Source organism: Engystomops pustulosus, chromosome 6, assembly GCF_040894005.1.
Source record: "Engystomops pustulosus chromosome 6, aEngPut4.maternal, whole genome shotgun sequence".
NCBI lineage: Eukaryota > Metazoa > Chordata > Amphibia > Anura > Leptodactylidae > Engystomops > Engystomops pustulosus.
In genome coordinates this window covers 87,094,779-87,238,957 of record NC_092416.1, presented here as the reverse complement: position 1 = coordinate 87,238,957, position 144,179 = coordinate 87,094,779, and the positions used below count along the sequence as shown (strand labels likewise).

The 144,179-nt window shown below is 42.5% G+C and overlaps 1 protein-coding gene across 3 annotated transcripts; it reads left to right on the top strand.

The window, feature by feature from the left end:
* The first annotated feature begins 38,598 nt into the window (after nt 1-38,598).
* On the top strand, nt 38,599-104,345 carry TRPM4 (transient receptor potential cation channel subfamily M member 4). 3 transcript variants are annotated; one of them, XM_072110245.1, is made up of 25 exons: nt 38,599-38,750; nt 65,495-65,562; nt 68,465-68,642; nt 72,342-72,522; nt 73,354-73,520; nt 73,658-73,835; nt 74,413-74,477; nt 77,466-77,648; nt 78,470-78,569; nt 78,657-78,775; nt 82,227-82,601; nt 83,424-83,552; nt 84,760-84,889; nt 88,013-88,158; nt 89,920-90,032; nt 90,106-90,204; nt 90,284-90,715; nt 91,278-91,410; nt 91,533-91,707; nt 94,480-94,648; nt 96,020-96,201; nt 97,708-97,840; nt 99,148-99,220; nt 100,041-100,137; nt 101,319-104,345. In XM_072110245.1, the coding sequence occupies exons 1-24, from the start codon at nt 38,697-38,699 to the stop codon at nt 100,134-100,136; spliced, it is 3,678 nt and encodes a 1,225-aa protein (XP_071966346.1). In that variant the 5' UTR covers nt 38,599-38,696; the 3' UTR covers nt 100,137; nt 101,319-104,345. The 3 variants fall into 3 exon arrangements, with proteins under 3 accessions (XP_071966346.1, XP_071966348.1, XP_071966347.1); XM_072110247.1 differs by lacking the exon at nt 38,599-38,750 and adding an exon at nt 49,296-49,451 and having other exon boundaries at nt 101,319-104,344; XM_072110246.1 differs by lacking the exon at nt 38,599-38,750 and adding an exon at nt 52,664-52,743.
* Nucleotides 104,346-144,179: the final 39,834 nt, after the last annotated feature.

The window sequence follows — 144,179 nt, the reverse complement described above, 5'->3', positions numbered from 1 at the left end:
TGCATCGCCGTCTTCCAAGTGGTATAGCATTTTTACTTCCTTTGCTACAGAGCTTGTTCATGGCTTGTTTTTTGCAGCATCACTCTGGAGTAGATATGTTTTTTGATCACTTTTTATTACATTTTTTGTGGGCTGAAAAAGGGAAAAATAATAATTGAGTTTTTAACGTTTTTTCTACGGTGTTCATCAAGCAGGTTCAATAATGATCTTTTCTAAATCTACGGGTCGTTACAGACGTGGTGATACTGTATATGTAGGGTTTGTGTTATGATTTTGACTTTTTTTGTGTTATATGTCTCTTTATGAGGCTTATGAGTATTTTTTCATACATTTATTTTTATTTAAGAATATATTTTTTTACACTTTATTACTAGTTCCACCATGGGACATCAACAAGCAATTATCTCATGTATTGTAGGGTATTAGCTGTGTCTGCCTATGCACATGAATAGGCACATGAATAGGCTGACACTGTGCCTTTAATACGCCATCTTACAGGCACTGCCTGCAGACAGCCCTGGGGTTCTGATCAGACCTCAGGGCTGCCATAGGAACAATCATAAGCAGCTCCTAGTGCCAAATTTATGGGTGCTCTTTAAGGCACTTTATTGTCATATTTCTATATACTCTTTATAATACATTATGAATTTATGATAGTATTTTTCACTTTGTTTACCTTCTATATCCACATAAGAATATGTGGACATGCAATCTTTATTAGCGTGCAGCCGCATATATAAAACACAGAAAATCATCTGCATAGAAGCGTGAAAAGGTGATAGAATACTGAAATGCTATGGGCCAGCAGAATATACCAGAACATCCCTTTAACCCGTTCACGACCCGTGACGTAATAGCACGTCACGGGTCGCCCGCGGGTGCATGGAGAGGGCTCTCCATAGCCGGTAAGTCTTTGCTGCATATTGCAGCAAAGGCTTACCGGTAACACCCGCGATCGGTGCCAGCAAAGCTGCCGGCGGCTTCAAAAGGATTGCGCCGCCATCTTTTTGAGGATCGCCGCTCCCCGTGACGTCATCGGGGAACGGCGATCCGTCGCCATGGTAGCCTCGGGTCTCACGAAGACCCCAGGCTACTTCGAGTTAACCCATGCATTACAATGTGCTATCAGCACATTGTAATGTATGAGTAGTAAAATACACATATACTGCCATACTGTAGTATGGCAGTATATGATAGGATTGTGCAGACACCCTAGGGTTAAAGTACCCTAGGGAGTCTGAAAAATACTAAAAATAAAAATAAAAAAAAGTTTAAAAAAAAATTATAATAAAAAACCCTAAAAACTCAAATCACCCCCCTTTCCCTAGAACTGATATAAATAAACAGTAAAAATCATAAACACATTAGGTATCGCCGCGTCCGAAAATGCCCAATCTATCAAAAATATGATAACGGTTTTTCACTGCGTTTAATCCCGTAATGGAAAATGGCACCCAAAGTCGAAAATGGCAAACAGTCCTTGAATTGATAACATTGTAAACGTCATCAAAATCCGCAAAAAACGACACCACCCACAGCTCTGTACACCAAAGTATAAAAAAGTTATTAGCGCCAGAAGATGGCAAAATCCCCCCAAAAATTTTTGTACAGGAGGTTTTAATTTTTTTAAATGTATGAAAACATTATAAAACCTATATAAATTTGGTATCCCCGTAATCGCACCAACACAAAGAATAAAGTAGACATGTCATTTGGGGCGCACAGTGAAATCCGTAAGATCCAAGCCCACAAGAAGACGGCACAAATGCGGTTTTTTACCAATTTCACTGCATTTGGAATTTTTTTCCCGCTTCCGAGTACACGGCGTGGAATATTCAATACCATCTCTATGAATTGCAATTTGTTACGCAGAAAATAAGCCGTCACACAGCTCTGTACATGGAAAAATAAAAAAGTTATGGATTTTTGATCATGGGGAGTGAAAAATGAAAATGAAAAAACAAAAAAGGGCCAGGTCCTGAAAGGGACCTTGTTCTCATCTAAACAGAACATTTATACTAATTGCCCTTGTGTTAGCTTTGTATAAGTCACAATATGACCTTCAAACAGAGAAGCTGCAGAGAGGAATGAGTACACAGTCATTTCTAAACAGTTCACACAAAATGAAGTTTGAATCACGAAATGGCTGGACAGTGGTCAGCAAGACCCCCAGCTAAATTAAGATGGCGTTCCGTTTAGACCAAAATGGCGTCTGTAGAGAAAGATATCTCTCACAGAAGTTTATCTTGCCAAATGAACTTTATAATCTTGGCTTTAAATGTGAGAATGTGCTTGCTTGGGATTCAGGTCAAATATTTTTGAATCAATCTGTTTGATTTGAGTCCCTTTATGTACACTTATGACTGGGAAAACCTGATGATTTTTTAGGTCGTGTTTTATAATGAAATTAGTAAAAAATTCTGAAGGGCTCACAAAATTTCAGGCACCAAATATAAGTAGAAAATAAACATATAAAGCAGTGGAAAAGTTACAGGTCCACACGAGAAGTAGTCACTGCTAAAGATTTGTCATGGGATAATCCCTTCAATGTAGAGTACCAGCACTGTGTATGTACAAGATAAACATCAGTGGAGACATACTGTGTAAACCTGGCTTCAAAATAAGACATGTTTTTCAAGATGAGGTACTAATAGGCAGCAAGTAATACTATCATTAACACAAGTACAAGTACTTAAGTACCTTCAGTTATGACAGTGACATCTCTTTACAGGCTATGTTGGTTAGTGGCCAAGATCAACCAGATATTCAGGTCTGTCTGATGATGTCTGTATTATCAGCTGTATAAGACATTATACCAACCTTTTTACACTGAACTATAATACCTAAGGCTGGGTTTATGTAAATTGTATCCAGTCAGTAATTATATGCTGGAAGCAGACCACAATTGTACACTTTGTTTACTTTGTACTAAGCTAAAACTAGAAAGACTTAGTTTGGTAAATAAGAAATAGCTGAAATGCCATATTTTCTTCTACCATAAAAATCTAGCATGGATAAACCAGGGACACTCATAGATCCACACACTGTGACTGCGGCAACACCCACCAGAGCACCTCAATCTCATTAGCATAAATGTATACGTTTATTTAAAAAGAAAGGAGGCCATGGATAACATCAATAAGTAAGTGTCCCTGGTTTATAACAATGTATATTATAATTATAAAATAGTAGATTTTCTTTAAAGGACACCTGTCATCAGGTCTGTGTCACTTGTCCTGTCACCTCTACCTGTTGGAGCATCTCACAAGGATCCCATCCCAGCCTTTATCTAGTTGTTTCATACATTATTCATTATAAAATCATCTATTTTTTATCATATAAATGAGGCAGGTCACATGGTCAGAGGCAGTGATGTCACCCATGTTACCCCTCCCCTGTCCTCCCCCTGCTCATGTCTGTGTGTAATGTATAGTAAGTATTGCTGGTATCTGTGCTGCATCTGCTGACATGCTGCATCCTCCTAATATACAGGTGAGAGACACAGACATCAGCTGCACATGAATCTGACATGTTCTGCTGTAACATGGCTGCCTGGAGCTGCTGTATCTCTCCTATACACACACACATGCACACACAGGCTGCAGGGGGCGTGGCCACCAGCACCAGGAAGCACATCATTATACAGCCTCACATCATTATACAGGCTGTCAGTCAAGCACTGGGGGTGTGGCTGTGCCTCCCACTCATGAATAGAGTGGACAGCTTGAATATGCTAATGCTTCATTGGACATTTCACAGGTCATTTGCATACAGCTTTAGGACCTCATTGCTTAGGTTTACAGGCATGTAGAGGGACAAGGAAGGGATAGAGGCAATGCTCTCTAATGGCATTTTATGAAAATATATTTAGTTTAGGGGGGTTATTTTGCATGACGGGTTCTCTTTAAAGGGATTTACCACGAACAAAGTGCTGTCTCAGTGATGAGACCCCTACAGATTACGAAAACAAGGGGTCTAATGGGGTCCCACTTTAGTTTGAAGGGATGGTTATGCTTTCTGCCTTCTGTCGTTTGGGCGGAATGTCGTCCTGGGACTAGTTCTGTGTTAGCTATTAATTGTGTTGTTGGGTACCTTTAGACACTTTTAGATTGTTAGGTACTTTTTTTAGACATGTAATCTCTCCATGGGGCCCACACGATGATGAACTGCTCCATCTTACCTAAGTCACAACGGACCAGCTCTTCCATGGGGTATAGATCCTCCACTTTTTGTGTCCACATTGTTTTGTGGGAGGGCTGGGTGACAACCAAAGCTGACGGATTAATTAGTTTAGCTGCCATTACTAAGAACGTCGGGAGGTTGTCCTTTTGAGGTTAGAGTATGGTATTTGGAGCCCATAGTAATATCAATTTCGGGTCCAGCTAGTTCTTTATCTGTGGGCAGGTCCACCAAGAATGGTAAATGTACCCTTCTGACCCATGACATCCCCAACATACCAACATAGAGTCATCAATCTTATGTAACACATGTAGGGTTTTGTACCACATAGTCAGGAGTTCAAATGAATTCTCTTGTTTACATATGCATTTGGAGGAACTGTATGCCCCCTTCAATATGTCTTTTATTTCTCTTTCTGTGAACTGTGTCTCTAGGTCTCATTCCCATTTTTCTTTATAAGATGGGGAGCCCACTGTCTAGAGGGAGAGTAGGTGTTCATATAACTGTTTCGTATTTCTTTTCAAGGGCGGGTCCCTATTCATTTAGTTTTGTATAGTCTCTAGGCACCTTGAATTTGGTGGCGGATAGGGCATGTTTCTGATAAAAGTTGAAGATACGACCTTTGTCTATTAACCAGTCTACTTTTCTTTGAAAATGGTCCGCTGATTCTAACCACTGCCCTACTGTAATATCTGAGTAATCGTCCCAAAAGGAGGGCTCATTCTGTTTGAATGGATTGTCTATGTACGGGGCAATGTCCATAGGCATTAATTTTATGTATTCCCCTAGTAAGCTCCATTTCTTATTTAATGATTGGTGAGTGGACAGCATGCCCTTCATCAATCAACTCTGTTGTGTAGTGCTCTTGTCTTTACATTGGATGTCCCATATCTAGAGTCTTTCCTCCCTAGTCAGAAGGTGCTTAACTTTTGTTTGTGGGAAAACCCCTTTAAATATGCAAACCTCACCAAAAATTCAAGAAATTACAGATGGAACATAAAAACACCTAACCACACAGTCAAGAACAGATGAACACTCATTCAGGAACAAATTTATGCTTTATAGCACTATATCCCAACTGCTAGCAAAATGAAAGAGGGACAAAAGTTGTGACACGTAGAGACTGTCTAAAAATTTGCATAAATTGATCAATGCCTATTACCCCATTCCAGGTCAGAGGTGATCACAAGCAGAATACTTTAAGAGGAGCTATACATGTGGCTTTATCAGTTATGGGGTCCAGTAAATCAGATGTTCTGTGCCTTCAGGCAACTGAGATGGTAATCTAGACCTGAATGCATACATCTATTAAGGTCTTTGAAACCATCCCAGTATTTTTCTAGTATTACTGGAAAATTGTATTTTCACTTATTGTTTAACCAGTAAAGCAGGCTACCCATACTTACTGAAAAATATCTCAACTCAAATGGCATTCCTCAGTAGCCTTGTTGCAAAACCGTTTTTATACAATCTTTACAACTATACCAAAAATGAGTTGCAAATAATCAAATATCTAACAGCAGCCTTTGATAAACCAGCCTGCTAAACCAAGTGCCTTCACAATCCATGCATCAGCGGTGACAAGATGAAGGCTGGCATAGCTATTCAAGTGAACCATTTAGCCAAACGCCATAACATGAGATTGTCAACTCCTCCATTTATGAAACCATAATAGAAGAACATCAGCCTTTAGAACAGAAGCTTTTAAGGCCAGAGTAGGCAAGAAAAGAATACAATATGAACTAAAAAGCAAAATCAATGAATGGAAGAAAGAATATGTTAAAAAGCTGGAGGATAAACTGGGGACAAATGACACAAAGGAAGTATGGGTGGGTGCGAGAAAAAGTGCCAGCATGGGCAAAAAGTTGAGGCAGTGTGAGGATTTGGAACTAAGGATGGATAATCTAAACCAATTTTTTAATCGCTTTTCAGAGGAGCATAGTAGCAATTCTGCAGCCGCAGAAGCCTCAAACTCTGACTCCCCAGCCACCACAATCACTGTTAACCAAGCGGGTGAAGGTGTGAGGGTATCAACTTATGACGTTTGCAATATCTTGTTGGCCCTGAAACTAAGCATGCCTCGTGGGCCAAATGAAATCTGTCCTCGACTCCTGAGAACCTTTTCAAACGAGCTATTCAACTATACCCTCATGTGGGTTAAAGTCAGCGATTTCTGGAAACTATAGTGTGTACGCCCATTACAGAAAACAAAGAAACAAAAAAAACCCAGTGACTTAAGACCTATTACCCTTACCTCCCACATAATGAAGACTTTAGGAAAAAAGCCATTTTGTCTTATCTGAAGGGGGATGTAAAATGTAGCCTAGACCCATTACAATTTGCATACAACGAGAATGAAAGAGCCATGCAAAGGCTTGTAACCCGTCACCCATATGCTTACTTGTATGAAAAATATTTGAAGAATTTAAGAATAAAGCTTGCAAACTGTTATCACAGTGCTGGATGACCCCGATTTATTTTTTGGATTATCATCGGATACTCTAGAGTCCAGCCAGCAATCATCCGTGCATAGTGATGACGTTCATTTCCCACGTGGGCATGGCGGCAAGACTTGGAGGAAGGGTTAAGCTGTAATGGTGTTTCATATTTTGCTGGATAATCATTCCATTGCCCTTACCTCCCACATAATGAAGACTTTCGAAAAAGTTATTTTGTTTTATCTGCAGGGGCTTTAAAATGTAGCCTAGACAATTGCAGAAGAGAAAGGCATCACTGTATCACCTACTTTGATTTTTTTAGCACTTTTAACACCATTGACCTGGTGCTTATGGGGATAAAATGACAAAATCAAACATTGACCCCTGTATTGATAAACTGGACCCTTGAGAAATGGGCCACAATGGGGCAGATTTACTTACCTGGTCCTGTCGCGATCCCGCACCGTGTTGTCCGACGAGGATTCGGGTCAGGTGCAATTCATGAAGATCATGCGTCCGAGTTCCTGCATCCGTTGCTTCCACCGGAGTTCACCTGCTTCTTCCGGGTGCATGTGAGTGCTTGATCTTGCGACAAAATCACGTTTTTAAATTCCGCGGTTTGTCCGAATCCGGCGAGTTGTCCGACGGCCCCCATGATTTCTGTTGCGTGCAAGCCGGCGCCGATGCACCAAAATCCGATTGCGTGCGCCTAAATCCGGGTGCAATTAGGGGCAAAACGCCGGGAAACCCGACAAAAGTGTGTCCAATGGACCCTTATTAAATGAGCCCCAATATGTCTAAATGAGGAATGTTTGTTTGGACAAAGTAGTTAGCAATCGGGGAGTACACCGGGGCACAGTACTCTATCCTCAAACCAGGGAATCAATAAAATTGTATTGCATCGTATTTGTGTCTAACTTGCATTTAGTTCCAAACTTGCATCCTCCTTCATTAAAGGAAAAATAGTGTCCTTTTTGAATTCCTGCTAAGCCTTTTAAACCTTCAGAAATTCTAGCGGCAGCAAGAATTGTCGCACTACCTCTCCCAGCCTGCTCTACCCCAGTCACTTATAACCACAACTTTATATCTTTATGATCCCACCTGACGTTTGGCCTATGTGTCGAAATTGCTCATCATACCTCAGCCAGCCTTGACACCAATTGCTTTACCAATTGCAGCAATATAGCAAAAGAGCGCAGAGCAATTCTCTGGTGCCCTCTCCCCATTGACACTTGCAAGTATGGCAAAAGCTTGCTACAAGTTGGAAAACATTCTAGGTATCAAGCCTAGCATTTTTTCCCTGTTTTTGCAACTCTTGCTTTAAATCTAAATTTCATTTTTCAAAGGAGAGGAAAGAAATTTTTCCACAAACTTTCCTTTTCTTGAAAACTTCTTGTTAAATGAGCCACCTCAAAAAAGGCACCTCAAAACACAAACAGACCTCATTCCTATCAGAATCATAGACCCCATTGGTATTTTCATATCCCTGATTGTCACGGGTGCACCGACGACCCATGTCCCAGGTCGCAGGCACACCCGTGCCCTTCATCACTCCTTACCCTCATCACTCTCTGTCTCACCTTGCCACGTTCCAGTGATGGCTCCGTCCTGTATGTCACCGCCTCCTAGGGTGCACGCATGCCGGCTTCCGTCAATTTAAAGGGCCAGTGTGCTAATATTTGGCGCTAGCCATTCTGTTAAATGTCCGGGACCTTCCTGTGTCCCCTGCTGGATCTTTGTGCTTCTATGACTCAGAGAAAGCTGTGTTCCATGCCCTGTGCGCTAGTCTCGATTTCCTGTTCCTGACCTTCCTTCTCCACTACATGCCCTGATGTTCTGCTTTGCCTTTGACGTTGATGCTGTGGTGCCTGTCTCGTCCTCCTGCCTGTCCCCAACCATGGTTCTGCCTGATGACTCTGTACCTCAGCTTGGCCGACCACCGTGGACAAAGTCGTGCTTGTGGATCGACCTGGTGGTACCACTGGGCTCTGGTGAAAAACTGGTGAGACTTAGACTGCACTCCCAATTATCAGAAAACGTCCATGTCTGTGGTGGTACAACCGGTCCACTTCCCCTGAACCCTGACAGTAACACCGGGCCATGAATCCCAACAAGGTTCCACTACCTGATCTTACCACCATCCCGGCTTAACAATCTCAGCAGATTGTTGTTCAAGGTCAGCAACTTGGACAAGTCACCGCCATGTTGCAGTTGTACCAGCGTCCAGTACCTGCGGTACCTTCTGTTACTACAGATACATTGTCTACTGCTAAAACCAGGCTCCGTCTTTCCATGCCCACCAAGTATGATGGAGAGGCCAAGTTATGCAGCTCCTTGCATAACCAATGTCTTCACAGTTCGCCACAGAATGGGCTAAAGTGGTTTTCATGATCAGCCTTCTTTCTGTGAAAGCCCTGGCGAGGCCTACCATCCTCTGGGACAAAAATTATCCGGTCACAGCTATTCTCATTCCTTGCCTAATTTCTGGTCTGTATTTTAGGAACCAGCCGGGCCTCATCTGTTGAAACTACCCTGCTATACATGCATCAAGGGGACTTATTAGTTGGTGACTATACAGTCCAGTTCCTTCGAATGAAGCGGCCTTGATCGCTGCCTTTAAAAAAAAGGAATTTCTGGACAGATTAAAGACGTGCTGTCTGCATGTGACCTGCTGTCTACGCTGAGTGGTCTCATCTCTCTGGCCACTCAGATTGACATGCAGGTGGATAGTTCTCGTCTGACTACTCAAAAGCGTTCCTCTACCTCCATTGTTCCAGCCCGTAGCACTTTCTTGAGACTTGTCCTGTCCGTCCACAGCATCCTGGAAACGCATGCACCTAGGGTTCTTAGTAATGAGAGGGATGAGAGCAAAGCTTCTCTACGTTTTAATATTTCCGTTCTGCTCAGCTCTGGGACAGGTAGCCAGTTCCAGACTTCTGCCTTATTGAATTCCGGCTCTGCAGGAAACTTCGTAGATGCTTCCCTGGTCACCCAGCATCATCTCCCTGTGGTCCGCCTCGAGAAGCCGCTGGTCACCTCCTCCGTCAGTGGCCAAATTTTCTCCTGTCCAGTACCGCACCGAGCCTTGGTCTCTGCAAGTCGGGTCATTGCACAAGGAGAGTCTTTTTATGTGCTACCATGGTCCACGTTGTCCTGTTGGGTCTTCCATGGTTGCTGCACCACACATCCGTGCTCAACTGGCAGATGGGGGAAGTTCTTTGCTGGGGATCAGAGTGCCAGTCTTGCTGTTTGGTGGTTCCTCCTGTGTCCTTTTCCAGCTCCTTTTCAGTCGCAGAGAGGAACTACTCTATTGTTGATCGGGAGCTTTTGGCTATTAAGCTTGCTTTGGAAGAATAGTGTTATCTTCTGGAGGGAGCTTGTCATCCAGACAGTATGTATACTAATCACATAAACCTGTACCTCCAAACTGCCCAGCATCTTAATCCAAGACAGGCTCATTGCTCTCTCTTCTTCTCCCGCTTCAACTTCTTGATAAATTTCCGTCATACAGAGAAGTATGTTAAGGTCGATGCTCTCTCTTGTGCCTCGGATGTCATTGAGGAAGATCCTGGTCCCCGACATATTATTCCACCTGAATACCTGGTACTCGCTGCTCCCGTGGATCTGCGGCAGCTTGATCCTGGTAAGACCTACGTCTGACCTGCTCTTTGGAAGATCATACTGTCTTGGGGAAATTGATCTTGTGTGGCTGGGCACCCTGGAGTGCAATGCTCTGCCACTCTCATTTTCTGTTTCCACTGGTGGTCAGGTCTGATCCAGGACATTCGGGATTTTGTAGGCTCCTGCGCCTGAAGCGAGCCTTTTCGACTCAAACCAGCTGGTCATCTTCTGCCATTACCGATACCCAGCTGCAGTGGATTCACATGGCTTTGGACTTTATCACGGATCTTCCACCTTCCTCTGGTAATACTGTCATCTGGGTGGTAACTGACCGGTTTTCCAAGATGTCCCACTTCCTCTGTTCCTCTGCCAGGTCTTCCGTCAGCTCCACGCCTTACCAGCCTGTTCTTCCAGCACTTCTTCCAGCTTCATTGACTTCTGCTGCACATCGTCTCATACTGTGGGTTCCAATTAGTTTGCAAGTTTTGGTGGTCGTTGTGTAGTCAACTACAAGTTAAGCTGGAATTTTCTTCCGCATATCATCCTAAGTCTAATGGAAAAGTTGAGAAAATCAATCAGACTCTGGGCTGTAATCTTCGACACTTTGTCTCCGCTCGACAGAACGACTGTTCCTCTCTGCTGCCATGGGCAGAGTTTTCCTTCGACTCGGAATCTGCCGTCTCTCCTCCTTTCTTTATCATCTATGGATCTCTTGCAGCCCCTTCTGATGTTCCTGCCGTAGAAGAGTTGGTCCAAGATCTCAAGTCTATCTGGGAGCAGACTCGACTCTCCTTGCTACAGGCTTCAGCTCGAACCAGGACTCAGGCCGAAAAGAAATGCCGGCCTCGCTCCATCTTCTCTCCAGGTGACAAAGTGTGGCTGTCCTTCAAGTATGTCCGTCTGAAGATTCCCAGCTACAAACTTGGTCCATGTTTCCTGGGTCCATTCGAGGTACTGCAACGCATTAACCCTGTGGAGTATAAACCCCGCCTTCCTCCCACTATACGCATCCCGAACTCCTGCCATGTATCATAGTATATAAGGCCAAAAAAGATGCAAGTCCATCAAGTCCTACCTTTAAGAATTAAATAAATGTTTTATCCGTGATATTTTTTCTCCCCAGAAAGTCATCCAGGCCCCTCTTGAACATGTACATAGAGTCCGCCATAACAACCTCCTGCGGCAGCGAGTTCCAGAGTCTCACTGCTCTTACAGTAAAGAACCTTTGTCTATGTTGATGGTAGAACCGCCTCTCCTCTAGGCGTAGAGGATTCCCCCTTGTCCTGGTCACAGGCCTAGGTATAAAAAGATCTTTGGAGAGATCCTTGTACTTCCCATTCAGGTATTTGTACATTGTAATGAGGTCTCCCCTCAGTCATCTTTTTTTCTAAACTGAATTGTTACAGGGGACATTATTCATAACTGGACCCTCTGCTCTATTATTATATATATAACATATAATATGTAAGTATGGATACAGTATATACTGACCACAGTCACTGATATTCTGTGGTGAGATGTCAGTGTGTACTGAAGCCATTGGGTCATTAACATATCAAAAGGCTTTGAACAGTAAGAAGCCACCATGAACCAGGTGTGAGATTCCCTGCACACTACTGGGGTCTATCCTGAGAGGGTCTTAGGGTGGAGTTATAAGGGGGTGGGCAGGGACTACACAAAGGGATATTTAAGGTGGAAGAAGCAGAAATCAAGCTCTCTTGCTTCCTGGCCCCCCACCCGTATGAACAGCACTTACCTAAGGAACCAGGTCATATATTGTGTGTGCTTTCTGTGTATTTATATAACTTTATAAGAGTAATTATAACATAGTACTTATTATAATATAGTAGACTTTATACGTGTACCTATAGATATTCCAGGTGTTATGTGTTTTACCATATATATACATAGCTAAGTGTTTACAGTGAGTGTGTATATATTAGTGTAACTACATGTACATCCTGTATCCCATTCACACGTGGATCTGTGCCCTGCATGTGTATTGGAGGAGTAGATATATAGATGCTATTGTGCATGAGTCTCTATATGTACATGTATATGGTCAGGTATTGGATGTGACTCCTGCTTCAGGGTATATCCAGGAGAAGCTGTAGTGTTAGATTATATTGTATATACATACACATTACTGGGTCCAGAAGGGGTCAGGAAAAGAGGTTTGTGTGTAGTTGTGTTCTCTATGTATTTCGTATTGTATTTTATGTAGTTACTTTGTCACATGTATGTTGTTAGTAAAGTCTTTTTGTATATAAGTATCTGCGAGGGTTGTATGTTATTCCTGTGATATATGAAGGACTGGAGTAGGTGCTTATGGTAAATAGCACAGACTAAGGGGCTGGACAGAACCACTGAAGCCTAGAGGAACTGCAAGAAACCCAATTCCCTAACCCCCCCTTTATCATGAATAATCCCAAATGTTGTAATATGTCATTGTATTCTAGTCTCCCCAGTCCCCCAGTTTTACCAAGTAATTGACTGTTTAGAACATAATTATCATTTTTGTTTCCATGGCCCAAGTGCATAACTTTACATTTATCTACATTAAACCTCATCAACCATTTCTCTGCCCACTCCTCAAGCTTCCACAAATCCCTTTGTAATGCTAAAATATCGACCTCAGTACTGATTACTTTACACAACTTAGTATCATCTGCAAATATTGAAACTTGATTATGTAAACCCATTACAAGGTCATTAATAAAAATATTAAAAAGAAGTGGCCCCAATATTGACCTCTGTGGTACTCCACTGGTAATGTCAACCCAATCGGAGAATGTGCCATTAATGACAACCCTCTGTTTTCTATCACTAAGCCGATTACTTACCCAAATACACAGATTTTTAAAGTTGTCCACACAACTTCCGGATATGGCACAACCCTAAATCAAATCCCTGAATGGCTATAAGATCCCTCTCACTAGCCGCAGTGAGACAGAATATTATCAGCCTTATGCTGCCACCAGTTCTCCTTTAATATAAGCCCGGGCCGTAACGGGATTATATAGGGTAAGGAACCAACCCGGTAGCATGTATACAAGCGAGAAACCCGGACGTAAGATTCGTGATCGAGATAAAAGAGCAACATAGATTAGATTTTATATTTAATTGCCTTAAGGGCACACTACACAATACAGTACACACAATAGATATATACAGTAAATAGAGTACAAATTACATGGGTAGCACTACAAGTCTAAGCAGTTTGGTTAGTTAGTTAGTTACCTTTGTGTGTGGCCTACTGGGGATGGATAGTCCACACTTTTAGATCCTCCCTGCGCTTGGTTGATGTTAGTTCCCCCAGGACAAAGACCAAGGCCCCTTCAGTGGTGCCTGACTATATCAGGTGTGGACACACCTCTGTCCACCCTAAGGAGGGGTCAATGGTCCCTCCTACCTGATATTACATCCAGAGCCCTGGAGAAGCCACAGCTACCCCATGGGAAGGTCCTGGGGTCATGGTTCTAGTATCGTTGGATCCAGGTGAATCACAGGATCGCACTGATACCAAACCTGACCCATTTGCTATGGTCCTATCCAGAGATATTGATATCTCTGGTTCTGAGTATCCTAGAGCCATGAACAATGGGTTGTTATGATTTACTGAGAACAATATTCCAAAAATGTATTTGGTGTTCTGGTGAGATGGACCATAACTTCATAACTGTCTCTATTCAACCTGGTGATTTGAGAGTTTTAATGGCTCTTTGTTTGAGACTGGGGAGGCGAGGGGGGGTGATGCCTGGAGTCGGTTTGTCTGTATAGGTCTTTGAAGCCCGGCCACATGCTGGTTTTGTCAACAAACTGGCTCAATTAGGTTAATTTATGGTGGTGAATTACCAGCAGGCCTCCCCTCCCCCTGGTCACCCTGGTCACATCATCACACCTGCCCTGAATGGAGAGAACTAAGCCTGTGAGCTCTCTCCATACAGGGTAAATAACCATGCTCTGTACAGATATGGTGCACATCATTAAAAGGTTGAGAAGGAAGTCCAATATGGTCAGTTTGTCAGGATGAGATATATCACTACTAAGGAGACTTTCAAACAGCTGTCTCTGGATCTGGCTGCATCAGCCTTATGTTTGATGTCTTACATGAAAATGTCTTACATTTCTCCTTATTGCACGGACCCTCTCTTACAGGGCATGATTATTCTTCCTATTCTACATCTCCTCCCCAGAACACTCTGAATTAGGAATATTCTCCTTATTGCTCTAATACAACAATTGATCCACCCTTAACAAAAAGGAACATACCGTACATAATGTAAACCCAACCACCTCACCTTGTGTGTGTTCATTCACTATTTCAGTGCATCTCCAATATAGCATTGTACTAAAGTACCTTAAAGTAGGATATGTTTTATAACAAGGGGTGTGCACTGATGTTTTACACTGTGACTGTGTTAATCGTCTTGTATTAGTTATCCATGGCCTCCTTCAATGAGTCTGAAGAGCTCTGGGGGTATTAGCGGGGCCTTTCCTTATTGTAGCTACCTGAACATTGTACCTGCATGTAAAGCCAGAGCATGGAGGGGCTCTGGTAACACCCCCAGAGTAATTTGGATAATATGGGAAACAAATAAAAGAAGCTTACCAGAGTCACTGTGCCTGGACCTATAAGTGGCCTGGATCTGTGCCTGAATCTATAAGTGTCCCTGGTTTATTATGCTTCACGGTAGATTTCCTTTAAAAGACATTTGACATAAATTTAAGCCAAACAGAGGATCAACACAGAGTTGTAAAAACAAAGCTGATGAGTTGTAACATTGTGGGGAATGCAATTCTTTACTAAAACATACATTACAGGAATGTGGAAGAGTTTCGTTTACATAGGATACCATTATAAATTATTTTAGACTCTCCTGGTTCCTGTATCTTCCAGTAAGGATAGTTTACACCTCGTATTTGTGCATACGTTGTAAGGACATGTCAGGAGGATTCCGACGTGTCCTCACAATGTATGGCACAGACATATCCCACTGTATGCCTATACAGTGGTATAGGTTACCTGGGACCCCCCTTCCTGAAAGTGGGGGGAGGAGTGTACAAGATGAATGGGGCATTCCCCCATTAATGTAACTGTCCTAATGTTGACAGTGACCGGGTTCTCCCGAGCGATGTATGCGCTATGGGGTGGGGCTATGGGGAGAGATGCAATACACTTAGGCATCCATCGCCTCTGCTAAGCGCATATGTTGCTCAGGCGGAGGCTGCAGGATGAAAAGACGTAGCTTCCTATGTCTTTCGATCCTGCATTTTTTATGTACAGGATGTATAGTGGCCACAACTAGGCCTCCGTCTGCCACTATTTGTCAATGAATACACTAAGCATATACGTCTGGTGCTTCCCCAGACATATACACTTAGCTTATACAAATAACATGATGTGAACCCAGTCTAATCAGTTTTACAGCCACTGATTTAATAAAAACTATGGATAACAAATAGAGAATTGACCTAGGATTCAGTAAAAGTTCCTGGACAGCTTAAATGAGCAGCAAAACCAGTTGTTCAAAGAATGACATTTAGTTTACAATCATTACAAGACAAGTAAAAGAAGTATCTGCAAGGGAAGACAAAACATTAGCTATCTTCTTCTTACTGCATTATGGACCCATCGGTTGAGTTGGGTGGTGGGTGTTTGCTGTACTGTAATGGAACCAAGTTTGATAGTTAACCATTTAACTGCCACTGGTGCATGCGAAATGCCACCCTGGATGGGATCAACACTTCCCATGACTTTATAAGACTGCAGGACCCATCATTTGTGAGGAGCTATAACAGTGTGTCAGAGGCATCCCTTTAGGATGCAGCCAGTTTGTACGTTAATGTTAATGTTAATGTTGATGTGTTTCATACGTATTTATTAACTATCTAACATTATCCATATGTCTGCTTTATGTTTTCATAATTTTTAAGATATATTTTATGACAACATCAGACAAATTGAATCGCTTTCCCTTATTTTCAAGGAGATTTCAGAATTTACTTTTTTGGGGATTAATTTTGTTTTAAATGAGCTTTAAAATATAAAATATTAGAAACACCCTAGATATCACTCCTTTTTTAAATCTGCACCCCTCCAACAATTAATATAGCTTTAACAAAGCTTGTTAACCCTTTCAGCGCTTCATAGCAACTATAACAAAAAGGGGGTGAAATTTAGAATGGTCTAATTTTGTCAGTAATACATTCATTTATGGAGATACCCCACATGTGGACATTATTTGTTGTATGGTTGCACAGCAGGATGCAGATGGGAAGGAGGGCCATGCAGTAGCCACTTTTGCTCTTTAGGATGTAATTTTAGTAATCTATATTCAATGAGATGCTATAAGATCTTTTTACACAAATATGGGCATGTGAGGGCTTATATTTTGTGGGATGGGGTGTATTTTGTAGTGATACTATTTTGGGGTAGCTATTCCCTAATGATAAAAATGTATTAACTTTTTGTGGGAGGCAGTAGGAAAACCATAAATCTGTAACTGATTTTTGACTTTCTTTTTGGTATTCATCATATATCCTAAGTAGCATGGTATCTTTATTCTTTGGGTCAGCACGATTATGGTGATATTTCATTCCTACATTGTTTCTTCCGTTTTACAAATTTTGCAGAATAAAACATACTGGCCCACATTTATTAACAGTAGTGCAAACTACACTATGTGCAGTTTTCCTCACTTACATACAGGGTGCGCCATATTATTGAATACTGGTGCATGGTCTTCATTAATCTGGTGCCCCCTGCACTGCTCAGGAAGTGTGCACCAACTTTTTTATGGTGCACCTTTTACATAGAACGTGCAAAACAATTCTGTGGAATCCCTATTATAAATGTGGTGCACCGTCCAAATCAGCACTGGAACGCCTCTTTGGGTGCAGAATTTGATGATGCTGTGGACACAGTGCTGCTGCGACACAAAACTGGCGCAAACACTTCATATATACATGTGCAAGTGCTTTTCAGTGCAAAGTCAGACAAAATCTTGGCCAATTTTCTTAAAAATCAATAGTTTTTTGCGTCATTGTCTTCCAAGGGGTATAACAGTTTTTTTTTTTATCTGTGAGACTGGTTCAAGGCCTTTTTTGCAGGACATGCTGTACTTTACATCAGTATCATTCTGGAGTAGATTTTTTAATAGCTTTTTATTGTATCTTTAGTGGCAAGGTAAAAATCATACATTTTTGTCTTCCTTTCTTACAGTGTTCATTAAGTTGTTATGGATGCAGCAATACCATATGTGTACTGTAGGGTTGGTGTGGTGATTTTTACTTTTTTTCACATTATGGCCCACATTAATCAAAACTAGTGCAGTTTGTACTGCACTCCGTGGCACTGTCCCAGCCCCCGTTCCAAACTCACCTCTCCACACTCCTGCTCTTGTCTGACCTGGCCCGCTCTCGCGTCCCCATTCCCTATCGCGCACGCCCAGCGGCACTTGAGGATTTAAATGGTCAGCGCACCGTTGATTGGCGCTGGCACTATGTGCATTTTGCCTGTGGAGGGTACAGGTTCACCAGATTCATCAAAACTGGCACACGGTCTTCATTAATCTGGTGCACCTTGCACTACTTAGGAAGAGTGCACCATTTTTCTTTTGTTCATGCTGCACATTTGTGATGCACATCAGTAATAAATGTGACACAAACTCTGCACAATATCTCTGTCTTGTTGGACACAGTGCAGCCGTAACACAAAACTGGTGCACGCACGCAGTTTGCATGTTCTTTTCAGCATAAAGTCAGACAGAAAACTGGTGCAAACACTTTAAAAATTGTGGGCCAATATGTGACTTTTATATGTAATGGAGGTTTGGGGGCTTTTTTATACATTTATTGATTTAATTTTATGTAAAAACTGTTTTTTTCCCTTTTTGTTTCATTTTACCACTATGCTTGGGACATGAACAAGCAATCATTCGATTGCTTGTTCATTAAAATACCCTACAATACTGATGTATTACAAGGTATTATCACTGTCACAGTGTCTTACTGTGAACAGACCTGGGGACCCAAGAAATCGGCACAGGGAGGGCAGGTTCGATCATGGAAGGAAAAATCCCCCAGGAGGCATGAGCACAATCCGACCTTGGGTATAGCACTGAGGTGTCAGCTGTCACTTAAGCTGACAACCAGTGTTTCATGATGGCGGCTCATGAGGAGCTGAACCGACATCAGCTCAGTGACGGATATATCCGTCACTGAGCGTTAAGTAATGAAGCTCAATGACGGATATATCCGCTGCTTAGCATCAAGAGGTTAAACACAGGTTAATCTATATATATTCATCTAAAACATGCCTTATAGACAATTGTTGGGTGACAATGCAAAAAAGAAAACAAGAGAAATCATTAAATATGGAAATGCCTGAGTTTCCTTTCTTATTTTTGAAATGCCACACCATTTTATTTACATTTCTATAAATTACTGCAGCATGAAATTGGTATTTTCAGCTGAATTAACTTTGATGTAAATACAGTATTGTGTTCTGAAGCAAAAAACAAGAACATGTCCCATCATTTGTATTATGCGATGAGAGTATGATACTATAAAACAAATCCAAGGACTGTCATAGCAGTTTATTGTCTTGACCCTTGTTTATATATCAAACACACCCAACAACTTAGATGGTGCTATGTTGTAATAAAAAAAAATGAAAAATAGAATGTAATATATAATCTTCTAGAGGCAGACTGGGAACTTAAAGTGTCCCTGGAAAAAAATCTAAAAGTATCCCTGTCACATGGGCGAAGTCAACATAAGTAAGATGGGGCAGATAACGTAGATGGAGATAGCAAACTCCACAAGGCCACATTGTTGACAGATTCTTTTAATGGAAAACAGGAACAACGATTTACTAGTAAACAGGGATAATATGCTAAGAATGGCAATGGGAGAGAAGCAAAAGAATAGTACATGAAGCAAACACACAAGGCGGAAAGCTTTCAATATTTTTGCCAGACATGTACAACACAGAGGAAGTAGAGACAGACAATTTTAACACAACACAACCTTAAACTACCTTCTATAAGAATGACTATAACTACTAAAATACTTCTCATATGTAAAAGAATATAACTAATCACAAAAATACAAAAAAGAAAAAATATCTGCACACCCATGGACTGCATCCTCTAAATAAGTATGGCTGTGCATACAAGGAAGGGAAGACTTGGCCCAGTCCCAAGGGTAGAAATGTTCAGAAAAAAGAGTATTCCATAGGCACCAGCTTAAATGTAGTAAAAGTATTCAATCCATTTATTAGTAATCCATAGTTAAAATGCAAAAAAATGCGCATTAAAAAGTATACACTGGACAAAAAAGGTGACAGATATCAGAGCCGCTATACGTATTCAGATAAGTAGCAAGAGAACAAAGTGTGGAAAAAGGGGGGTGAAGGAAATGTGTCATGTGACCATGTGAAATGCGTCCAAACGCGTGAGTAAGCATGAGATTTAAGAAAGTAAGCTCAAAAAAATAAAGTATTTCAATAAATATATATTATATCATTCCTAGAGTTGAGGCCAAGGGGATATTGTGTTTCATGTGCTAAAGGGGTTTGCCCATCAAAGAAAATTCTCAAATTTCAATCCCATAGTGATGTTACTACAATAAAGATCATGTTTAACCCTTTAATTTCTATTTGACTGTTTTGCTCCTATCCAGAGTGTGGGTATCAGGGTTCAGGGTCAGTGGACCCTCTGGACCACCGCGGGAGATGGTACTAGACGACACCTGGGACCGGAATCTAAGTGGCACCTTTTTCTGCAAAGTGGGATGGACTTGCAGGGTGCCACCAGGTCATTCCACAGGTGCGACTAGCCCGCGATGGCAGCCAAGGTCGAGGTACAAATACAGCGGGCAGTCTCGCAGTAGGATACAGACACATAGTCATGGCAGGCGGGAGAGATGCAACGTCAAAGTTTAAATCCGAGGACAGCAACAGGAGATCAGCAGAAACAGGAACAAGGAACAGGATAGGAACAAACGCAGGGCAAAGGAAGATTTCTCTTCTTACCATAGTTCAAAGATCCGGCAGGGAATCCTGGGAACAGCTGGCCTCAAAGTAAACCCAGAAGTACCAGCGCCCTTTAAATCTTTGAGAGCTGGTGAGTGTGCGCCCTAAGGAGCGGGGACGCGGGCACGGGCCAGGCCAAACGGGAGCAGGAATGTGGAGAGGTGAGTTTGGAGCGGGGGCCCGGTAAGCGCCACGGAGAGGGGCACGGGTGTGCCTACGATCCGTGACATGGATCGCAGGGGCACCTGTGACAGTGGGCAGGGACTCTCTTAACAAACACATTATGATATCTCTAATTCTGTGAGCTGAAAAGGTGGTTAGATTATCAGGGTACAGGATTTATATACACTTTACCTTCTGAACATTGTAATAGTATCTGACACATAGAAAGAGAGATGAGACAGATCAGAGATGAGAGATGATGAGATCCAGTAGATGCATATTACACACAATGACACTCTTTATATTTACAAAATATAAACACAAAGTGTGTAGTTACAAAATGGACATGGGCAGCTGTCTGGTTGGACCTCGGACCCCCTGTTTTTATGATCTGTGGGGTCTCACTGATCAGCAAGTTAGACCATATCCTGTGCAAAGTGCCTAACTTGTTTCATGGGAAAACCCCTTTAATAACCAAGAAACAGTGTCACGAAGGTTGCCGCTACATCAAAGGTAAAAAAGAGTAAAATAAGTATGTAAAATTAAAAATATATAAATAATACGGGCCACAATCCACTGTCACTTGTCAGCTGGTAGGCAGGGACAATGGTTGCAGGCTAGTCAGGGATCACTTTTTCACTCTTGTCATATAATATTTTAGCTGAAACATCATATCACTGTTTACGAAGATGTATCAATTTGGTACAAGAAGTTCCTGGACCCACAGAAGACAAATTTTTCTTAAAGAGAAACATGATTGGACCAAATTATTTATTCCCACTTAAAAAAAACAAACAGAACCAATGCCATATTTAGTTCCTCTTTTTTTTTATTTCCACAGTTATGCCATTTTCTGTTCTGCAGCTACTTGTCAAAAATCCTTTTTACCAGCAGGGAAATGGGCAGAAACTAAATTCTCCCTGTATCTGCCCTAAGGCCGAGTCAAATTTAGCCTGCCCTCACTTCTGATGATACCTTTTGTTCTCTCATTTAGTAATTTCTACAGGCAAATCCGCTGAACACTGCATAATGTACATACAGGATGTATATAGTGACTCGCCTGGACATGGAGGAACATGCAGTATTTAATAAATAGTAGAAACTAGCAACAGCTACATGAAGTGTATGGTCTGTATGGGTCTGCTCTTTATTATGCAGAAAATGTCAAGAGAACGAAAGGTGGGGAAAGGCTACAGAGGAGTCTATAACACGGCATGAACTGCAAAGGGAGGCAGAGCAAGTTCTGCAGAATCACAGACTAGGATGGAGGTACTGATAGGGGTGATCTTTTACCTCTTTATTCTGTGTAGAAAATTTTTACATCCACAGCAATGAACACACTCAATTTTACTACTCCTCTCAGTTACACACAGAAAGAACTGTCACATGACCGCCCCCAGTGGCATAATCAGAGTCCTTTTGGCCCCTGCACAAAACTCTTAATGTCCCTCAGCTTGCCCAGAACTGTTACCAGTCTGGTGTAGAATTGTGCTATAGGAACTGTCTCAGGGTATAGATAATGTGTCAGCAAGGGGTATATCTGCCCAATTGACATGGAGGTGGCGCAAGGGGGCCAAAGTTGCAATTTTTGGCTGCCCCTTAAGGGCCGTGCTTACTTTTGGGTTGTGCCCCCTTTTCTCCCCTTACTAGTAAGCGCTCTCTTCTTAATGAGTGTCCCCTCTTAGCCCCATGATTCTTAAGTGTCCCTTTTTTAGTAAGTGCCCATTTATTCTCACCAGTGCACCCTTTTTCATTATTTATAAGTGGCAAAGATTTTTGTGCTTCCTTATTTGCCAGTTTTCCCTTTTTGCCCCTGTTCTATACACCTCCCGACCCTCGTTTTCTCTATTGTTTATGCAATGCAGGTTACATTAAAAAAAATTGAATTACCTTACCCCTGATCCTCCCTGGCACGCAGTGGGCTGTCCATCTCTGTTTGGAGCTAAACAGAGATGGACCTCCTGGTGCAGCAGACGGGCCAAGAGTACACTATTCCTGTCCTGCACCAGCCCATGCGCTGCACCAGGGGATTATTGTTAAAACTGCATTTCTTCCTTCATATAGGCGTGGTAGCTCATATTCAGTGCAAGAGACAGATACTGTGACAGCTGTGGGCCCTCTCCCTGTGGTTCAGTTCGTGAAGGTATTGATTTGTGAAAAAAAAAGAGTTGTACTGTACCTTTACAAATACTACAAAATCCAAAATGCTAATCTGTAACAAGGCCCCTACACCATAAACCATTTATAATACTAATGTCTTGTTATGTGGCAGCCCCCCTGGGCTATACTGGTATAAAAGGTTGGCAATGCCGCCATATTGCATGGTTTCAGACACTTGTTGTTGCAGGGCAACTTATACTTTTATATAGCACCATTTAATATGGTGTGAAATGTATTAGGAAGCTTGAAAAAAACTCAGAATGGGGTGAAATTGGAAATGTATATAGTTACTCTTTGCCACCTAATTGTCATGGTTGGAACTATGGGGTTTACACAGGGCCAGGAGGAGGTTTAGGCAGAGGTTGGTGATCGCCTTGTGCGGGGCACAAGTTGAATCTGCTATGAGCAGACTTCATGGACTGAATCTTTTCCCTTAGTTTATGCTGCCTGACCATACCCTCTCGTCCTGTGGCTTAATCGTTGTAGTTGTATAGTTGTACATATAGTTGTAGTCATATAGTTGCAGAGCTAAATCTCCGGCTACATGTAACCTACCCACCAAGCTTGGGCTGCTTATAGGACAAACAGCATGAAGGATAAGAGGCAGAAATGAGGTATGTGACTGCATGAAGTAAGGAGTGTGTTACCAATGGATGAGGGGGAGAGTGTTCGTGTTGTAACTACCGGAGGGGCAAATGTGTGTGTGTAGCCATTGGTGATGGTGTAGTGCGTGTTGTCAGTGGGGGAGGGTGCAGTGTGTGTGCTTTCAGTGGGGTAGAGAGTAATGTGTGTTGTCAGTAGAAGAGGGTGTTGTGCCATTTTCAAAATACGAAATCATCGCGTTTTCAGGCAGATAGTTTTACCATCTAAATGGTAAAAAAAAAAGTTTCCCATTTGTCTACTTTACATTTTCATAATTTTTAAAATGTCTGGATAATTTATTTTGATGTCATGCAGCTTTCAAATTGAATATCGCTTTTCTGGATTTTCAGAATTGACTATATTGGGGATAAATACAGTTTTGAATGAAATTTTAAATATTTAGCATTAAAACCACCCTACATAATCAATCCATTTTCAAATCTGCACCCCTCAATTTTCAGAAACAGCTTTTAGGAAGATTGAGATCTTCGTAGTCATTGGTAAAAATTGACTTACCCGGTCCTGTCGCGATCCAGCAGCGCGTTCTCCGTCGAGGATTCAGGTCTTCCAGCGATTCACTAAGGTAGTGCGCCTGATGTCCACCAGGTGTCGCTGCTGCGCTGAAGTCCGTCTGAGTTTGCCGGAGTTCACTATCCTATTCCTGATGCAGGAAAGTGCAATTTTTCAAATTCCGTGGTTTTTCCGAATCCGTCGGGTTTTCCGACGGCCACGCCCCCGATATCCGTTGCATGAAAGCCGGCGCCTATGCGTCACAATTCGATCGCGTGCACCAAAATCCCAGGGCAATTCAGGGAAAAACGGCGCAAATTGGAAAAATATGGGAAATCTGACAAAAATGCGCGAATCGGACCCTTAGTAAATGACCCCCAATGAATCAAAATGGAGGTGACATTTAGAATGGTCAAATTTTGTCGGTTATACATTAATTTAGCCCTAAAACTTACACATTTCCAAAATATAAAATGAGAAAACCCATTTTAAAATTTGTTATGCAATTTCTCCTGAGTACAGAGACCCCCCACATGTGGCCGTTACTTGTTTTATGGGGGCACAGCGAGGTGCAGAAGGGAAGGAGGGCGCTGCAGCTGCCAGGATTTTAGTTTCCTCATTGGCCCCTTTTGCACGCTATAAAATTTTAGCTTTTTTGTTATTGGGGCCATGTGATGGCATTTTCTTTGCAGGATGAGATGCTTTTTCCAGTGTTATAATTTTGGGGTTGTGAGTAGAATAGCATCAATTCTGTACTGGATTTTTTACTCTTTTTTTTTGGTGTTCACTGTATAGTTTAATAATTATGTTATTTTAATTATATGGGTCGATACGATTACGGGGATACAACACTTGAATATTTTTTCTTATGTTTTACTAAATTTACCAAATAAAACCCTACTGTGGGGAAAAAGCTATCATTTTTTCATCGCCGTCTTCCAAGTGGCATAACATTTTTACTTTTTTGGCTACAGAGCTGGTTGATGGCTTGTTTTTGTGGGACATGTTTTACTTTGCAACAGTATCGTTGTGGAATACATATGTTTTTTTGATCACTCTTTATTGCATTTTTGTGGGATTAAATAGGTAAAAATCCCGCACAGTACTAGCACAGCGCTGAGTGCTAATAGCGGGAGCCCACACAGTACTAGCATGGAGCTGAGCGCTAAGGGGTTAAAGAGGTATTCCCACTTGTTTGTGTGATGTAAAATAATACAATTTTCCAATAAACTTTTTGTATCAATTCCTCATGGTTTTCTCGATCTCAGCTTGCTGACAATTTTTTGGGAAGCTTCATTGGTCACACAGGTGCACCACTCATTAGTAATCAGAGCTGTGTGCTATAACGAGCTGTGCACCTGTGTGCCCATGTCAAAGTTCTGACCACTGGAAGTAAACAATGACACTTTCTATAGCAGGACATCAAGCAGAGATCTAGAAAATTATGAGGAATCAATACAGAAAGTGTATTAGAAATGTGTATAACTTTTCATTATTCAAACAATATCCATTACTTGCTGAAATGGAAATACCCCTTTAACCTCTTAACGCTCAGCGTCCCATATATCGGACGCTGAGCTCAGTGACTTAGCGCTCAGCGTCCGATATATCGGACGCTGAGCCGATGCCGGTTCAGCTCAAGATTTGAGCCGAACCAGCATCAGGAAAGACGGGGTGCCGGCTGTGACTGATAGCCGGCACCCCAGTGTAACACCCGCGATCGGAGTTGACTCCGATCGCGGGTGATTAACCCGTTTAATGCCGCGTGCATCTAACATGCAATTGGGGTGTCTTTCCCCCACGATCGCCCCCCCCCCGAATCATTTTCGGGGGGCACCGATCATTGCTACGGTATCACTGGGGTCCGATCTGGACCCCAGTGTTACCTGCAGGAACTGCCGGTAAGATGGCGTCTGTGACGTCATCTTACTGGCAGAGTGCCACCCTATGCAAGTGCATAGGCTGACACTGATAATACTCTGCAATACATGAGTATTGCAGGGTATTATTATGAACAAGCAATCAGATGATTGCTTGTTCATTTCCCATGGTGGAAAAAGTGAAAAAGAAAAAAAAAAATTATTCAATAAAAAAATAAAGTAATAAATCACCAAAAATGCCCAAAAGCCCCAAAACATATAAAGAGACATATAACTAAAAAAAAGGCTAAATCATAACACAAACCCCACATATATAGTATCACCGCGTCCGTAACAACCCGTAGAATAAAAATAAATAATTATTGAACCCGCACGATGAACGCCGTAAAAGAAAACTGTTATAAACCCTCCAAAAATTATGATTTTTACCTATACAATCCCACAAAAAATGCTATAAAAAGTGATCAAAAAAACATATGTACTCTAGAATGATACTGTTGCAAAGTACAACGTGTCCCGCAAAAAACAAGCCATCAACCAGCTCCGTAGCCAAAAACGTAACAAAGTTATGCCACTTGGAAGATGGCAATACAAAAATGATAGATTTTTCCCCACAATAGGGTTTTATTTTACAAATTTAGTAAAACGCAAGAAAATATATTCGTGTCTGGTATCCCCGTTATCGTATCGACCCATAGAATGAAGATAATATGATTATTAGTCTATACGGTGAACACCACAAAAAAAAAGTAAAAAAACCAGTAGAGAATTGATGCTCTTCTACTCCTGCTCTCAAAAAGAAGTTCCTAAATTTTCAACAATAGGTGATACCAACCCCAAAATGGTAACACTGGAAAAAGCATCTCATCCCGCAAAAAAAATGCCGTCACATGGCCCTAATAGCGCAAAAGCGAAAATTTTACAGCCTTCAAAAGAGGCCAATGAGGAAAGTAAAATCCTGGCAGCTGCAGGGCGCTCCTTCCCTTCTGCGCCTCACTGTGTGCCCATAAAACAAGTAACAGCCACATGTGGGGGGTCTCTGCACTCGGGAGAAATTGTAGAACAAATTGTATGGTGGGTTTTGTATTTTTATCTTTTGGAAATGTGTACATTTTAGGGCTAAATGAACGTATAACCGGCACAATTTGACTATTCTAAATTTCGCCTCCATTTTGATGTAATTACTATGAAGATCTCAAGGGGTTAACAATCTTCGTAAAATCTGTTTCTGATAGCTTGAGGGGTGCAGATTTGAAATTGGGTTGGTTATATGGGGGGTTTTGATGCTAAATATGTAAATTTTCATTCAAAACTGTATTTATCCCCAAAATAGTCAATTCTGAAAATCCGGAAAAGCGCTATTCGATTTGTAAGCCGCGTGACATCAAAATAAATTATCCAGACATTTCAAAAATGGTGAAAATGTAAAGTAGACAAATGGGAAATGTTATTCGGCAAGTTATTTAGGTGGTACATCTATCTGCCTGAAAACGCAAGGATTTCAAATTTCAAAAATGGCAAATTTTTCAGAAAATTCATCATATTTTCTTTTTTTTTTTGTAAATAAACGCAAAACTTATCAGCCAAAATTTACCACTAAAATGAAGTACAACATGTGGGGAAAAAACATTCTCAGAATCGTTTTGATAAGTAACAGTGTTCAAAAGTTATAACCATATAAAACGACACATGTCAGAATCCAAAAAATGGGACTGAGCCTTAAGCTGTAAAATGGCTGCGTCCTTAAGGGGTTAATTTATGTTGTGTAAATAATTTATGTTGTGTGCTTTATAACGCTGACGGCAAGATCCTGTAGGGGACACATATTATTAGTCCTCTACAATAGTGCTGTTCCCTGAATGTCACAAGGATTCCCAGAGCAGAGTGGATGAGAGCCATGCAGGAAAGATGTGATGTGCATTTCCCCAGTGTGTCAGTTTATACAGATCACTAACAACAGCGATCCTATGGGCTATTTCCATTAGATCACTGTTATGTGATCTTTATAAAAGAACAGCAGAAAGAACAGGTATTCCCTAAAATTAGAAGTAAATTTAAGAGGTGCTACCTAAAATTAGAGGTAACTGAAACCCAATAAAGTAAATAAAAATATAACAAAACTATTAAAAATTCTAAAGTGAAAAAAAATTCCCCCTATTATCTGGTCTTGGGTCTTCAGTGTTAGCCCCTGTCTAGCCTGAGGTATACAGTAGTATGCAGCAATGATTGTATTGCATAAATAGCATGCAATTAATACAAATTCTAACTTTTTCTCACTTTTCTAGTCTATGCCCAAAGCTTTGTTTGTCTTATCTATACAAAATTATGTTATTAAACAAATATTTATGGGGGGATGTCATTATCTTGTCCGCCTAGTACACTAAAATGCTTTGTCCAAGCCCTGGTTTTACAAGATAAGAGTTGTTAGCATAAAGCACACCGCAGGCTTGGTGAAGTGCAGGCATGGCAGTCAGGGTTGGGAAGGGTTAAGAAAAATGGGTGGTTATTTTCCATGGGTGGATTACTAGTGGAAGGTGATAAGGGGATTTGAATTGGGGGGAGGAGTTTTATAGGGGTTAATATTGGCACGGAGGAGGTAGTGCCATAGTAATTTTCCCGCCCACCATTCATAATGTAGTTGATTTATGTTTTAGTTTTCACACATGTGAATGTTAGGGAGTAGGGATACAAGTAGTTTTAAGCTCCGTTTCATAGGTTGTGTTTAGCGCTGGCGTTGGTAAGATGCATATTTTGTGATGGAGGTGGCTTCTTTGCAAAAAGAAATTTGTATCTGATGGAAAAATACATGGTGAAACACATTCAAATAAAATATTGGCTTCTTTAAAGGATGGATCCTGGGAAGCAAGGTTTGCGGCTGTCACGGGGGCCCGCACGACCCACTTTCCGGGTTACTGGCACACCCATGCCTCTCACTGTTCGGGTGCCCCCGTGACCCACGTCCCGGGTCATGGGCACACAACCGTGCCTCTCCGCAGCCCCAGGCTGAGTTTGCCTTACGATTTTGTACTTAGCCTTGGCTGCCACCACGGACAATGTGTACCAAGCCGCAACAAGTCCAACCTGCTTTGCGGTGAGAAAGCGCCACAGTGCGTGAAACTGCCCCGTTGCCGGAACCTGTCTGTTTACCCCCCTGCATGCTTCCCCACCAATAAAGGACGCTTTTCATGCTTTTGGAACCGGTGAGTGCCGTCATCTCTTTCTATGTTTATGTATGGATATCTTCTTATATACATTGATTGAGCACCACTGGAAAGTCCTGCCGTGATCACCCCTGCCCCTGGAGAGTCGGGCCACGCGTTGGGCTGTCGGCGGTATCGTTGGGGCTGTGCCCGCCAGAGACTTTTCTCCATTTAATACTATTTGTAGGTTCAGTATATAATTTTCAAGCCTCAAATCGATATTTTCACATTGGCGAATCATGATTATATAATGATAACAGAAGTCTAAAGGTTGCTTTAAAATGTTAATTTATTTTAATAAATTAATGCATCACGTCTTTTAGTCTTCCATTCTTTGTTCTGGTCTGTCTAAATTTTTATGAAATATTAAACATGAAAAATGATCATGAGAGAAAACCTTTTTATTAAAAAAACATGTTTTAGAGGACTAGAGGGGAGTTTGTACTAATCTCCAGGACAAATAAAGCAATATTGGTTTGGACCAAATGGATTATGACTCGAATAAAATCTTTTGAAAAATTCTGCAAAGTTTCAGCCAAGCAATTCTTGAATGATAGACATTACATTCAATCTAAAAGACAACTACTGAAAAAAATTTTAGTGTACGTGACCTAAACCAGGGACGCATCTGCCATGAGGCGAGATGAAAATCTCGCTTCAGGCGGCAGAATGCGGGTCCCTGTAAAGGGCGGCGAAATTTGCCGCTCTAAAGTGGGCGATTCGGGCATCCATTAACGCCCGATTCGCCCACCAGCTAAATAAATCGCGCCTGTCTCTTTAAGAAACAGGCGCGATTTATATGCGGAGCGACACAGCGCCTTTCTGGCAGCTGCGTCGCTCCGTTCTAAGCAGTGACACAGGCGTCATGACGCCACGGCGCCTGTGTCACTGTGCAGAGCCGCGGCTCACAGGAGAGCCGAGTGAATACGGGACCCGCGCCGAGGGAGCAGCTGCCTGCAGGTGAGTATATATTTTATTATTTTTCATGTACTTTAATTAAATGTGGGGAGGTTTCATGTTATACTGGGAGGGGGGGGCTACTGTAAGTATTATATGGGGCTAGAAAACGTTTAATACTGGGGGGGGGCGCTATATATATCATATGGGGTCATAATTATTTTATACTAGGGGGGGGGGTGCTATATATATTATTTGGGGCCATAATTATTTTATACTGGGGGGATGATAGAATGTTATGTATTTTATTTGGGGCTATAATTATTTTATACTGGGGGGATGCTATATATATATATTATTTGGGGCTATACCGTAATTATTTTATACTGGGGGGAATGCTATATATATATATATTATATGGGGCTATGATTGTTTTAATACTGGGGGGATGCTATAGATATTATTTGGGGCTATAATTATTTTATACAAGGGGGGTGCTGTATATATTATATGGGGCCATAATTATTTTATACTAGGGGGGTTCTGTATATTTTATTTGGGGATTTGGGGCTATAATTATTTTATACTGGGGGGATGCTATAGATATTATTTGGGGCAATAATTACTTTATACTAGGGGGGTTCTGTATATATTATTTGGGGCTATAATTACTTTATACTAGGGGGGGTGCTGTATATATTATATGGGGCCATCATTTTTATATACTGGGGAAGAATTCAGTATATATTATATGGGGCCATAATTATTTTATACTGGGGGGGGGGGGATGCTATATATTTTATATCACTATATCACTAAGCTGGGGGGATGTACAGTATATGGGATACAGTATATTACTAAGCTGGGGGGATGTATATGGGATACAGTATATTACTAAGCTGGGAGGCTGTATATGGGATACAGTATATTACCAAGCCGGGGGGGCTGTATATGGGATACAGTATATTACTAAGCTGGGAGGCTGTATATGGGATACAGTATATTACTAAGCTGGGGGATGTATATTGGATACAATATATTACTAAGATGGGAGGCTGTATATGGGATACAGTATATTACTAAGCTGGGGAGCTGTATATGGGATACAGTATATTACTAAGCTGGGGGGATGTATATGGGATACAGTATATTACTAAGCTGGGGGGATGTATATGGGATACAGTATATTACTAAGCTGGGGGGCTGTATATGGGGTACAGTATATTACTAAGCTGGGGGGCTGTATATGGGGTACAGTATATTACTAAGCTGGGAGGGCTGTATATGGGATACAGTATATTACTAAGCTGGGAGGCTGTATATGGGATACAGTATATTACTAAGCTGGGGGATGTATATTGGATACAATATATTACTAAGATGGGAGGCTGTATATGGGATACAGTATATTACTAAGCTGGGGAGCTGTATATGGGATACAGTATATTACTAAGCTGGGGGGATGTATATGGGATACAGTATATTACTAAGCTGGGGGGATGTATATGGGATACAGTATATTACTAAGCTGGGGGGCTGTATATGGGGTACAGTATATTACTAAGCTGGGGGGCTGTATATGGGGTACAGTATATTACTAAGCTGGGAGGGCTGTATATGGGATACAGTATATTACTAAGCTGGGAGGCTGTATATGGGATACAGTATATTACTAAGCTGGGGGATGTATATTGGATACAATATATTACTAAGATGGGAGGCTGTATATGGGATACAGTATATTACTAAGCTGGGGAGCTGTATATGGGATAAAGTATATTACTAAGCTGGGGGGATGTATATGGGATACAGTATATTACTAAGCTGGGGGGATGTATATGGGATACAGTATATTACTAAGCTAGGAGGCTGTATATGGGATACAGTATATTACTAAGCTGGGGGGGATGTATATGGGATACAGTATATTACTAAGCCATGGGGGCTGTATATGGGATACAGTATATTACTAAGCTGGGAGGCTGTATATGGGGTACAGTATATTACTAAGCTGGGGGGATGTATATGGGATACAGAATATTACTAAGCTGGGGGGGATGTATATGGGATACAGTATATTACTAAGCTGGGGGGATGTATATGGGATACAGTATATTACTAAGCTGGGGGATTGTATATGGGATACAGTATATTACTAAGCTGGGAGGCTGTATATGGGATACAGTATATTACTAAGCTGGGGGGATGTATATGGGATACAGTATATTACTAAGCCGTGGGGGCTGTATATGGGATACAGTATATTACTAAGCTGGGGGGGCTGTATATGGGATACAGTATATTACTAAGCTGGGGGGCTGTATATGGGATACAGTATATTACTAAGCTGGGAGGCTGTATATGGGATACAGTATATTACTAAGCTGGGGGGATGTATATGGGATACAGTATATTACTAAGCTGGGGGGATGTATATGGGATACAGTATATTACTAAGCTGGGAGGCTGTATATGGGATACAGTATATTACTAAGCTGAGGGGGCTGTATATGGGATACAGTATATTACTAAGCTGGGGGGCTGTATATGGGATACAGTATATTACTAAGCTGGGGGGCTGTATATGGGATACAGAATATTACTGAGCTGGGAGGCTGTATATGGGATACAGTATATTACTAAGCTGGGAGGGGGATGTATATGGGGTACAGTATATTACTAAGCTGGGGGGCTGTATATGGGATACAGTATATTACTAAGCTGGGGGGCTGTATATGGGATACAGTATATAACTAAGCTGGGAGGGCTGTATATGTGGTACAGTATATTGCTAAGCTGGGGGGATGTATATGGGATACAGTATATTACTAAGCTGGGGGGATGTATATGGGATACAGTATATTACTAAGCTGGAGGCTGTATATGGGATACAGTATGTTACTAAGCTGGGGGGCTGTCTATGGGATACAGTATATTACTAAGCTGGGGGGATTTATATGGGATACAGTATATTACTAAGCTGGGGGGATGTATATGGGATACAGTATATTACTAAGCCGGGGGGGGGGGCTGTATATGGGATACAGTATATTACTAAGCTGGGGGGGGATGTATATGGGATACAGTATATTACTAAGCTGCGGGGCTATATATGGGATACAGTATATTACTAAGCCGGGGGGATGTATATGGGATACAGTATATTACTAAGCTGGGGGGGCTGTATATGGGATACAGTATATTACTAAGCTGGGGGGCTGTATATGGGATACAGTATATTACTAAGCTGGGGGGCTGTATATGGGATACTGTATATTACTAAGCTGGGGGGCTGTATATGGGATACAGTATATTACTAAGCTGGGGGGATGTATATGGGATACAGTATATTACTAAGCTGGGGGGATGTATATGGGATACAGTATATTACTAAGCTGGGAGGCTGTATATGGGATACAGTATATTACTAAGCTGGGGGGGCTGTATATGGGATACAGTATATTACTAAGCTGGGGGGCTGTATATGGGATACAGTATATTACTAAGCTGGGGGGCTGTATATGGGATACAGAATATTACTGAGCTGGGAGGCTGTATATGGGATACAGTATATTACTAAGCTGGGAGGGGGATGTATATGGGGTACAGTATATTACTAAGCTGGGGGGCTGTATATGGGATACAGTATATTACTAAGCTGGGGGGCTGTATATGGGATACAGTATATAACTAAGCTGGGAGGGCTGTATATGTGGTACAGTATATTGCTAAGCTGGGGGGATGTATATGGGATACAGTATATTACTAAGCTGGGGGGATGTATATGGGATACAGTATATTACTAAGCTGGAGGCTGTATATGGGATACAGTATGTTACTAAGCTGGGGGGCTGTCTATGGGATACAGTATATTTCTAAGCTGGGGGGATTTATATGGGATACAGTATATTACTAAGCTGGGGGGATGTATATGGGATACAGTATATTACTAAGCCGGGGGGGGGGGGCTGTATATGGGATACAGTATATTACTAAGCTGGGGGGGGATGTATATGGGATACAGTATATTACTAAGCTGCGGGGCTATATATGGGATACAGTATATTACTAAGCCGGGGGGATGTATATGGGATACAGTATATTACTAAGCTGGGGGGGCTGTATATGGGATACAGTATATTACTAAGCTGGGGGGCTGTATATGGGATACAGTATATTACTAAGCTGGGGGGCTGTATATGGGATACTGTATATTACTAAGCTGGGGGGCTGTATATGGGATACAGTATATTACTAAGCTGGGGGGATGTATATGGGATACAGTATATTACTAAGCTGGGGGGCTGTATATCGGGTACAGTATATTACTAAGTTGAGGGGGCTGTATATGGGATACAGTATATTACTAAGCTGGGGGGCTGTATATAGGATACAGTATATTACTAAGCTGGGGGGCTGTATATCGGGTACAGCATATTACTAAGCTGGGAGGGGACTGTATATGGGATACAGTTTATTACTAAGCTGGGGAGCTGTATATGGGATACAGTATATTACTAAGCTGGGGGGCTGTATATCGGGTACAGCATATTACTAAGCTGGGAGGGGACTGTATATGGGATACAGTTTATTACTAAGCTGGAAGGGCACTGTATATGTGGGGTAAGATTTTATTTAAGCTGTAGGGGATCTGTATATGGGAGCTGTATATAAATTAATTGGGGGGTGAATAACGAGGCCTTTAAATATATGAGAGCAGGGATATATAAAAATAAATTTATTCTATACATATATATATATATATGTATATATATATATATATATATATATATATATATATTTATATATATTCATTAGGGGATGCTATATATTTAGTAGTTATAGGATACAGATTACTTTGCATCATGTAAACCAAATGTTGGGGGGGGGGGGGTCTGTATTAATAAATTGGGGGTGTTGTATATTGATTGGTGCTTAGCATGCTATAATTCCAGTAGAGTATATATATATAATGAAGGGATGTGTTATATGTGGGGTAGCATACGGTCAGTTGTGTTGTGAGGGGTATATATTATTTAGGAGCACAGTGTTGTTATCCAGGAGGCTTCATACTGTACGTGACTGTGGTATTTTTAGGGACATCGGGTGGAGATGCTGCACGGAGCTGAAGATATCCGGCCGTGAACTCAGCAGTGATACGTCATGGATTGGAGAACCCGGAATAAAGTTCTACTGATGGAAGAGATTGTCATCTATAAGGTACTAGATGCCACTAATGCCTCTCAGATCCTGTAGTCAGTCACACAGTGTCAGGAAGCTGTCTATAGGGTTGTTAATTGTTAGTAAAGTTTAAGGATTTACTTAACCCCTTCCCGACATTTGACGTACTATTACTGCATGGCGGGAGGTGCGTTCCCGCAATATGCAGTAATAGTACGTCAAACTTCTGGCCCCAGCTCCTGAATGGAGCCGGAGCCAGAAGCTGCGGGTGTCGGCTATATATTATAGCCGACACCCTCCTCTAACCGCGGCGTGCTAGGGGCATTTAACTGGATTCGGACCCCCCCGCGGCGCTTACCGGGGGGGTCCCGCTGCTCTGATCGCAGCCCCGGGACTGCCGCTGCCCGAGGCTGCACGATCTTCTTCCGGGTGCCGGGTCCGTGCCTTCTGGCAGGACCCGGCTGTGACACACTGAGCATGCGCAGCATGCTCAGTGTGTCACATAATACAGTGTAATACATCTGTATTACACTGTATTAGGTGAAGAATAGCTTGAACAAGTGATCAGTGGATCACTTGTTCAAGCTAACCTGTAAAAGTAAAGAAAAAAAGTTAAAAACACTGAATAAACACAATTTTTAATAAAAATAATTAATTAAATAGAGTTAAAGTCCCCTAAACACAAACATTCCCTATACACATCTAATAAAGTAAAAATACCTGAAAATCACCAAAATCCCCCACATATTTGGTATCGCCGCGTCCGTAACAATCTGTACAATAAGTCAGAAACATTATTGGACCCGTACGGTGAACGCCGTAAAAACAAAACCCGAAAAACTCGCCAAAAATATAAATTTTCATAAAATCCCCTCACAAAAATGTTCTAAAAAGTGATCAAAAAAAGTTTTGTGCCCCAAAATGGTACCACATGAAAGAACAACTCAACACGTAAAAAATAAGCCCTAAACTAGCTCTGTCAACCAAAAAATATTAAGGTTAAGTTCCCGAAAAAATGGCGATGCAGAAACAAATGAGATTTCCTCTATATTAGTTTTTCTCCAGTAAAATTGTAAAAATAAATGAAAAACTATATAAATGAGGTATCACCGTAATCGTAGTGATCTATAGAATGAAAATATTATAGTATTTTTAGTGTATGGTGTACGACCCCCAAAATATACAAAAAAAAGAAACCCCAAATTGACAATTTTCTTTTCCTCCATACATTAAAGAGTTAATAAAATCTCATCGAAAAGCTACAGACCCACTTAAATGAAGTATTTGTAAAGTGCATCTCATGTCGCAAAAAATAAGCCCTTATATGTCCAAATTGCCAAAAAAATAAAGATTGTATAGCCAATAAAATGTGACAATGCATAATCTGCTCTGAATGGCGCAGCTTCCCTTCGATGCCCTGGCTTGTGCCCATACAGCAGGTTACCACCAAATATGGAGGGTTGTTATACGCGGGAGGGATTGGGTGTCAAATTTTGTGGAGCGTTTTGGTATTTTATCCACTGAGAATTTGTACATTTTATGAAAAACACATTCATTTAGCCCAAAAAATGTAATTTCGAAATTGCATCCGATTTTGTTTTAACCCCTGTAAACCAATTAAAGGGTTAACAAACTTAATAAAAGTTGTTTTACGTACGTTGAGGGGTGTAGTTTCTATAATGGAGTAATTTATGGGGTTTTACTTTATTTAGGCCTCTCAAAGTGACTTGAAACCTGAGCAGGTACCTCAATAGCAGGATTTAGCTTTTTTTTATGAAAATGTGAAAAATTGCACGTGACGTTCAAAGCCCCATAACAGCTTACAAAAACGAGAGTATGCATAAAAAACCACGGAGGTATAAAGTAGATATTCGGTGAATGTTAGTTATTATGTTTTTTGGTGTTATGACTCATGTGTGGAAAAAGTAGAAAATTTTGAATTTCGAAAATTGCAAATTTTTCCACATTTTCACCAAATATCTGATTTTCTCATAAATAAATGCAAAACATACCACCAAAATTTTTTAACTAACATGAAGTACAATGTGTCACGAGAAAACAATTTCAAAATCACTTGGATATGTTAAAGCGTTCCAAAGTTTTAACCATTTATAGTGTCAGAGGGCAGATTTGAAAAAATGGGCCGTGTCAGGAAGGTGAAAAGTGGCTTCGGCGTTAAGGGGTTAACAGGGAGCGGGGGCAGCATTTTAATATTCGCCTCAGGCAGCAAATATGCTAGAATCGGCCCTGGCTACAACAATAGCAAATGAATAATGCACCCTGGGTCATCACACATTCCAGCACTGGCTTCTATCCTCCCCAAGGACAAATAGGTCCTTTGATGATTGTAGTTAAATAATATGTATCTGTGTGTAAAGAAAGTAATAATCACATGGCATCCTTATTAGGCAGAAAGCAATAAAAGAGTGAAGCACCTATAGCCTTGAGTCATAAGAGACAACATAATCAATATACAAATAGATTATTAGAGGGACAGTACAACTTCTACTCAAAGTGTCCTGAACATCTTTTGGGCTTTACATTTGGTTTTAGACAGTATATAGACACTTCACTGCGCAATGTCTTGCAGAACCTAGAAACAGTACTATTACCATAATTCTTGGGTAGTGATGAGTGGATCTGATGGCGTTTGGGTCCATCCGAGTTTGACAGAAACCAAACTTGAACATTCTGTTTAAGCCTGGATTTGGGACCCCCCTCCCATGGGTAACTGTCACCTACAAAGCCACGAGTGGCATTTAAACCACAGTGGTTCATGGGTGCCGCCATTTTGGGGGAGATTGTTGCTGCCGATGTTATTATTGCAGAGCAGGGGATTGAGCCAGACCCGGACCCAAACTTCTGACTTCTCAATACAACTCTTAAGCTGTGTTCATTCGATGCTCTCTACTGTCTATTGCCTGATGTGTTTGTAATGCAATTCCAAAGCGCAGCCTAATGGGTATGGTAATGTTTATGCCCAGGGTTTACAAGAGATTCCGTAGTGAAGATATTGGGGCACATTTACTAAGGGTCTGCGGAACGAATTTTTATGTTTTGTGCTGCATTTAAATGGGGTTTTTGGCACACGCGATCAGTTTTTTGCGCCACAACTGGGGGGGGGGGGCCCATCGGACGATCCGACGGATTCGGACAACACGCAGGATTTATCATCTCACATTGTGTGGCAAGACATGCACTCACATACACCAGTAAGAAGAAGGTGAACTCCGGCGGACCTCTGCGGGGAAGCGACACATGCAGGTTATCGAGCGCACAATCTTGGCGAATCTTGGCACTTCATCTTTGTCGGACCATCCAGATCGTGGTTCGTGACAGGACCGGATAAGTAAATTTGCCCCATCGTGTTGGTGCCCATTAAATGGTCAGTCTGGGCACAGTGCTCAGCCTGTTCATATTTATGCTGCAACTTATATTCACAGGATTGGGAAACACAATCCATCACCTCATTGATGTAAGCTAGTAAAATTTGGTAATGTCCTTAATTAGTGGATATAACCTGTACTTTCCTATTACATACGTTGCCTCAAGTAAACAATGTGATTTACAGCTGGCATGATCTTGCATGCAGGGACATAAGGAGGTGCTTTACATTGACTAAGATAGGTGGATGCCTGTCATAATTGTTCAGCATTATTCCTCCCTAATTCATACAGGAAGATTCGGGACAAACAGATACCACAGCCGAGTATTGGAGGACTGCACCACTGCATCCTAGTTATACATTTACCTCATTATCATCCACCTGTAGCACATATAACTAATAATGCACAAAGTCTTCATTGATCACCAATTATTTTGGAGACAAGTGTTTGTCCAGGTAAGAGAACTTATAATAAGTTTTAAAGTCTCTTTTTATACATTTTGTACAGACATACATATAGATCAAATGTCAGAACTAGAATCAGACTTGGAATTAGTCATAATGTATGCCATAAATATAAAAAGGGAAACAATAAAAATATCATCAGGCAATGTTATTTTATTCAGTTGTTTGTGTATTAAAAACCTGTAACATCCAATAAACATGTATAAAGACCGCATATAAAAAGTAACATCCAATATACATGTACTGTTTGTTGTAACTTCATTAGAAAAAAAATCAATTAAAAACAAGATACATAAAAGTTTAGAGGTCATAGAAGAACTTGATAAAGATGTAGCAGAATTGAGTTTTCTGTATGGCACAAGGTTTATTTTGTCAGATACAATAAGTAGTGCTTAGTTTCTTAGGTTTAGCAACAATTACGGGGAGGCATCTTCTGCTAGTCTTTTAGAGTGTCTTAGGAGCTCTTCTGTACATCAGATATATAATTGCGGCTTAGATAGTTTGATATATTTGGCTCTATGCTAATGTCTGCACTGGAGTTTCAACTTAGGTTAGGTTTTCTGGTTATTTTGTAGTCTAATTGCTGCTTACTGCATTATACTATTATGGCTCCAGGCTCCATTAACAGCTATGTAGCCGAAGCCTTTCAAACTTATTTGCATAATTGTAAAGACATTTTTGTAGAAAATAGCGCAGAAGAAGCTAAAAGAAGAGCAGATTCTACTTGGTTTGTAATCCTTGATTCTGGGGGTAGTTTCCCTTTACCGTTAATTTTAGTAGGTAGGAGGTCATGGATAGCAAATATAAGAAGATTACCACAGTCACGGGCTGTATCTATAAGTAAGAACCCCTGGTTTATCATGCTTGATTTTGATGGTAGATTTCCTTAAAGGGAACCTACCACCACGAATCTACCTATAAAGGTAGATCGGGTGGTAGGTGGATCAATAGGACGTGAGGGCTAATCCTCACGTCCCCGCAATGCTTTGAAAAGTTTTATTGCCCCAATATTCAAATTTCCTTATGCGGCTACTGGGGCGTGGAGTAGCCACATCTGAGGTTACATGGGCTACTCCACGCCCCGGTAGCCTCTTTTCTCCTACTACCGAAAATCTTCCTCGTAGCTGCGCGCCCTCGTCCGACGAATCTGCTGTCTGCGCATGCGTGCCTGTGCAGCTCCGGCTTCAGAGCAGTGACCGCGCAAACAGCAGATTCGTCGGACGTGGGCACGCAGCTCCTTGTAGCTGCGCGCTGAAGATTTTCGGTAGGAGGAGAAAAGAGGCTACCGGGCCGTGGAGTAGCCGCCCCATGTAACCTCAGATGCGGATACTCCACACCCCAGTAGCCGCATAAGGAAATTTGAATATTGGGGCAATAAAACGTTTCAAAACATTGCGGGGACGTGAGGATTAGCCCTTAAAAGGGCTATCCTTACGTCCTATTGATCCACCTACCACCCGATCTACCTTTATAGGTAGTTTCGTGGTGGTAGGTTCCCTTTAAAGCGGTTTAAGTCTGGAAGGTTAACTTTGAATTAATGCTTTTTTACTTTTTAGAATTGACTTATTATAGGTTTATTGGGATTCAATGGGGGGTAGGATTTATCATTGGGGGTTTTGTCTATGTTTGGCGTTGTTTTGGCACAGTTATGGTACAAATGCTGTTTTGCACCTTTCTATTATGCCAAATGAACATAGGACAGTGCAAAGTCACTTTGACATAGGCCCTGCTTGTACCAAATTCATTATTTGAATAGACTAGTTTTCACAATACAACCGAATGATTTGCAATTTGGTGCAAATTTCAGTTTAGGTGCAAGTTTTGCCACAAATTTACACCAGTCCCCACCCTGGTCTATGTTGCAACTTTTATTTGTTGTTTGCGACTTTTCATGCGACTGTCGCAAACAACCGACAGAGCCAAAAAAACACTGCCAGCAGATTTATCATGGGCCAAAGCCACTTTAATGAATCTGATTACAGCAGAATAGAGATGAGCGAGCACTAAAATGCTCGGGTGCTCGTTATTCGAGACAAACTTTTCCCGATGCTCGAGTGCTCGTCTCGAATAACTAACCCCATTGAAGTCAATGGGAGACTCGAGCATTTTTCAAGGGGACCAAGGGTCTGCACAGGGAAGCTTGGCCAAACACCTTGAAATCTCAGAAAATGATGGAAACACCACGGAAATGGACAGAAAACAGCAGGGGCAGCATGCATGGATGCCTCTGAGGCTGCTTAATCGCACCATTATGCCAAAATTATGGGCAACAGCATGGCGATGATAGAGTGACCGAATGAGGCTAGATAGCATCTAAAACTTCCAATAATTGACCCTGACACTATAGAAGACACTATAGAAGAGGCAGCGGCAGCAGCGGCAGGCTAGAGAGTGGCATGGCGACATACCCCAAATGGACTCAGGCTTCAAACCAATGGCTGGCAGAGAGGAACCAAAGGAGGTGAGCAAGAAGCGCTGAAATGTTTTCCTATGTGAACAAAAGGTTGACGGTATATTTAGTCGATAACACAGCATGGTGGCAACATAGTGACCACGTTCCATAACGTATCTGGTGAAACACCCGAAAAATGAGCCTGACACAGCTCGTTTGATAAGGGGACGACATGTGGAGGCAGCCATGGAGACGACTTCCATGATTAAGAGTGACTGTATGGGGCATCCATATTGCGCTGCTATGATTGAAACTTCAAGTCTCCAACATGGCGGCGACAGATGCGCCGAGTTCCATTATGTATCTAGTGAAACACCTGAAAATTCTGCCTGACACAGCTCGTTTGATAAGGGGATGATGTGCTCTATATCCTCTCGCGCTCCAGCGTCTGGGGTATAGAGAGTTGAAAGTTGCGCATGGAGACATTGGTGGACGCTGTGGAGGATCGTGGAGGCGAAATGGACAGGAAACAGCAGGGGCAGTATGCATGGATGCCTCTAAGGCTGCCTAATCTTGGGATGGAGATGGCGGTCCGCTGCCAGGCGAGCTTTCGCCTGTCCAAGCCCCTGTCTCTCGGCTCCTCCCCACCCAAAATGGGCCTGGGGGCCAGAAGCGTTTACTTTGAAAAATTATAATTTTCAAAGCAGGCGGGGTCGATTGAATATTTCATCTAGGAATAATGGAATAGCATAGCGGTTCTATTTTTAATTGTTTTTCCGGAAATGGTTCCATGATTAAGAGCGACAGTATGGGGCATCCATATTGCGCTGGTATGATTGCAACTTCACGCAAGAAGCGCTGAAATAATATCGGTAAATGATAAAAGTTTGCCAGTATATTTTGTGGATAACACAGCAGGGTGGCGACTAAGTTAACAAGTTTGATGTGGAAGCCATGAAAACAACCTAAAATTCTGCCTGACACAGCTCGTTTGCTAAGGTGACGATGTATGGAGGCAGTAAGGTAGTAGTAGATTAAAGGTGCTGCAGTTAAAACTATGTTAGTTGGATCTTGGGAAGGAGCTGGCGGTCCACTGTGAGGCGAGCTTTTGCCTGTCCAAGCCCCTATCTCTCGGGTCCTCCCCACCCAAAATGGGCCTGGGGGCCAGAAGCGTTTACTTTGAAAAAATTATAATTTTCAAAGCAGGCGGGGGCTACAAGCAGCACTTCTAAGAACCTTTTGTATAAGATCAAGTGTAGTACTGTTCTTATAAGTAATTGGCTTGGTTATGGCGGGTGAGGAGAATGTAAACAGATGCGCAAGAAGCGCTGAAATAATATCGATAAATAATAAAAGTTTGCCAGTATATTTTGTAGATAACACAGCAGGGTGGCGACAAAGTTAACAAGTTTGATGTGAAAGTCATGAAAAAAAACCCAAATTCTGCCTGACACAGCTCGTTTGCTAAGGGGACGATGTATGGAGGCAGCTATATGGATGACTTTGGGAGGCAGCTATGGAGATGATGTTTGGAGGTAGCAATGGAGACAACGTGTGGAGGCAGCTATAAAGACGACGTGTGGAGGCTGCTATGGAGACAATTAAATTTGGATAGTGCCTGTATGTGGCAGTCCAAAAAAATTTTCAAACCAGAGGAGCAGGTAGGTGGTCCTCCAGAAAAATTAAATAGATTGAGTGCCTGTATGTGGCACTCCCAAAAATTGTTTAAAACAGAGGACCGGGTAGGTGGCCCTACAGAAAAATTAAATACAAAGAGTACTATAGCTAGAGCCACTTGGCCCTGGCAAAAAATAGCCAGTTTCCTCTGCTGTAGTGTACAAAGAGGTGGAGAAGGAGGAAAATGAGGAGGAGGAGTGCATACATTATTCAGGTTGAGCTTCTTTCACCTGGTGGAGAATGGAAATCCTGAGAAATCCAGGCTTTATTCTTCTTGATAAGCATCAGCCTGTCAGCGCTGTCAGTCGACAGGCGTGTACGCTTATCGGTGATGATGCCACCAGCTGCACTGAAAACCCGCTCAGACAACACGCTAGCAGCAGGGCAGGCAAGAACCTCTAAGGCGTACAGGCCAGTTCGTTCCACATGTCCAGCTTTGAAACCCAGTAGTTGTAGGGAGCTGTGTGATCATTTAGGACGATGGCATGGTCAGCTACGTACTCCCTCACCATCTTTCTGTTCTTCTGCTGAGACTGGGGACAGGTGACAGTGTCTTGCTGGGGTGACATAAAACTGGCAAAGGCCTTGTAAAGCGTACCCCTGCCAGTGCTGGACAAGCTGCCTGCTCGCCTACTCTCCCTCGCTACTTGTCCCGCAGAAGTATGTCCTCTGCCACTAGCGCTGTCAGAAGGGAAATACTGTTTCAGCTTGTGCACCAGGGCCTGCTGGTATTCATGCATTCTCACACTCCTTTCCTCTCCAGGAATGAGAGTGGAAAGATTTTGTACCGTGGGTCCAGGAGAGTGAATACCCAGTAATCGGTGCTGGAATAAATTCTTTGAACGTGAGGGTCACGGGATAGGCAGCCTAGCATGAAATCTGCCATCTCCCAACTCGCAAGAATTCACTACCCTCACTGGCCTGACTGTCCATTTCCTCCTCCTCCAACTCCTCTTCTTCTGCCCATACAAGCTGAACAGTGAAGGACTGAGCAATGCTCCCCTCTTCTGTCTCGCCAACATTCTCCTCCTCTTCCTCCTCATCCTCCTCCACCTCCTCCGATATGCGCTGAGAAACAGACCTGAGGGTGCTTTGGCTATCAACAAGGGAATCTTCTTCCCCCCGTCTCTTGTGACGAGCGCAAAGCTTCTGATTTCATGCTGACCAGAGAGTTTTTCAACAGGCCAAGCAGCGGGATGGTGAGGCTGATGATGACGGCATCGCCAATGACCATCTGTGTTGACTCCTCAAAGTTACTCAGCACCTGACAGATATCAGACATCCACGTCCACTCCTCATTGTAGACTTGAGGAAGCTGACTGAACTGGCTACCAGTTCTGGTGGAAGTTGACATCTGGCAGTCTACAATCGCTCTGCGCTGCTGGTAAACTCTGGGTAACATGGTTAATGTTGAATTCCACCCTGTGGGCACGTCGCACAACAGTCGGTGAGCGGGCAGTTGGAGGCGGCGCTACGCTGCCCTGATAGTGGCAGCATCTGTGCTGGACTTCCTGAAATGCGCACAGATGCGGCGCACCTTCGTGAGCAAATCAGAAAGTTTGGGGTATGTCTTGAGGAACCGCTGAACTATGAGATTTAACACATGGGCCAGGCATGGCACATGTGTCAGTCTGTCGAGTTGCAGAGCCGCCACCAGGTTATGGCTGTTGTCACACACAACCATGCCTGGCTTCAGGTTCAACGGTGCCAGCCACAGATCAGTCTGCGCCGTGATGCCCTGTAACAGCTCTTGGGTGGTGTGCCGTTTATCGCCTAGAGCTACCAACTGATGGCACCATGCCCATGGATGGTAATTCGGAGGAGGAGGTGGAGGAGGAGGCATAGTAGGCCTGAGAGACCTGGACCGAGGTAGGCCCCGCAATCCTCGGCGTCGGCAGTATATGAGCAGCCCCAGGGTCAGACTCGGTCCCAGCCTCCACCAAGTTAACCCAATGTGCTGTCAGCAACATATAGTGGCCCTGCCCGGCAGCACTCGTCCACCTGTCCTTGGTCAGGTGGACCTTGTCAGAAACGGCATTGGTCAGGGCACGGATGATGTTGTCTGACACGTGCTGGTGCAAGGCTGGGACGGCACATCGGGAAAAGTAGTGGCAGCTGGGGACCAAATACCGAGGGACGGCCGCCACCATGAGGTTGCGAAAGGCCTCAGTCTCTACCAGCCTATAGGGCAGCATCTCCAGGCTAAGTAATTTGGAGATCTGGACGTTGAGGGCTTGGGCGTGTGGGTGGGTTGCACTGTACTTCTTCTTGTGCTCCAGCGTCTGGGGTATGGAGAGCTGAACGCTGCGCATGGAGACATTGGTGGATGCTGTGGAGGATCCTGGAGGCGAAGGTGTGGTTTACGCACGGGAGGTGTTTGGGCCGGGGTCCTGGGCAGGGGGCTGACTAGCAGAGGCAGCAGATGACACAGGGGAAAGAGCAGTGGTGTGCCCGGCCGGAGATGAACGGCCTTGGTTCCATTGAGTGGGGTGTTTAGCATTCATATGCCTGTGCATACAGGTGGTGGTTAAGCTGGTAGTGGTGGAACCCCTGCTGATCCTGGTGTGGCACAGGTTGCACACCAAAGTCCGTCGGTCAACTGGTGTTTCTTTAAAGAACCTCCAGACTTCCGAAAATCTAGCCCTCGCCACGGGAGCTTCACTACGTGAAACATTTGGCGCTGATGCACCAGCTCTGGCCCTGCCTCTCCATCTGGCCCCACCTCTGCCTCTTCCAACCTGTTCTCGTTGAGGACTCGCCTCCGTCTCAGAAGCACTGTGTTCACCCGGCCTATCAACCCAGCTTGGGTCTGTCACCTCATCATCCTCCGATCCCTCAGTCTGCTCCCCCCTCGGACTTCCTGCCCTGACAACAACTTCACCACTGTCTGACAACCGTGTCTCCTCATCGTTCGACACCTCATTACACACTTCTTCCACTACGTCAACAATGTCATCATCACCCACAGACTGCGACCGGTGGAAATCCTGGGCATCGGAAAAGAGCACAGCAGCAACCGGACAAGTGGTTTGTGACTCTGGGAAAGGTCCAGAAAACAGTTCCTCAGAGTATGCCGGTTCCAATGCCAATTTTCTAACCTACACTGACAGCACACAACAGGATTTTGTGCTGTGTCTGATGACTTTTAGTTTTAAAAAAAAAAAAAAGAAAAGAAAAAGCTGACTGTGCCCAATTCAATCAAACCCAATTACCCAGCAAGTATGGGTCGGGGGTAAGGTAAAACATCCAAAGGATAATACAATCAATATTGAAGAAAAAACGAATGTCCATGAGTAGGTACATATAACAATTTTTATTAGTTTCACAGATACAAAAATAAGATTAAAAACAGTTAAAAAAGCACCCTAGGTGCTCTACAGATACCCTTGTCCCCAGTGCACAATAATAGGCGGTTAAGTACATGTACACAGGCTACAATATTCGTCAATAAGGCACCATCAATACAATGTATTACATGAATATGGTAAGGTAGATATATGATATAGAAGGTGCTAGGGTAGCCACCGTTTACCTGGATGTAAGACGTTAGTGTTTGGCACTGGGGGAAAATATATAACACTATTCTAGCCCTAAGAAAGCTGGTTGGGTTCTCGTATGGCTAGTTTCTAGCCTACACTGACAGCACACAACTGGATTTTGTGCTGTGCCTGATGACTTTGAGTTATAAAAAAAAAAGAAAAGTAAAAAAAAAAAAAAAAGCAGACTGTGCCTAATTCAATCAAACCCCTAATAAATTGTCCCACTTAGGTGTTTGAGATGGATATGTGTGTCACTAAGAGCTAAATAGAACATTCGCAAGTCTCCCTGCAAATTTGTCACAATATGGTACTAGCTGCACTACTAGTGCCAGCAAGCCCAGCCACAAGCAAATAAAAAAAATATTTATATATACCGTATAAGACGACTGGGCGTATAAGACGACCCCCAACTTCTGCCCTAAAAATATAGAATTTGGTATATACTCACTGTATAAGACTACCCCTCTCCCAAATGAAAAAAAGTCTGCTTAAAACTTTGCAAAACAAACAAGAGAGCAAGTGCCTGGTGATCATAACTGTAAGCTGCGATATTAATGAAGATCCGACATGCTTCTGTAAGTGCCGCCTGTGACCCCCAGCTCTGTGACGCCGACCGCTGTGACAGGGCGGCTGCATTAGCATACAGCGCACCGCCCCGTCAGCGCGTACTAAGCCTCTTCTAATGACTGTGAGAGGCGGACTGCCGCGCATGCATGGCGGTCCCAGGAAGCAGCTCTCTGCGCGCTGACGGGGAAAAAAAACACCTCACACAGTGCGGCCCCCGTATATCCGGCGTATAAGACGACCCCCCACTGTAGCCATTATTTTAAGGGGTTAAAAAGTAGTCTTATACGCCAGTATATACAGTATATATATATAACGCTATTGTAGTCCTAAGAAAGCCGGTTGGGTTCTCGTATGGCTAGTTTTTAGCCTACACTGACAGCACACAACTGGATTTTGTGCTGTGCCTGATGACTTTGAGTTATAAAAAAAAAGAAAAGTAAAAAAAAAAAGAAAAAGCAGACTGTGCCTAATTCAATCAAACTCTTAATAAATTGTCCCACTCAGATTGAGATGTATATGTGTGTCACTAAGAGCTAAATAGAACGTTCGCAAGTCTCCCTGCAAATTTGTCACAATATGGTACTAGCTGCACTACTAGTGCCAGCAAGCCCAGCCACAAGCAAAGAAAAAAAATATATATTCTAGTCCTAACAAGGGCTGTTGGACATAAGGACATCAAATACAACATAGGAGGTATTCCGAGCTGAAGTGAGCTTTTTTTCATGTAAAACTCTCTACATCTTTGTTTGTATCCAGCTAATTTACATACAACTTCAAAGTTGGTCTTCTGGATGATGCCAGATTCGGACTGTCTAGGGGCCTGAAAGCTTTTAAAACATTGCAGCAGAGTCTGCTTGTCAATCTCTGCTTGATAGATGTTACTTACTGTACAGATTTAAAGTAAATTGCACACTGAGCTTTCCTGGTGGAATGCCTCTCCTGCCTCCTGGGTACATCATTCTATGCCGCTTCTCACTGTAGTAAGGCTTGAAGTATAACCGTCAGGGCCGGCTCCAGGTTTTAGTGGGCCCCTGGGCAACAGAGCCCTAGTGGGCCCCTTTATGGGCCGCCCTCCAGTAGTCACACTGCCCCCCCTCCCCCGCGTGGACACACTGCCCCCCCATCCCCGTGTACACATTCCTCCCCCCTCCTGTTTACACTCTGCCTCCCCACCCCCTGTATGCACACTGCCCCCCTTCTCCTGTATACACACTGCCACCCCCTCCCCCTGTATACTCACTGCCACCCCTCCCATGTATACACACTGCCCCCCCTCCTCCTGTATACACACTGCCCCCCTGCCCCCTGTATGCACACTGCCCCCCCAGTAAGTAAGGTGCCCACACAGCCCCCCAGTAAGTAATGTGCCCACACAGCCCCCCAGTAATTAATGAGCCCACATAGCCCTCCAGTAAGTAATGGGAGTTAGTGTGTCCGCAGGGGGAGGGGGGTCAGTGTGTCCACAAGGGGAGGGGGGTCAGTGTGTCTGCAGGGGGACGGGGGGTCAGTGTGTCCTAAGGGGGAGGGGGGTCAGTGTGTCCACAGGGGGGGCAGTGTATCCGCCGGGGGAGGCGCGGGGGCAGTGTGTCCGCCGGGGGAGGGGGGCGGTGTGTTCGCAGGGGGAGGGGGGGTCAGTGTGTCCGCAGGCGGAGGAGGGGGGGGTCAGTGTGTCTGCAGGGGATGGGGGGTCAGTGTGTCTGCAGGGGGAGGGGGGTCAATGTGTCTGCGGGGGGGGCAATCTGGCCACTGGAGGGCGGCCCACGAAGGGGCCCACTAAGGCTCTTCGCCCAGGGGCCCACTAAAACCTGGAGCCGGCCCTGGTTGGTAGTTAACCACCATGTCACACAGCCTATGCTAGGCCACAACTATCTCCTGTGAATCGCTGCTTTGCCATCACCATGTAGTGTGTTGCGGCCCCGTCATTTTATTGGTACTGCGTGGATGGCTAATACTAGGATTTTGATATGATTCTAATAGTCGTAGACATACCATGTTATCTAAGCACCTAGAAGCAAAGGCCTCTACTACTTAACAATGGTCAACTGCTATACAACATCAGTTTCTGGAAATTTGTGAATGAGGTGGTCTACAGTTAACACCCCCCCTCCTCCCCCACACCCCCCCCCCCCCCCGATTTAAAATAGAAGTAGGAAAACAAAGAGTTGTACATCAGGGCCAATATCAAAGTTATATGATGGGTATGAAGAAAGCCCAGTACTGTGGTGGGTCTGGGTGTCGTCACAGATCAGCCGGACAATCCTGACATACAGGTTCTCCGCAGGTGTGCATACTACAGCAGGAGAATAGGGTGGAGAAAGAGCATTGTGTCTGTAGGTGTGGCGTACAGTGTAAGCCAACACCATCCTCACACAGTTTAGAAGTTAAACTTCCTTTAGCTCCCAGCACCCGCAGCAGCAAGGAAACTGCACTGAAAAGTCCTGCTCTGATAGCAGGATCCTCGCCGGCTGTGCCAGCCACATTGGCATCTGGAAAATGGCTAACATTGCTAAAGATCAGGTAGGTGCAGAGAAGGACTTTTCTTCCTAGCCGCTGTGTGACTTGAGATGATGTTATGCTGGTCAGGTCAGGTGTGAACTTGCTGATGCTGAGCTGTGCGTGCTTGCTGTTTCATCTACTACTGTGTGGTGGCAGTCGAAATTGCTGTTTCAGGCATTTCATAGTTAATAACAGCCTTAGGCAACTTGTTATATTTGTTTTTACTGAGCTTTAATGTTTAGTGTACCGTGCCAAAAAATGCATACTTCCAGATTTAGATCATCAAGTGATAATGTACCAACAGTTTTAACCTCCTCTTAAAGGGGTCCTAATTTAAGATGGGTCAGTTAGTGTAGTCTTTTTTGAGATTGTCGCTGAGGGTCACCAAATAAAACATTTTTCATATTAGACAAGTATATACAGGTACAGATGCCACAAACATAGCCCATACCTCTACAGTAGGTACTCTGTGGAAGGTTTTATGATGCCTCTGAAGGTTTTGTATCCTCCCCTAATACAGAATGGGATGGAGAAGGGCATAACATCTCAGTGGAACATGGCAAAATATGAGTATGGTAACATATTGCTAATATGGCTGTAATATCTGATGTAGCAATATTGGAGTTGGGTATGTATTATGAAACAACTTGTTATAAGCATTAAATTGTGAGATTTAATGGTGAAAGTAAATGTTACCACCCAATTTTACTAGAGTCTTTATAAAAGTAAAACTACCATCAAAATCAAGCATGATAAACCACTTACTCATAGATCCAGGAACCGTGACTGTGGTAATCTGCTTATATTCCTATATCCATGGCCTCCTTCCTTCTAAAAATCACCTGTTAAAATTATGCTAATGAGCCACTCTGTAGAAGAGCCGCTCCATGCTGTAGCTTTTCAATCTCTTACTCTGTGCAAGAACACATCTCACACTCCCCCTTCCTCCCTCAGCACTTTCCCTCTCTGCCTGCTGTCCTCTCACACAGTGAGAGGGGAGAAGTGCTCCTGCACAGTGTAACAGTCTGTGAAGCTACAGAGCCATTTTGTCTCATTAGCATCATTTAAAAGTTTATTTTAGAAGGCAGGAGTAGATGGATAACAAATGCCTGGATCTATGAGAAAGTAACCCTGGTTTATTATGCTTGTTTGTATTTTGTTTGTAGGTTTCCTTTAAGGCAAAAAAATAATTTGATCCATTATTTGAATACACATGTATCTTTCAGTCTTTACATGTGGTCAGCAATATTTTCCTTTTATCTGAATGATTCATTTTATAAATCTTAATGAGCAAGCTTAGCTAAAACAGAAAATGACTTGAAAGTAAAGGCAAATTATATTTTTATGTCATGCAAGCAGAAATCATTTTTCAGAGCTGGAAACATGTAATCACCCTTTCTGAGACATTGGTCAGACATGAGCATGCTGTTACTAAGCTCCACCTAGGGTGAATGTATTTTATATAGTTCATATTTATACGATAGGTATATCTCTTTTTATCTAGCTGTTGCATTGAGTTACAGTGTTGAACCTAGGTTACTATTTCCAAATGCTAGAGATAGTAAGCAGTTATGAACAAAAGTATGTTTGGAATTTAACTATTTGGTTTATATGTGAAAAGGAGTGGGGTGCATGGCAAACTGTCATTTTCTACCAATTAAAGCAAAAAATGTTGCAGTCACAGATGCACATTCACATAAGCTAACCACATCTGAACAGTATGTGCAGATATCTGGGAAGGACCTAAAGTATGGTCGCCTCACCCAAAATACCTTACAAATGCCACTGGAGAAATTATTCTACATTGTATAAAGTGCAGTCAGTATTCAGGTATTTGATGACCTACACATTAATCGTACATCCAGTGTTATCTGTTCTTGCAATGTTATCTATTTTCTTGGAGTCTGATGATATTATGTCTACAACAGAGGATGTAATTAGACTAAATATCGTCTAGCTTTTTACAGTAGTTTTTGTTTCTTTTTTTCATCATTTATATCCATTCCTTTGTACGAGGTGACCACCAACAGCTGTGTTATTCTTGACATCTTATATATCAAACTTAGTTACTTTGTGCAATTGTTTCCTTTTGAATGGGATTTATTTTATATGCTTTCTTCATCCTGACAGCTGATATGAACCATGGTACCAAATGCTTCTGGGTCTGTTCATCAATACAAGGAGAAAGGGGGTTGCAGTAGGTACAACATGGCCAAACACAGGTACAGCTAACATAGAACTTTTTACTACTCAAGAGGAATTGATGGCCCTGAAGATCCAGACACTGAAAGTTTACTTAATGAGAAAACCCATAATTGAATTTAGCTACGTCTACTTGTTTTTTTAGAGGAACCACAATTTATGTAACTATTTTGCAGTGATTTCTGGGCACCTAACAGCAGTTTTAGGCAATATGAAGATTATTTAATATACTTATATATATATTTAAACTTATATAAATTTTGAGTACCCAAAAACATGGGGTAAGGGTAACATATTGCCCACGGCCTGCCTGTTGCAGAATTTCACTATAACCTATAGAAGGAACTGGCTCTGTGGCCATAAAGGCCCACACCTCGCTGCTTCACTTGAATGCCACTACATGCCATGAAAAATCCCCCCCCCCCATCAGTATTGTATCAGCACTTTTCATAAAAATAACAAAACACTGATAAATTACTTTGTAATTTTTAGGATATGCTGTTTGACTTGCATGATCATGATATTATGTCAGTCATCTGCATGTATAAATCTTATACCCTGTAATATATATACATACATATATGTGTTTCAGTTACTTTAATGGTTCCCGTGGCTTCATTTACGCTTTGTTAATGGTTGCATTCAGGAGCATACACCTGCATAAACAATTCATGGTTCATTTATCTGAATGTAGTGCGTGGCATATTATTTCTTCATGAAAAGAGGACCTTCAATGAGTCAATAAAACAATGTGCTGGATAGAGCATAGAGTCTTATGTTCAAGGCTTACCCCTAATAATTTGGTCTTTAAATTCACAGTAAATCATTTTTATTTGAGTTGTCTTTCTCTAGGCCTCCTTGGATGATAACCCTTCGACTATTGTTAGAAATTAAGTCATATAAAGTCATTCACCTTTCCTTGAATGGTCTCCACTATTCTTAGGTAATTCTCTTTGTTGACCAGGTGGAACTGGATAAACATTGCTGACTACATCTTTCAAGGATATTGACTACATATCACCCTTTGTAAACAAGATATGCTGCAAATAAGTCATGAAACTGAATGGATAGTGATCAATCTTCAGTCAATGTTAAAGGCCAAGGCAAACAGGTAGCGGTCAACATTCAACATTCATGAATGGATAAACGCTCATTCTTGGCCAGAATCAGCAGCTCTGATAGAAACCAAACATAATTGTAAGGGCAAATACAACCATGGGAGGGGGGGCGCATAGTATAAGCCACATCCCTCCGCCACGCCAATTATACCAGAAGGTTCTGGCCTCCTGATGTATCTGGTGGCCGGCTGCACTGTTGAAAAAATTTTGCTATTCCCAGTGATTATTCAGGCTGGAACAATTGCAGGCTAAAGCAAGTGCCCATTCCTGGGGCAGGAACACTACATGTTGGCCCCCTTCACGCCCCTCTACACTTACTAAAAGGGAAAGTAATCGCAATTCCTGGTGAGTCACAAGGAATGTGATTATTTCAGGGCTTGTGCACCAGAAAACTGGTATACAGACCCTGATAAATGTCCACTAACACATCCATATGTCTGGATCATGGCTCAAATACATCCACCAATTGTGCATGTTTTCCCACTTTAAAGGATGAGTGGGAGTGACACAGCTGCAGCAGTGAGCGGTGAAGTGAAAAGTGAAGTAAAATAAAGCATACAGCCCAGGGTTGTAAGGTAAGGGTGTACTTATAATATATGCAAAATAATTGACCAGTTTAAAAAAAAAAGTACATTTAGTGACTAGAGAACCCCTTTCAAACTAGAGTCCCTTCCGGCATAGTGTGTTACATAGTGGTAGACATTGCAAAGTTGGTCTCAACGTTCTTCAGGTCATTCACTTGTTCAAGGAAGATTATTAGTGGTCATTGTGACAGAGTGTCTGGAAAAGTGGTGGATAGGATAAACATTTGCCCAAGGTACCTCACAAATACATGTCTTTAAAAGTAACTTGGATGTCAGTTGTTTTGCAGGAAAAAAAACCTACTAGGGACATGTGTTGCTGGAGTTGGGATGTGAGGTGGGCCCCACTCCCTCCAGACAGTCCTGGTTTTGGGCTATCCATGTGATCTGCCTACAGCTGTGCAGTGTTGATATAAGATGAGCAGTGCTGACCCACAGGGCTCTCCCTGCACCTGGGGAACAACCCTGAGTTTGCTGCTGTGTGTTGTTTGGGAGGCTGTGCAGTAGACGCAGTCTCTGGTAGGTAGGAGAACCTATGTTCAGTTCGTTTATACTTTGTTTTGCCGCCTTTAAGTTTTTATTGAAAATAAAACTGGTTGCGGCGAGTTGAACCAAACAAACTGCGTCATTGCTGTGTCTCGCAAAAGTGCCCGTCTACCCCAAGAGACGACTACCCCACTACCTAATCCCCTTACATAATCTATGTCTACTATTTTCTAATCATTGCTCCCAGAGTTGATTTCTTCACACCAAGCTGCTTGCCTATTGCAGATTTAGTCTTCCCTTCCTGGTGCAGGTCTACAATTTTGTTTCTGGTGTCCTTCAACAGCTCTTTGGTCTTCACCATGGTGGAGTTTAGAGTCTGACTGTTTGAGGTTAGGATAGGTAATACTGATATCAAGTTCAAACAGATTACCACAGGTAATGAGTGTAGGACAAGGGAGGCATCACTACAGGTAATGAGTGGAGGACTCTCTCAGAGAAGAAGTTACAAGTCTGTAAGAGACAGAAATCTTGCATGTTTGTAGGTGACCAAATACTTATTTACCCCCATAATTAGCAACTTTTTCACCACTGTATATAGTAGGTATAGCTATATATAGACATCGGTCAGTCACATTATTATAACCCATTCTCATTGTAATACAAGTGCTGTCTGGTTCTAATTGTAGAACAACTACAGGAACTTTATCTGCTGCTGTATAAGACCTTATTGAGGAATTATGTATCACTAGAGTGCAGCATGCAATGAAGTCTTCCACATTTTTTTTCAGAGCTTTATATAAGTCTAGAAGCATAGACTCCTAACAGAGTCAATAACTAATGGGCTGATGAGATTACTTCACTTTAATAGACTTTTATAACTTCCATATAGGTATAACATTTGATCTGTCAACCCAACATACATGCATTTGTCTCTTCTTGCTCTTAATACACACGCACAATGAGCTCAGTTGTATGTCCATGCCATTTTCATGGAAAGAGCCATGGCAAATTATATCAAAAGAGAAAGCAGCTGAACTATAACTACCTTGAATCTTATCTCTGAAGCCATCTTCTGCCTGAGTACAATCCAGGAGGTCATGTACACAAAAGATGGTCAGCCAAGTCAGCTGTTGGATTTTGCCATTTTCTATCTAATAAAGCAGGCAGTTTTAAAGGGAACCTGTCAGCAGAAATTGACCTAATAAACCACTACCAGTATGTTGCCAAGCAGCTAAACACCTTCCAGGCCATGTTTCTTTCATGGTCCAGTATGGGGGCATTATCCAGAAAATCAGCTTTGAAGTAAGATGTAAATTGGAGATTTTAACACTGAAGTCAAGCTCTCTCTTCCTCAAAAAGCCCCCTTCACTGTTATTGATTGTCCTGTATCCAGAGACTTTGGTAACCAGATCTCCTGAAGTCCATTGCACCATGTCAATCACAGACTAGGAGGCATACAGAGCATCAGTGTTAACTCTCCACCTCCTTGACTTTATACAACCAATTTACCTCTCACTTCAAAGTTGACTTTCTGGATGATGCCACCACACTGGACCATGAAAGAAGCAAAAATTAGAAGGTATAACACTGTTTGACAATATACTGATAGTGTTGTATTAGGACAATTGCTGATGACATGTCCCTTTTAAGTGGACTTCTTTCAGGCAGTAAGAATTCTGTTTGGTTCTCCCTGCTATCTTTCCCCTACTATGTGGGATTCTCTTAGTGTAGAAGAACTGAAATAGTATGTATGATGCAAAAAAAGAAGTGTTCCGTAGCACATCCAGATAAAATAATGATTCTTTCCTTTATTTTGTCATCATTAAAAATTGTACATGGTGTACAAGTAATTTGTACACCATGTACAATTTTTAATGATGACAAAATAAAGGAAAGAATCGTTATTTTATCTGGATGTGTTACGGAACTCTTCTTTTTTTGGATCCTGCATGCTCAAAGCCAGCTATACGTGTGCACTGCAGCCATAGGATCCTCCACCAAGCCAGGGTATGTGAAAACTTTCTTTTTCTTTGAAATAGTATGTGTTGCTAAAATGTATTCTCTGGTAGCTGCTTAAAGAAAAGCTGTCCTGGCATGTCTGTTTAGAAATAATTACATTCCCCATAATAGAAGAATTCTGGAATATTTTCTTATAGCTTTAGGTTGTATATTTGCTTTGTAATTTCTTCTTTGTATTTGTGAGTGAATTACCTGCTAGGCACTACCAGCAGGAGGCTTGTCTCATATTGTTAGCATTTATTGGACAGTGGCTGAGGTGAGTGTTAAGGCACACACCTCAACTTGTAACACACAGCTCAACATCAGCAAAAAGTTTGTATGTTATCTCCGAGTTTGCATGGGTTTTCTCTGGGTCCTCCAGTTTCCTCCCACGCTCCAAAAGATACTGGTAGGTTGTTTAGATTGTGAGCCCAATTGGGGACAGGACAGATTTGCCAGGCTCTGTGCAGCGCTACGTAATCTGTGTGCGCTATATAAATAAAGAATTATTATTATGATATGACATAGGGTTTTAATATAAAAATTACAAAGTTTTCATTGTGGTATCTTATATAAGGATCTACAAACTCTGTGGGCGCTGTCTTTTCAGCCATTAAACCCTGAAACTCAGATTCATTATTATAATGGTCTCATATGGCATAACATGTTATGGTAAAACTGCATTTCTATCAGCAATTGTTCCCATAATTATGGTAAGCAAAAAACAGGATACTGGTTGACATTTGCCCTCATTGAGAATGTAATAGCATAAATACTTGAAGTTCTTTCAATGCCAAAGTTATAATAACACAACCCATAACCGTTTAGGCTTCCAGCAAATGCCATTTAAAAATTGTCCTCTAATGAATATGTATTCTGTTTTGTGTGATTTTTTTTTGTACAGGCTTGTCAACAGTACACACAGATTTACCTTTACCAAAACAGTGTCTTGTCTATTATTATTATGTCTCCATATTCATGTAAATGCAATGTAAATGAATCTGTGTCATTATGTATTTAAATGCTTTTAATTGCATAAACCCAATAACACTGCTCAGTGACTGTGTTTGTCCCTGATCTCTTGATCTGATTGACGGCAGTCTCCTAGATGTTTTCATACAGTGCTCAGTATTCTCCTTGGGGGTCTCTTTAGCACGAGAAATTTTTTTTTACAGTAGTGAGGGCAGTGTTAGGAATGAAGGGGTAGTCAAGCACCCCCATGTTGCATGTTAACCTGTGTGCACTCTCCTGGAAATATGACCCATATTTATCTGTCTATTTTATTGCACACAATTTCTTGTTATCATTTTAGTAATTTAACTGTTGATTCAGGTTCTGGATGTAAAGGGTACATTCATAGAGGATGTGGGTGTAAATTTTTGTTTCTGAATTGTACATGTACAAGTATTGAGGTGTTAGGGGTTAGTTATAGATCTACTAAATTGACCCCTGGATGACACACATAGACAGGTATTTAATAGGACTTCCACGCTTCCACGCAAATGCTAGTGTTTCCCTAGCACTTATTTCCCTAGCGATTATTTTCCTCTTTCCCCCTTCTCCATGCTAGGGGGTGCAGCCGCAGCCAGTGGGGCAGCAAGACGGTGGGCCAGTTGGCCGGCGTGGGGTGCTCCTGACCCTGCGCTGGTGCATTCGCTGCAGCCAGCTACTTCTTGACTTCTCCGAAGCCTCTTGATGTATCCGATTAAGTGGGAGGGTCAGAAATCAGGCTATCATATGCAGGGTCAGGCTATCATATGCAGGTGCACGAGCGCAGGCGTATGATAAATACCCCCCCTCAGTGCATATTTTGGCTCAAAATGATGTGGGAACCATTGCTTGTTCAGGTATAAGTCTCCGTTATAGCTAAATAGTTTTATTGCTGTGATAAGGAGTAATTATTAATATGAGGCAGGGTGTTTCTTATTGAGAATAAACACACAAAGGTCAGTGGTGGAATTATTCTGATATTTCATCCTGCCTCATATTTAAATGGTAATTCTATTAAGACAATCTGTATATTTATGCTCTATTAACATGTATAGATTTTATAGGGAAAGTACACCCTGCTCAGGTTATCTTTGAACCAAAGCTACTAAAAGGTATAACCAGCTCTCACTCCATTGCATTTAGCTCATCCAGTTATCTCCCTTTGAGAGCAAATTTTGCTTTCTCCTAGACTGGCCCCTAATTACCTAAACTTGGCATGCAAAAACGAGGATTTAAAGAATATTAACCAATATTAAAATGGTAATAAAATTACCACCAGAATACTCCTTTATTAATGTCCGGTTGGTGTAAAATTAAAATGATTCTTGTATATAGATAATTCTTAAGGAATATGGTGGTAATACACACTGAAGATCAAAATTAGGGAACAACACACAATTTTTTTAAGTGTCAAGGTCATAGTATAGTATGTGAATAGACCCTAGCAACAGTAAAATAGCAGTATTCTAAGTTTATTTCATAATTTGTATGTATTTTCTAAAGCACAGATTAAAATGTAAATGTAAATATTGTAAAAGAACACTGATCAAAATTAGAGAACACTTTCAGGTATCTGTAAATTGGTATTAATCTATAAATTGGTGTTTCCTTAAAGGGGTGTTTCCACGAAGACAAGTTTCTTAAATGTACTCAGGATAACAAAATAACACTTTCTCGAATTCACTGTTATTAACAAAACTACAGCAATTCACAGATTTAATTCTAACCTGTCTCTCCATCAGTCCTGCTGTACACAATTTCAGTTGCCCCTAGACACGACCCTGTAACTTCGGATCTTGGATTTGTTTGGATTTGCTCCCTGCACTCTAGACCTGCCCCCTACAGTCCAGGACAGAGCTCACTCACTGATGCACACTGATACACAGACAATGGGGCTTATTTACTAGGGCTCAAGCTCTGCACTTTCATCAGACTGTTCGCTGATTTCAGGATTTGCGCAGCTTTGACTGGTATTTAACTGCGCTGGCTTTCATACGATGGGTGGGGAGGGGGCTGAGCACAGGATTTAACTATCAAATTGCGTTGCAACACAATGCACTTACATGCACCAGGAAGAAGAAGAAGAACTCCGGCGGACCTGCGACACATGCAGGAAATCAGGTGCACGTTCTTAGTGAATCGCAGCAGAGTGCATTATCGTCGGACAATGCACTTGAACTCAGATGAACTCAGTCGGACGGTTAAGTAAATCTCCCCCAGTCAGTTCCTGTCGGCAGTAGTGATAGGAGCTAAAACAGCAATAAAACTGAGTAAAATTGTGAAGTAAAGGGTTAAAAATTATCTCTATTGTGTTAACATCACTAGGGGATTGAAATTTGAAAATTTTCTTTCATGGGGAAAACCCCTTTATAGGACATCTACCACCAGGATGAAGGATTGTAAACCCACTGGTATGTGTCCCCTCTGACAGGATCTACTTTTCTTTTAGCTTCGTATGCCTTGGTTTTTACAATAAAAGGATTTTAAAATGATGTAAATGAATTTGAGGGGATCTTGTCTCCGAATGCTCTTAAACATTATGACACGGTATGATGAGACAGATTTTTACATTGTTCAGTGCTGCAGTATGTGAAATCATTACCCATGGAGATGCTCCGTATTTTTATTTTGAGGGCGACCAGCTTTCTTTGGGGGCAGGGAGACGTTTGTGAGGTTGTAAAGTTGCAATATTCTAGAAATCATAGACTTTAAACAACCATTTTTTTTAGCCGTGGCTGTAGGCTTCTCCCATTTAGCCTTCATCTGGACAACCTGCTGACAGAGGGTTTCAGTCACTTAAGAACAGTACATTGTTTTTGGAAAGTCAGTGAAAACTAGAACGTTACCAGTTAAATAGGGTTTGTCAGATGCTCCATAGCTGTTAATTGAGCCTGAAGCCCTTCAGGCTCATTTGCATAATGCCCAAAGCCTTTTTTTTTTGTAAAAACCATGGCATAAGGAGTTAAAAGAAGAGCAGATCCTTCCAGAGGGGACAAACACCAGCATGTAAGTGTACTTAGTTTATAATCCCACATCCTGGTGGTGGACTTCCTTTAAGTGTCATTTATTTTTCTTCCTTGCCTCTTTTGACTTCTTTTTCTTTACTATGGCAGTAAATGTGCTTATTTCTCTCCTGGTTTTGGAAAGGAGAATCTGCTATTTGAAAACTCATCAGCTTTTGTTACAAGACCTTGATTTCTGTAAGGTAGAACATGTTGAAACTTATACTTAAACTTTTAGGAATTTTTCCACCTAACTACAGCAGGGACCACTCCCTCCTGTTATTCAGATACATCTGTTGTGGGCTGAGGTTACACGAGACGGCTACTCCACGCCCCGGTAGCCACTTTTCCCCTCCTACTCACCCATCTTCGGCGCGCCTGTTTCGGAGCAGTGACCGCGCAGGCGCGGGCCTGCTCTTCTGCGCATGCGCAGACGGCAGGATCGCCGGACGAGGGCGCGCAGCTACGCGGAGCTGCACGCCGAAGATGAGTGAGTAGGAGGGGAAAAGTGGCTACCGGGGCGTGGAGTAGCCGCCTCGTGTAACCTCAGAGTCGCATAAGTAAATTTGAATATATGTGTAATAAAAGTTATCAAAAAAGTGTGGGGACATGAGGATTAGCCCTTAAAAGGGCTATCCTCACGTCCCATTGATCCACCTACCACCCAATCTACCTTTATAGGTAGATTTGTGGTGGTAGGTGCCCTTTAAAGCGGATGTTCACTTTCAGAAAATAATTGATATTGATTGTGCAAGGAAAAATTATACAATTTTCCAGTGTACTTTATGTATCCACTACATGATTTTCAACATCTCTGCTTGCTGTCCTTCTATAGAAAACTCCTATGTTTACTTCCAGTGGATAAAAATCTGTCTATGGTCATGTGAAGACCGTTATTATCACCGGCATTGATTACTCGATGTGATAAAAACGACTCCTGCACCTGTGTGACATCACATGACCAGGGACAGACTTCTATACACTAGAAGTAAACAAAGAAGCTTTCTATAGAATCACAGCAAACAGAGATGTAGAAAACTGTGAGGAATGGATACATAAAGTATATTGGGAAATTGCATAACTTTTCATTATACAAACAATATGAATTATTTGCTGAAAGTGCACAACCCCTTAAATTTACTACCATGTCTGTATAGCTTAATAGTTCTAAAGGTCTGTTTGAGAACTACTAATAGCCATGTAGGTTTTGTCTATTCAAGTTATTATAATGTTTTTCTCCATGTATTCATCCATGTTCTGTGGTTGCTAGTGTTTTTTTCTCCAGGGTGATCTACGTGTTGCTTTCGAAGGATGCAGTTAGTATTGTGAGAGTAGGGATTAGTCAATTCCCTTTGGAGGATTAGTCATGTATTCTACAGATCAGTAACTAAGCTGAACGGAAAGCTGATAAACCAGTCCTCCAAGTATAGTTTACAAAAAAATTATCCTGGATGTCTTATCCTTCTATCTATCTCCAAGGCTATATTTCACCTGCATTAATAGTTCAGTTTGCTGGCATAGTCCTGTATACAGTCTATGAGTGGTCCCCTTGGGACCACTTCCCCTACAAACATTTCCCAGCCTCCATTATATAGCTATAGATACTTCCTACCCGCCTCCTGAGAGGAGTCTTAAGTTCCATCATTGCAATTTTTAGCTACATAACATCCTACTTAAAACATTATTGCACTGTGTACATTTATATAGATTTATGTCAATAAGAGTTTATTCTCTTTGTAAGTACATGATATTGCTTTTCTTGTTCTGTACGGGATCAGTCATGTTAGCAAGATGTCACATGCTGCATGATACAATTGGTACAATTTTAGGTATGTCCAAACATACCTAAATTATCAAAACTAAAAAGGTATAAAGGGCAAAAAAAACCAACTAAAAATCAATTAACACTAAAATCAATGTATAGAAAACAACACTGGTATGTCTCAACAATGAGACAAATCTGAAAAATATTTGTGTTGAACAGAATATGCCGACAGTAAGTCACCAAAAAATATCAAATTTTATCCGAGACATAGCTATAACATGCGAAACACCAATCATGTTTTTTACAGAACCAGCAAAAAATTATGGATAAATAATTTAAGTGCACAAAAAACATAATTAGTACATTACCGCTCAACAGTTTGGGGCCACCCAGACAATTTTGTGTTTTTCATGAAAACTCATACTTTTATTTTTCAAATAAGTTGCAAAATGAATAGAACATATATGTTTGAAATATTTATGCAGACCTTTGGCCTTCTAGCTGTTAATTTGCTGAGATAATCTGGAGAAATTTCACCCCATGCTTCCAGAAGCCCCTCCCACAAGTTGGACTGGCTTTATGGGCACCAGATGATCAAGCTGCTCCCACAACAGCTCAATTGGATTGAGATCTGGCCTGGCCACTATATCAAAGATAGAATACCAGCTGCCTGTTTCTTCCATATATAGTTCATGCATAATTTGGCAGCATGCTTTAGGTCATTGTCCTGTTGTAGGATGAAATTGGCTTCAATCAAGCGCTGTCCACAGGGTATGGCAATGGGTTGCAAAATGGAGTGATAGCCTTCCTTATTTAAAATCCCTTTGAACTTGTACAAATCTTCCACTTTACCAACACCAAAGCAACCAAAGACCATTGCAAGACCTCCACCATGTTTGACATATTGCATCTTCCAGCATCTTTTCAGTTGTTCTGCGTCTCACAAATGTTCTTCTGTGTGATCCAAACAGCTCAGACTTAGATTTGTCTGTCCACAACACTTTTTTGTGTTCTGTGTTCTTTTGCCCATATTAATCTAGATATGGCTTTTTCTTTTCTACTCTGTCCTGAAGACCAGCATCCTAGAGTCGCCTCTTCACTGTAGAGTGTGACACTGGCGTTTGGTGGGTGCTATTTAATGAAGCTGCCAGTTGAGGGCCGGTTTCTCAGACTAGAGAGTCTAATGTACTTGTCTTGTTGCTTAGTTGTGCTGCGGGGGATCTGACGTCTCTTTCTACTCTGGTTAGAGCCTGATTGTGCTCTCCTCTGAAGTACTTAGTACACACCATTGTAGGAAATCTTCAGTTTCTTGCCAATTTGTTGCATGGAATAGCCTTAATTTCTAAGAACAAGAACTGTTGAGTTTCACATGAAAGTTCTTCTGGTCATTGTGAGATTTTCATAGTCAAATTGTTTTCAGCTGTGCTAGCATACTTGAACTAGGAGTCTTCTTAGGTTGCGGTCACACGTCGCGTTTACTGCATGTGTTTAGAAACGCATTGCTACAGCTGAAGGGAGAATTAAACAGCTGTTAACGCTTGCCTTTACAAAACGCAAGTGTTAATGCATTGTTAACGCATGTGTTAACGTCGTGGTTAACACATGCGTTTTGGAAACACAGGTGTTAACAGCTGTTTAATTAGGCAAATCTCCCTTCAGTTGTAACAATGCATTTTTAAACGCATGCAGTAAACGCGACGTGTGACCGCACCCTTACACAGTTAGCAAATACAATGTACCATTAAACCACTGGAGTAGAGGGTGTTGAATATGTAGATATTGAATAAAAACCAGAGGTTGTCCACAGAAACAGTCATTTACTACATAAACAATGTATAGAGTGTAGTTATGATTCATTTAATGTTAGCTTCATTGAAAGAAAATATGCTTTTCTTTTAAAAATAAGGACATTTCTAAGTGACCTCAAAATTTTGAGCAGTAGTGTAGATAAACTATATAAATTCATATACTTAGACAAATGTGAAACAAAGAAAACCTACCACTGGAATAGAATATAACTGACACCACTCAAAGAGGAAAAGATATGCAATATGGAGGCATCCTATATCAATATATAGCTAACATTATAAAGTCAGTATGTGTGTGTGTGAGCTCATAATGTTGCATTATGTTGTAGTTCATTATAGTGTACATGTACCTAGTAATTGTAAAGCTATACAGCTATCTAAATACTGTATCCAAGCCATGCTCGTCAATCTCTGCCAGCTCCATAGAGATGAATGGAGCAGAGCAGACATGTGCAGCTGTCTGCTCCAGTCATCTGGGGGAGCGACGAGGTGTCCGACCGAGGTACCTCAGACCCCATCAGACCCCCCGTTCTCATAGGGGTCTCATTAGGCCCTATCCTGCCTAATTTGTTTTGTTGGAAATCCATTTAACATACCATGACACTTTGGGGCAGAAGCAGACTGTCAGGGAATAGGGACCACCTTGACGCCTGAGGCTTGAAAGAGAATATCAGACATACTTCCTTTTACTCAGTGATAAGATAAGATAATCCTTTATTAGTCCCACAGTGGGAAATTCACAGCGTTGCAGCAGAGAGAGTACAGTACATACAATGACAGAACAATAATGTTATTGAAAATGAACAAAACAAAAAAAAAGAGGGGGGGCGCAGCTTACTTCTGTTTGGGCTTTGTTTGTTGAACAGCTTGATCGCAGCAGGTAGAAATGACTTCCAATAATGCTCCCTTACCTGTGCTCTTTGATATACATAAAGGTATGCACATACATATCAATGTGCAGATTTTGCTTTCCCATATATAAACCCGTATAATAAAAATTGCATCTACCATCAGGATATACTATAATCTTGTATCTGAAACTGTTGTCCTTTAGCTTTTGCAGAATAAGTAACTTCATGTAATTACAGAAAATAAAGATTTCTTATGAATGATTAGTTTCTGTATGTGTCTGACAGTCCACCCCACTCACTACTAGAAATGTGTCTATGAATAAAGGATCTCTCTTTTTATATAGATTTGCAATGAAAGTATATAGGGAAGGGTTGAGCTAGGTAGGACCTGCAGGATGTGACCTGAGACCTATTTACTTACTAGCTCTTTTGTCAATAAAGTTTACAACGAATCCGGTTTTTCTCTGAAAAATTTGGACTTGTTTATCTAAAGGGTGAGTCTAGTAAATGGCAAATCTCTGACCTGTCACACCTCATCATCAAACTGGTGACTCATAATGATGGACACGGGTGACAGTAACCTTTGACTTAAGTTTGAGATAAGTTCTTCTTTTCTGCATAACTTGCAGTTTATTGATTTTTTTTTGTTTTTGTTGACCTGCCAACAGTTTTCAATATCACTATGACAAATGGATAAGAATTCAAGTTACAAACATGTGTGAATATAAGGACTATGGAGGGATGAAGGGGTCTTGTTGATTTGGTTGGTTGTTTTTTTCTTTTTAAAAACATTTTTTTTTTCCAAAATAACATACTAATGGTAATTGCTGTTATTATTTTTGTTATTATATTGTATAACAGTAATTAAACAAGTATAGTTCGTCTTACAGAATCAAGCACAGTGTGGAGAGTTGATTTGCAAGTACATTATATATTATGTTACAGTGTTACAGGAAGAGCATTGGAAATAGGAAAGGAGCTTTTTTTTTCATGGCCCAGGGACCTTAGAGTAATGAAGGTTTTTTGTCAAACACAGTGTGGGACGAAATGGAGTCCCCAGTTCTACAATTATTTGATGTGGTTGTTATATATCTACCTATTATCCTATTTTCCCTCTGTGATATGAGCCCAGCCCTGGAACTTCACCATGGACATCCCTATATCGTTTTTTGTGCAGTTACCGTACAGTCATAGTAATAATACTATTAAATGTATCAGCAATTTGGCATAGCAAAATCTAATTTCTGTTCTTTATATCTACAGAGCTGGATCCCCAAATTATTCAAAAAGAAAACATGTACCACTTATATAGAGGACAACAAAAGCAAACAGTGAGTTTCTTTATTAAAATTTTAATGGTTGCTATTTGTTTGAGGCTGCAATAGTTCATGCATTTTATTTATTGCCAGTGCAAACTTGGGAAGATTTTGGGCTCTATGAAGGTCTAGTTAATCAAGTTTAGTTTGTCTAGTTTGTCAAAAAGTGTTCATTGAGCCAATATTGGAGGAAATGGGAGTCCAGTGCAATGATAAAACTTGAAACTTCAATGATCAATGCAAAATCTATCACAGTATCTCTTCTTACATATTGCTATTTATAATACTGTGTCTTCTCATGTGACACAGGGGCCTTTAAGCTGACTTAGGGATTTTTATATACATACGTACAAGCCAAAAACACCCACCCCACACATACAATATATAAGTGCACATACAATATATATGTACAAGCCATTTCCACTCACCCCCTAAATACAATATATAAGTACACATACAATACAGGCGGTCCCCTACTTAAGGACACCCGACTTACAGACGACCCATAGTTACAGACGGACCCCTCTGCCCACTGTGACCTCTGGTGAAGCTCTCTGGATGCTTTATAATAGTCCCAGTCTGCAATAATCAGCTGTAAGGTGTCTGTAATGAAGCTTTATTGATAATCCTTGGTCCAATTACAGCAAAAAATTTTGAAACTCCAATTGTCACTGGGGCAAGAAAAAAATTTGTCTGGAACTACAATTATAAAATATACAGTTTCGACTTACATACAAATTCATCTTAAGAACAAACCTCCAGACCCTATCTTGTATGTAACCTGGGGACTACCTGTATATATGTACAAGCCATCTCCACTCACCCCATACATACAATATATAAGTACACATACAATATATATGTACAAGCCATCTCCACTCACCCCACACATACAATATATAAGTACACATACAATATATATGTACAAGCCATCTCCACTCACCCCACACATACAATATATAAGTACACATACAATATATATGTACAAGCCATCTCCACTCACCCCACACATACAATATATAAGTGCACATACAATATATATGTACAAGCCATCTCCACTCACCCCACACATACAATATATAAGTGCACATACAATATATATGTACAAGCCATCTCCACTCACCCCACACATACAATATATAAGTACACATACAATATACAGGTGTTCACCTAATTAAGAACACCCAACTTACAGACGACCCCTAGTTACAAACGGACCTCTGGATGTTGGTAATTTACTGTACTTTATCCTTAGACTACAATAAACAGCTATTATTGTTATCAAAGGTGTCTCCAGTTGAGCTTTATTATTAATTCTAGTTCTTATGACAATCCAACATTTTTAAAATCCAATTGTCATAGAGACAAAAAAAATTCTGACTGAGGTTACAATTAGAAAATATACAGTTCTGACTTCCATACAAATTCAACTTAAGAACAAACCTACAGAACTTATCCTGTGCATAACCCGGGGACTACCTGTATATGTAAAAGTCATCGCCACCCACCCCACACGTACAATATACAAGAACACTTACAATATATATATGTAAAACGCCACACACTCACCCACATTGTCTCTTTTAAATGTGGCCAATAGTAAGATATTAAAAGTTATTTATGTAGTGATCCAATGGCACAATGACAGCTGCCTCTACAGCCAGAATCTTCTGCCACAGCTGGTGTGCGAGGACACCATCATGCTGTCTGTCTCGTGGCTCACACAGAGGTTTTGTTTCCTTCTTCCAATTAAAGGAATCTACACATTAAAGCACATATACTATTAATTCTTTTTTACCCTCTTTTGGGGGTATGAGACCCTCAGACCCCTAGCAGTTGTGTATATACATTATATATTCTTCCACTGAAGGATGTCTCTGGTAAGGATGAGTTGTTTGGAGCATAAGCAAATATATCCCCTGGTGCTCCAAACGTCTTTACAATAGTTAACAGACACTATACTATGACCCTGTATAAATGTAGTTTGTGTTTTCAGGAATATTTTCTTTGATGATCTCAAAATATGTTAGTCCAATTCTGTACTCAATTCTAAGTCACTGCATCCATTCAGACCCCATGTGGTACTGTAATATTGGACTGTTTAAAAGTACAACTCCAATTATATCCCTAAACTGTGATAAGAGAAGTAAGATCAATATGTTGTGTACTTGGATACTATTTTATATTTTATGACTGTGTGTTCATATTTTCAATAAAGATAAAAAGAAGTTAAAAAACACAATGGTAACCTAGGAGTAAAATATTAGTATGTCAAAGGCTAGTTCTGAGAGCAGAGGTCATTGGGGGGTATATGGTCCTTGAACTGCACAAATGAGGGGTCAACAATTCTAAAAGATATGCTATGCTTTTACATTATAACAAAATGCTAGAGGTTATCTTCATTTATAATGGTCATGATAGAGATCAGGTGTGTACTAATGCACCTTTGAGCCCTGTTATCTGCTCCAGTAGTCTGCACACACATATTACACTGCAAAGTCGCATCATTATAATAATCATGTTTGCACATTTATCCATATGCTGTTATGCATATTATAATAAGTGCAATACACACGACTGAAAAGTTGCAGTATTAATATAACAAATATAACCAAAATGTTGTAAATGTAGCAATATTGGAGCACTTCAGCTCTTGCACGGTACAGCAGTATGGTATTGGGAGTTCTGCAATGGTCTTCTCCACACCTCACTGTCTACTGTATATGAAGAGATCATCATCTTATACATGGATTTAGCAGTGCCACACTAAGCCCTTTAAATGTTGGTGATACCCTGCTAAACAATTTACATTTACAGTTCAAGCACATCTATGTAATATTTTGTCAGTATAATTATATAGTAATTTAGTAATTGTGAATTTTTCCTGCTTTTTCTGCTACTTTGTTTTGAAACACAGAAAAGGTCCCTATTGTCAGTGTGGACTGTTAAAGGAAAATCATGTGTCGGTGGCCATGGAGGACAACTTTGGAGCTGCCATTGTGAGCACATGGACCTCAGAAGAGCACACAACCGAAGAGCCAACAGATGCTTATGGAGATATTGAGTTTGTTGGAGCAGGGAAGAAGCACAGCAAGGTGGGAAGGTTCATATAGCAATAAGTTCTAATTATTATGCCAGTGTTTGATCATTAAAAAGGCCTATTTTCCACAGGCTCTCTATTTATTTGAAAGGTGCCAGGAGTTCCATGCCTACTGATGGATCTATTCAGCAGATTTTTCGTGTACCTGCATATATATATATATATATATATATATATATATATATATATATATATATATATATTCAAAACACAGCAGCACAGAGCACAGTCCTAGTGTTAGCAAAGGGATGGGCGCTATCCTACACTCTCACCAATGAGAATCCAGAAGATATCCAAAAGAAAATAGCAGCACTCCAATGTAGTGAAAAAAGGGTGTTTATTCCAACTCCAGCAACATTTCAGCAGTAAAGCTTCATTGCAGACACTTTACTAAAGTAAAGCATCCAGAGAGCTTCACCAGAGGTCACAGGGGGCAGAGAAGTCCTTCTTTAACTAGGGGTTGTCTGTAAGGAGTCTGTAAGCCAGGAACATGATATGCTTCTTCAAGGTCATGGAAGAAGTGTTGTCTCTCTGCGGTCTTAGGTCAGGTTAGCTTCAATAACTTCACTAGAAAATCATATCCATAACACTTAAAGGAAATCTACCATTTCAAGATGGTCATTCTGACCCAAACATACCTGTACTTAGGGGTAGATTAGCTGATGCAGGAGATGGTCTTCACATGGCACAGAAATCCTTAGTTTCGTCCACTAGCCAAATGAACCCATTCGGCGCTCCTGGGCACCCGACACAGTTCGCTTGGCGCTTCATCACTTGCATAACAAAGCACATGACTTGCATGCTTGTAAGTTCTCCCACCACCCTCTCACTGTCGCTATTGAGAGCTAAGGCTTGAGCACTGTATCTTAAGTAAGCATGGCCGTACTGCTAAGTGGCCTAAGAACGCCTGATGGGTTCATTTGGCTGGTGTATAAATCTATTTTTGGACGAAACTAAGGATTTCTGTGCCATATTAAGACCACCTCCAGCATCCACCAATCTACCCCTAAGTACAGGTATGTTTGGGTCTAAAATGGTAGATTTCCTTTAATGCCTGACATTCCCTATTTAAGCCAGTGTAGTGCAGTAATAATTACAACTGGTCTTATTTCTGAAACTGACATGTTGGGGCACAAGGTAGGGAACTCCTCCCTATTACACTAATATGTTTTATTAGGCTATATGAATAGGATCTGTCTATTACAAAAAAGACCCTTATAAAAGCCATATTTGAAGGGGCTATTGTAGCATGTGCTCCATATGCTAGTTGTCAGGGTCGAGGGGAGCCACTCTATGTTGACCAGGGAACCTACATATACTGTAACCAGGGCACCATATTATGTTTTTCATATTTGAGGCAGTGGTTTGACTTCCCTGTCTATATTGTCAGCTATTTTTAGTCCGGTCATAAGTTGTTTATCAAGCATTCACTAGAACAGCTCACATGACAGCCATTCAAAGCAGGTCACTGTTAGAGCCCCACGTCCTGGGAACAAGAAGACGTACAATTGTGGGCTTTGTGAAAGGACACTATGCAAATCTCTCTGTGAGACAGTATACGTTACTCAGACTTTTCAGCAAATACTTCCAAAGTCACAGTCTTCTTGAGCGACACACATATTATGATTTCATGCTGATTGTCACCTGCATTCAGCTATGAACATTGTTCTTGACTCCATATCAATCCTGATAAAAGTGAAGATTAAGGGCCCATTCCCTTGGCAGTGGAAAACATCAGTGTGCCATCTATGCCAGCCAGAGCTGCACTAAATGAAATACTTTATATGGGATCAGTGCCCATGCCCATTTTTGGAAAGGACTGTGCAAATGTTTATTAAAAAGTGGAGCATGTCCTAGTCTGAACCGGAATTCATGGGTCACTCAGACTATAGTTCGTATGGATCTTTCAAAAGATGATACCACAAAAATGCAACTCAGTCACAAAAAAGTCATGTTTGACAGTCGCAAATTGGCAGTCGTGGGCATCTATCCTAAGAGTGGCCAAATACATTAGATGAACACAGCTCAATCTTTAAAGAAATGTCCCATCTAGCACTCAAACGTCAGTGAATCAAAAAGTATAGTTAAAACCATAATGTGTTACAACCGCATGGTGTTACGTTTCCTGGCCAATGACTGACACGCTTCTGACATAAGTATAAGAAGGTCCTTACTCTTGGTCTAAACTGGTCCCAGGGTGCAATGCGCTAGTTGCTTACACATATGCCATTCTGATTTCATACAAAGCCCAATCACACTGATATTATTATCTTCATGTTACTATATCACAATCTGTTCACTATGGTCAATACATCAAATCGGAAGTGTGAGATGGGGTTACTTACAACATATGAATTCCTATATGACATTAAAATAAATACATAAACATACCACTTTATGTAGGCAAATAGTGCATAGCATCCATGGACCAGAATAGACCATGATTAAGGATGTTATACTTCAATCCAAAATGCAGAGGACGTTTGCCAGGAGATATTACACTATGTCATTTTAACATATTACAGTCAGTCAGAGGGTAAGCTGGCTAATCCCCCCTCCTTCCTACACTATTTTTCTCCATAGCTCTATTTTGCCTATTCTGGTGATACAAATCATCCATGAAATGTGTGTATTGACTGCCATCCATCAGAAGCATATAATGGGGGGGGGGGGGGTAGTTCTACTTAAAAGAGAATGGGGCTTAGTTACTAAGGGTCCTGTGGACGCATTTTCGTTGGGTTTCCCGACTTTTCGGGGATTGCGCCAGGGATTGTGTCGCACGCAATCGGATTGTTTCACAATCGCGTCGGCTTTCACGCCACACAAATCGGGGGCCGGGCCATCGGACAATCCCACGGATTCGGACTACGCATGGGATTTAAAGGGGTATTCTCATCTGGGCATTCACATTCTTTTTCATTAATCTGCCATATATAAACATTTCTAAAATTAGATGTTATTAAAAAAATTATACCTGGGGGAAGATAATTTCTCATTAATGTAGTCATATGGTCCCTTAGAAACCAGCCTGACTCTTTGGATACAACCACCTCTGCTGGAGTGGCTACTGGGAGCTGGCTGGCTATATACTAGAGGGGCTGGCAGGCTGTGACCAATGCATTTCCCACCCTCGGCTTATACCTGAGTCAATAGGTTTTCCCAGTTTTTGGTGGTAAAATTAGGGGCCTCAGCTTATACTGGGGTTGGCTTATACTTGAGTATATACAGTATATTTCAATGTCACTGTCTCTATTAAATAAAACATTACAATACCCTGCAATTTATTAAGTGACTAGACACCTGTTAATTTTGAAGAGGTTTTCTGTGCAGCCGTCATTTGCATTACAGTCGAGACAGATAGGATTACAGAAGGAGATAGCACTTCTATAGGACACACCTTCCTTACATCCACTACTACAATAGATGGTGGAAAAGCTTATTTTTACACATAGCATGTCTAGAACACTCTCTGTAGACATCAGTAAGTTGATGGCTCTTGTGAAGCATATCACTAAATGTCATCTCAGGGAAGATTACTGCACCTATAACAATGGACTGAAAATAGTGGAAACAGAAATCTACAATAAAACAAAAAATTATTAAAACTAGATAACAAATTGTATATGTTTTTCCTCTATAGAGTCTAGAGCCTAAATGAAACTTGGTGATTTTACATTTTCTTTTTTTTTCCCAGTTTATTCGCTTATCAAATGAAACTGACCCCTCCAGCGTATACAACCTTATAACTCACAATTGGAAGATCCCACCACCAAACCTGGTGGTGTCAGTAGTAGGAGGAGATGGAGACTTTAAAATGAAAACATGGCTAAAGGATATCCTGAGGAAGGGATTGGTCAAGGCAGCTCAGAGCACAGGTAAGTGATCAATGAGGCTGATTTCACATGACCTATCTTTTTTAAGTTCAACAAAGAAAAATGGCAAGTGTTTGGTTCAGTAACCTTGCATATATGTTACCTGATTTGGGTTTTTTTGCATATGCAAAGAAAGAAGGAAACATGGACTGCATAAGGATGCTTGTGCTGGTTTACACATCCATTCCCCTCACCACCGAGGAGGGACTGGTTTTGTATACACCAATCTGCTTATTGCCTATGAAGAGGTGATTCATTCACACCAACTAGGGTTAATGGTATGTGAATTATTCAGGTCGTCCCAATGTAATCTATGATATGTCTGTTATACCTGCAGGAGTTTGGGTGTTGTGCCCATGTGTACTTAGGCCTGTAATTTGAGGGAGGGGGACAAAAAAATTTCATATGTGGCAACATTTCAAATGTAAAGGTATGAAGAAAAGTGGAAACATGGGAGAAATACTCGTGCAATAGTTCTGCTCTACCTCTCTGGTTAAGATGCCTCGCCCAACGTTGGATGTTTACAGAAAATAAAATGACAGCTGCCTTTTGAAAAATCTTGTCAGGGTATAAGTGGTTTGGTGTCACTCATTAGTGAGCTTTATAAGCTTAGCATGTGTATAGGGGAGATAACCGCTGAAAGTGTATGGCCGGATACATAACATTTCTGTTATATAGTTTTGTTTCCCCAGCTTACTGGAAGGTTCTCTTTGATCCGGTTTTGTGCATTATATTTTAACATGTATCATACTTTGTCTCACTGCAATGTCTATGTTACATTAAACAACTTTATCAAAATTAATACAACATAAAAAATGCCATGTCAAATGACAGGTGCCTGGATAATGACTGGAGGGATGCAGGTCGGAATTGGAAAATATGTTGGTGAAGCTGTCAGAGACCATGCCACTGCAAGCTCCAATTCTAGGACCAAAGTGGTTGCAATGGGCATTGCACCGTGGGGAATTGTAAATAACCGCCATAGTCTGGTGAACCCTAAGGTATGATTTCCTGGATGATGTTGTACTATTTACTCAAAAATGCCAATTACAACTTGTAAAACTCCCAGTTTCAGGTGTGGAATAGATGGTTAAATTTAAGATTGTTTTTGACTCTTGTCTGGATTTCCTTTTCACAGGGATCTTTTCCTGCAAAATATTATATGGAAAATGTGGATGGACCAACATATTCTTTGGACAACAATTATTCAGTTTTCCTTTTAGCAGATGATGGAACTATTGAACAAATGGGAGGAGAAACCAGCTTTAGATTCAGACTGGAGGAGCATATATCCAGACAGAAAACTGGAGTAGGCGGTGAGAAATCTTTATTAAAGAACATGATTCCATGGCCTTAGTAAGATAAAATCCCACTTTAACTTGTGTTAAAGTAGTAAAACTGACCACCATTTCTGCACGTCTGTGAGGATAAAATAGAAATGGTTTATTACTGCTTCTGTCCTCTTGTTAATTCACTGCATACTGCTAAACAAGAATTCTCTAGTAAACAGAGACATCAGCAGAGCTGTTATATCTACTGGATCAAACGGTCCTGTAATCAATGTAAATTATAGGATTAAGCAGAGCTGTAAGGTTTTTATCAGAGGGAGTTGTCTTCCTCTGTAACTATATATTATAAATGTCAAATCTCCACTACCCTCACAAATGTACTGTACACTGAATACAGCTAAAATTAAAAAAGTATATAAAATGTTAATTAACTAGCCTTATGTGTCACAAATATTGCTGCAAACATTTTAGGTAGTCCTGAAAACTCATTAAAGTTAGATTGTAACAGATTGTAATTGTTAAAAATACCATGTGTTTTTAAAATAAATTACAAAAGCTACAAGAATTTATATTAATTTATTTATTTCCACATTAATTGTTTTAGGCAAAGGAAGCATTGAAATTCCAGTTTTGTGCATGCTTATTGCTGGAGAATCCAAAATGTTAGAGGTAAGAATTTAGTACAACTTTTAAAATTATGCTAATGAAGGCCAGAAGGCCTCTGGTAGGGTTTTACCAGAGGCTTCACAGGCTAAAAAGTTAGGAGTCCAATGCACCAGCGTACACTCCAACCTGAAATTGGAGATCGACAATTCTATTAATCTGACGGAGTGTAGCGCACTTGCGCACACTCACTTGGAGGACGCAAAGATAATCACCATTATTTGCAAGGCCCCGCACAGCGAGGCATCGGACCCCAAGGAGGACACTGTGTCATTCAACCAAACCATGAGTGTGACTCTATACAATGAAAAAACTGACGGTCGTAACAAAAACATATTGTTGGACCTGTATCCCAATACCACACAGGACTATTTTTGTTTATGGTCATTGGGAAATAGCTACTCCAAAGAGCACAGTGGTACAATGATGGTGAAAGAGCTGCAGCTTCACAGGCTGTTAAGCTCTGCAGGAGCACTCCCCCCTCCTTCCACTGTGTCCTTAAACGTCCTATGCTGCCCTCATACTACATTAGGCAGAGAGAGGGTGGAAGTGCAGAGGGGAGGGAGAAATAGTGTAGAATCCTGTGAAGCCAGAACATGGAGGGCACTTCCCTCGTTCTGCAGCAGCGTGCTTTCACTTTCATCAGTCGTATGTAGAGGAGACATTGGAAGCTCTACAAAGAAGATAAAGTCTTGATCTGAGGGGAAGGGCCGACTACTATATGTTTTATTAATTAGGCGAGGTAGTATCCATCTTATATCTCTGATCTGTCTCATCTCTCTGTTTGTGTCAGATACTGGTTATGTGTTCAAAAGCTAAATGAAAGTGGAGCTAAACCCTGTACCCTGATAATCTAAGCACATTGTAAGCATACAGCACCACATAGCACAGAGGAATCAAGAAGTCTCTGCTAAGCTAGTGCCCGCCCACACTCTGGAATCTTAGACTGACCAGCCTAGGGAGTGATATGAACTAAGACAGCAATAAAACTAACTAAAATTGCATAGCAAAATTATCTTTTTGTGTAAACATCACTAGGGGATTACAATTTGACAAGTTTCTTTCATGGGCAAACCCCTTTAAGCCTTTATAAAGACTGTTGGTCTGCACACATTGCACACATTGGACAGAGCAGAAGTCCTTGCATCATACAGAAATATGATAAAAGGACTCCCTGTTTGCCAATTGAATTGCAGTTTGGGTGGCAGACACGGAGTCTTTGCTTAATACACATGGAACATGGAATACTACATAGAACAGTGAGTATTCAACACCTGTTCACACATGGTGAGCCTTTTTCCTGTTCACATGGTGTGGTATTACATGGTGTCCGCTGCTTCTGTTGTGCGGTGCTGGTGGGGACCCGGGCCTGGAGCCATGGGGGCTATGCCTGCCAGTACGGATGCTGGGGGGCAACCGGGTCTTGGTCCCTGCCGGCGCTGTGCTGCGGCGGTGGTGGACGCCATGTGATGCCGCACACAATAGTGTAGGGACCCACCAAAAAGAGGTTATCTTGAAGTGGTTGGTGGGGTTATACAATTTGATCAAAATGTAACTAAGAACCTCGAGTTCGTTATATATAATTAGCCTAGCGGCAGTAGATCATTGTATCATGTGTGGATGTGCGGTCCAGTTCTTTTTCTCTCCTCATGTTGGTTTAATATTTCTGTGTGATGCAAGGACTCTTGTCCAATGTGTGCAGTCCGTGGAATCGGACCAATATATTGGTCTGTTTCCAAGGGCAAGCAGCCTTATTCTATAAAGTATTTTTTGTCACCTTTTTACATCACAGACATATAAACAGGATTACAATAGAACATATATCTCTCTCAGTATATACATCTCCATTATTGCACTTACTTCTGACAGTACATGATATGGTTTATCTGCTCCACTCCCAGTATTGAACACTTGTAGAAAACTTTCTATAGAGGTCAATGAGTCAGCTCCAGTCTGCCTTTGACCGTGAGCTGCTGTAAAGCATACTACTAAATGTTATCAACAGAAGCTCAGACAAGGTGGCAGCAATTCTTTTTTCTCCTTCTACGTTTTGTTTGTTTTAAATTTTTTCCTCTTTTCATCCTCTTTAGTCTTTTTCACCAACTCATTTTCTATACATGCATCATCTAATTTTCCATCCTTCTCATCTTTTCTAAATTGTATTCAACTCTTTCGACCTCTGTTCACTGTCTTCCCCTGCATACAAAACTTTTTGTCTTTTTCCAATGCTTACAATTCTGACCTTCTTATCCTCCAACTTAATTCCCTCTCATGTTCACCTCTTTTTTCCAATGCTTATTTTGTGAACAAAGAATGAAAAAACAAATTAACAAAACTCAGATGTATGTGTAAAGAGGCCAGCAAAGCATGACACATAACCTTATTTTTGGCCCGAGTGTGCAGGGGTCCCACACAAGACAGGAGCCTGAACTTTTACATTTTTAGATCCAAAACACATTGGGGGAGATTCTGTCTACGCCAGAATACTGGAGTCATTTTCACATGTTTATTGAAGGTTTTAGACCACTTTTTGGTCCGTTTTCCTACTTAGCTGAAAAGGGGTGTTGCCTAATCAATATGGCAGAAAATTCAGTCTTTGCACCAGAAAATGAAGTCTAAGCTTCAGAAAATTGAGTTGTAAATAAAACCAACTAAAGGCTGGTCTACAGTACAACTCCAAAGTCCTAAACTACTAAAGAAAAAACACCCAACATATCTGGCACAAAATAAGACTGTGGGGTCTAACTCTTTACTGGTCTATTCACCGACATTTTTTATATGTCCCTCTTCCTACCTCTGTCCCTTTCTTCTTCTGTCCTTTGTCTTTCTTTTATTTTCCTGTTTGCCTTTCTTTTGTATTTTTTTGTCTTTCTCATCTCCCACTTGTCTTCTTGAGGTCAACTCATCCAGCATGCCCTTTTGTTTGTGTCTTAATTCTTCTGCAGGTTGTGTTTAAAATTTAGATGTAACCTGCCTTCTTTTTAAATTTTCTAGAGAGTTTACAAAGCTACAATGAGTCCTATACCATGTCTTCTGGTGGCTGGTTCTGGTGGTGTTGCCGACTGTCTGGCTGAAATCTTAGAAGAGTCACTTACCATGGAATCTATCCGTAGTCTGATAGAAGAGAAATTAAAACAACACTTCCCTGGAGAAAATTTAACAAAAATGATAGGAAAGGTCTGTATTATTTTTAATGTAATTTTTTCATGTAATAAGTTTATTTTTTATGATTTATAACTAGAATATCTACCGTATTTTTCGGATGATAAGGCGCACCGGACTATAAGGCGCATTATGAATAAAGGCCAGCTATGATGTCTAGGTGCATATATAAGGCACACCGGACTATAAGGCGCAGGTTCCTGGTGGCTGTTTGGGTTAGAAGGAGGTCCGGGGGCGTGTTTTGGATGCCGAGCGGAGAGGTCGCAACCAGCTCTGTTAAAGCGACTCTCCACAGACCCGGCAATTGTCAGCACCCCGAATAGCCGCGGAGCAGAGGTGAGCGGTCAGACAGGGACATGGTTAGAAGGGGGTCCGTTCACCCGGCAGAAGTTGGTTCGCGCTATGTTGGTTTGCGCTAAGGGAGCCTGTTGTTCATGCCGCGTGCCTGTAAGTAAGTACTGTTCTGTGGTCTGCAGTTCCCGCTACCGGAGACCCTTGACAGCAGATCTCCGGCGGTGTAAGTAGGGTCCGCTGCCCTCCTCCGCCTTGTCTCCTCCAGTCACTGCCTTGTCCCCCTTTAGTACTGCTGACCATGCAGGGTCGCAGCCGCGGCTCTGGTCTGCCGTGGCCCGGAGCTTGTTTCATATATAAGGCGCACCGGACTATAAGGCACACTTTGTATTTCTAAGGAAATCTTAGGTTTTTATGTGCGCCTTATAGTCCGAAAAATACGGTAATATCTGTAACTGAATGCTATGTGAATTTGAATTATGCCATTAAATAGTAGAGATAGTCATAAGACTTATTTAAGATTATGCTACTTCTTTAAAATTCAGATTGCGAAAATTGTAGAAAATCGAGATCTGGTCACCGTATATTCGAATGCAGATGGAACAGAGGATTTTGAGACTGTGATTTTAAAAGCTCTAGTAAAAGGTAAATATTTTAGTGCTATGGTTAATGCTGTATAATGTATTTACAATATATACATGCAAATAACTCTTATTTCCCATTATAACACAGCTTGTAAGAAGCAGTCTAGCGATGCCACAGAATACTTGGATGAGCTGAAGTTAGCAGTAGCATGGAACAGGGAAGACATTGCCAAGACAGAATTGTTTCATGGAGAAATACACTGGAGGGTATGAATCCAAAATTATTAGACTCCAGTTCTGCCTCTATATTGAATATTGTGCTTAATATTAAAACAAAATATCATTGAATAAGACATATTAGAAATAGTGGGCATCAGTGAGCTGACTGTTCTAGTGAGTAGATAAATTCAAGACAACATTGATCCTCTCAGATGATAATTTTCAATTTGTGCCTTTACAGCTATAGCAAAAATTTAGATCCTAGCATAATCTGATACGACATGCTAGACAGGGCTGCCATCAGGGGGGGTTTACTTTGATTCAAGTCATGGGCCCACCCTTCCAGGAGTGAAAGGGCTCTGGAGCTATTGCAAAACAGTGCACCGGCAGGGTTAGCATTAGAGAGAAGGGCTGGGCCGTGGAAAGGTATTGCCAAGGCCCTCAACCTTTCATAAAGCCCCCTAACAGTGACTCATTACACGGCTTTGTTAATTACAAAGCTGTGTACAGAGCTGTAATAGGTGTTAAATACAGGATACATTGTACGTACTGGTGTTATTATGTCATATCCCACTCAATGTGCAGAGTTGTATGAGATGCAGTTCACATTGTACCTGCTGCTGCCAATATTTATTATTCTTGTAATCTTGGTTCTGACAACATATCTTTGTTGTAATCTTTGTTCTGGTAACATATCTATTTAGTAACCTTGGTTCCAGTTCTATTTCTATGTAGTTATTTTGGAATTGGTGTCTTTGTTGTTATTTTGTTACCATATGTATGTAATAGCCTTGGTTATGGTACTGTATCTATGCAGTTAGCTTAGTTCAGTTGCTGTATCTATATAGTAATGTTGGTAATGTTCCCATGTAATATGTTTAGTTAGTTTAGTTTGCTGTAACATGTTTTGTTATTATACTGTATTTATTCACTAAACATCAGATCATTTAAGAACTGTAGACTATTGGGGAGGCCACAATCTATTTACCACCTGATACTTCTTGAAGAGGAATCTAACATCGGAAATAGAGATGTTGGTAAATCCCCCCTGCCTGCCTCTGCCATAATCTGTAATTTAATAATCCAACTTGTTAAAAACTTAATCTTAGTAATAATAGCCTTAGCAGTGCTGCCTCCTTGTGCATGCTCGGCATGCTCCTCTTCACCCTCATGCCTGCGCTGCCGGCTTCTGTGGAGCTACTGTGCAATAATGCAGGCGTGGGAGCCACAGCAGGAAGAATCTACCATCAGATCTACTTCTAATGGTAGTTTCCTCATGGTAGGTTTCCTTTAAACATATGTTTCTGATGTGGTGTAGTTGAATGTTAAGTATTTCAAAACACAGAAATACAGGCATTCCCTGACTTAAGAACACCTTACTTATAGACAAACCCTAGTTGCATCACGAAGGTCATTTTTACATGATGACAGATTCCAATAGCCTCTGGCATGTTCATTTCACCCTTATCAGCGGTGCATGGTCCCAAGTCGAGGGGAGTGTTTGCAGTCCATATGGCTAGTTGTCTTCTCAATTTCTTATCCTCACTCATTGCCCTCCCCCTCCCTTAGCCTATCCCATGCTGTATTTCCCCACTTCCATCAGCCCTCCCCTGCTCTATGTTCCCACTTCCATTAGCTCACTGCCACAAATAATTCTCATTTGAACTGTCCCCCCCCCCCATTCTCCGGGACTCACCACACATGCATGGCAGGAAGCCAGGTAATATTAAAGTTATTAAAGTATAGTACAGTAAAACAATTAAAAAGTACTAGAATTATGTACGATAAAGACATTTTTAAAATCAACATACCAAAAGTTACCGGAACATGTCATCATGTAAAATTACCTTCCTGATGACAGGATCCCTTTAAGAACAAACTTTTGGAACCTACGTACGTAAACGTAACGTACGTATGTAATGTGGGGACTGCCTGTATCAGAAAAAGTGACAGGTAAAAAAATCTATGGAACAATATAGGTATAATCTGTACATTTTATCATGCATTGGGCAGTGTTTAGAGGGGTGTGTGCGATTCTAACCTAGGACTAAGCAAGGGAAATTGCACTGTATACAGCTTGAAACTATAGACAGAATATATAATAACATATCCAATCTTTTCATTATACAAAGGTTAAACTGTTTTTACTTAATAGCAGACAGACTTTTTTCTGTCTGCTAGAACATTCAGCATGTTTTTTCCTGTTAAAGTAACCATGGATGAAATTCTTCACCCAATGACAATGGAGCAGAGTTCAGTGTATTGTTTCAGGGATACTCCCTTCCCTGCCGTTTACTCTGGAATTTTAGACCAAACAATTTTCAGATCACTGTTAAACACATCTAAACTAAACCAGTACTAAAAATAGAAGGGAAGCAATGATGTTTGATTGTACTTTAATGAATATGATGAGGGCTTCAGAGGAATCCTCCTAATCATAAAGTAGTTCTTCTGTACAAAGTTTAAGTGTGACCTAGATATTTAGCATTGAGGAGATTCTGAGTATTGAAATATTCTGTTCACCACTGAGTCATCAACTTTATTACTTATACAAATTCATGCAGACATGGGTTTCCAGTCTGAAGAATGCACAATTGGCAATCTCTTGAAGACATCCTCCGTTACTTACTTTCTCATGTTACTTTTAGTCTACCAGAAAAAAACTCTTATTAAAGCTGAATACCATGCTTATTTGTGGTAGATATACAGCAGCAATGATAAATAACCTCCAATTATTAATATTTTATGAATAACCTGCAGATGAATTATATTTATTTATTGATTATTCTCAATCTTATTATTAACCCATTGCAAACTATAGGCCAGGTTTCTTTTTTGACAATTTGACATAAAAAGGAAAGAACACTATACAACAGAAAATCTGGTTCTAGGCTCAAGATCGGGATTTTTTCAATTAAATTTCTAGCCACTTGCTAGGGAGTCTCCTTACAATTCATCTACCAACATTTACACATCTGCACCTCTAGCATATATACACAAAATACAGGGACAATATTGCCTAAGGCAAGATAATATACTATTAAAATAATATATACTGGCAATTGGTTATTGATAATATTATATTGATTACCGGTACTTACCATTAGAAAATTCTTATTTGGTTCTACATTTATTTTATAGTAAAAGTATAGCTAGTTCTTAAAGGGGTTGTACACAGCATAGGGGATAGGTATCACTGGGGATAGGTCCACTGCAACCCACCCTGCAGATGAATGAATTTGTTGTGTGCATGTCCAACCAGCCTCTTGTTCACTTATACAGTATAGGACTATAGGAGCTATCTCCTGCAGCCCCACATTCTGAATCATAGTTCTCATTTGAGGTCCCTCATTTTTGTGATCACTGTGGTCAGACACGTCCTTTGAATAGGTGTACCACAGGGCACTAAGAGCTTCCAGCTGTTCAGTATTTCCATCAAAATATTCTCTGCATGTAAGAAGTATATGATAGCTTACTGACTTTTCTCTTTTGCTCATAGGCTTGTGATCTTGAAGACACAATGACAGACGCACTAGTGAATGACAAACCCAGCTTTGTAAAGCTCTTTGTGGACAATGGAATGAACATTGTGGATTACCTGACATATGGACGGCTTGAAGAGCTTTATAGCTCTGTTATCGATAATACGGTTCTATGTGCGCTACTTCAGCGCAAACATGAAGAGCGCAGAGAGTCTAACAAAGGACAGCAGCACCAAGACTACCTGCCAGTGGACACTGTAGGCAAAGGACATGACTTCAAGCTCTATGAAGTGGCCAAGGTTTTGCGAGAGCTGATGGGTGATGTCTGTGCCCCTTTCTACACACATGTATTGGGGAATACCAAGGGCTCTGTCAACAGGAGAAGCAGCAATGTATGTAGAAATGCCACCTATGTCACTCTTTGTATATTCTAGTTGTAGCAGCAAGGCTAGATTTTTGCTATTTTCCTTTAAATTTCCTTTCAATTTACATTCACTATAAAGTTAACTGAGCATGTTAGTAGATCTCCATTTGTCTCTGGACAGATATTGAGCAAACAGCACACTAGTCATGGGATTCTTTTGTGGCAGGTGCCCATTTGTCTATGGCAGTTATAGTAAGGAATAAGAAAGGACTCTTCCCTCGTATCCTAAAGATGTTATTGACTAATCCATATAGAAGAGAGGCTACAACAAATTTTGTCACTGGCAGCTGGTGATCTTCCTTGTCCAGTCCAGAAGCTGGACCCACACCCTTCATGAATTGGTGGCATTTCTATGGAATGTGAATGGTTTACATCATAACACTCATTCTTTAGGTTTCCCTGATGTGGTACTACTGCCACTAGTTATTCATAATTTTTAGGCCACGTGTAGTCTTCTGTATGTCCACCCTTGCACTTTTTATTACTTCAATGTACCCAAATTAAACGTTGAGCAATTTTAATAACTATATCCTACCGTTTGAAAGGTACACCTCCTGTGTAGCAATGTATGTACCAATAGGTCTCTATGGTTACATACATACAAACAAGTCTGGGTAGTCTGATCCTGCAGTGACTCATCCTTCAATCTGTGTCCTACTTCTTGTGTAAGCGAGAGAAAAAGCATCCCACGGAAATGAATGGAGTGGCAGTGTGCATGCAGGACTACAGTAAATGCATCATTCATATAGGACCTGTTATCAAAACTTTTTTTCTGCCTCTTTTTCTACAGAATAAAAATAATTCACCAGGCAATGATCAAAGATACGATTCCAAAAAGTCAACATCTCCCTGGATCGATCTCTTTATTTGGGCAATTTTACAAAATCGTGATGAAATGGCTACTTACTTTTGGGAAATGGTAAGACTTAAAAGACATATTCCTAAACTTGCATAGGCATCCAGTGAGGAGCTTGTGATAACTTTTGAATAGGTGATGTATGAAAAAAGGGAGTCAACAATCACCCAAACACACCAAGTCTTTCCTTGTGCAGCCACACTTCTATCCAGCTGTCTGTGCAATGAAAGTCTTGGCGTGTGTGTGCGCGAGACGTAGACAAACAGGTCACATCACCGTCATTCTGAAGGATACTGGGATTGGACCCGGCACGATAGGGGCTATAAGTAAATTACAATATAATCCCACAGAGCCCATGGGGCGCTCAGGTGATGTAAGCCTGATCACCTCCGGATCATTAGCATAAATAATCTAACTTTATATTTCCACATTAAAGACACTCCTGGTAAAAATGGCAGACACATGAGTTATAGGCATCTACCATCAGTATATCTGATATTAGATTTCCTTTAAGGCCCATATATCAGTATTGTCTGGAATGTGCTTTTGAATGCCCATGAATCGTTGCACTTTTTTATCTAAACGTTGTTGTAGGCCGAAGATATAAGGAAATTTCAGCACATTATATTAAAAAAAGGTTTGCATTTGGGATTGTTTAGTGAGTGGGAACCTAATCTTACTTGTGTTTGTGGTCCTAACTAGGCCAGTAACATTTTGTATACAATGATCTGTTAAATTCTGATATCTGATCTATGAACTGGAAGATGTTAGCCACCATATGTTTTGATCTTATTGGGATGGTTATAAAATTTTACTAATTTAGTGAAGGAGATAGTATTCACTTTATCAAGAAAGAGTATGTTGAAGAATCTATTTCTTAAACTTCAGGGTCTCAAAAACAAATATTATTTCAAATTATTTAAATTATTTATTATGTTATAAATGGACATAATAAACCACTGTCAGTCACAGCAAAGGGGACAACCTGAGGCAGGGAGAGCTTGACTTCAGTACTAAACTCTCCGCCTCCATAACTATACAACCAATTTAAATCTGACTTGATGATGCTACCACGCTAGGCCATGAAAGAAACATGATCTGGAAGGGTTTATTAGTCAATTTTCTGCTGACATGCTCTTTTCTAAGGTAGAAATTATTCTAAAGAAGTTATGCACTTTTTGTCTGCTGTTTAACATGTTTTATAAGGTTGGACAGTCCCTTTATGTTGTATTACTTAAGTCTCATTATCCTCTATTGGTGCAATTTGCAGGGGACAGAAGCTGTGACCTCAGCGCTGGCGGCATCAAAATTGCTAAAAGAACTCTCTCGGCTTGAACCTGAAGCAGAAGAATCTTTGGCAATGAAAGAGCTAGCTGCAAAGTTTGAACATTTAGCAATAGGTAATTCAGAGCATCAACTCCTCAATATATAAATATATCTGCTTTAGTAAGCATGCTACATGATCTGGCACCTCCGGCACAGATAAGAGAATGTAAGATGGTTATTAGAAGACATTTGGTGCTTTCAGCATAAAAATGACTTTTGGAATAAAGGCGGTCCCCTACTTAAGGACACCCGATTTACAGACGACCCCTAGTTAAAGACGGACCCTTCTGCCCACTGTGACCTCTGGTGAAGCTCTCTGGATGCTTTACTATAGTCCCAGACTGCAATGATCAGCTGTAAGTTGTCTGTAATGAAGCATTATTGATAATCCCTGGTCCCATTATAGCAAAAAATGTTAAAACTCCAATTGTCACTGGGAAAAAAAAAATTTGTCTGGATCTACACTGATAAAATATAGAGTTTCGACTTACATACAAATTCAACTTAAGAACAAACCTATGGAACCTATCTTGTACGTAACCCGAGGGACTGCCTGTAATCCCTATAAATGGTCCTTTGATTCTCTGAATTATTGGACCAGTCCAGTGCTGAAGTGAAGCCTGAAGCCACCAACCTCTCACTCTCTAGAAGCTTTTAGCTAGGAGAATAATGGATATGTTAGCACCACATGTCTTCTTTGACAGACAAATTAGATTTTTTTGTAGTCTGATTTCAATAGCAGATGTTGAATTTATGGAAGGAAAATCTTTGATTTTATGCATTTATAGCATAATAGGTGATTTACGTGTACCTGCTGTTGTTGCTGTTAATTTAATGTACCTTATAGTGGTTGCCCAGTCATATCAAGTGCAACATCAAGATTTCTGCAGATTGTGAACAGCCTAATGGTGTGACCCGCATGGATCACGAGAACAGATAACAGAAGACAGTCAATGACGTGGTAGCGTCCATGTCCGACTTGCTGCTCCATTCATTTGGGGTACAACACAACTCTGTTCTTATGATACATGGAGGTCCCACCATTGGGACTCCCACCAATTAGCGAGTTATCCACTATCCTGTAGATTACATCTACGTTACCTGGAGTCAGGATCACATCAACCTTGGATTAAAAAAACCATGGTGCTATATTAACGTATATATGTATATTATCATTTTATATTATAATTATTGTAACCTGTTTATTAATGGTAATAATACTACACTACAAACAAAAGGATAAAAGCAAACAATGGCCCAGATATATCACTGTTCTGCGCTTAAGTGTAGTAGTTGCACCTTAATTCTGGTGCATTGTTGCATCAGAATTACAATGATTATTATTATTACTATTATTATCCTGCCTCATACTGATTAGTTTACATAAGGTGCAGTTTAGGCGCAATAAAGGATTCATGTGATCCTCCTTTAAGCTCCTCTCTGCTTCTCTCACACTCACAGCAGAGCCCAGGAGTGTGACAAGCTGTACCCAGTGATCTCCTCAGCAGTGGCTTCTCCTGGAGGGGATCCTCCAGTGCTGATCTCCTGCTGCCCCCCTGTAATTCTGGCCAGTATCCTCCTCAGACACCAGTGTGGTCATCCTGCTACATAGGACACTTCTCAGTACTATCTGCAAAATCCTACAAACTTCGGGCACATTCACATGGCCGTCTGCGGGGACATACATGCGGCCGCAAATTTGCGGCCGTATGTACGTCTCCATAGACGGCAATAGCGGCGCAGATACGGTGCCACACATGTGTGGCACCGATCCGGCCCGCACACCGCAAAAAGATAGAGCATGCTCTTTCTTTCGGCATGTGTGCGGCCGTGTGCCGCTATTCTCTATGGAGGGAGGAGGGGCATACCGCTGTGTGAATGTACCCTTCTCTTGTATCGTGCTCTAAGCTGCTGCTTTTGTAGATTGATTGTAAATAGAAGGTCATGAACTGTAAATAAAGGCTGCACATAGTGTCTGTAGTGTCTGCTGAGCTCTACTGCTGGGGATAAGCTGCTCTGCACAAAAGCTCAGTGCTGCTTTTTAGTTTACATACCTTCAGGCTGGAGTATTTTAATTTGCCTCCTTAATTTGCGCCTAAATGAACAAGTTACTAATGATGAATGATTATTACATCTGGATTGGTAGGCTAAATAAGTAAAACATGGTTATCTTTGCAGCACTGCTAGTTTGGTGTTTAGTTGTGAAACTGGTGCAAAAACACCGCAACACTATGAAAAGGCGCAAAAATAACAGAAAAAAAGAGTGATACATCTGGTCCTATAAGTTTAATTGGCTCTCCTACTCCTCCAAAAAGTTAATAAAAGTTGAACAGACTGGGAGGGATTTATCAAGGTTTTCTGGGGTAACAGCCTTGATATAGTCGCAAATCCTGGTGCACTGCCATCAATTGCAAATATTTTCCTCCAAAGTTTGCTGGCACGGGCATTCCTGCTATAGCCAGTGCCCTTTGATAGGAAGGGCCTGTTGTATTATTGTCTGGCAGCATTGCAGCTCACCAGATATATCAAGAGGCTGGCACCTCTGTGTGCAGGAGGACAGGAGGATGTGCTGGCGAACGATTTGCCAGCGTATGATAAATCCTCACTATATGTACTATGGATGCAATTAGTGGATAAATTTATGTCTCTTGGAATGTGAAGAGGAAACCACTGAAGAAAAGCTTTGTCATTAGAGCCAAGAATACACCTAGTGGATAATGGTTAAATGGACAACTGTTAACAATGGGCTGACAGCAGTCCTAGGGCACATGTAATCATTGAATATTTGGAGAAGTTTTTGGATATTGTATATGACTTCTTGATGTTATTTTACTGTGGGTTTACAGCATACAGAGACGGTATCAGATATATTGTTAGATTTTAATTAATTTTATCTATGTGCTATGACTGTGTTTTTATGTTGTGTCAATTCAAACCACATAATACAACTAATACTTAAGATCTTACCTGCTTCCTGTGCTTTAACCAACACATTTATAAAAAATGCTACCTCATGTACGGCACACCCCTATGACTCCAGTAACTTACTTTAAGAAAGAAAAGCAAGCTGCAGAACCTTAAGAAGGTGTTTGAAGGGCAGACCTGGAAACTTGCAACTCGACATATTGTTAATGTTTGAGGCTGACAACTCTGGTCATGGGGCTGTATTATATTTATGTAACTCTTGATTGTTTCAGGTGTGTTTAATGAGTGTTATCGAAATAGCGAGAACAGAGCATTCAAGCTGCTAGTACGATGTTCACCTGTCTGGGGTGGTGCTACGTGCCTGCAGCTGGCTTATGAGGCAGACGCACGTAATTTCTTTGCACAGGATGGTGTTCAGGTAAGACAGCATATCTGCCATTCTTTCTGCATTTTTATATGATGTATTTGGCATCAAGCAATGTTTGGCGTATAGAAAAATAAACTTGAACTTATTAGTTTGTTTTTACACTGGCCTTCTGACCTCTGATTTGTACCGAAATGGAACAGATGTCTGGAAAGACCCCACATGAATGCTGCTTTGACACTGTTATATATACACTCTTACTTATGCAGATGCAATCATATCCTAACATAAATTTTGTAGGACGACAATGGGGGGAATTTATCAAGACAGACATTTTAAACACTGGTTTTAAAATCCCTCCCCTACTGATCTACTAAGAGACTCTGGTTTCCAGCGTGGACTATAATAAGTACAATGGGCTCAGACATTCAAGCTCCCACCTGTCTCCTGCCCACGCCACTCCAACTTTGTGACACCAAAAGTGGCTTGTGAGGCAGAGATGGTAGAGATGTGGAGTTATACATGGTTTTCTATCTAAAGGCTGTCAGATAAAGCATGGTAAATGCCCCCTATAATGTTTTGTTTAATAAGTTAATTACAATTAGCTGGAATCTGTTCCTGTCAGCAAACCCAGAGTATAGCCACAGGAAAATAAAGCCATTGCACTATTTGCCATTAACAGCCATTTACCACACTTCATATCTTAATAGAAAGGCACCTATACCGTTAATTCAAATTTCTCATATATATTATGTAGCTAATACTTAATAATACCATGATTATTGTAAATACTTTATTTTAAAAAGAGTCTCTTTCCCTGTATTTAGCAGTTAATGTAAATCAGCTTTCTATCCCGTACTCCAATGACAGCTGAGAGATAAAGGAACCTGATAATGTTTACAATGTATTAACTCTGCAAAGACATAAGACTGTCCAGTGACTGTCTGTACAGAGTGAAATCATCAAGAGAAATAGTCTCTAGGTATGGAAAGTGTTAATATTTAGAGTCATTTCCTTATCTCTCTGCTGTAAACAGGACTTGAGAAGGCTTTCAGATACACTGCTCACCACAGGAGAAAGTAAGAGCAGAAAAAGGCACAGAGAAGCTGCTTTACTTAAAATGTAACTTAACTTTTGAGAGAATTACACAAATCAATAGTAACAGATGATAATAGTCAACGTTCTAATATACTCTATTAAAGCAATATGTCCCTGTGTCCTTTGTCTTTCCCTGCCACGCTGCCAAGGGCTCTTGGAGGTCAGATAGGGCTTCCACAACCTCTCATTCTCAGCACAGATCCCTAAGCTTGCCCCACTTCCAGGAATCTGTCCTAGATGAGTACTAATGATTCTGGGGCTCTGTGTCATTGAAGCCCTATCCAACCTCCTACAGCTTTTATCCAGTATGGCTCCTCGCCCTTTTCTTAGCACAAATTCTGTACCATTTCTCTTGCCAAGTACAAGCTCAGGGAACCTGGAGTATCTACCAAGACCAGGAGTCTATCAAAAAGAAGTCCTGACTTGGTCTGGAGGGACCAAGACCTTCTACTGCCAGACATAAAAGAAGGGTGCTGCCTGACAGATGCTCCCTGGAAATTGCAGCTTTAGTTCACAACCTGGAGGACCTATTTCTCCAGGCAGGGTCAGTGTCCAGGAGGGCTCATACTTTTTGAAAATATCCTGGTCCTTGCAAAAATGTTGCAATATTCATATCTGAAATAAAAAAAATTATGCACAGGTTAAGTTATACTTCTACAAAGTTTGAAAATTGTGATGGGTTTTCATGATCTACCACCTTACCTTTCTATTTCACAGTCCATGTTAACAGAAAACTGGTGGGGACAAATGGCACAGAACACACCAGTATGGGCGATGGTGCTGACCTTCTTTTGCCCTCCTCTCATCTATACCAATTTGATTGAATTCAAGTGAGTACTCAAGTTCATTTTTGTGAGCATAGCTGAATAAAACAAATGTAATTTGTAATTTTTCTTTTTCAAGAAATGTTGACAATGAAAATGGAATTGAAAGCAGTAACAGAGTTGAAATGGACAGCTTAGATATTGACATAAAGACTACTGTCGCTGAAATTATGGAAGGGTATGTAAACTGAAACAATTTTCTTTACTCATGATATTCTTTGTGATCCAGTATTAATGGATTTTGTGTCATTAATCAGGGAAGAAATTATGAGGGAGAAAAGTGAACTTGTACAGCTCAAACCGACCAAGGCATCTGATGCAAATGCTGCAGTTGCTGAAGCAGAAGTCACTAAGGAGAAACCACGGCCGCTATGGATGAGGCGCTGGAAACAGTTTTGGAGTGCTCCTGTGACTGCTTTCTTTGGCAATGTTGTCATGTACTTTACCTTCCTCTTCCTGTTCTCTTATGTGCTACTCCTGGACTTTAAAAGACCTCCACCTGAAGGTCCAGCAACTTCTGAGGTTATCCTGTATTTCTGGGTTTTCACAATGGTCTGTGAAGAAATACGTCAAAGTTTCTTTGTGGGATCTATGCCTGTGACACAAAAGGTCAAGCAATACTTACAGGACTCCTGGAATCATGTTGACATTACAGCTTTACTACTTTTTATTATTGGAGTCGTTTGCAGGTAGCAATTTTACTAAGTTGGCAAAAATATATATTCATAAAGCTTCCTTATATAAATAACATGCAGGTATTTTTAGAGTGACTTTTGCCAGAGTTTGTGCTGTCTAAATTTGCACCAATTGTATTAAATATATTTTATATAATTGGTGCCAATTACTTTCTACAGCAAGATCTCACTGAAGTAAGGCTTACTGCTCATGAACTTTGGGGGAGAAGGGCCTGAGAGTAGAAGTGTTCTAGTTGCTTAGGGCAACCAATCAGAGTTCGGCTTTCAATTTGCCACATCTGTTTGTTAAATTAAAGCTGAGCTCTAGAGCACGTCTGCTCTGATACTTCTGATAAATCTCCCCCATTTATTTTTGTCCGTATTTTATCTTTTGATTTAAGGGATAGCACAGGAACAAATTAATTTCTATGAGTTCGAAGACGGTGTTGTGGTTTCCAAGGTTGCGTATATAAGTTGACTAACCGAGCTGATAAACTCCAGATTAGGTCCCATTCCTGCCTGTGTGTGTGTATATATATATTTATTTATTTATTTTTGTGTATTTTTCTTTGTACAGAATGATGGACACTTCATATGAGTCAGGACGGACCATCTTGTGTTTTGACTTTATGGTTTTTACACTTCGTCTTATTCACATTTTTGCAGTCAACAAACAGCTGGGACCCAAAATAATTATAGTCAGAAAGATGGTAAGTGTTAATAGAGCAAATAGTAGATACCAAAATAATTTGTTTTTACCTTCTTTTTATAGTAGTATTAGTATTTAATACATTTATTTTCTTGACAAAGAATCTTTTTCTTTTCTTGACAGATGAAAGATGTCTTTTTTTTCCTGTTTTTTCTTGGTGTCTGGCTAATTGCATATGGAGTAGCCACTGAAGGTCTCTTACATCCTAACGATACACGACTGGGGTGGATATTTCGTCGTGTATTTTACAGACCTTACTTGCAAATCTTTGGTCAGATTGAGTTAGATAAGATGGACGGTAAGAAACAAATACTGTGTGCATCCTGAATTGCATCCTGTACGGAAAACTCTTTTGATGTCTTCTATGTATAATAACACAAACAGGATATGCTATATCCTATCTATGCCTACTGAAGCTTTATAAAAAAGCATACTACACAAAAATTGAGCACATGAAATAAATACAAAGCAAAAATCTAGCTTAGTGAATAAATACAGTGCCAATGAAATGCATAGCATCATAGAATGAATGTTATTCCATAAATAAATTATCATACCAAAACTAAGCCTAATTAATAAAATAATATTATATCACAAACAAGTTAGGTATTAACTAAAACATTTCCGTAATATTAATGTTATGTTGTTGTAAACTTCCGTTAGATGACGACTGGTTGAAGTTCTCTTACTGAAAAAAGAAAAGGCAAATAAATAGTCAGAAATCAGGCAAAGGGTCAGAGAATCCAGAATATAGAAGTTCAGATGCATGCCACCAAGCTTAAAGTATTAGTTTAATAGCAAGGAAGGAGGATTTAGACAGCAAACCTTTTATGAGATGTCAGAGTCCCAAAAGATGATTGGATCAGTTGGGCATGAATATGAGCGGAAGAAGATTCTGTTTATCAGAACAGATTCACTGCTTGCAAATCAGGGCAAAATCCACAGGAGTCAGAAATCAATTAAGATGGCTAGTACAGGAGTAAACCAGTTTTCAGACTAGCTAGGAGAGAATAAGATAAAAGGACGCTTGTCAGCGTATCCTAAGCCACACTCCACAGACAGAGGATGGTGCTGATATCTAAACAGGCAAATATGTTACAATGAACCCTTTAAAATGTGCCCTCACTGTACCCCTGGAAAAAGAAAAATCACTCCAATGTGCCCCCTAATAAAGGAAAAATGCCCCAATGAATGAAAGTAACGCTGACACTATTTCCTAAGTGAAAAAATGTGCTGCCATCTCAACATAAAATATTTTCATCCCAATGGTCCCACCCTCTCACCCAGCCAGTAGACTTGTGTTAAGACTCAAATAGAAACGGGGAATACAATGACATTATTGGACCCCCTGCAGTAGTGCAAGCAAAAAAGTATCATGCACCTAGTAAAACAGGTGCTGTTATATTCTGACTGTTGTCCTCTGTTTACAATCTGCATCTACATAGCTAGGGCCAGAATTGATAATGTATCTTCTTAAAGGGTTTTCTATGAATGGGAGAAGGGGTGCTAAAAAAAACAAAGGTAGTCAGTCTCCTTAATGGGATAAATTCCCCTATCGGACCCATGTCTATGACCTCTTAAACTTTTCCAGGTTTGGTTTTAATCCCACATCATGTCATAAGGCTTCCTGAAGGTCATGCTTGATGTCAAGAGAGCTGCCTTACAAGGTAGCTAAAAGACGCATGGTTTTCCTTATCCCAGCCTGGAAAACTTAGCATATTTTCCCAGAATCCTTTAGTGGAGCATACATGGCTATAAGTCTCCACACGCCTACATGGTGTCACGGGTGCCCCTGCCACCCATGTCTCAGGTCACTTGTTCCCAACTCTGATCCTGTGTTACCTGTCTTGACCTCCTGCCTGCCCCGGCCACGAGTTTGCCTTATGATTCTGTACTTCGCTTTGGCCGCCACCGCGAACAAAGTCATGCCTGTGGAACCACCTGGTGGTACCATGCCACAACAAGTCCAACCTGCTATGAGGCGGGCTCTGGTGAAAACCGGGTGCCACTTAGAGTCCGGTCCCAGGTGTCAGCTTATGTCATAGTCCGTGGTGGTACATAGGATCCACTACCCCTGATCCTGACACATGACGGCCTTAATTGGAAGATTTGAGTTACAAATTTGAAATGTGGAATCATAATATGGCATACCGAAAGGCCACATATGAAGACATATTAGGGGTCTATTTCTTAGCTAAGGCCAGGCATAACTGTATGTGACTATAGGTAAGCCATAAAGAAAACCTCACATGATTTTGTAGAGAGAAACTTAAATAGAAGTAAATGCTAAAAATAAAAGCCTATAAAAACAGGTAGAAAAAGTGGATACTTACAAATCTTTATTGACTTGACATTACAGTAACTATACTGTACTTGCATCTTCATGTCTAGGATCTTCTCTACAGATTTCAGATACAAACTCATAACTTGCTGTTGACCTACGGTGTCATTGACTTTGTCTTCTCACAGCTGCTAGAAGAATGTCTTGTGCTAGAAAGTTCCTGGCACCTTTATGTTTCCAGTGTAATGCACAAACATTAACCCTAGAGTGTTCACAGTCCTTGACTATGACTGAATAGGAATAATGGTTCTCTGGTGTAGGCTCTATGCCCATTTATTACAGGGTAATATGGGCACTGTACTCAAGGCTCAGTGGGAGGTGTTTGGTGGTAAAACTGGGTAATGGACATGTGTGATGTGTGATGTTCAGCTAACAATTTGTCTCCTTTTTTTGCTATGAACAGCATCATATATTAGCGGCTGTGACTGGTACTGGAGTTTTTTTTGGGTCAGTTCTATCACAGTGACAGGGAGTTGCAATAATAAGGGTAATCTACATAATGTAAAGTGCTATATCTGGTTTACCAAGGAGGAGCAGCACCATGCCTTTAGTTACATGATAAGAGTCGTAAATTATATCTGATATGGTAATGATGACCCCTAGTAAGGTATCTAACCTATCACTGTCAAACTTGGAGAACCCTTTTTAGAAACGAATAGTAATTACTGTACTACAGTAAAGAAGATATTGATATCCATGTTATATATGTTTGTCTCCTCTGCTCCATAGCTGGAAAACTGGCTAATGAAACCTGCTCAGATGACCCTGATATCATTATGAGTGGACTGTATCCCCCATGTGTCAACACATTTGCCAACTGGCTGGTTATCTTCTTGCTTGTTGTCTTCTTGCTTGTGGCAAATATCCTCCTGTTGAATCTACTGATTGCTATGTTCAGGTAATTAATGAAACTAAATTATACATAAAATATACTGTAAATCCTCCCCTTTATCCTTTATACTTTATACAACCAATTTACATCTGACTTCAAAGTTGATTTTCTGGATGATGCCACCACACTGGGCCATGAAAGAAACAAAAAGTAGGTGATGTTATGGAGCATGACAATATTCTTGTATTGGTTCATTTAGCCAATTTCTGATGACAGGTTCCCTTTAAAATTTGCATACAGTAGATCTGCACAATGACTCATAGTAAATATACAAGATTTGTAGGACCTCAAAATTTCAACTGACAGAGGTTGCCCTGGAACGATACAATATTGTAAATATTGAAATATTGTTAAAATCAATCTTTTGTTATTAACTGGTGGTGAAATAGTAAGACAAAATAGCTCTAGCTATTTTTATGTATATATTCAGGGGGAATGAAGTATCATTTTTTTGCCGCACTTGTGGTGAAAATGCTGTTTTGACACTTGCCTTCGCGCCAAATGAACATAGGACAATGTAAAGTCACTTTGAAATAAACCCTGCTTGCACCAAATTCATTTTATGAATAGACAAGTTTTCACCATAGGACTGAATTCATGATTTGTAACTTTCCATTTAGTGCAGGTTTTTGCACATTTATCATATGCTAGCACTTGGAAGCTTCTTGATGTATCGGGGCAAGAGGCTGCGCCCCGTTTATTCGAAGCCAGGCAGGGCCTGGCGTAGAAATAAACGCAGCCGGTGACTTAAAAGTAGCCGGTGGCAACAAGTGCCAGCCGCCCCCGATGCCCATTCATGCCCCACTGGCGTGAAGATGGCGGAGAGGGTTAGCAATAGGCTAGCATTTGCGATTATTTCAGGGCCTCTGCACCACTGACGTGACAGTTTTATGTCTGTCTTTGGAGCTCTTCTCCAAAGCCACTCAAGTGGATTTGGCCCTTGATAATCTGTTGGCAGTGTTCTTATGCCATAGGGGTTGTTTACATGCCATAGGGATTGCATACAAAGTCACAAAATTCTATCAAAAGTCAATTGGCGCGGAAACAGAAAGTTGCAATCCATGAGTTCAGGTTTTTGTAACAACCAGTCTATGCAAATGATGAATTTGGTGCAAGCACGGTCTATGTCAAGGTGACTTCATTTGTGCCAAATTTGTGCCAAAACAACAACTCACATAGAAAAAAACTTATGATGCATCACCCCCACCACCAGGAGATTTATTAAGGACCAAAAGCCACTTAAATAATTTATGAGGGCAGCAGAACTCCAAAGACAGACATTGATCTGTCTCCAGGAGCTGCCTAATGATAAATTCCCTCCATTATGTGTATGTATTGCTACATTGGTTAATCTATTTATAATTTCTTTCTCATCAGCTACACCTTCTCCAAAGTACAAGGTAACAGTGATATCTACTGGAAATTCCAGCGATACAACCTGATAGTTGAATATCACAATCGTCCAGCACTTGCCCCACCCTTCATCATTATCAGTCACGTTCACACATTTATAAAGAGAAAGATTCGCAAGGTCGAGTCCCAGAAAATAAGACATTTCAGTAAGTGAGACATCCACTCTTCATATATAAAGTGACAATTTTAACCATGAAAATGATCAACTATTACCTTTTATATAAAGAGAAATATGTTTGTATTGGTATGTTAAAGTACAACTGCAAAGTATACAATTTTTTGCCTAATTCTGCACTAACAAAAAATAAGCAATATTCTAATTGACTATAATTAGCTATCTGCAGGTGTTTAGAATCTAGCAGAGGTTCCCTTCATCTCCATTTGCTTTCTGGTTGACATGGGAATCCATATAGTACAGCTAGAGACCACAGGAGGCTTGTTGAGAGGGGCTGTAGGACCTTGAGTAATGTCACAAGCATCATCACATGCTTCAGGTCGTCCAATTACAAACAAGCTGTCCTGCATCATTTGAAAGTACTTAAAGGGGTATTCCCATCTGGGCATTTACATTTCATTTCATTCATTTGCCATATGTAAACATTTCTTCAATTGAAGGTTATTAAAAAAATGTTCCTGTGTGAAGATAATTTCTCATAAATGTAGACATGTTGTCCCTCAGTAACAAAATAGCTTCCTCAGATACGACCACCTCACATTTTGGTAGCGGTGGCCAGACATGCGCTATTAAGTCCTGCCTGACCACCTGGCTTCAGGACGGCTACCACAGGACGGCCGTGGGACCTGCAGTAACTCCCGGACATTTCATATACCAGTGGTTCTCAACCTGTGGGTCGTGACCCCAGCACGGGTCGAATGACCAAAACACTGGGGTCGCCTAAAGCCTTCGGAGCCACGATTTTATTGTGTTTTTACTGCAAATTGCATTGTTTGGGGTCACCACATCAGTAACTGTATTGCGGGGTCACAGCATTACAAAGGTTGAGGACCACTGTCATATACGTTTCTTTGTGCAATCCCTCCACCCAAGGTGGTTGTATCCGAGGAGTCAGTCTTGTTTCTAAGGGGCCGTACGACTACATTTATGAGAATTTATCTTCACATAGGAACATTTTTTTTAATTGAAGAAATGTTTATATATGGCAGATTAATGAAAAAGAATGTTAATGCCCAGATGAGAATACCCCTTTAATATTACTTCAAGGACCTTCAGTAATGTCACAAGCATGTGACTCATCACATGCTTCAGATCGGCCAATTACAAACTCGCTGTCCTGGTTTGGCTTAGTTGGCCTAAGCTGATGTCACAACCTGGAAGTGCTTGCCCACACCAGGAATAGCTGATTCTGGATCTAATGTTAAATATACCAGATATATCTCAGGCTAGGAAGACTCCAGCAGCATGATACAGGTATCATTGGAATTGTTATCAAAGACTTTCTCCAGCTGTGCTAACAATATTTTTGTCAGTAACTGTAGAGTTATACTTTAATGATTTTATTATAAAACAGAATTTAAACTGCGAGATCTGAACCAGATATATTGGCAGGGAGATTACTTTATGACAACTGTGATATTTGTAGGGCAGTCTACCCCTGTGTCCTGACAGCTAACAATTACATTTTTGTTTCCAGTGTTACCGTTGAAGGAACCTCTGGACAGCAGGATGCTGACATGGGAAGCCGTACAAAAGGAGAATTACTTGGTCAATATAGCCAAGCAAAAAAGGGACAGTGACACAGAGCGACTGAGACGCACCTCCCAAAAGTAAGCTCTCTAATGCTTAAAAGTCTAAAACAAAATTTACATGACCTAGTAGCCCAGGTAACACTTTCATGCTGTGAATCAATCTGTGACTTTGTTTTAAAGGAAATCTTACTCATATGTTCAGGCACTGTGACTGTGGTAATTTTCTTATATTTGTTTTCCTTGGCCTCTTTCTTCTAAAATCAATTTTTTTATTATGCTAATGAGCCAGAAGAGCTCTAGGTTACCAGAGCCCATCTGTGCTGCAGATTCACATGCTATTGCACTGTGTATGAGCACTTTTCCCTCCTACTGTGTGCTAAAAAGGGGAGGGGTAGACCACCTGTAACAGCCCGCACAGAGTGGCTATGGTAATGCCCCTTCTCCCTTATGGCTCATTAGCACAATTTTAAAAGTTGATTTTAGAAGCAAGGAGGCCATGGATAACAAATATAAGAAGATTACCACAGTCACAATGTATGGTTCTATGAGTAATTGTCCCTGGTTTATCCTGTCGGGAGTTCCTCTTTATTTTATATAAATGTACATGGGGCTTTAGTTCATTGTAATTGCAATGTCTACTGTTTCACTGCCTCATTCATGAGGGTGAAATGAAACTTGGTTGACCTTTAAGCTCATTTGTTTGTGTGGCAAAAATGGTGCTAAAACAGTGTCAGGAACCTAGAAGCGCAGGAAAAGTGTTGTGGCAAAATTGAGCAACCCCGACAGAGGGGAAAAGACATAGTGAGACTGCTGCCGTGAATCGACGGAAGCTACGTGGGAGGAGTTTTTCTGTTTAATATCAGGGGACAGGGGCCACAGGACAGGAGGCCACACTGTGGGAGGCTGCAGGACAGGAGGCCACACTGTGGGAGGCTGCAGGACAGGAGGCCACACTGTGGGAGGCTGCAGGACAGGAGGCCACACTGTGGGAGGCTGCAGGACAGGAGGCCACACTGTGGGAGGCTGCAGGACAGGAGGCCACACTGGGGGAGGCTGCAGGACAGGAGGCCACACTGGGGGAGGCTGCAGGACAGGAGGCCACACTGGGGGAGGCTGCAGATCTAGATGTGTATGTATAAAAAAGTAGCAATTATGGTGCCTGATATAGCGCTGGGACAGGGTGTGCCAAGCCGCTGGAAGCTGTCAGAGAGGCGGTGCCAGGACAGACCGCGTTGTGAGAGATGGGGAGCGCTGAAGGAGGTAAGTACAGGTTTATTTTTTTCACAGCCCTCCCCAGCCCATCTTCAGTATTAATAATATAGTCAGACAACCCCTTTAAGTAACACTTTATTTGCCAAGTATCACATCTTTTTTAATTTCTGTAGGGTTGATACAGCATTGAAGCAGCTAAGTGAAATCAAGGAACATGACCGAAGACTAAAAGCGCTGGAAACTGAGGTATACTGTTTTTGAATGTATGCAGGTAGAAAAGAAAATATTAGTAAATGATATTTATTTAAAAAAATAGAAGATCAAAGAAGAAAAAGATGTTGTCACGGAATTAGAAAAACCTGTCCATAGGCTTTGTGCATTATTGCAGATCCCAGGGCTACTACCTAACGTTGGCCCACATTTATTAAAGCCCCTGTACGTTTGCATGTTCTTTTCAGTGTAAACTGATTTCACATGTATTTATAAAGTGTCCACGATACATTTGTGTCACACACAACACATTTATGTCTTGGCTGCACTATATACACTATATGCACGAATTTTACTATAGACATGCGATGAAATACTTCAAGAAAAAAACATGTCTACAAACAAATATTACTAATTTTATTTAATTTCATACAAATACACTACACCCCAAATGGTAGGGACATTTACAGCTACATTCATAGTCTTTCACAGAAGTAGATTCCATTTAATAAAACCCCACGTGTGCCTCCTGCCTTATCCTTGTGTGAATCATAGTATCTGGAAGGTGACCTGAGGCTCAGGGTAGAAGGAAGCTTGGCAGGGAGCAGTACATGTATGCCGGGCCTCTCCAATTACTTCACACACAAGTACTGTCATTTTCCAGCCAGAATCCTGGGTTCATTCAAGGAACTCATAGAGATGATATGGAGAAATGAAGACCTCATTATTTTATTTTACTTAATAAACCATATTACTCCACTGGGTCACTATCAGTGTAGAAAAAGGTCCAAAATCGTTCACTAATAATAGTTATACATTGCATGTATGGAGAATGAATGTGAATTATGTATTTCAGGTGGAATACTGTAGTAAGGCACTTTCATGGATAGTGGAAGCCCTACAAGAAAGTGGCACAGTAAAAACTACCAAACCACCTCCTGAGCATCAGTAAGGTAAGTGGTAAATATAATTTTCGATTTTTTTTTGTGAAATGGAGTTCAAAAGATTCCACACTTGTATATACATACAGTAGTGTGTATTTTACACATTAATAGAAGTCATATTTAACCAACATCCATGTATCATTTCTCTGTGAACATATTTTGTAATTATGTTCTAAGAAAAAGAACATTGGAACAATATCATGGTCTGATTCTTCCTATAGATCCTATTGGAAGATAGATCTGAGGTATATAGTAAAAAACATTATACTGTAAGGAACCGCAAAACACATTACAATCATTATGATAGTGTAGATAACACTAAAATGTAACAGAACCATAGAAAGGTAGGGAGGGACAGAGGAAGACAACCAGTAGGGGGATATCACACATATAGTACCCATCCTGAAGGGGCACCACAGAGTGGAAAGACAATGTTTCTTCAAAGTGAATCTAGAAATTTCTGGGAACCTTAAAAGATTTTCTGTTGGATTTAGGAGCTGATTGTTTTACCAGGATTCAGCCTGGTTAGACATCAGCTATAACCCTGTGCCCCACCCATTTTCGTAAACCAGGGCAGTAAATCAGAAAAAAAGTTGCAATTTCCTTGCTGATCATTAGGAATTCCAACCTTGTCATGCCTTGTACACCAGAAAACATCAAATAAGGCATGATGAATACCCCACAAGGTGTGTGTTAACCAATAAGTGCTTTTTTTTACTGCAGTGCCAAAGCTGACAGGTGATTTTATTTTGTGCAGCAGGAGGGGGAACACCGGTATACATTAAATGTAACTCCATTGAGACATTTTACTGAACAGTTCACATTAGTTATACTGGTCTGTGATCCAGGCTCTTCCAGCAGTCCATCTTCTCTGTTATGCTATGTTCACATCTGCATCAGAGGATCTGTTCCCACACTGCACTTTTTGATTCCAGTACACTGTCAGACAAGAGGGAAACCAGATGAACCCATTCTATTTAGATGGGTGCAGTTGGTGTCTGTAATGTAGTGGATCTAGCACTGCTCCTATAAAAGAACAGAAAAATAAGTATAAATTCAGATGTGAATTGTGTTTTACCAAGAAATCTATTTAGAGTAAACAAATAGAAAGCAAAGAGGTAAGAGGAGGATTGTGTATTTGTAAGCCCTTAGATATCTTACTTCTAATAATATGTTTCTATATATCCTAGGTCATATGACTCTTTACGCTGTGGACCACTGAATATTGTTTACTGCCAATACGATGGACACCACCTCTACTTTCCTTGTGTCCTACACTTTACTACAAGACTGGATCTGCACATCCATGAACTTTTTAAAAATCCTGTTATTTATCTGTTTTCATGTCCCTATGTCTATTAAGGTGACCTCATTCCCTTCATTCCGTTCTGAGAAGCGAAGTACACTCTGAATGAACACTTCAAGTACGAGTTGTGAATATGATGAAAGAAATATGTAATGATCAGAAGTTCACTAATTGCCTAATTTATCAGGTGCAGCTTTTGGGCTGAACTAAAATGGAATGGCCACTCTGGCAGCTAAGGGTGGCCAAACTTCTGCTAGCTGCTTGTAGCATGAGTTTGCAGGGCCAATTGCCCATGAGCACGTTTGATCAGAGAAAAATGCTCTGTGAAATGGAGGGATTTCCTAGACCGAACCTCGTATCACTGGACTGCACTGACATGCTGATTTAAGTCCATGGATGCAAGGTTTGGGCCAGGAAATCCCTCAGTTGCATGGAGCATTTTACTATGACCAAAATCACTTGTGGACAATTGTCCTTATGTTGATTAATAATACTCGGGTGCTCATATTTTGCACATATCAGAGATGTTTATACCCTATAATATGAACTCTGGTTCTAGCCTCTTGGTAGATTGGGCATCTGTTTGAATATACACTAGGCGTCCGTGTCCTGAACCGCTCCTTGCGCACTTGTTGTGAGGGTATCGTAGGTTGAAATAAAGTCACAATTCCTGTCTGTTTGCCAGTATTTGTGATTTTTCCATGGCTTGTATACCTTACAAGCCATGATAAATTCCCCCGATTGGCTAAAATCCAGTTTTTAGGAAGATCTTTCCTCAACCCCCCCCCCCCCAAAAAAAACTACAAATACTCCTCTCGTTTCTCTTCATCTTGATCCTGGCGTTGTTCTTTGCTAAGTTTACACGCCAGGATCCCCTAGAAAAGAAAATTATAATTAGCAGCACGCACCACGGGGACAAGATATCCGGCGCTCCGGGCTGCTCATTATGCACGCCCTTGCAACTCCCTCTACCAGCATGGAGAGTCTCTCATGCGACGCTACCTCGTTCTCCCATGCTTGCAGCCTGAGAGAGGGAGGTGCAGGGGTGTTCATGATTAGTAGCCCAGAGCGCCAGACATTTTGTCCCTGCGCTCCGTGCTGCTAATTATTAACTTTCTTTTCTAGATGATCCTGGAATGTGAAGACTAGCGAAGAACAGCAGCAGGATCAAGATGAAGAGGAGAGGAGGTGGAGAGTATTTGTGGGGGCTTTTGGTGTTTTTTGAGTTGTTGATTTCCTTTAAGGGCCATTTACCATAAGATTTACTGGTGGTAGATGCCGTCAATGAAATACTTGTTACCTTGTCTCAAGGAGGAAATCTTTTTTTCTTTTTTGTTATATTTTGGAATGGCTTTATAAACAATGTTATAACAATATTTAAATGAGCCTAAGGTGCTCTGGCTAACATCTGCCATATTATAATTAATTCACTCCCCCTGCTCTTACTGTTCTCTCTCATTCTTCCCTACAGAGCCACAGATACAGCTGGTGATGCCACGGGCTGTCTGCAAGTCTCGCAATGCAGCACTAGATAGAATGATCGCAAGACTTGCAGAATGCCAATGACATCACTGGCTGTCTGCGGCTCTGCGGGCCGGACGAGGGAGAACGGTTTGGGTGGGAAACGGGATATATTATAATGCCAGAGGCTCATTTACATATGTTTATAAAGTTGTTTTTCACTGGAATAAAGCCATTCCAGGATTAAAGAAAAAATATATCATCATAACTAGCATTTTGTTGAGGGTTTCTGCCATCAGTAAATCTGATGTCCTTTAGGGTGAACGGGCCAAAGAGGTTTAACAATACACAAACCTCACTTATCAGCTTGCTACGTTTTTTCCATCAAGTGTTTCCCACAGTATGCAAGAGAGGCAAAAAGGATGACTATGGATACGCTCAGTGTATCCACCAAGAGCAAATGGCATTTATGCTTAGTGTATACAGAAAACGTAATGTGAATGTAGCCCAACATGTAACTCCACTACACAGTCAAAGACCAAAGTCGATTTTGAGGGGATTCTGATTGTTGTGGCCATAATAACAATACATTATATGACAGCCATACTACAATTGTGTGAGACTAGCCCTTGTTTCCTTGTATCATAAAGTTCATTCTTGAAGTGCTGAGCCGTTTGATATTTTTATGATGACTGCTTTCAGTGGTACTAAGTACTACTACTATATATTTATGATCTAGAATTGTTAACGTGGTTTACACTCTTTTTACCAAAAGAAAACTTGTTCTAAGCACTTGGTTCAGGATATTTTCAGTTTCATTAAAAAAATCATGTTTTTTTAAGAGAATTTTTTATGTGTTTACAGAGCTATTAAAGTGATTTTACTCCCTCAGATAACTGCATGTAATTCAATTGTATGAATATAGGTTCCATGGACTCATTACTCATTAAAGGGAAGGGCTTGGGGGTTTCAATCCAATTACATCAGGTATAAATTTTGCTTAGGAAACTCTATATAATAAATAGTTTATTATTTAATTGACCTACTCCACAATAACACATTAACTTAGGCTTGAGCCATGCTGTGACTTTGGACATGATAGAGATCATGGGTACATGAAAAGAAATTAAATACTGTTATACCGTATTTTCCGGGCCATTAGGCACACCGGAATATAAGGTGCATTAGTCCGATGCGCCTCATATTGTGGCCTCATATCTCCCCCTCATATTGTGGCCCCATATCTCCCCCTCATATTGTGGTCCCTTGCATCTCCCTCATATTGTGACCCATGTCATCTCCTATATATACCCCCTCATATTGTGGTCCCTCTCATCTCTTCCTCATAGTGTTGCCCCTTTATACCCTCTTATCCTATGGGTCCTCATACCCTCTTACATGTTGGCCCCTCATACCCCTTTATATTGTGGCCCTTCATAACCCCTTATTGTGGCCCTTCATACCCCCTTATTGTGGCCCTTCATACCCCTTATTTTGTGGACCCTCTCATCTCCTCCTTATCTTGTGGGCCCTTGTACCCCCCCCCCCTCATACTCCCTCATCACCACATGTTCTGTCCCCTCATATCTTCCTCCTTTCCCTGTTTTAAATTTATTTTAAAAAAATTATTTTAAACACCACATACTTACCTGTTCTCATTCTCCTGTATCTCTCCTCTTCTCATCTTCCCCTGTAGTCATGATGCTGGCAGATGATGGCATCATCACTCCATGCCTGCCAGCATCACAGCTACAGGAGAGCAATTGCATCATCGTTATATTTAAAGGAAACCTACCAGTTCAAATGGTAGTTGTAAGCTGTAAATACGCGTGTGACGTCTCCGGCACTTCCTATATAGGCGCGCGCACGGTCGTGTGCACCAAAGCAGCTACAGCTATAAACATTAAAAAGTGTTTAAACCGGGATGCAGCGGTTTATAACACTAACGAATGTAAGCACCGGCACCAGCTCACCCTCAGTATTTACAGCTTACACCTACCATTTGAACTGGTAGGTTTCCTTCAACTCTATTTGTGTCCGATCGAGAGACAGTCCGACCCTGGAGGGCACTCTGGACAAGGTTCAACTACGGTTCTTCTCTTGTAAGGGCAGGAGTTTTAAATGGGACACTAATGGGAAGTGTTACCTACTTTCTCAGTGCATTACCCCATTGAACCTGTCCCATGGTCACCACCAGAACTGACTGAATCATGGTAAGAACATGTGTTTCTATAATTTACTCAGACTGAGCATCCAATTTGTGGGTTCATTGTTCACAATAAGACCATGCTGTATATTTGAGCATTTAAACATTATTGTTTTTTTGTTTTCTGCTATTTTTGGTGAATCATATATGTAACACAGTTCTCACAGTGTTTGATTTGATGTTCAAATGAAGGTGATTGCTTTTAGTCACTATACCAGAGTAGTCAAACCCAAAACTAAAAAAAATCTTTCTCCCGTCCTAGTAGTTCTCTATTAGTGTAGCTCACAGCTAACAGTCTGTAGTTAAAGGGGTATTCCATGAAGGACAATGTTTTAGACATACTCTAAATTCAATGTTATTAACCAAAACACAGCAATTCACATATATAATTCTAACCTGTCTCTATTAGTCCTAATGTTGTGTATTTTGGTTGTCTTTGGCTATGACCATAAACTCAGTCCTGACTATGGTATGGTCTTCCTGTACGATCAGATTTCTCAACACTCATCTCCTGGAGCAGGAGCAGGTTAGGAGGAGGCAGGGATCACTTGAGCCAGAGGTTCCTCTTGTCCTGCAGAGTGAAGAGGAGACGTGCTCTACAGACAAGATAAGCTCTTGATCCAAGGAGGGTGGGGAGCATAGCAGTGATAAATGTGTGTTTTATTGATTTTGGTGAGGTAGCAGAACTGAGTGTGTCATTGTGTCTTATATCATCTTATGACACTGATTTGTCGCATCTCTCTTTATCTATGTGTCAGATATTAGTGAAATCGCCAGAAAGTGTAGTTAAATCCTGTAGCCTGAAAATCAAGGCATATTGGCAGCACACAGAATCTCATGCAAGAGCACAGAACAGAGAAATCAGGAGATTTCTGCTCAGCTAGTGCTCGCCCACACTGCTGAATCTTACATTGAGCAGGTAATGCAGTGACAGGAGCAAAAGCAGCAATAAAACTGAGTAAAATTTCAATGTTAGGAGTTAAAAATTATCATTATCATGTTATCATCATGAACTTCGTCATGATCTTTTTTTTAGGTTGTGTATCACACTCTGAACTTTGATGGATATTATATATATTATCCACTGACAACAATGAAACTTTCTATTTTATGCCTAACAGTGGTCCAAATGGAAGTGATGAAGAATATGTAAGGAGCAATTACGCAGTAAATGAGCTTGTCTAAGGACACAATGCATGGCCAGACAACTAATAAGCATACAGGCCATTACAGTAATATATGACTCTCACCTTTTCTTCTACTGACAGCCAGAGCATGGATGGCTATAACATTGGGACAAAGTGTGCATTCTTCTGGTAAATTTGAATTTGTCCCAAGTAGCCGTGTAGGAAAATTTGCATTGATGAATAATTCAGCATGGAGACCGTGCCACTGTCATCAACTAAGGAACATATGCAAAAAAAAGTAAATGCTGTCTACATGAAGCAATGACAAATCCAACTTGTAGATACAGCTCCATTCAATGTGAGGTTTACGGTATATGTGTATCATTGAAAGTGTCAAATGCATTCATAACAGGTAAAAGATAGAAACAGTGCTAGTCATGGTTACTGAGTTAGAGGGTTTTGGAAACCCTATTGTGATATTAGCTCTTGCAACACCTGTTCTTGCCAAAGCATGACATCACTTTATTATATAAAATTATATAACAATATACAACAGAGATAAGTATGATCCAAGCTCAGTTTAGAAAATTAAACAAGCCAATCACAACTGTTCCTGTGGTAGAGAGGTAGATGAAGAATACTGTGTAGACATTTTCTGCTAATATTAGTGAAACCTACTATAAAACAAAATGCATTAAAACAGCATAAATCAGCCTAGCTAATATATAAATCAAGTAATAATAGTGTAACATTTCTGCAATGCCATCTGGTGGACAAAACTCTGCACAACACCCAACAGCTGAAAGTTAGGGGATTCAGTTATTCAATTATTATTTACAGATTACCATTAATACTATGGTGAAAAAGGAAATAAGCCGTAACATAAAAACACAGGTAATACAAAAGATGCAAAATTAGACTGAATTTGCACAAGTGTCCACTTTCCAGTTTAGTATAATTTGATGTATTTTGTCTTATCCGCCTATTTTTTCCTATGCTATATCACTCTTATGGGCAGGAGGACCCTGCCAATTAGGGCGTGTGACCTATACAATTGTGGCCCATTACATTCTTATGACCGATTGGGGGAGATTTATCAAAAGTTTTGCAAAGTAGACCAGTGCAGAGTTAGACTTGGCAGTCTTATGCTGCACCACATATACTGTATCACTGTATCTGATACTCGATGATATATCAGGCATAGCTTAAGACTGTAAAGTCATACATTGTGCCATCCTTTTGTTGGACTAGTCCCCCCCACACACACACTTTAGGCATTTAATGTAAATTTACAGGATATGACTGTCACTGTTGTAGTGTTACTATTAAGGCTATGTTACAAGGAACTTTCACATCAAATATAACAGAGGCTTTTGTATTACTGTATTCTTCGTTAAAATATATGTTCATTTCTACATCAAAAATTGTACTTTGTTCATTACAAAAGTCATTTGTGGGATATAAGGTACATATTTAAAATAAAAGAAATTCACATATTGGACACTAGGGGGCACATTTATTACATGAGTCATGTTCGTTTTGGGTTTTAGACTGTGATTTTATATTGTACTATAAGGGCTTAATAATTTTCAGCAGGGTAGAAAGTGTATGAAATGACTCCACATTCAATCATAAAGCTGTCATAGAACTTTGTAGACTTGCTTTATGTGGGTCTACGTGTGCAACACAAATTGTGCCAGAAAAAGGTATTGGTAAACTTGAAGTGTTGGAAAAGTGTGAAAAAGTGTAGGAGTTCAAAAGCTGCTCCCAAATTGTGCGACGATAAAAAAAAGGCATGAGTGTCAGAAGAGAAGCTAAATGGAATATAAAGAATACATATAATAGAGATGGTAACAGGCCTTAAGGGTAATTTCCCAAATCTTTTGCATAAGCCCTGTATATTCAGTATAGGAGCATTACTACTTATTAGGACTGGGGCATAACTACTTATTCAATCTGGGGTATTACTACTTATTCAGTTTGAGACCAGATGGGGTGTGCATTGTGGAGTCAACTGATAAATAATTGATGGACTGATGCAGTGGCATAACTATAGTGGTAGCAGCCATAGAAGCCGCTATGGGGCCCACAGTGTCAGGGGGCCCCATCATCCAACCTGACATTTAAAAAATTAAGGATGTGCATTATATATAACATATATGTGATGTGTATATGCTCTATATGTTGTGCGTATGTGTATAAGTGTATAAATGTATATAAATTTGTGTGTGTATATATATATATATATATATATATATATATATATATATACATATACGGTATATATATATCAGTGTAATATGCAGATTTTAAAGGGGGCCCCATTCAGAAGTCTGCTATGGGGCCCTGTATCTCCTAGTTACACCCCTGGACTGATGGGTCCCTGTGGTCACAGTTTCTAGTATGAGGGGTCCGGTCTAATAACCACCAAGTGAGAAGGTGGGCTTTTAGCTTACATAAGCCTCTCACATAATAAGCTTGAGAGCAGCTGAATATTTGTGTGCTAGTGGCTCATTGAGAAGTACACAGCAGTATGGAAGGCTGTGCTTTATGTACATTACTTGCTTGGATTCTTGCATGCATGTGCAGTACCCACTCCAGAGGACCAGAGGTGTTATACGCGCCACAATCTGCCTTTTGTATCTACGCTCTGGACAATTTGTGAAAGAGAGGACTATCGGGCGGCATGTTTCTCTTGGCATACAAGGGATGTGCATCTTTTTAGCTGGATGGTTTTTAAGCCTCACCATACACCAGGAGGTAAATGGAGATTACACAATATGAGTAATTATGCAGATTATGCATAATATTATGGATAGATATGAAGAGTTGTACAATGGATGAATTTACATAATGACATTATTACACTGTATTTGGATACATGCAAGTGAGGCACCTTTAATCTTTGTGATTTTCACATGTGAATGTTAAAGAGGTTGTCCAAGAGTGGAGCACTGGTCGAGATAAGCATAAATTTATTTTTTATTACCCCCACCCCCCTTCCCAGGCCACCTATATATTTTTTTAAACACTCGGACATCCCCTTTAATTACCATTGATTCACTTTGTATTTATATGAGAAAGGTGGATGTCTTCAAATCCTTGTTACTCTTGAAATAAATCTTCACCATGGATTATAATCTGATTTGGAGCACTGCCTGCTTTTCCATAGCCTGGGCCATTGCTTCTTATTCAGTGTGGAGACATTACTACTTATTCTGTATGGGGCATTACTACTTATTCAGTTTGAGGGGACTACTACTTATTCTGTGAGGGGCATTACTTCTTATTCAGTATTGGGGCATTACTACTTATTCAGTTTGAGGGGACTACTACTTATTCTGTGAGGGGCATTACTTCTTATTCAGTATTGGGGCATTACTAATTATTCTGTATGGGGCATTACTTCTTATTCAGTCTGAGGGGACTACTACATATTCTGTATGGGGCATTACTACTTATTCTGTATGGGGCATTACTTCTTATTCAGTATTGGGGCATCACTACTTATTCTGTATGGGGCATTACTACTTATTCAGTCTGAGGGGACTACTACATATTCTGTATGGGGCATTACTACTTATTCTGTATGGGGCATTACTTCTTATTCAGTATTGGGGCATTACTACTTATTCTGTATGGCGCATTACTACTTATTCAGTCTGAGGGGACTACTACTTATTCTGTGAGGGGCATTACTTCTTATTCAGTCTGAGGGGACTACTACTTATTCTGTGAGGGGCATTACTTCTTATTCAGTATTGGGGCATTACTACTTATTCTGTATGGGGCAGTACTACTTATTCAGTCTGAGGGCACTACTACTTATTATGTGAGGGGCATTACTACTTATTCTGTATGGCGCATTACTACTTATTCAGTCTGAGGGGACTACTACTTATTCTGTGAGGGGCATTACTTCTTATTCAGTATTGGGGCATTACTACTTATTCTGTATGGGGCAGTACTACTTATTCAGTCTGAGGGCACTACTACTTATTCTGTGAGGGGCATTACTTCTTATTCAGTATTGGGGCATTACTACTTATTCTGTATGGGGCAGTACTACTTATTCAGTCTGAGGGCACTACTACTTATTCTGTATGGGGCAGTGCTACTTATCTGTGAGGGGCATTACTACTTATTCTGTATGGGGCAGTGCTACTTATTCTGTGAGGGGCATTACTTCTTATTCAGTATTGGGGCATTACTTCTTATTCAGTATTGGGGCATTACTACTTATTCTGTGAGGGGCATTACTTCTTATTCAGTATTGGGGCATTACTTCTTATTCAGTATTGGGGCATTACTACTTATTCAGTCTGAGGGCACTACTACTTATTCTGTATGGGGCGTGCGCCATAGGTTGCTATGGAGAGGGGCGGGGGTGAGCTGCGCTCACCTCCTCCTCCTCTCCCCGTACACTGCCGTTGCCCGCTACGGTACGGGCGGGCAACGGCAGTGTGAATATAGCCTTATTCTGTATGGGGCATTACTTCTTATTCAGTATTGGGGCATTTCTACTTATTTAGTCTGAGGGCACTACTACTTATTCTGTATGGGGCATTACTACTTATTCTGTATGGGGCATTACTACTTATTCAGTATTGGGGCATTACTACTTATTCTGTATGGGGCATTACTTCTTTTTCAGTCTGAGGGGACTACTACTTATTCTGTGAGGGGCATTACTTCTTATTCAGTCTGAGGGGACTACTACTTATTCTGTGAGGGGCATTACTTCTTATTCAGTATTGGGGCATTACTTCTTATTCAGTATTGGGGCATTACTACTTATTCTGTATGGGGCATTACTACTTATTCAGTCTGAGGGCACTACTACTTATTCTGTGAGGGGCATTACTTCTTATTCAGTATTGGGGCATTACTACTTATTCTGTATGGGGCATTACTACTTATTCAGTCTGAGGGGACTACTACTTATTCTGTGAGGGGCATTTGCAACATCCCCCACCGGGGCCTAGCCCTTGAGGTGAGGCCTGGAGTCAGCCGGGGCCCGCGGTACCGGAGTGGCTGGCGGTTGCGGCCTAAGCACGCTATTGTCACGGTGCTTGGTACGGGGGAACCGGAGGGCTGTCCTACAGCCTGGCAGGTCTCCAGCAGGGGGGTGTTGGCAAGAAAATGATATGGGAGCGGCTGCTATAGCGGATCTCCCTGGGGCAACCCCTTAATGACCCGAGGGTGAGTCTCTGGGTGATGGACAGGGTGCCGGTGATGAAGGCAGCCGTATTAGCAGGGACCAGACGGAGGCAGAAGTTGAAGCAAACAACTTACAGTTTATTGCAACCGGCAGGAACTGCAGAAAACGTGCCTTTAACAGGTAGGTAGGGTGCCAAGATGTGAGTTGGAGGGAGCCTCAGGAGATAGTTCACCAGCCTGGATGTAGAGGGCAGGCTGGGTGGCAGCTGTGTCCTTATAGGAAGCTTCAGCTTGTCCTGTAGAGCTTCAGGTATCACCCTTGAAGGTAGGAATGATACCCCTTTCCTCACTACACTACTCTAGTCTAATAGCTCCACTCTTCAGAGGCAGGGGCTAGGCTCTTCCTGCTCTGGTATGGGCTAGACAGAGTTACACTCGCTCACTCACTACATAGACTGAGAGACTTCTCTCAGTCTAACTCTCTAAGAGTGCTTGCTGAAAGAACTCTGGAAAGACTTCTCCTCTCTTCTCTCTCCTGAGAGAGACTTCTCTAGAACATTCCTCCCCAGAGGTTTTATTACCTCCCTTTTGTCAGGTGGTAGCTGCTCCTCCAATCACATCTCAGCTACAGAGCACAGGATGTAACACATACATTGGTTGACATAATTACATCATACATTAACATCTGCCTTGCCAGGCAGGATTAACCACTGCAATTTCCCTTTGATCCTATAAGGACCATGTAGTGTAATGTGGTGTTACCTACAGGTGGGACGTATTCGCAAGCACTACCTCGCCATTGCATCGGCGAGGGTGTTGCATACCCCGGGGGCAATTGAAAGAGCCGCCCTCGGCTCGACTATAGATGTTTTGGGGCACAGAGGGGGCTAAGGGCACTTCTAGGAAGTGCAGGCTATGTGAGGTGTAGGGACAAACCGCCCATGGTCCTGGAGACAGGTACCTGGGTTGGTGTTGGACTAAGACAAAAATATATGTAGCTGTATGACAGTTGGTCGCTGACGCCATTAAACCGAACTGTACAGTAGGAAAGGTGTGGTGTCATGTCCTGTAATCCACTCCTTGCACCAAGGCCTGTATATTTGTTTTATCAACACTTCTTCCCTGGCGGCAATAATATAGTGTATATATGCATACATTGGCATATGTGACACAATAAAACATTGTACTACATAGAGACGGTCCGACACAGCCACTCTACAACCTGAAAAGCCTATGAAAGGGTTAATGCAGACTACTGGCATATATGACAGTGTGCAAACAGGTTAATTCACATTGGCTTAGGAGCCCAATGGGTGCACATCTTGAACGTTACAAACGTTACAGAGGTGGATAGGCTACTCAAGGTAGCACGGTAGTAAATGTCTCTTTTCCTGCAAAGAAAAGGCATAACAAGTGCAAGCAGAATGTCCATACCTAAAAAGGAAGGCATTAAGTGCAATACAGTAGTCAATAGTAATAGCAACTTTTCCCTGGAGTATCTGGCAAAAGTCTCTCAGAAGGTCTCTACTGACAAAGTCCATCTTCTGGGTACAGCCCTTGATGTGGGGGAAAAGTGCAATGAAGAAGCAAAGGGTCTCCTCTATTTGGAGAGGGACAGAGTCCTTTGAAGAAATCTCTGCTGTGGCAGAGGAAGGGTGCTATCATAGCACAAGACAGTAGGCAGTTCAAGGAGAGTCTCTTGACTGAGATAAATAAAGGTGAGAGTCTCAGGAAAGTCTCTGGCTCTTTGGGGTAAGGACAGAAATATACAATATGTACAGTACCTGAAGTGGGCTACAGCCCTTCAGGGGTTACTCTGCATCTTCTTCGGTGGTAAGTACTTCGGTGTCAGAAAAACGTACCTGCCTCCTGCTCCTGCGGGTCACCAGCTGGTACTCCTGCAGGTACGCAGGAGCTTTACCTTTTGTCTCCCTTTGAGACCTTCGAAGTTCCGGCCTGGAGAAGATAACAATCTCCTCATCGTCGTCCTCTGATTCAGGCGCTGGAGTCGGAGTCTCAGCTGGCTCTGATGTTTCAGGGGTTGCAGACAGTGGAGCCGGATCATCCTCCACAGGCAGCAGTATTGGAGACTGCGGTGGGGATGATGGTCTCTGCGAGGTACCTCTTACTGGAGTGGAAACAAAACAGAATTGAGGCACAGTCACAAGTTCCAAGAAACTGGGGGTAGGCGAACACAAGGAGGTCTGTAAGTTGGGGGTCGAGGTGAGAGGTGTAGACATAGGGGCAAAAGGACGAAGACATCTCTTCAGCCGGTTCCTATGTACCCGGAGTGGTGGACGGTCTCCTCTTGAAATCTCGTAGACTTCAGGGGAGAGACTGTCCCTAACTAGGTATGGCTCACGCTCCCAACGCCCATCTAGCTTACTGGTGGGATGGTTGTTGCGCAGCCACACTCGATCTCCTGGGGCAAAAGGCTCAGCACAGGCATTACGATCGAAGTCCCTTTTTTGTTTCTCCCGGACCTCTTCTAAACGCAGATCCACAACCTCTCTGGCATCCGCCAGGCGCCTCTGGTGTTCGTGAACCCAGTCAGTCTGGGGGAGTAAAAACTGGGAATCAGGGGACTCCATGTCCCAGGTCATATCAGCAGGGAGATGTCCGTGTCTCCCGAACATCAGATAGTACGGGGTGTACCCTGTGGAGCAATGATTGGTATTGTTGTACAGGTACACTAATTCGGGTAACAGTTTTGGCCAGTCAGCCCTTTTTGCAGGGGTCAGAGTCCTCAGCATATTGATTAGAGTCTGATTCATCTTTTCACAAAGCCCGTTGCCTTGGGGATGATAGGCTGTGGTCCTCAGCTTCTTGCAGCCATATAGAGTGCACAGCTCCTGGAAGACTTGGGACTCAAATGCTGTTCCTTGGTCTGTAAGGATCTGGTCCGGACAGCCATAGGGGAGGATGAAGCTCTTCCACAGGGCCGCTGCGGTAGTCCTTGCAGACAGATCTCTGACAGGTACTGCAACCACAAATTTGGTATAGTGGTCGATGATAGTAAGGGCATAACTGTGACCGGATCTGCTGGGCTCCAACTTCACGTGGTCCAATGCCAGGATCTCCAAAGGCCGTTGGCTCACAATGGGACGTAGAGGGGCCCTTTGATTGTGTCGCTCTCCTCGAGCGATGGCGCAGGCTGGGCATTCTCGACACCAGGCTTCAATGTCGGACTTCATGTTGACCCAGAAGAATCGCCTTCGGAGGGTGGCTTCAGTCTTCTGAGCGCCAAAGTGTCCGGACTGGTCATGGTACATTTCCAGTACTATCTTGGCGTCCCTCCTGGGAATCACAATCTGGTATAGCCGGTCATAAGTGATCGGGTCCAGAGTTCTTCTCTTTAGCAGACCCTGGTGCATGCTCAGAGTCTTCCTCTGGCGCCACAATTGAGACAGTTCTCCATCAGCTCTTCTGCGCCGGATTCTTTCAGGCACTCGCCCACTAGAGAGATAGTCCATTACTTCTCCTATGGCACGGCTATCAGCCTGAAGACTCATCCAGAGGTCCTTTTCCGCAGGGGGCTCTGACTCTTCTTGAGGAGTAGCTGGCGCTGCCTCTGTCGGTAGGGAGTAAACTCTCTGGGCATCTTGACGCACAAACCGGGCATAGAATGCTGGCATCTCGACATCTTCCCACTGAGCATCCGTGGAGGGTCCCTCCCACTGGTCAGGGAGACGGGACAGAGCGTCGGCGTTGTCATTGGTCTTACCAGCCCGGTACTTGATGGTAAAGCTGAAATTGGCAAGTCTGGAGGCCCACCGTTGTTCCAGTGCTCCAAGACGTGCGGTGTTCAGATGCGCCAAAGGATTATTGTCTGTGAAGACAGTGAAAGATGATGCAGCTAGATAGTCCTTGAACTTTTCGGTCACAGCCCAGACTAACGCCAGAAACTCCAACTTGAAGGAACTATAGTTCTGGTCGTTTTGCTCCGGTTCTCGGAAGGAACGGCTGGCGTAGGCTATGACCCTTTCAGTTCCGTTTTGGAGCTGGGATAATACCGCCCCTAGACCTTGCTTGCTGGCATCAGTGTATAGGGTGAAAGGCAGACTATAGTCTGGATATCCCAACACCGGAGGTTCAGTCAGCCGTTGCTTGAGCATCTGGAAGGCAGCTTCTCGTTCGGCCGTCCACTCAATGGATACTCGGGAACGTTGGCTCTCTTTTGGCAGGCCCCTTAGAAGCTCTTGCAGGGGAGCCGCCAGCTGGGCAAACTTCGGGATGAAACGCCTGTAGTAACTGGCAAATCCCAGGAAGCTTTTGATGTCCCGTACGGTTGATGGGGTAGGCCAGTCGTAGACAGCTGCAATCTTCTCTGGATCTGGCTCAATTCCATGAGCGCTCACCACATGTCCCAGGTACTTGACGCTAGGTTGTAGCAGGTGGCACTTGGATGGCTTGACCTTCAACCCATGTTGGGTCAGGATTTGGAAGACTTCAGCCAGATGTTGGAGGTGGTCTTCATAAGTCTTGGAGTAGATGATGATGTCGTCCAAATATAGCAGGACGGTCTCGAAGTTGCGATGACCCAAACATCTCTCCATCAGCCTTTGAAATGTGCCTGGGGCGTTGCATAGCCCAAACGGCATGTTGTTGAACTCGAACAGGCCCATTGGGGTGGTGAAAGCCGTCTTCTCTCTGTCTTCTGGCGCCATGGCCACTTGCCAGTAGCCACTGGTCAGGTCCAGGGTAGAGAAGTAGGCAGCTGACCCTAGGGCTGCGAGGGATTCCTCGATTCGAGGCAGAGGATAGGCGTCCTTGTGGGTGATATTGTTGATTTTCCTATAGTCAACACAGAATCGAAGGGTTCCATCCTTCTTCTTCACAAGGACCAGCGGGGCAGCCCATGGGCTGTGACTCTCCCGGATAACGTTGGCTGTCTTCATCTCTTGTACCAGCTTTTTCACCTCTTGGTAGCGGGCTGGAGGTATGGGCCGGTATCGTTCCTTGATAGGAGGATGAGAGCCAGTAGGGATGGTGTGTTGGATCAGAGTAGTCTGCCCAAAATCCAGTGGGTGTTTGCTGAAGGCCTGGTGGTGCTTCATAACGACATCCAGGACACCTTGTACTTGGTCTGCAGGAGTAAAATCGTCGTCTCCAATATTGAGCTCAAGCCACCAGGATTGCTCGGCAGGCTCACCTTCAGCACTTGGCTTCACTTCCAACTGTTGGGAGGCAGACAGAGCGGTTTCCACCAAGTCTTCAGGATGGACACTGAAGAGAGTGGCTACGGCTTGGTACTTTCTCAGATCCACTGGGGAGTCTCCCACATTTAGTAATCGAATGGGTACTTGTCCTCGGGATACAGTGACTAGGCTCCTGGCGGCTAGAATGGGCAGGTCTTCATCAGCTGGTAGAGGTTCTACTATCGCCTGGTAGTCTTGACCTTGGACGCCCATGCAGGCTCGACACCATACTAACGTCTCAGTCCCAGGTTGAAGGCGGACAGGTTGTGGATCCTTGATCCGGGCTCTGCAGATTTCTCCAGTAGGGCCAGCAAACTTCTGTTGCGCCGCTAGAACCTGCATAGTCTCCTGAATTACCTTCCGGGAACCGTTGGGCACTGTTGGCAGGGAGTCGTGGAGAGCCTTCAGCACTTCAGGGTAGCAATTGCGGAGGACATTGGTACCCAGTACCAGGGAGAAGTTACCGTTTTCGGGCACACGTGTCACCACTACGCCCTGTCTGGTTAACTCAGTGTCTCCAATGGTTAGCGTGGGCTCCCAGTAGCCGCGGATGGGTACGGGTTTTCCGTTCGTAGCAATAATGTTCAAGTAAGCCTTGGGAGGCTGGATTAGGGATGCTTTTCCTCGGCATTTCTCGAAGGCAGCACTCCGGAGGGTGGTCACTTGAGAGCCGGTATCAATTAAGGCCGGTAGGGTAACTCCATTGATGGTTACATGAACCATGGGGCGAGTCCCCACGAACCTGGGCATCCAGTTAGCATCTCGGGGACTTACAAGTTCTTCCCTTGGAGGTCGTCCCTTAGCTCCAAGGGTTTGTCGTTTAACTGACGACACTCCTTCTCTTCATGCCCATATTTATGGCAGTAGCTGCACCGCTGACGGGGTTTCTTCTGACTCCAGGTGCTTAACGACTTCGCTTCTTTTGGGCGCTGTTTAGTCGGAGATTCACGAGGAGTAGCTGACCGTACCGGGTTCTCTGGAGGTTTCCTCCTCATAGCGGAGACAGTTACTTCCACCTGGGTCAACCGATCGAGGATTTTATTCAGGGTATCCGCCAGATTAGAGACCTGTCCTGCTAAGTCAGCAACTTCCGTAGCCGCAGGAGTAGGTGATGTCGACTGCATTGGATAGCAAGCTAGAGCAGGTTCCTCCATTTCCACGGATTCAGGCTCTTTCTGCGGTCCAGTAGGCGGTCGGTCCCCTAATATGTCAATGGCAATTTCCTTGAACTCAAGGAAGGAGGCCTGGGCATGTTGAGAAGAGATGATCTTTAGTTGACACCTTTGATTTCTATCAACAAGTCCATTAATAAATTGTTCCCTTAAGGTTTGATCAGAGGTTTCAGCGTCTTTGGGCTCAAGGCAGGTGATGGCCTTCCATGTCTCCTGTAGGGAGAGGGCAAAGTCTCGGAGGGACTCTTGGGGCTTCTGTCTTTTCCCGAAGAATTTCTGCTTCAACTCGGAGACAGTACACTTGTCAAAGGTGTTGCGCAGCCTATCAAGAATCTGGACCACATTCTGACACTGTTCTCGGGGCCAGGACTTGACTTCCCGGAGAGCGGGTCCTTTCAACTGCCCGATGAGGATGCCCACTTTCTGTTCCTCTGTGAATGGGAGCAAGGCGAAGGTGGCTAACAAGTTGTCCCTGAATTCAGGGAGAGTATGTGATTCTCCCTCGTAGTAGGGTAACCAGGGGGCCCCCAGATAGTAGGGCATAGTCAGAGGCATCATGGTGGGAGTCCCAGGGACACTAGCTGTAGCAGGGCTGAAGGGACTCTCTGGAGGGCTTAACATGCTCCGGTACCCTGAGGAGGGACCAGGGGATGGGACTTGTTCCAGTCCCGTATCTTCGTCCTGGTTGGACATGACTGGCCTAGCTGAGGGAAGCCTGTAGGGTTACACAATGTCCGTTGCTATGGGCGATGGCTAGAATGGGACGTGGGCACTTTAAGACACAGTCACTATTCCCTGGGAGGTGAGCCAATAACCTAGCATCGGAAACAATCTCTACCCCCCTTTAACTTCCCCAGCGGTACTCACTCAGGATCAGCCGCGGTGACAGGACAGCTCCGGTGCACGAAGGTCTCCGTTCCCGATGTCCGGCAGGCAGCAGGGGCTCGGTGATGCTCAGCGGTGTTCTCCTCCAGTCGCAGGACACGTGCGCCGGAACTCCGGATGAGGCGCACACTGCTGGCAGGCTTCAGGCGCGGCCTGCGCCGAAATCCAAGATGGCCGATTAACCCTCTTCGTTGCCGGCCGCACTCACTCCAGCTCCTCCTCCACGGTAGTTCGCGCCACTCGCGCAGGGGGCGGAGCCTAGTGACGCCTCTGGAGTTCCCGCCAGTGAGGATTTGGCGGGCTGGAAATACTTGCTGCGCCACACGCCTCTGAGGTAAATGCTTCAGGCGCAGCAGCGCCGGATGTAGCAGAGCTGAAACAGTTCTTGCAGGAATTAACCTCTTGAGTGCTGGAGCGGCGCTCGACAGCACGTGGCAGCAGTATAAAGTTCAATGTAGAAACACACAAATACTTGGGCCTAAACCCGGATGGCAGCAGGGTTAGGCAGCACAGTCTTTTTCTTAATAAAGTACAGTCTTAGTGCCAGGATAAGGCACAGAAGTATACATCCTGTGATTCGTGACGCCACTTGCAACATCCCCCACCGGGGCCTAGCCCTTGAGGTGAGGCCTGGAGTCAGCCGGGGCCCGCGGTACCGGAGTGGCTGGCGGTTGCGGCCTAAGCACGCTATTGTCACGGTGCTTGGTACGGGGGAACCGGAGGGCTGTCCTACAGCCTGGCAGGTCTCCAGCAGGGGGGTGTTGGCAAGAAAATGATATGGGAGCGGCTGCTATAGCGGATCTCCCTGGGGCAACCCCTTAATGACCCGAGGGTGAGTCTCTGGGTGATGGACAGGGTGCCGGTGATGAAGGCAGCCGTATTAGCAGGGACCAGACGGAGGCAGAAGTTGAAGCAAACAACTTACAGTTTATTGCAACCGGCAGGAACTGCAGAAAACGTGCCTTTAACAGGTAGGTAGGGTGCCGAGATGTGAGTTGGAGGGAGCCTCAGGAGATAGTTCACCAGCCTGGATGTAGAGGGCAGGCTGGGTGGCAGCTGTGTCCTTATAGGAAGCTTCAGCTTGTCCTGTAGAGCTTCAGGTATCACCCTTGAAGGTAGGAATGATACCCCTTTCCTCACTACACTACTCTAGTCTAATAGCTCCACTCTTCAGAGGCAGGGGCTAGGCTCTTCCTGCTCTGGTATGGGCTAGACAGAGTTACACTCGCTCACTCACTACATAGACTGAGAGACTTCTCTCAGTCTAACTCTCTAAGAGTGCTTGCTGAAAGAACTCTGGAAAGACTTCTCCTCTCTTCTCTCTCCTGAGAGAGACTTCTCTAGAACATTCCTCCCCAGAGGTTTTATTACCTCCCTTTTGTCAGGTGGTAGCTGCTCCTCCAATCACATCTCAGCTACAGAGCACAGGATGTAACACATACATTGGTTGACATAATTACATCATACATTAACATCTGCCTTGCCAGGCAGGATTAACCACTGCAATTTCCCTTTGATCCTATAAGGACCATGTAGTGTAATGTGGTGTTACCTACAGGTGGGACGTATTCGCAAGCACTACCTCGCCATTGCATCGGCGAGGGTGTTGCACATTACTACTTATTCAGTATTGGGGCATTACTACTTATTTTGTATGGAGCATTATTTCTTATTCAGTATTGGGGCATTACTACTTATTTAGTCTGAGGGCACTACTACTTATTCTGTATGGGGCAGTGCTACTTATTCTGTGAGGAGCATTACTTCTTATTCAGTATTGGGGCATTACTACTTATTCTGTATGGGGCATTACTTCTTTTTCAGTCTGAGGGCACTACTACTTATTCTGTGAGGGGCATTACTTCTTATTCAGTATTGGTGCATTACTAATTATTCTGTATGGGGCATTACTACTTATTCAGTCTGAGGGGACTACTACTTATTCTGTGAGGGGCATTACTTCTTATTCAGTATTGAGGCATTACTACTTATTCTGTATGGGGCATTACTACTTATTCAGTCTGAGGGCACTACTACTTATTCAGTATTGGTGCATTACTACTTATTCTGTATGGGGCATTACTACTTATTTAGTCTGAGGGCACTACTACTTATTCTGTGAGGGGCATTACTTCTTATTCAGTATTGGTGCATTACTACTTATTCTGTATATTCTGTTACTTGTTCTGTGTGGGGCATTACTATTTATTCAGTGAGTGGGCATTATTACTTATTCAGTGAGGGGAGATAAAACATTCAGTCTTTGGGCATAACTACTTTTTCTGTATGGGGCATTACTGCCTCTTCGGTGTGGGGGCATTAATACCTATTCAGTATGGAGGCATTACTACTTATTCATTGTGGGGGCATTACTTATCCTGTATGGGGAATTACTACTAATTCAGTCAGAGGGCATTACTACATATCCAGTGTGGGGGCATTACTACATATTCAGTGTGGGGCATTACTACTTATTCTGTATGGGGCATTACTACCTATTCAGTGTGGGACATTACTACTTATTCTGTTTTGGCCATTACAACTAGATCAATTCAAGGATATTTCCTTCTTTTTTTTTAAACCGCATTCTCCACTGCAACCAGCAGATGGTGACATTGAGTTACGGATCAGAAATGAATCCTGGTTGGCTATGACTATCTGTGCTCATACACCTGCCCTGCAGCATGCCATTTAGTGATGTGATGCTTGCCAAATGTCACTCGTCCAGTAAAGGAATTGCTGCCAACTGACCCAGTTTTCTTAGCTGAAGCGATCCAGCCCCGATGCATTCTGGTTGCTGTTTTGTTTCCAGCAGTACTTCCCTGTAATCCTGAAGTGTACAGAAAATGTAACCATTAAAAGATGTTTGGTAATATTACGAAGAAAACGGACTGAACAGACTGCTCTCTTGAAAGAGCTTAAACCAGACCCAATGGAAAATCTGTGCCACTCTGATATAAATGAACATGTAATTCAAGAGAATAATCCTGCCCCCATGTAGTATATAGCCATCCTGCCCCAGGTAGTATAAAGCCATCCTGCCCCCTGTAGTATATAGCCATCCTGCCCCCCTGTAGTATATAGCCATCCTGCCCCCTGTAATATATAGCCATCCTGCCCCCTTGTAGTATATAGCCATCCTGCCCCCCTGTAGTATATAGCCATCCTACCCCCCTGTAGTATATAGCCATCCTGCCCCCATGTAGTATATAGCCATCCTGCCCCCATGTAGTATATAGCCATCCTGTCCCCTGTAGTATATAGCCAGCCTGCCTGCTGTAGTATATAGACATCCTGCCCCCTTTAGTATATAGCCATCCTGCCCTCGGTAGTACATAGTCATCCTGCCCCTGTAGTATATAGCCATCCTGCCCCCCTGTAGTATATAGCCATCCTGCCCCCTGTAATATATAGCCATCCTGCCCCAGGTAGTATATAGCCATCCTGCCCCCTGTAGTATATAGCCATCCTGCCCCCCTGTAGTATATAGCCATCCTGCCCCCTGTAGTATATAGCCATCCTGCCCCCTTGTAGTATATAGCCATCCTGCCCCCCTGTAGTATATAGCCATCCTGCCCCCATGTAGTATATAGCCATCCTGTCCCCTGTAGTATATAGCCAGCCTGCCTGCTGTAGTATATAGACATCCTGCCCCCTTTAGTATATAGCCATCCTGCCCTGGGTAGTACATAGCCATCCTGCCCCCATGTAGTATATAGCCATGCTACCCCTTTGAGTATATAGCCATCCTGCCTCCATGTAGTATATAACCATCCTGCCCCCATGTTGTATATAGCCATCCTGCCCCCAGGTAGTATATAGCCATGCCCACCCAGAGGTGACCCAAGTTATGATCGTTTATTTAAGGTTAGGCCCATATTAGATCATTTTAGTGCCAAGTTTGTCCAGGCATATACCCCTGCCAAACATGTGAGCATAGACGAGTCCCTGGTACAATTCAAAGGGAGATTTCAATTCCCGAGAGGTCTCCCTAAGTCGCTACTTGGGCAAAAACTTAAAAGGCACGATAGCAGGGCACTCTGTACAGGAGAGCCGGGCACTATGCAGCGACTCTGTACAGGAGAGCTGGGCACTGTCCTGGATTTTCAAGAGGCGGTTATAAAGTACCGTATATTCCGGCGTATAAGACGACCTGGTGTATAAGACGACCCCCCTACTTTCCTGTTTAAAATATAGAGTTCAAGATATATTCACCGTATAAGACTACCCCTTTTCCAACGCATACAAAACACAGGTAAAAATTTTTAAAAAAACTGATTTGAATTTAACATGGTCCTTTTTTAAATTTAAATTCTTATGACATGCAGGTATATAGCAGGAAAACTGTCGCTCATAAACATAAGTCATACAACAACAACATTACCATCGTCCATTTTACTGTGAATGTTACCATACTGTACCTTAAATTTTTATTTTATTAAATAATCCATGCCATGTACTCAGAAGCGGGAAAAAAATTCCAAATGCAATGAAAATGGTGAAAAAAACGCATTTGCGCCATTTTCTTGTGGGCTGGATATTACGTCTTTCACTGTGCGCCCCAAATGACATGTCTACTTTATTCTTTGGGTCGGTACGATTACGTGGATACCAAATTTATAAAGGTTTTATAATGTTTTCATACATTTACAAAAATGAAAACCTCCTGTACAAAAATAATTTTTTTGATTTTGCCAAATTCTGGCGCTAATAACTTTTTTATACTTTGGTGTACGGAGCTGTGGGTGGTGTAATTTTTTGTGAAATTTGATAATATTTCAATTATATCATTTTTAGGACTGTACAACCTTTTGATCACTTTTTATAGATTTTTTTATATTTTTCAAAATGGCAAAAAAGTGCCATTTTCGACTTTGGGCGCTATTTTCCGTTACAGGGGTTAAACGCATTGAAAAACCGTTTGAACCGTTTGAACCGATTTGAAATTTTAGGTTTTTTTATTATAATTTTTTTTTTAAACTTTTTTTAATTTTTATTTATACTATTTTTCGTGAGCCCTCTCCATGCAGCGCGACCCGACCGCGGCCATGAATACACGGCGGGCGGTCGGGATTACCGGCGTATAAGACGACCCCAGAGAAGACAGAAGATTTTTCTGTCTTCAAAAGTCGTCTTATACGCCGGAATATACGGTACTTTCTTTTTGGAGACCAGGAAGGGGGGAGGGCCAGCACTTCTGGAAGCGACTCCACATCACGCATTGTAACAGGGCAGCACTTTCCAGGAGAAGTTCCCCAAACTGTCAAATGCTTTGAGGGGTCTAGTTTCCTAAATGGTGACATCTTTGGGGGTTTTCTATTGTACAGGGGCTCTTCAAGTAAACTGTGGCACCACAAAAACATTTGCAAAATTGGCTGCCAAAAACCCAGTAGCACTAACTCGGTTCTGGACATCGCTGTGCGACGAAACAGCAGTTGACATCCACATGTCGGGTATTTTTGTTTGCTTCCAGAGAAAGATTTAAAGGGTTGGCAGACTTCTCAAATGCTGATTTGAATAGTTTGAGATGTTAGGTTCATTACTTGTGGGGGTGTATAGTACATAAGCCTTTATAGAGCACTTCCAAACTGAATTGGTCAATAAAAATGTAGCATTTTTCAAATCTCTTGAAAATCGGAGAGGTTGCTACTAAAACTTGAAACCTTCTCACATCTGTAAAAAAATGGAAATGTAAAACAAATTATGGAAATAAAAAGAAGACCAATGGGAAAAGGTTTCTAAAAAAATTGTGGTTTGACTTTTTGTCTAAAAAGGTAGAGCATTTGAAACTTTGAAAATTGTCAATTTTTCCTACAGTTTTGAATTTTTACCCTCAAAAAATAAACTGATCACCGAAATGGTACTACTAACATTAACTACAATGTCTCACAAGAAAACATTCTCAAAATCACAGGGATTTCTTAAAGTGTTGAAACGTTATTACCACAGAAAGAGACACTGGTAAAAATTTTTAAAAAGGACTGAGCCTTAACCCCTTCCCGACATTTGACCCTTCCCTGAACGGAGCCGGCGCCAGAAGCTGCAGATGTCAGCTATATATTATAGCCGACACCTGCCTCTAACACCCGCGATCGGAGATTTCTCCGATCGCGGGTGTTAACCCCTGACACGCCGCGGTCGCGCTGACCGCGGCATGCAAGGGGCATTTCAGAAGGATCAGACCCCCCCCCCCCCCGCGGCGCTTACCAGGGGGGGGTCCCCTGCTCCGATCGCAGCCCCGGGACTGCCGGTGCCCGGGGCTGCGCGATCCTCCTTCCTGTAGCCGGGTCCCTGCCTTCTGACAGGACCCGGCTGTAACACACTGAGCATGCGCAGCATTACACTGTGTAATGTGAAGAAGAGCTTGAACAATTGATCAGTGGATCACTTGTTCAAGCTAACCTATAAAAGTTAATAAAAATGTTAAAAACATTACATAAAATAATTTTTTAATAAAAATAATTAATTAAATAAAGTTAGAGTCCCCTAAACACAAATATTCCCTATACACATGCAATAATGTGAAAAAAACACAAAATCGCCAAAAAACCCCACATATTTGATATCGCCGCGTCCATAACAATCCGTACAATAACTCAGAAACATTATTGGACCCGCTCGGTGAACGCCGTAAAAACAAAACCCGAAAAACATGCCAAAAATTTACATTTTTCATAAAATCTCTACACAAAAATGTTCTAAAAAGTGATCAAAAAAAGTTATGTATGCAAAAATGGTACCACTGAAAAGAACAACTCAACACGTAAAAAATAAGCCCTAAACTAGCTCTGTCAACCAAAAAATATTAAAGTTACATCTCCGAAAAGATGGCGATGCAAAAACAAATGAGATTTCCTCTATATTAGTTTCTATCCAGTAAAATTGTAAAAATAAATGAAAAACTTTATAAATGAGGTATCACCGTAATCGTAGTGACCTATAGAATGAAGATAATATAATATTTTTAGTGTACGGTGTACGACCCCCAAAAAATACGAAAAGAAAGTAAACCAAAATTGACAATTTTCTTTTCACCCATACATTCAAGAGTTAATAAAATCTCATCATTAAGCTAATGACCCACTAAAATGAAGTATTTGTAAAGTGCATCTCATGTCGCAGAAAATAAGCCCTTATATGTACAAATTGCTAAAAAAATAAAGATTGTATAGCCAATAAAAATTGACAATGCATAATCTGCTCTGAATGGCGCAGCTCCCTTCACTGCCCTGGCGTGTGCCCATACAGCAGGTTACCACCACATATGGGGTATTATTATACACGGAAGAGATTGGGTATCAAATTTTGTGGAGCGTTTTGGTATTTTATCCACTGAGAATTTGTACATTTTTTGAAAAACATATTAATTTAGCCAAAAAAATTTTACTTTCAAAATTGCATCCGATTTTGTTTTAACCCCTGTAAAACAATTAAAGGGTTAACAAACTTCATAAAAGTTGTTTCACGTACGTTGAGGGGCGTAGTTTCTATAATGGGGTAATTTATGGGGTTTACTTTTATTTAGGTCTCTCAAAGTGATTTGAAACCTGAGCAGGTCCCTCAATAGCAGGATTTTGCGTTTTTTATGAAAATGTGAAAAACGTTCAAAGGCCCATAACATCCTACAAAAATAAGAGTATGCATAAAAAACCATGTCCACATAAATTAGACATTTAGTGAATGTTAGTTATTACGTTTTTTTTGCGGTTATGACTATGTATGGAAAAAGTAGAACATTTTGAAGTTCAAAAATCAAATAATTTTCAAAATTTTCACCAAATATCTGAATTTCTCATAAATAAATGCAAAACATACCACCAAAATTTTTCAAAAAACCTGAAGTACAATGTGTCACGAGAAAAGAATTTTAAAATCACTTGGATATGTTAAAGCGTTCCGAAGTTATAACCACTTATAGTGACACAGGGCAGATTTGAAAAAATGGGCCGTGTCAGGAAGGTGAAAAGTGGCTTCAGCGTTAAGGGGTTAATGTACAAACAGGCTGCGTCCCTAAAGGGTTAAGTGCACATCTGACCAATCACAATCCTTGTAATATAAACAATGTAATCTCTAGGGGGGGAAAGGAAATGCACACTTGTTATAACCTTTCTAGTAATGGTTTAAGGCTACATTCACTCGAAGGTATGGAGGACGTATTTACAGCCGATGTATATATGGCACATATATACACTCACCGGCCACTTTATTAGGTACACCATGCTAGTAACGGGTTGGACCCCCTTTTGCCTTCAGAACTGCCTCAATTCTTCGTGGCATAGATTCAACAATGTGCTGGAAGCATTCCTCAGAGATTTTGGTCCATATTGACATGATGGCAGCACACAGTTGCCGCAGATTTGTCGGCTGCACATCCATGATGCGGATCTCCCGTTCCACCACATCCCAAAGATGCTCTATTGGATTGAGATCTGGTGACTGTGGAGGCCATTTGAGTACAGTGAACTCATTGTCATGTTCAAGAAACCAGTCTGAGATGATTCCAGCTTTATGACATGGCGCATTATCCTGCTGAAAGTAGCCATCAGATGTTGGGTACATTGTGGTCATAAAGGGATGGACATGGTCAGCAACAATACTCAGGTAGGCTGTGGCGTTGCAACGATGCTCAATTGGTACCAAGGGGCCCAAAGAGTGCCAAGAAAATATTCCCCACACCATGACACCACCACCACCAGCCTGAACCGTTGATACAAGGCAGGATGGATCCATGCTTTGATGTTATTGACGCCAAACTGCTCCTTTCAAGACCCTCCCTTTTGGCAACTGCCTAGTCACACAGCAGATGCTAATGAAAGGTACAATATAACATATCTTTTTTTCTGTAAAACCAATTTTTTATACAAAAACACTTTGGCAGTGTATGTACTATGCTCCATGGGGACTGGGGGAGTGCTTAAAATGGGTCTCCTGGTGACAGGTTCCCTTTAAGTGTAGTTGTTGCGCCTATATTCTGGCACATTGTTGCACTATAATTATCAAAAGCTACAACCATCTGTGATAAGTTGAATTATTGCCTCTTATTAATCACTTTACTTTAGGTGCAGTTTAGGTGCAATGTTGGCGCAATGTTCGATTCGGGAACTTACATGCTTACACTCACAGCAGAGCCCAGGTGTGTGACACCCTGCACCCAGTGATCTCCTCAGCAGTGGCTTCTCCTGGAGGGGATCCCCCAGTGCTAATCTTCTGCTGCCACCCTGTAATTCGGGCCAGTATCCTCCTCAGATGCCAGTGTGGTCACAGTTGTATCTGCAAAATCCTACAAACTTCTCTTGTATCCTGTTCTAAGCTGCTGCTTTTGCAGATTGTTTTGTAAATAGAAGGTCAAGAACTGTAAACAGAGGCTGCAGGTAGTGTATGTAGTGTCTGCTGAGCTCTGCTGCTGGGGATAAGCTGCTTCAGGCTGGAGCGTTTGTGCGCCTGTTTTTGCGCTGAATGAAAAGTTGCTAATGATGAATGATTATTAGGCGCAGCAAAACATCTGGATTGGTAGGATAAATGAGGAAAACATGGTTATTTTTGCTGTGCGGCTAGTTTGGTGTTTAGTCGCAAAACTGGCGCAAAAACACTGCAACACTATGAAAAGGCATAAAAACAACAGAAAAAAGGAGTGATACATCTGGCCTAATGGCTCCTTTATATGATGGTTAATAGGTGTGTTTTGGGAAGAGCTGGGTGAAAATTTCTACTGAAACCAAGTCTATGACGTTTCCCGTGTCACAGGTAGAGGCTGTGCAAAATTTGGTGATTATAAGCGTGACGGTACAGATTCCTTTAGCGGACATACATGCATACATACAATCAGCTTTATCAGACTTGCTTTTACATCAAACTCAGTATTGTGGTATTCCTCTGTTTAACAATATTTCCATTGTCAAAGGGTTGACAATGACAATAACATTACAAAAAGGCAACATTACCAGAGATAATGATAGAGGAACATCTCAGCACAGACTTTGCTATGGCATTATCTCAGGGTTATCACCTGTTTTTCCCAAATAAAATATCTATAAATTCTATAAAGTCTTTTTATATTTATATAATTTATATTATTAGTTTTATACTACTAATGTTTGGCCATACTGTCAGATCTAATAAAGAACCTTTCAGTGCCCCACTACCTATTTTGAGTTGCAGTTATTTTTGTGGTATTTTGGACCGAGCTGCAGTTCAGTTGCCTACTAATCAGCTACTAATCATTGATGACAATAGAGATAAATAGACTGATGGCAGCATGGTGGCTCATTGGTCAATGCAGCAGCGCTAGGGTCTCAGAATCGGATCTGACCAGGCAGCATCTGCAAGTAGTTTCAAGGTTTTTCTCATGGTTGATCATGGGTTTCCTGAATTTACTCCTTTTTCCTCCTGCATGATAAGGGTAATTGGGCTCCAGTGACACTGGCCTTAGGGTGAGTAAAAGTATGTTAGATTGGAAGATTGTGGACCATACCATGGATTGGGATAAATTAGAAAAAAATCTTTTAGCAGGATATATTGATGCTTTGTAAACGAGCGGTCAATTCATTTTGAGCTTTTCTTTTTGTTCCATTGATTCTCCCTTCTCATTAGGAGTATGAGTAGTAAAGAGTATGTGCATCCCAAATATGTGTTATCTACGTTCCAAGAATACTTTCAGCTATGGGTGAGACTGTGTACGGAGTTGGTTTTTGGACAAGTTGTTCCCATCAGGGGTGGCTAGAAATAATTCATTCAAATAAAAGCTCGGAGCTTCATTCCAAAACACTTCAGAGCTCTCTCGCATGTCATGCTGTCCCCTCTTGCACCTAGTTATGTGTTACACGGATGGAAAGTCTTTAGAAGTTTTCCCGTAACAATGTCAGAATTTTATATGGTGAAAAATTTTGACCTAAACATTCTGCCAAAATTCATTTGAGCCTCTGCTGTGTTTATTCCATTGCCCCTTCCAGGAGTGTAATAACTTCAAAGCAAAAAATGTGGAACAGTTTCAGAGTGACTGTTCGTCAGAGTTTGGTACGCTGGGGTCCGTGGAAGTTTAACCTATACTTTGCTCAAGAGAACAGCGGATGTTTTTCTAGCTCTTAAAGGAACATTACACAGAAAACAAAGGATGGTAACATATAAATAAAATATTTTACTTATTATCTTATTATCATGATTTGATAAAAAATAAAAAGTAGATGAACTCACAGTTTTCACATTTTTTTTGGTCACCAATCATCAGTGCATGTATCAAACCTTACCATGATTGAAATCTGATATATAGCAGTAGCAAGGGATTTGTAACTTTTTGGGCTTATTTGTCCAAATGTGCATACCATGGCATTGAATGGGAAACACATCCATGTTAAAAAAGCCTCCAAACTTTCACCCCAGATTATTTATTTACAAGCAATCTATCCTGGTGTTGTTGGCATTGGCCGCTATTACCAATTTGTGATTGTTGAACCTGAAGCAAGGTGGAAGCTGCCATCTTTAGGTCTTGCAGATAGTTTTAGAAGGTTTCCAACAACCATATGCCTTTACACAAAGCCTGACCCATGCATGGCTCTTCAGTACCACCTGTCCCCCACTGTCATTATGGCTGATGAGGGCTTTGCTGTATGACGAGTGTGCTTTTAGAAAGATTTCAGGCAAGTACAAAGTGTTTTGTTCCTGAGCAAGCTTAGTGTCCTGCTACACAACTTCATCAGGATCCATGATACCAGTATGAATCTTGATTATCTGTAACCTTGTCCTTCTACACCTATTCCTTTGGAATATGTGCCACAGATAAGATTTGGATTGGAGAGACATTGAATTTCGGACCTACAGCCTACTTTTTACAAGAGAAGGAATGTTCGATGGAAACAGGATCATCTTTGCTTGAATTGCTCATTTGTAAGAGCAATGGGTGTTTATTCTTTTCTACCTTTGTTTTAGAAGTTTAGTATTTTATTTGCTACATTTTGATTTAGTCAGTGTATTAAAAAGGATCATTGATATAGTTTGAAAAATATTTTTTCATTTTAATGTAGTTGCTTGATGTCTATTTAAAAAACAGACAGCACACTCTTGTTTTTTTTTTTTAAAAAGATTTTATTTTTGCAATTTTTGAAATTTTGTACAAATACAATAAACAGTTTAACCAAAAAGAGCACTGGCTATCACTTGTTTTCCCACATTACAGGAGAATCATATAACAATGACAAGAAGCAGAAAAAATGATACAATGGGGGTCATTTACTAAGGGCCCGATTCGCGTTTTCCCGACGTGTTACCCGAATATTTCCGATTTGCGCCGATTGTACCTGAATTGCCCCGGGATTGTGGCGCACGCGATCGGATTGTGGCGCATCGGCGCCGGCATGCGCGCGACGGAAATCGGGGGGCGTGGCCGAACGAAAACCCGACGTATTCGGAAAAACTGCTGCATTTAAAAACCGAAAAAGTGTCGCTTGTGGAGCGCTTACCTTCACCTGGTCCGAGGTGGTGGATTCCGGCGCGATGAGATGACTTTCAGCGCAGCAGCGCCACCTGGTGGACGGAGGAGGAACTACCTTCTTAAATCCCGGCCGGACCCGAATCCAGAGCAGAGAACGCGCCGCTGGATCGCGAATGGGCCGGGTAAGTAAATTTGCCCCAATGTGTGTGGTATATGATACACACTATAGAATGAACAGCAGGGCCTAGTAGCCAGTCCATTTGGAGGGAGAAACTTAACCCAGACAATAGACAAACATACACTCACACACGCACACCAATGCACTCATTCTCCTTTAGTATGGGATTAGACAAAAACTGTAGAAAGTTATATAGCAGTATGGGGATTAACACACCACCTAGACCAGATATGATCAAATTTATGGGGGCACTTCCTATTAATGTACACTGAGCGGTAATGGGGGACAACACTATTAATGAGCGATATCCACCTCTTCAGCGGGGGAGGGTCACGGTCCTTCCATGTCATCACCACCACTTACCGGGCATAGTATAAGGCAAACCTATAAAAGATTTTTATCGTAGTGGCCATTGATAACCTCATTCATAACCCCAAGTGGACAGACAGAGGGGGACATTAGGCATGGAAACTCAAAGTGCTGGTTGAGAAATTCCAAGACCTCCGACCAGAAGGCATGGACTCTAGGACAGGTCCATACGCAGTGTAGGAAGGTTCCAGCTTCAGCCTGACAGCGGAAACATAAATCATTGGGCATCGCTCCCATACAGAATAGTTTGGCGGGGGTGAAATACACCCGATGGAGAAATTTAGACTGTATCAAGAAATCCCTTGCACTCACCACAGATGTAAAATATAAGAGCTCAACCTCTCTCCAGTCTTCATCCGACAGAGATGACAGGTCAGAGATGTCGCGCTTCCAACATACACAGGCTCTATCAAAGGGTCTGTTTTATTGATCCTGTAGCAGGGCATAACAATGGGTGAGTGGTTTAGGGAGATCCAGAGTGCCCATCAAGGTTTCTAATTTGGAAGCGATAGTGAGAAGCGATGGTGCTGCCCTAGGTGATTACCTACCTCTTGATGACTAATGTGATCAGCAATAATAGCTCAGTGACAGGCAGGAATTAACCCACTAGTCACTGTGACCAGAGAGCTAGCTATATGGGCTCCCTCAGCAAGACCACCACAGTGGGACTACTGCCATCTCTGAAAGGGAATCGGCCTCAACACTGCTTTCTTACACCACACACATAAACATGCCCAGATTTTTACTTTTACATAAGCTACATAACACAAACAATGGGTCAAACATGTGTGGACCCCAAGAGCCAAATAACACCATTAAAGAGGACCTGTTACCCATAAATTTGGCACTAGGAGCTTCTTACTAAAGTAAGCAGCTCCTAGTACTTAAACAAACCCCTCAGTGTTAGAATGAAAGCGTTATCGGAAACCTCCAATAACCCTATCAAACACTGCGTACAATGTACAATGTACTTTAGTAAGCAGCTCCTAGTGCCGAATTTATGGGTGACAGGTCCTCTTTAAAGGGGTTATCCGGCTGTTAAAAATTACTGAGGGCCGGGCTGGGGTGGGCTAGTTAAAAATAATAAACATGTACTTACCTCCTCCGGTGCCGCCGATGTCCTGCGCCGCAGTCTGTTTTATCCATGCCCCTGTTTGTTTACAGGGGCACAGAAGCCGCGCACAGGGAACTTACGGTCCGCAATGTGGCCGGCTCCTCCCATCCGTCCCTATCTCTCAGCGTGCCCTCCCGGCACACAGAAGAGACTGACCATGGCGCGGGACATCGGTAGCGCCGGACGAGGTTTATTATGTTTAACTAGCCCACTCCAGCCCGGCCCTCAGTATTTTTTAACACCCAGATAACCCCTTTAAGTTCTCCAAGTACATGTGGTCTACCCACCTCTTTTCTTATTAGCACAAACAACACTCTCAGAAATACATTTATCTCTGCCTTTGTTCACTCAGGACTTCGCTGTCACAGAACACCCCACCTATTTTGACTTTTGACCAATGGTCAGTGGTCTACTTATGCTCTTGCTAGGAATCCATAATAATCTAGGGTAAATCAGGTCAGAATATAAGAAAAATATGTGTGTGGAGCTTGAAGGAAAGCTTGTGGAAATAGTAATGGAGATTCTATATTAGAAGCTTGGGGAAATGGATACATTGTTGTCCTGGGACCACTTCCGCTCACTCATTCTCCTCTAAATGTTTAGAGTATTCACTTGTAAAGCAAATATTGTACTTTGCAGTATGTACAGCAGCGGCAGCGGCCATGGTTTCCAGCAGATGACATGGTGTTATGATTTCTCACATGCGGTATACTCCCTAAGTTTACATTTTAGCCAATGTGTACTCTTTCCTTTCTAGTGAATTATTTTAGTAACGCAGGTGCTGCTCTGAGTCTGCCAGAAAGCAGGTAACACAAGCCCCTCAGTGTCCTCGGCAGGCAGGGCCGACCACAAACGCCCGTGCTAATCTCCCTGCGCTCATTCCATGCCGAATCCCTGGAGCCGTAACAGACGATCTGGCAGGCCATTCATAACACAGAACAAGTTGTAGCACAGTACGGAAAAAGTAACCCTCTTACACTCACCAGCAGCTCTATTTATTTACTTAGGCAGGCCATGTTTGATGAGGCTGAAGGACAGCGTCCTGGGCGTGTGCGTGACAGATCCTGCCTTATGACAACTGTGGAATATTTAGATTTTTAACATTTGATCTGGGGTGATAAGCCAGATGGGTTTCAAACCTGCAGTTGGAGGCACATTCAGTGCCCTTAAAGGTTTCGGATGTTGCTTTTGAAGTGGACAGGGGTCAAGTTTAAAATACTTTGGGTGGGTGTGAGTGGGACAGTGAGAGCATTGTGCTGCCATGCCTGACTTTACATCTGATAGTGGAAAAGGACAGCTGTGCACTGTGCACCCTCTCAGCTGCCGCTCCCTTTATAGCATCTTAAACCGTCCTCAGCCTCTCCATTTGTGGAGAATGATTTATCCTCTTACATATACTAAATATTAGAGACAGATACAAAGCTGCGGGTGCAGTGCTGGGCCGACTTTGGTGGAATTGCTCCACATTTGGATGGCGTCCCAGATGTACACGTGTACTGTTTATTTAGTCTGACTATGTTCGTGTGTTTGTGAAGTTTATGGGCTGGTCCTGGGACGCTCTCCACAGCTACTTCTGCCTCCAAGCCAGTATATTTGTAGCAATCATAATAAGTTTAAGGGGGAAAAAACAAGGAAACGTGAAGTTGCAACATGTTCTCAACAAAGGGGACTTTATGGTTTTCTGGAAGCATCAAGGCAGCTTGGAAATGAACATCAAACCTAAAATCCTAGAGACTCTTAGAACAAGATTAAAGAAGATCATTATAGAAATCTCTGCCATCACAGGACAACTCATTCTTTTTTAAATTAAAAAAAATTGTTGTGGAGATTTAAGGGTTTCTAACAAGATAAGAAATTCATGATACGCTGAGGAGCTAAATAAAGTATCATTTTTTCACACATGATTCAGCAGATATTTCAATATTAGTTAATATTAGATTAGGAGGGAGGCAGAGAACAGGGCTATGTAAAAATGATTTACAAATAAAGTATATAATCAACCTCCTTGGTTAAAAGGAACCTGTCATCAGAAATAGACCTAATAAACCACTATCGGTATGTTTTCAAGCAGTTGTCCACACTTCAGATTATGTTTCTTTCATGACCGATTATAATGGTGGTATCATTCAGAAAATCAACTTTGATGTGAGAGGTAAATTGGTTGCACAAAGTCAAGGAGGCAGAGATTTCAACACTGATGTCAAGCTCTCCCTGCCTCAGAAACCCCCCTTCAATGCAATTGATGCTCCCTGTCCTATGCACAATATCAATCATAGAAGAGGAGGCGTTCAGAGCTCCCCACCTGGATTTCAGTGTTAAACTCTCTGCCTCCTTGACTTTATCCAACCAGTTTACATCTCACTTCAAAGTAGATTTTTTTGGATGATGCTGCCGCACTGAATGATGAAAGAAACAATACCTATAAGGTATTATGCTGCCTCACAATATACTGGTAGTGGTATATTAGGCCGATTTCTGATGACAGGTTCCCTTTAAGTGCAGCACCCCCCTTCACTGCCGGATTCTGTTTGTAGAGAGTTTCAGTATGTATACAGATGCTGAATAACGTGTCCTTGCCCTGAAAAGTACCATTATAACAGGCCAGAGTATACAACTAGGCCATTTTATACCCCCTATCAGTGACACAAAATTCTGCACCTAACAGAGCGTTCCTGTGCTGATTCAGACTTTGTGCTGCATTGATTATATGTAGCTGTGTTACTGGGGGTGAGGCGGCTGTATATAGCTGTGTTACTGGCGGTGAGGCGGCTGTATGTAGCTGTGTTACTGGGGGGGGGGAGTGAGGCGGCTGTATGTAGCTGTGTTACTGGGGGGGGGTGAGGCGGCTGTATGTAGCTGTGTTACTGGGGATGAGGCGGCTGTATGTAACTGTGTTACTGGGGGCGAGGCGGCTGTATGTAGCTTTATTACTGGTGATGAGGCCACTGTATGTAGCTGTGTTACTGGGGGCAAAGCGGCTGTATCTAGCTGTGTAACTGGGGATAAGGTGGCTGTATCTAGCTGTGGAACTGGGGATGAGATGGCTGTATGTAGCTGTGTTACTGGTGATGAGGTGGCTGTTTGTAGCTGTGTTACTGGGGATGAGGTGGCTGTATGTAGCTGTGTTACTGGCGGCAAGGCAGCTTTATGTAGCTGTGTTACTGGGGGCGAGGAGGCCTTATGTAGCAGTGTTACTGGGGGCGAGGCGGCTGTATGTAGCTGTGTTACTGGTGGTGAGGAGGCTGTATGTAGCTGTGTTACTGGGGGTGAGGTAGCTGTATGTAGCTGTGTTACTGTGGGGGTGAGGCAGCTGTATGTAGCTGTGTTACTGGGGATGAGGCGGCTGTAAGTAGCTGTGTTACTGGGGGCGAGGCGGCTGTATGAAGCTTTGTTACTGGGGGCGAGGCAACTATATGTAGCAGTGTTACTGGGGGAGAGGCGGCTGTATATAGCTGTGTTACTGGGGATGAGGCGGCTGTATGTAATTGTGTTACTAGTGATGAGGCGGCTGTATGAAGCTCTGTTACTGGGGTCGAGGCGGCTGTATGTAGCTGTGTAACTGGGGATGACGTAATTGTACGTATCTGTGTTACTGGCGGCGAGGCAGCTTTATGTAGCTGTGTTATTGGGGATGAGGTGGCTGTATGTTGCTGTGTAACTGGGGATGAGGCGGCTGTATGCAGCTCTGTTACTGGGGTCGAGGCGGCTGTATGTAGCTGTGTTACTGGGGATGAGGTGGCTGTACGTAGCTGTGTTACTGGCGGCGAGGCAGCTTTATATAGCTGTGTTACTGGGGGCGAGGCGGCTGTATGTAACAGTGTTACTGGGGGCGAGGCGGCTGTATGTAGCTGTGTTACTGGTAATGAAGCAGCTTTATGTAGCTGTGTTACTGGGGAGAGGTGGCTGTATGTAGCTCTGTAACTGGGGATGAGGTGACTGTACGTAGCTGTGATACTTGGGTCGAGGCGGCTGTATGTAGCTGTGTAACTGGGGATGAGGTGGCTGTACGTAGTTGTGTTACTGGGGATGAGGCGGCTGTATGTAGCTGTGTTACTGGGGGCAAGGCGGCTGCATGTAACTGTGTTAGTGGGGGGGTGAGGCGGCTGTATGTAGCTGTGTTACTGGGGATGAGGCGGCTGTAAGTATCTGTGATACTGGGGGCGAGAGATGGCTGTATGTAGCTGTGTTACGGGGGGCGAGGCAGCTGTGTGTAGCTGTGTTACTGGGGCTGAGGCGGCTGTAAGTAGCTGTGTTACTGGGGCGAGACGGTTGTATGTAGCTGTGTTACTGGGGGCGAGGCGGCTGTATGTAGCTGTGTTACTGATGGCGAGCCAGCTGTATGTAGCTGTGTAACTGGGGATGAGGTGGCTGTATGTAGCTATGTTACTGCGGGCGAGGCGGCTTTATGTAGCTGTGTTACTGGGGGCAAGGCGGCTGTATGTAGCTGTGATACTGGGGATGAGGTGGCTGTATGTAGCTGTGTAACTGGGGATGAGGTGGCTGTACGTAGCTGTGTTACAGGGGTCGAGGCGGCTGTATGTAGCTGTGTTACTGGGGATGAGGCAGCTGTATGTAGCTGTGTTATTGGGGGCGAGGCGGCTGTATGAAGCTTTGTTACTGGGGGCGAGGCAGCTATATGTAGCAGTGTTACTGGGGGAGAGGCGGCTGTATACAGCTGTGTTACTGGGGATGAGGCGGTTGTATGTAATTGTGTTACTAGTGATGAGGCGGCTGTATGCAGCTCTGTTACTGGGGTCAAGGCGGCTGTATGTAGCTGTGTAACTGGGGATGAGGTAATTGTACGTAGCTGTGTTACTGGCGGCGAGGCAGCTTTATGTAGCTGTGTTACTGGGGGCGAGGCGGCTGTATGTAGCAGTGTTACTGGTGATGAAGCAGCTGTATGTAGCTGTGTTACTGGGGGCGAGGCGGCTGTATGTAGCTGTGTTACTGGGGGCGAGGTGGCTGTATATAGCTGTGTTACTGGGGGCGAGGCGGCTGTATGTAGCTGTGTAACTGGGGATAGTTTGGCTGTAAGTAGCTGTGTTACTGGGGACCAGGCGGATGTATGTAGCTGTTTTACTGGGGGGAGGCGGCCATATGTAGCTGTGTTACTGGGGGTGAGGCAGCTGTATGTAGCTCTGTAACTGGGGATGAGGAGACTGTACGTAGCTGTGATACTTGGGTCAAGGCGGCTGTATGTAGCTGTGTATCTGGGGATGAGGTGGCTATACGTAGCTGTGTTACAGGGGTCGAGGCGGCTGTATGTAGCTTTGTTACTGGGGGCGAGGCGGCTTTATGTAGCTGTGTTACTGGGGGCGAGGCGACTGTATGTAGCTGTGATACTGGGGATGAGGTGGCTGTATGTAGCTGTGTAACTGGGGATGAGGTGGCTGTACGTAGCTGTGTTACAGGGGTCGAGGCGGCTGTATGTAGCTTTGTTACTGGGGGCGAGGCGGCTTTATGTAGCTGTGTTACTGGGGGCGAGGCGACTGTATGTAGCTGTGTTACTGGTGATGAGGCGGCTATATGTAGCTGAGTTGATGGGGATGAGGCGGCTGTATGTAGCTCTGTAACTGGGGTGCTGCCGCTGTATGTAGCTGTGTTACTGTGGGGTGAGGCAGCTATATGTAGCTGTGTCACTGGAGGCGAGGCGGAGGTATGTAGCTGTGTTACTGGGGGCGAGGCAGATTATGTAGCTGTATTACTGGGAGTGAGGCGGCTGTAAGTAGCTGTGTTACTGGGAGTGAGGCGGCTGTAAGTAGCTGTGCTACTGGGGGCGAGGCGGCTATATGTAGCTGTGTAACTGGGGATGAGGTGACTGTACGTAGCTTTGTTACTGAAGTCGAGGCGGCTGTATGTAGCTGTGTAACTGGGGATGAGGTGGCTGTACGTAGCTGTGTTACTGGGGATGAGGTGGCTTTATGTAGCTGTGTTACTGGGGTGAGGCGGCTGTATGTAGCTGAGTTACTGGGGGCAAGCGGCTGTATGTAGCTGTGTTACTGGTGATGAGGCAGCTGTATGTAGCTGTGTTACTGGGGAGAGGCGGCTGTATGTAGCTGTATTACTGGGGGCGAGGCGGCTGTATGTAGCTGTGTTACTGGTTATGAGGCCGCAGTATGTAGCTGTGTTACTGGGGGTGAGTCGGCTGTATGGAACTGTGTATCTGGGGATGAGGTGGCTATACGTAGCTGTGTTACAGGGGTCGAGGCGGCTGTATGTAGCTTTGTTACTGGGGGCGAGGCGGCTTTATGTAGCTGTGTTACTGGGGGCGAGGCGACTGTATGTAGCTGTGATACTGGGGATGAGGTGGCTGTATGTAGCTGTGTAACTGGGGATGAGGTGGCTGTACGTAGCTGTGTTACAGGGGTTGAGGCGGCTGTATGTAGCTTTGTTACTGGGGGCGAGGCGGCTTTATGTAGCTGTGTTACTGGGGGCGAGGCGACTGTATGTAGCTGTGTTACTGGTGATGAGGTGGCTATATGTAGCTGAGTTGATGGGGATGAGGCGGCTGTATGTAGCTCTGTAACTGGGGTGCTGCCGCTGTATGTAGCTGTGTTACTGTGGGGTGAGGCAGCTATATGTAGCTGTGTCACTGGAGGCGAGGCGGAGGTATGTAGCTGTGTTACTGGGGGCGAGGCAGATGTATGTAGCTGTATTACTGGGAGTGAGGCGGCTGTAAGTAGCTGTGTTACTGGGAGTGAGGCGGCTGTAAGTAGCTGTGCTACTGGGGGCGAGGCGGCTATATGTAGCTGTGTAACTGGGGATGAGGTGACTGTACGTAGCTTTGTTACTGAAGTCGAGGCGGCTGTATGTAGCTGTGTAACTGGGGATGAGGTGGCTGTACGTAGCTGTGTTACTGGGTATGAGGTGGCTTTATGTAGCTGTGTTACTGGGGCGAGGCGGCTGTATGTAGCTGAGTTACTGGGGGCAAGCGGCTGTATGTAGCTGTGTTACTGGTGATGAGGCAGCTGTATGTAGCTGTGTTACTGGGGAGAGGCGGCTGTATGTAGCTGTATTACTGGGGGCGAGGCGGCTGTATGTAGCTGTGTTACTGGTTATGAGGCCGCAGTATGTAGCTGTGTTACTGGGGGTGAGTCGGCTGTATGGAACTGTGTTACTGGGGGCGAGGCAGCTGTATGTAGCTGCCTTACTGGGGGCGAGACGGCTGTATGTAGCTGTGTAACTGGGGATGAGGCGGCTGTAAGTAGCTGTGTTACTGGGGGTGAGGTGGCTGTATGTAGCTGTGTAACTGGGGATGAGCTGACTGTACGTAGCTGTGTTACTGGGGTCGAGGCGGCTGTATGTAGCTGTGTAACTGGGAAAGAGGTGGCTGTACATAGCTGTGTTAATGGGGATAACGTGGCTGTATGTAGCTGGGTTGCTGGGGGCGAGGTGGCTGTATGTAGCTGTTTTACTGGTGATGAGGTGGCAGTATGTAGCTGTGTTACTGGGGAGAGGCGGCTGTATGTAGCTGTGTTACTGGGGGCGAGGCGGCTGTACGTAGCTGTGTTAATGGGGATGAGGCGGCTGTATGTAGCTGTGTTACTGGGGGTGAGGCGGCTGTATGTAGCTGTGTTACTGGGGGTGAGGCAGCTGTATGTAGCTGTGTAACTGGGGATGAGGTGGCTGTACGTAGCTGTGTTACTGGGGATAAGGTGGCTTTATGTAGCTGTGTTACTGGGGGCGAGGCTGCTGTATGTAGCTGTGTTACAGGGGGCGAGGCGGCTGTATGTAGCTGTGTTACTGGGGACGAGGCGGCTGTATGTAGCTGTGTTACTGTGGGTGAGGCGGCTGTATGTAGCTGTGTTACTGGGGGTGAGGCGGCTGTATGTAGCTGTGTTACTGAAGGGGGGGTGAGGCGGCTCTATGTAGCTGTGTTACTGGGAATGAGATGGCTGTATGTAGCTGTGTTACTGGGGGCGATGCGGCTGTATATAGCTGTGTTACTGGGGGTGAGGCGGCCGTATGTAGCTGTGTTACTGGGGGTGAGGCGGCTGTATGTAGCTGTGTTACTGGGGGGGGGTTAGGCGGCTGTATGTAGCTGTGTTACTGTGGGGGTGAGGCGGCTGTATGTAGCTGTGTTACTGGGGGCGAGACGGCTGTATGTAGCTGTGTAACTGGGGATGAGGTGGCTGTAAGTAGCTGTGTTACTGGGGATGAGGCGGCTGCATGTAGCTGTGTTACTGGGGATGAGGCGACTGTATTTAGCTGTGTTACTTGGGTTGAGGCGGCTGTATGTAGCTTTGCTACTGGGGGTGAGCCGGCTGTATGTAGCTGTGTTACTGTGGGGGTGAGGCGGCTGTATGTAGCTGTGTCACTGGCGGCAAGGCGGCTGTATGTAGCTGTGTTACCGGGGGCGAGGCAGCTGTATGGAACTGTGTTACTGGGGGCGAGGAGGCTGTAAGTAGCTGTGTTACTGGGGGTGTGGCGGCTGTAAGTAGCTGTGTCATTGGGGATGAGGTGGCTGTATGTAGCTGTGATACTGGTGATGAGGCGACGGTATGCAGCTGTGTTACTGGGGAGAGGCGGCTGTATGTAGCTGTGTTACTGGACGCGAGGCGGCTGTATCTAGCTGTGTTACTGGGGGCGAGGCGGCTGTATGTAGCTGTGTTGCTACGGATGAGGCGGCTGTATGTAGCTGTGTTACTGGGGCTGAGGCGGCTGTATGTAGCTGTGTTACTAGGTATGAGGCGGCTGTATGTAGCTGTGTTACTGGGGGTGAGGCGGCTATATGTATCTGTGTTACTGGGGGCGAGGCGGCTGTATGTAGCTGTGTTACTGGGGGCGAGGCGGCTGTATGTAGCTGTGTTACTGGGGGCGAGGCGGCTGTATGTAGCTGTGTAACTGGGGACGAGTTGCCTGTAGGTAGCTGTGTTACTGGGGACGAGGCAGCTGTATGTAGCTGTATTATTGGTGATGAGGCCGCTGTATGTAGCTGTGTTACTGGGGGTGAGGCGGCTGTAAGTAGCTGTGTTACTGGGGGTGAGGCAGCTGTATGTAGCTGTGTAACTGGGGATGAGGTGACTGTACGTAGCTGTGATACTTGGGTCAAGGCGGCTGTATGTAGCTGTGTCATTGGGGATGAGGTGGCTGTATGTAGCTGTGTTACTGGTGATGAGGCGGCGGTATGCAGCTGTGTTACTGGGGAGAGGCGGCTGTATGTAGCTGTGTTACTGGGGGCGAGGCGGCTGTATGTAGCTGTGTTACTGGGGGCGAGGTGGCTGTATATATCTGTGTTACTGGGGGCGAGGCGGCTGTATGTAGCTGTGTAACTGGGGACGAGTTGCCTGTAGGTAGCTGTGTTACTGGGGACGAGGCGGCTGTATGTAGCTGTATTATTGGTGATGAGGCCGCTGTATGTAGCTGTGTTACTGGGGGTGAGGCGGCTATAAGTAGCTGTGTTACTGGGGGCGAGGCAGCTGTATGTAGCTGTGTAACTGGGGATGAGGTGACTGTACGTAGCTGTGATACTTGGGTCGAGGCGGCTGTATGTAGCTGTGTCATTGGGGATGAGGTGGCTGTATGTAGCTGTGTTACTGGTGATGAGGCGGCGGTATGCAGCTGTGTTACTGGGGAGAGGCGGCGGTATGTAGCTGTGTTACTGGGCGCGAGGCGGCTGTATCTAGCAGTGTTACTGGGGGCGAGGCGGCTGTATGTAGCTGTGTTACTGGGGGCGAGGCGGCTGTATGTAGCTGTGTTACTAGGGATGAGGCGGCTGTATGTAGCTGTGTTACTGGGGGTGAGGCGGCTGTATGTATCTGTGTTACTGGGGGCGAGGCGGCTGTATGTAGCTGTGTTACTGGGGGCGAGGCGGCTGTATGTAGCTGTGTAACTGGGGATGAGTTACCTGTAGGTAGCTGTGTTACTGGGGACGAGGCGGCTGTATGTAGCTGTGTTATTGGTGATGAGGCGGCTGTATGTAGCTGTGTTACTGGGGGTGAGGCGGCTGTAAGTAGTTGTGTTACTGGGGGCGAGGCATCTGTATGTAGCTGTGTAACTGGGGATGAGGTGACTGTACGTAGCTGTGATACTTGGGTCGAGGCGGCTGTATTTAGCTGTGTCATTGGGGATGAGGTGGCTTTATGTAGCTGTGTTACTGGTGATGAGGCGGCGGTATGCAGCTGTGTTACTGGGGAGAGGCGGCTGTATGTAGCTGTGTTACTGGGGGCGAGGCGGCTGTATGTAGCTCTGTAACTGGGGATGAGTTGACTGTACGTAGTTGTGTTACTGGGGTCGAGGTGGCTGTATGTAGCTGTGTAACTGGGAATGAGGCGGCTGTATGTAGCTGTGTTACTGGGGATGAGGGAGCTGTATGTAGCTGTGTTACTGGGGGCGAGGCAGCTGTATGTAGCTGTTTTACTGGTGATGAGGCAGCTGTGTTACTGGGGGTGAGTCGGCTGTATGGAACTGTGTTACTGGGGATGAGGGAGCTGTATGTAGCTGTGTTACTGGGGGCGAGGCAGCTGTATGTAGCTGTGTTACTGGTGATGAGGCAGCTGTGTTACTGGGGGTGAGTCGGCTGTATGGAACTGTGTTACTGGGGGCGAGGTGGCTGTAAGTAGCTATGTTACTTGGGTCGAGGCGGCTGTATGTAGCTGTGTCATTGGGGATGCGGTGGCTTTCTGTAGCTGTGTTACTGGGGATGAGGTGGCTTTCTGTAGCTGTGTTACTGGGGGAGAGGCGGCTGTATGTAGCTGTGTTACTGGTGGCGAGGCAGCTGTATCTAGCTGTGTTACTGTGGGTGAGGCTGCTGTATGTAGCTGTGTTACTGGGGTCGAGGCGGCTGTATGTGGCTGTGTAATTGTGGATGAGGTGGCTGTATGTAGCTGTGTTACTGGGGATGCGGCGGCTGTATGTAGCTCTGTTACTGGGGATGCGGCAGCTGTATGTAGCGGTGTTACTGGGGATGAGGTGGCTGTAAGTAGCTGCGTTACTGCTGGCATAGTGGATAGTAAGCAGGAGGATGTGTATGTATGCTACATTCAGTGGAGGCCTCCACCAGATTTTTTGCTTAGGGGCCCCCAGCAACCTTAATCCGGCCCTGAGTGATGTTAACACAATGTTAATGAAAATTGTGTGAATATAGGCTAATATAGTGCTCACACAGCGTTTTATGAAATTGTTGTATAACATTGCAGTTAATCCCTTAACAACCTCGCCCTTTTTTGGTTTTTCATTTCCATTTTTCACTCCCCACCTTCAAAAATCTATAACTTTTTTATTTTTTGACGTAAAGAGCTTTGTGATGGCTTGTTTTCTGCGTAACAAATAACACTTCATAGTGAATTGAATATTCCAAGCCGTGTGCTGGGAAGCGAAAAAAAAATCCAAATGCAGTTGAAAATGGTGAAAAAATGCATTTGCGCCATTTTCTTGTGAGCTTGGATTTTACAGCTTTCACTTTGCACCCCAAATGCTATGTCTACTTTATTCTTTTGGTCGGTATGAGCC

Excerpts from the sequence above, each read along its gene's own strand:
- TRPM4 (XM_072110245.1), top strand. The coding sequence starts at position 38,697 with ATGCACAAAGTCTTCATTGATCACCAATTATTTTGGAGACAAGTGTTT. Across the intron at positions 78,776-82,226 it reads ATGGAGAAATACACTGGAGG|GCTTGTGATCTTGAAGACAC; the intron begins GTATGAATCCAA and ends TTTTGCTCATAG. Across the intron at positions 90,716-91,277 it reads ATTATTGGAGTCGTTTGCAG|AATGATGGACACTTCATATG; the intron begins GTAGCAATTTTA and ends TTCTTTGTACAG.